The following is a 144,179-nucleotide window of genomic DNA, read 5'->3' on the forward strand; positions in this document are numbered from 1 at the left end:
ACAATGTAGTTTTAATGCTACCTAGAACTTTTTTGTATACAGTATCAAGGAAATCACAGAATGATTTCAGTTCATCCATGTCAAAATATTGACAAATTTAATTCACTGTTGTTTCTGTGTAAGTGGGAAGAACTTGTTTCTGCACTTTATCTCCAGTGTGTACCACATGGACTGCACAACGGGTGCCTTCCGTGTTCACCTTGAGAACACTGTTCAGTTAGGAACAGACAATGTTTATTCCACCCACCTTGCGGCCACCAAAGGTAGTATTACAATTACCTGCACAAAACGTGAGACTCTTGTCAACTGTATTTTTCCTTTTTAATCCAGGCTATATCCCAGCTAACAATCCTGTCGTTTCTCCGCCGGTGTTCCGAAGACAGATTACCTTGCACTGAACACCTTTCGCAGGAACGAAATATCTAGCTAGAATCAGTAATAACTTTAACATTTCGTGCGACAACCATGACAGACACACACTTAGCGTTTTTAAAAGTTCACTAAAATCGACTCCTACTTTCTCTTAGAACATTCAAATTTCTTCTCAAACTGCCCTCTGACGAGAACAGTGGTGCTGTCCATTGAACGGAAAGAACAATTGTGTTTTGTGGTATGGAAGCCAAACAGGACTTCTTCCGCAGTGATGCGTTTCTGTTCCTCTATTTGCAGTATGTGACATAAATTTCAGTTTCATACGCCAAACTGTCCCACAGAAAAAGACTCTACAAAGAACAAAATGGAAAACGACTAACGGATAAAAGAAAAGCACAGTACTTTTTCGGGCTATGTAATTACAAATTAAAAACTCTCCATTACTTTCCTTTAATCGCAGTGCGAAGTTTTGTTTCTTTTCACGTCTCATGTTTTCATTGTTTTAGGTCAACGCAAAGACCGCTACTTCTCTTGACCGTGCATCGTTTCGACTGTCAAAATGTGTCACATGAGTGGCCGTAACTTTTCTCTGGCTTCACCTACAAGCACACAAAACTTTTCCACCGCCAACATGCCATAGACGCTATATGTGACATAATTTTCAACTTGATACGCCAAAGTCTTCCTCTGTTTGTAGTTCATCCGCACTTAAAAAGAAAGTTATGCTGCCAGAAATTCTCGCAGAAAATGCGAACAGTCGTTTCTTTTTCTTTGTGCGTTGCGTTTTGCCGACACGTCCCCCATGTTCAATAGAAAATACTGAACGACACAGAGTACATTTGTATAGTCGTGCTTTACTTTAAGAAAGGGAACTCTTCTTTCATGGTTTTAGAGGAAGAACACTTTCTTCTCCTCGTATTAACGGGCACGAGTTTGTCTCACATGCAGCAAACAACAGACAATGGAGCGTACTAAAGTGAGCCTGCCGAACCCTGTGTTGCAACTGACGGCTGCTTCTAACTGTTGTCCCTAACAGTCTGAAGACATTGCGTCGGTTGCATCTGCGCGCCTACCCCGTCGGAGGTTCGAGTCCTGCCACAGGCATGGGTGTATGTGTCGTCCTTGGCGTAACTTAGTTTAAGTTGGATTAAGTAGTGTGTAAGCTTAGGGGCCGATGAGCTCAGCAGTTTGGTCCGATAGGAACTTAACGCCACCTCCTCGGTTGCATCTACTACAAATTTGTCACACGACAGTGAATAGCTTATCAGTAACTATGAATACAATTGAACATTGGTAGCACTTTAACGTTCTTTAACGACAACTTGTTACATCCGTCCTTTACTTCCGGGGTAGAAAATGATCGAGACGAATCGCGACGGAAAATCATCTGTACACACCCGTCCTCAACCCGTGACCAAAATAAAGCGTCTTCTTTCCCTCTTTCCGTTCACCGGAAGTGGTATTTGGTAATCGGTTTACGAAATCCGGTTTTGAGAGGCCCATGTAGGAGGGGGTGTGTGTTACCAGCTGTATAGCGCGGGACGAGATGAACGGCCTGTGGCGTGGATGGGACGCAGGCGGCCCGGCCGTGCCGACATCGACGTCGACGCCTCTCCCGCCCTGCCGCAGCCGTTCCCTCGCCTGCCGCGGGCCGAGCTGGCAACACCGCCCCGTGTCGTCAGAGCTGGGTGGGGTCAGCCGCGCGCCCCGGCTGTCTGTGCGGCCCAGTTGTGAGGGAGCGGCTGAGAGGAGAAGAGCGTGCGACCTGCCTTCAGAGCTTCTGCAAATCTCTCTTCTCGGCGAGAACACCAGAGAAAGGTAAGGCGGCCTGCTCCTGGTTACTGGAATTTCTAGAAGCTGCCAATGTTCTGCACGCTTTAGGGTGGTTTGCCCCTAATATATTGTCTTACTTTTAAAAATCACGATGGCTACGAACAAAGGGATGGCGAACAGGGTGTTAGGTTGCTTTGGGTGTTCAGTAATTTATTCCTGGTTATTTATCGGCTTGCCTTTTAACCGGTCAAAACTTGAGGGAGAATAATGTAGAACGGATGAAAAATACCGCCACATTCACTCGGGTAGTATTTCGATGTGGCAGTGTAGATTTCTCCAGAATTCTCGTGCCAAAGGTATTTAATATGAAAACCTCGCGTTCTTGATTATGTTCGTAGGACGCAAGTTTGCGAAAACCATCAAATTCGGCACTTGTGACTAGGTGAGTTTTATGGCGAAACGGCGTCTTCTGCCACTGGTTCCAACAGCCGTGGTTGTCTGTCACACTGGACCGCCAGCCTGGAACCGAAGGGCGATTACAGGTTGCCTATCTAGCAGTTTGCATTGATGACAAAAATTTGTTTTTCAATATTTCGCTTACTTTTGCCGACATTAAACATCTAAAATGTTATCCTACCATACTCATTCAGAGGTATAATCTGACATTACGGGGTCCACACAGTAACATAACTACCACAGTTAGTAACTTGGCGTGTCACGAGGTGACGTGAGTCATGGCGGTGAAATACGCGGACTTTATTCAGCCAGTCTTTCAGGATGACGGCAGTTAAAATTTTCTGCAATAAACTCCAGACGACATGTAAAACACTTAAGATATTTTTCGGTAACCTCCCCCCGCCCCCCCCCCCCCCCGCCCCCACACACACACACGTGAAGTAGCACATATTCGCCGCTCATGCGGTCACCTCCCGCATCAGACTTAACGTTTTAGTTTATTACTTCATTACAACTGACTTTATATTGCCAACAGTTTGCAGACAGTGTCCACACACACCATACAAAGTGTCGGCAAAATTAACATCGTCCTACAGTTATGACGTCACACGTTTAGCTGTGCGAAAAACTGGCTTTTGTTTTGGCGACTTGGAAAACACGTTAAGAATAATTTCAAACTGTCCCTAAACTTTTTCTCGCCTACAGGCTTAACATCAAGTATTACACAAGTTAAATCGTCTGGAAAGTAATCAGACGTCGGAAGTTGTTTTGTGCATGGCCATTCCGAATACTGTGTAGTCCACTCGCGGATCACAACACGTGGCGCCATGCCGACGTGCTTCTGGCCATGAAACGCAGCACTCGCGTTCATTTCACTACTTTTACAATTCTCTGGAGTAGAGATTGCGATGCGAGAGCGATTTGTTGCTTTGCTTAATATCCTGGTTAGACTGAGGCGAAGATTTGATTAGTAGTTGATAAATTCTTGAGAACTTATCGTAATGTTTGTGCCTCTTGAAGTAAACCTTTCGTATTGTTGTTTATCGTTCTGTGACGTCACGTCTGCTAGTTTGAGATTCCTGATGAAAGGGAAGCGGTAACACACCACAATTTTTCTGCACGACACGACGCTGCAGCGCTTTGTCTGTCCGTTCTCGTGTTAATATTTGTCTGATAAGAGAGCACGGTGTGCCGACAAAGCAACGCATCGACGATCTCTTTGAGACGCGTCGTGTTCTGCGTGGCTTGTCGTGCTTGCGCATCAATCGCATCGTAAGTGACGAAAGAATGAGTATTACCGATTGTGAAACTGTCGCCAACTTCTGTACTTGAGGTTCAAATGACACGATTAAAGTGCAGTGTAAATTTTTGTGTGCAGGCTATTGTCGACGGTAGAGTAGAGATTTAATTTCTCATTTCGAGTGCTGTAGTACCGAACGTGGAGGTAGATTTCTGTTGTCGCTTTCCGTCAGAGGAGTGAATCACGTCAGAATGGTAACATTTGTAGAGAGATTTGCTAATTATATTTGACTGAAACCTATAGTAAATACTTCGTTTAGCCACTTACTGTTACTGAAGCCTTACCCATTATCGTTGTTAAGTCTCTGTTTCGGAATTACGGGCTGGCACTAACGTCTTATTGACGCAGTGCTGAAAATGTGTATCAGTTAGAGTGCACATCGCCATAAAACGCAAATTTGAGTACCACAACTATATAATTTTCAATTTGGACAATCGGTGTGTTGATGTACCGGTTTTCGAAGTTTTCTTCCCTGTCGCAGGGACAGGATGATTTGATAAGTCGCACGAATTCTGTGAATAATAATTACTCCGATATCGGTGCTCCAAATTGCTTTCACTCTTTTGACGTTGAAGTTTGTGTGGCGGTTTTCGTATTTATACTGGTCTATCAGAAAATATGCAACGCAATTGATGCACACTGTATTAGAGATCTCTCCAAAATGTCTCGTGTGTAGCGAGATTAGTCGTGTCGAAATGTGACGTTGACGGATGAACAGTAGCCGCAGCAGAAAAAGTTTCATAAAAAGGCCGCCAGTTACTGGCGAATGTGTGGAATCCAAGCTTTGTTACACATCGATTGTCCATGATAAGGGACTAAGATGACTTTACGTCTTACGAGTGTGTACAGTGTTTCTTGGTGCTTTTAATTCTTTAGGTGTTTTGTCCACGAGCAAGGTGTGTGACAGTTGTGTAACTTTTCTCAGTGCGCTGCTTGACACGGTACTTGGGCCGGCAGTAACCGCGACTCAGGTGGAGACGGTGGCGAGGCTGTGGCAGTGGCGTGGGGGGGGGGGGGGGGGGGCTGGCTCCCACACTGGGTGGCCACACTCAGACGTTCAGACACTCGAGGAGGTCCGGCGTGGGCCGTTAGCTGTCGTATGGCCGCGAAGCTCGGTAGCTGTACTGATGCGTCAATGGGGAACGGATTTACACTAGAAAGAAATTATTTCCAGTTTTGGAAATGTTTCTATAAGTAATGGATTGGGAACGGAACGTGGGCAGCAAGGGCGAAACAAGTTGAGAAAGGCAGAATGTTGATTTTATTATTAACCGCCACTTTCACAATTCGTTCAGTATGAGCACCGGAGACTTCGGCGAGATGTTGCACAGCGAGAGCATACCTACCAAGCTTCGTTGTTAGACGCCAATTACAGCCCACATTGGACCTCCATGACTAGATGGCTTTATTTATAAGCACCCAGTACATTCATGCCTCTGTTGGCGAAAAGCGGTTCGTAAAAATTTTGCTGTCGCCTATGTGGTCCATTTGGTCATTAATTATTTAGTATCTGGTCAGTTAAGAAAAGAAACTCTTCTGAATTTCCTGGTGCGTTTCAGTTTTCTTAAATCCTCGAAAAATAAGCGAAAAATATACCTATTCAAAAAAGCAAATAAAAATTCAATTGACGCCTTCCTCAGAGGCAATCTCTACTCATTCCAAATTAATAATACAAGTGTAGACCAGATAGGCTTAAATTCCAAGAAATAGTATCGGCAGCAGTTGAGAGATTTATACCGAATAAATTAACGAACGACGGAGTTGATCCTCCTTGGTACACGAAACGGGCCACAACACTGTTGCAGAGACAACGAAACAAACGTGCTAAACTCATACAGACGCAAAATCCCCAAGACTGGCGATCTTTTACACAAGCTCGAAGTTTAGCGCGGACTACAATGCGAGATGCTTGTAACAGTTTCCACAGCGAAACTGTCTCGAAATCTGGCAGAAAATCCAGAGAGAGTCTGGTCGTACGTCAAGTGTGTTAGCGGCAAGAAACAATCAATGCCTTCTCTACACGATGAAAATTCCCCTTTGAACAATTTATACACGACTGTCCTTAAACTGACACACAATATTTTGTTAGCGCAACGCAATCTGACTTTCAAAATTCCCTACAAAAGAATGGCCCTGACTAACATTAAACTATACCTTTCACAAATCACTAAATCACTTACCTCACAATAATCTTCGTTTCTCCCACTACTGCAATACAGCAAGCGCCACTACTCCCAGTTAAATAAAAGATTCAAACTATGGAAGGCACTAACTACTGATAGGGATAGTTAGAAAATGAAAGATATTAATAGAGAACAAACAATGTATTTACCTTGATATCATCATATATAAATATAGCAGTTCATGACAAATTACAAATCTCCGCCATCTCTCTCCCCACATCCACCACTGCTGGCGGCTCACCTCCAACTGCGTAACGCTACGCGCTGTTCACAGCCAGCTGCCTAACACTACAATGGCGAGTATTACAACAATGCAAAGCAGCCACAGACTGCACACAGCACAGCCAGTGATTTTCATACAGAGGTGGCGTTACCAATAAGAAATCCTAAACAGCCTACTTACATAAGAACCTAAACAGCCTACTTACATAAAGAAAACATAAACAGCCTACTTACATAGCCCCCATGCTCCCCACAAAAAATTTTTACAAATGGTGTTGGGCACTGGCCAATACAGATTTGACAAAAATTTTTCACAATTACAGTAACAAAGATATAAAAAGCACACACTTATTGATACAACGTTGGTCAAAAGCTAAAATTTTCTCACAGTCCATAAAGACAGTCCTGATTCATCACAGTAAAAATGCAGAGTTTTTCTCAAAGTCTGAGCAGTAAAAGAAAATGCACACAGAAGTAGTGGATTTCCATGCAGTCTTGAAGAAGTAGTGTTGTCCTTCCAACGGAAAAACAGTGCTGACTCTTGACATGCAGACAGGTAATGCTCCACAACAGAGCAAACCCACAGCAGAGTCATTCGACGTTTTGAAGAATATTGGTAGGTAGGTCATCACAGAACAGACCCACTGTAGTCCTGGTAGAGATTACGGTATTGGTGGGCCACCAGAGGTGCAGACCCACTACAGGCCTTGTAGAAATAATGGTACTGGTGAGTCAGCAAAGGTGTAGACCCACTGTAGTCCTTGTAGAAATGGCCAGCAGCCATCTGTTGCGACTGTGCAGGTGCACAATCACCATCGAAGAGTCTTGCAGAGAATATAGCAAGTCCATAAACCACCACTTGTGCACTCACAAAGTGTTTGGAATTGTCCTCAGAACCAGCAATGCTGTTATCCAGTTCCTTGCTGAATTAGTAACACACGTGCAAACACTAACAGTCCCTACTTCTCACATATTGTCCATATACTATGACCAACAGAAACGTGTGCAGTGAAATGTAACTTAATTTGAAGAACTGGTAACAATTACAATTTGGTAACATAAAAATACAATAACAAAGGTACAAAATACATCATTAAAGAACATAACAATACAGAGAACATTTGTAGTACAAGCTTTACAAAAGAATAGAAATAACATATACGTCAGTGTTCCAGGAATTATGACATGAGTACATACATAAAAGATCAGAATAACTTTTGAAACATCAATTTCACACATGAGCATTAAACAGAACAGAATTAATAATGTCTAACATCTTTACAAAGTAAATAACATATTATTAATGCCAATTATATTCGAGGATAACAGTATTCCTCATCATAGTGAATGTAGCTTAATATTAAAAGAAGAAAAAATTCTATGAAACTACACAGAGACAGGAAGAAAACAAATACACAAGGGTACACAAACATATAGTGGGATAACACAAAAAGAAAGGACAGGGTTTGTTGTACTGCAGTATTTTGCATTATTTCTCGGAGATCTCCCTTCATTCGTCATTATTCCCAAAAAGTCCTATCTATACCTCCTTTCTGTATTCTATTCATATTTCTTTCAAAATAAATATGGCTCATTGTACAATACTCATTTAGGCCCAAACCGTTTTCATGTAACTTTCAAAGCATTCTTCCCCTATTCTCCATAGTTCGTTTCTTATATAGTCTACCCCCTCTTAAGCTAACTTAAATCTACTGAGCTCAGATATTAAACTAAGGGACGAGGCAATGCAGCAGCACAAAACAATTAACACAAACTGCAATGACAAAAAAATTCAAATTTGCAAAGCAAGCAGCATTAAATCTGGCTTAGCAGAGTAACACAAATTAAAATTCAGTAGCACTATGCCTGGCAAACAGCAGCTTATATCTAAACATGACATAGCTCAAGCAGAAAAAATATTACAGTAAAAACAACAATGCAGATAAGGGAAATGTATATTCACATCTTAATATCTATGTAATTAAAGTGGTGCACCACAACAACTTATTGTAAAAGAAATATTACCATGTACTTGAAAAGAAAATTATGTGTTACTGTTACTAGTTCCTTCTTATTGTTCTTTCCTTTCCAAGTGCTCCTTTTTTAAAGAATGTGGATCATAAAATAATTATTTAATAGATCTGTTGACAGAAAGTGTTCACATTAGCAAATGCATTTCATTTAATAAAAGCAATGCTGCAACACAGCTGGAAACCAGATATCAAATGAAATAAGCAACTACGAAAAGCAAAGTATAAAAATATCATTCAGTAGTCATGTGACATTTCATAAGTTAGTAGAAACTCTCTCAACTCTCGTAGAAAGACGCTTGTCATAATCAGGTGTGCAGATGTAAAAATATTTCTTGTCATTTCATTAGGCATTTCAGTAAATATCGTAAATTAAGAGCTAGTGTAATCATATGTTTTCAAGTTCGACCGTGTCGTTTTTGCGATGCTTTCTACAAAGGAATGTCAGAAGCGAGGTTAATGGCGTCCCCTTTTTTTTTTTTCTACCTGTGCCGCTGAAAAGGGCTCGCAATAATGGCTTTTCCTCCAGGCAACTGGCACAGCTGGGTGCCCGCGACGCATTACGTGCAGGTGGTCACTTAACTTTCGTACGGAAATATTTACCGCTACAGTGACAGTCTCATATAAAAATATTTCACAGGTCAAGAATTTGCGTTACAAATCTGTAGAAACAAAATGCTATTGATATAACAGTGTCCAAAAAAATTTTCGTCTGCATTGTAATACATTCACGAATATACACACACATTTCATAACTCTTAAAGTACGTTTCTTGGTTTCCAACATCCTTTTCATAAATCAGAGTCCCTAAACACTACTCATTATTCCTTATCTCATTATACATATACATATTCGTCGACACTTCTTCAGTATTTCATCATGAGAAATACGTAGCATAATAAACATTCCTCAACAACATAATACACATCGTCGTCGTAATAATAACATCATAACACTTCAGTCAAATCTCAAAATCGTCGTAGCTTCCTCCAATAATTTCTAAGCCTAAAAAAATTCTCTGCTCATTTCAAAAGTGTCAGCTGCCTCAAACGTACTTTAAAATCATGATCTCATACCAAATACATCATTCAAAGCTCTCATAGTATCACAATGATTCCGAAAAAATATGAACAGTTTACAATGCACAGACAAAATACAGTTTCATAAGTGTGAAGTTATCCAGCTGTGTAATTACGTAAACATCTGTCACTGACGTAGTAAAAAAAATGTTTGTCTCTCTCAGTTAAATGATCAGATAGCTGTGTAATTTGTGTGTTAGAGAAATATGGTACCGATGTGTAAAGTTGTATAAGCAAATACCATATTAGCTAGGGTTCCTTGTGGTTGCCACACACATGGTACACAAAGTAAGTGTGTACCCCCCTGAGGATTAATGTAATTATACCCTCAGGTGTTACAGATTACAGCAATAGAATGAAATATATCACGGAAAACTTTCTTTGTAATTCAAAAATCTTGAAAAATAAATGGCTTAAGTACAAAATCTCTCAAATGCGTGTCCTGTAGCGCTAAATGTGCATCTTGTTGTAAGATAATATCTGTGAAAGTGTCGTAGTTATTGTCCTCTGAAAGCTAAGTTCTGCAGAAGTCAATGTACTTACCCCATCAGAAACGAAAGTGAAATGCTTTGTGTATAGATATCATAATTATTATGTTTATTGTTGTGATGAAGAAATTACTGTGCTGTAACGTATTGTTGTGCTACGGAAAAGGCTGTCTCATTGTAGCTATATCACAAAAGTTACTATTAAAACATGTTTTACTTTCCAGAATAATACAGAAAAACTGTGCAGATATAAAACAGATACTCCACAAAAGCAACAATGTAAATTGTCACACATTAGTAACGTCGTGATATAAATCGTGTAGCTGTCCCATAAACTAACCACTGTGTCATCTGGTATCTCACAGAAAGTACTTTAAATACAGAATGTATTTTCAGGTAACCAAAATGTTGCATTAAAATCTCATTAGCAGTACTGGTAAATGTTCTAAGTATGTGAGCCTTATAGTCGTTACGTAATCGTGCAACAAACAAGCAAGAATGTACACACACAATAACACTGTGACGTCTGTTTACTATAACAATGCATTCGTCATTTCTGTTTAAATAAGTTCTCTTGGTTCTTGATTGGATATTTAACTTCAAACATTGTTGTATGTTAACAGATTCTAAGTCTGACAAAGCATATTAGTAATGTGAAGCGAAAATTTTTATGACAAAGACTAAGTTAAAAAGCAGATTATCTTTCAATAAACGGTTTTACATGTGAAATGTGGTGTAAACCTTTACTCTTCCTAGTACGCAGAGTTTCAACTTCAACGCAATTATCATGTGGTATGCGTCGGATTCTGTAAGGTCCATTGTAAACTAGAAAGAATTTGTGACTCAAGTGTTTCTTCTTATGTGACAATGAATGAGCTTTAATGAGAACTTTCTGACCAATATACAACTTCTTTGCATTTGCTTTACCGTGTAGTTTTCTCCTTTTGTCTGCTGCAGATTTTATATTTTTAAGAGCCAAATCAATTATGTCTTTGTGTCGAAGTTTACGTGTATTCGGGAAAGATACAAGCTCTCTGATTCTGTTCGGTGGTTCTTCATTCTTCAGTACAAGAGTAGGTGGTAAAGCAGTGGAATCATGAGGCATTTCATTCAGCACATTTTGAAATAATTGTAGATATCTGTCCCAATGCTGATGCTTTCTGTGACAATAAAGTCTGCAAAGCTTATTGATTTCTTTCATAATCCGTTCAGACGGGTTGCAATGTGGTGAGTACAATGAAATAAAAACAGGTTTGATTTTATGATTCCGAAGCGTGCGTGACCAAACAGCAGATCTAAATTGCGGTCCGTTATCTGAAATGACTTTAGCAACGTGGCCAACTTCACGTAAGAAATTTTTAACAAAGGCGTTGGATACAGATTGTCCAGTGGCTTTACGTAACGGAGTGAAAGAAACAAATTTTGAAGCAAGTTCAACAGCGACTAGAAAGTACGAAAATCCATTAGATGTTCTGACAAGCGGTCCCAAGAGATCAACAGCAGCAAATTCTTTTAATTTAGAAGGAATGATAGGAAACAACGGAGCACGATGTGAGACAGTAGATGGTTTCGCCTTTTGACAAAGTTTACAAATAGACAAGACTCTTCTAATTCGCTTTTCCATATTGTTAAAATAACAAGTCGTTCGAAGAATATGATAACATTTTCGTGGGCCAAAATGTGCGTAGCTGAAATGAATGTACCAAATGAGCTTATTAACAAAATCGTCTGGAATGCAAAGTACCCATAGCTTGTCATCAACAGTGCAGCGTTTGAAGAGTATGTTGTTTCTAACCAGATAATAATGCCGAATCTGTGTGTGTGTCTTTTCATGCCATTTGCTCTTGATGTCTTTCCAAATCGGATCTTTATCTTGTTCATGAGCAATGACCTTTAAAGATGTGGTGATGAAGTTTTCAAAGGCGACTTTCTGAATGTAAAGAATACTGAAATTTTTCTCGAGGTTGCCTTCTGTGGTACTTTTCTCAAGCCCAGCCGGTGCGCGTGACAGTGCGTCCGCAACAATGTTCTCCTTGCCGGGAATGTAGACTATTGTGAAGCGGAATTCTTGCAGAAACAATGCCCAACGTTTTAACCTGTCATGATTTAATTTTGAAGACATAAGAAATTGTAATGCACGATGATCACTGTATACTTTTACGTGCTTACCAGAAAGAAAGAAACGGAATTTGTTAAATGCCCAAACGATAGCTAAAGCTTCTAATTCAGTAACGGAATAATTTTTTTCAGATTTGGTTAGCACTCGGCTAGCAAAAGCAATGGTTTTCTGAATGGTAGTGTCATTTTCTATGGCTTCTTGAAATAAATGGGCACCAAGACCGACTTTAGAAGAATCCGTGCTAAGGCAGAAATCTTGTGACAGATCTGGATGAGCTAAGATTGGCGCGTGAAGTAACGCTTCTTTCAAAGAATTGAATTCCAATTGTTTGTTCGTCCCAGTTCCAAATAGTATTTTTTCCAGTGAGAGAACAAAGTTTTGGTGTAACAAGAATTTGCATATTCAGAAAACGACGGTAAAAATTTACGAGACCTAGAAAACTGCGGACTTGTCCTTTTGTGGATGGAACTGGAATGGCTCTGATTGCTTCTAACTTTTCAGGATCCGGCTGAATGCCTTCAGAAGAAATAATATGTCCCAAAAACTTCACCTTTGTCCTACCGAATTCAGACTTTTCCAAGTTAACTGTAATTCCAGATTCTGCAAAAATACGTAACAAACTGTTGAGGATGCGATTATGTAGTTCCCATGAAGCTTCTGCTATTAGAATATCGTCCACATATAAGGTGATGTGACGTTTTAAGAACTCAGGTAATATGGAATTTAGCCCGCGAATGAATGCTGCTGAAGAAATGTTCAAACCAAAGGGAAGTTTCCGAAACTGATAACAAACGCCGAAACAAAGGAAAGCTGTGTATTTTCTACATTCTGGATGAAGTTCGATCTGATAAAAGCTGGATCGGAGATCAATGGAAGACAACACTTTTACACCATTAAAATTTTGAAGAAGTTCTTCCAACGTTTGCGGCCTGTCTGTTTCAGGAATAATGATCGTATTGATTTGTCTCGAATCTAAGACAAGCCTGATCGATCCATTTTTCTTCTCAACAACATGTAATGGATTGTTGTATGAGCTTACTGCAGGCTCAATAATGCCCTCGTCGAGCATAGATTGTATTTCTGTTCTAACACGGTCCCTATAATGTGCTGGAATTACATATGGTCTAACACAAAATTTAGTATGCTCACGAACACGAAATTGGTATTGAAATCCCTTGATTGTTCCTGTTTTGTGAGTAAAAACTGTGGAATGTGCTTGTAAAATCTCAAAGGTCCTGCCTATCAGTGTCATTACAATTCTCAATTGTTTGAATTTTATTCTGAATTAACTTATTAGTGTCAAATGCGCCGTCGATATCATCCCTGTCAGTACTTGCAGAATGATTGTTAGCGTCAAGTTCCGTCAAAAATTCCGAACTGTTGTCTAACAGGAGGTAAAGCCGATTAATTTCCTCGTCATGGTTTGAGAGCCAATCTTCAAATTTCAAAGCTATTGACTTACCTTCTTTCTCCAAACCTATTTCAGCATCGTGAAAGTTTAAGATTGCTTTGTATTCATTCAAAAAGTCTACTCCCAATATAATTTCCGTCGACAATAATGGAACAATGAGAAAGCTCATAGAGAAGCTGTGGCTTTGGCAATAGAATTCTAAGTTGGTTTGTTGGTGTACATCTACACTTTTTCCAAAGATTGCACCTTGTAATTTAATCTTACGTAACGGAAGTGTGGGGCAATCGTTCGATTTGTTGCATTTGCTAAAGGCTGTTTCACTAATTACTGAGATGGGACTGCCAGAGTCAAGTACTGCCGTAAATTTTACGTCATTTACAGTAATGTGAATCACAGGATATGCAATGTTGTTAAGTTTTACGTCGTGTTCCTGGAGTAAGATGTCCCTAATGTCTTCCATTTTTACGTAATTACTAGCTACGGCAGCTGCGTCATCAGTTTCATAAGTACGTTTTGTTGCTGCCAGCGGTGTGAGTCATTGCCTATTGTCTCTTTGTTGGCGCGCGTCGTTATTGGGATTTGGAGACTTAACTTCTACAAATTCACCGTGACGAGAGGGCCCTGCTCTGTTTGAATCCCGCCAGTTCTGATGCAATTCAGGTCTGTCGTTACGATCATATCGTCTGTCGTCATGTCGGTAGATTTCATAGTTTCTTTCTTGTCGGTCACATGGTGGAGAATTTCTCCCTGAATCGTAACTGCGCGCTGGTCCGTTGCGTCTAAAGTTATTCTGTCTCCCTTGATAGTATTTATTTTGGTTCCCATATTGTCTGTTTCTCTTATTGTCTCTGTGATAGTCATTACCACGGAGAGGTGATCTTTCCCTGTAGTTATTACTACTCTGCCAACGGTTGTCATACGGGTGGTGTCTGTTTTGGTCACGATTTGTGTTGTGAGAATAGCCTTGTCGTGTCAAGTTATTACTTCTTTCATCGCGGAATTGCGACGGATGTGACCTGTAATTGTTGTGCTCCTGGTTTCGCGTTCCGCGATTGTCAGTGTCAATTTCTAATTCTTGTAAGAGTCCCTGAAATGCTTCAATGTCGTCTTTGCAACGTCCTGCCAAAATAATATGTCGTAAATGTTCAGGCAGTTTGATTAAGCAAATGCGGATGAGTTCTGAGGGGCTGTATGGGTTTGACAGGTACTGATTCTTGTGCAACATGTCTTCAAAATATTTCATAAGACTGGAAAATTCAGATTGTTCGAAACGTTTCATCATTATGATGCTATGTTTTATTCGGTCTTGTGTGGCTTGAGACCAATATGCTGAGAGGAAGGCATGGTAAAACTCTCCTTCACTGTGGCAATCGTGAATTACCGATCGCATTCTTACAGCTGGTTCATTCTCCAAGTAGCCACACATAAATTCTAATCTGTGTTCTAACGACCAGTTGGGAGGAAAACAATGAGAGAATTGATGGAGCCACGCTTGTGGATGAATGTCATTGGCAGAATTCTTAAACGTTTTGAATTTACGTGTAGTAATGAACAGCTTATAGTCAAAATCATCATGTCGGCGAGTCGCATGTCGGTCATTGTTACGTCGCTTCGGCGGTTCCAACTCAAAATTCGGTGCACATTGCCGATTTCTTTCATAACTTCCGAAATGCCCTATGTTATTATTTTGTGGCTGTTCCGTATTTCTATGTCCCTCTTCCCTTATTGGGGCGCGAGTGTCCTCTGAAATACGTAATTCTTGTATTACCTGTGTTAGCTGATCTTGTACTTCCCGGATTTCTCTTTGGTGTTGCGTATCAATTTGATTCAGATTTTGTTTCAGTTTCCTAATTTGTTCGCTCTCTTCTGTGTTATTAAAGACTACCGGTTTTGTGTCATTCAGATTATCATCTACCTTCGTAGATAAATTATTTAGCTGATCCGAAAGTTCAACTACTTTCTCTGATAATGAACTAATTTCCTCCATGTGTCTTTCTACTGTGTCCTTTAAGTTTTCCTGAGTTTTTGCAAGTTGCGTAACCGAATCGGTAGATGCAACTGAGTCAATTTTAGCTTGCAAGGTCTCATGATTTTCATGAACAATAATTTGCAGTTCTTTTATGGCTGCTTCGTGATTCTGTAATGCATTTTCATGCCGCGAAAAAATAGGTTGAAAATGTTCACAAATTTGTGTTTTTACGTCGTTACAGACTTTTTGACATTTCGATTCGATTTTATGTAACTCAGTAGTTAAATCTTCACGTGTTTGTTCAAGTGTGGTGTCTAACTTTTGAAGATTTTGTTCCATTTAAGATTTTGTCCCATTTGTTTCTGATTTTGTTCAAGTGTTGTGTCTAACTTTTGTAGCTTTTGTCCCATTTGTTGCATTAACTGTAATAACAATGCACTGGTGTCTGAAACATGTTCCTCAGTGCTTTTCGGCAGTGAATTTGCACCGGCAACATTGACATTTTGACATGCAGAAAATGTGTCTTGACTTATTTGAGAAAACGGCGAGAACCCAAAACCTGAGTCTACAGTATTCGCAAAATTGTGTCCTGTCATTCCCGATTCCTGAGACAAGCTGTTGCCGACCGATCGATCGATAATGCGTCCCTCTTCACTAATTGTTTCACTGTCCACGCCATTGTTTGCCGCCTGCTCCATTTCCCTATGAACAGTTACCAAATTACTACTTTGAATGTCTGATAATTCATTACTCTGCGGCGCTATCACACTGCTTTCGTCTTCACTGTCATTTCTCAGTTTACTTTGGAGCCTAGTATTACGTTTTTCACACGCCATTATTGTCACACTATTTCACACGACAACGCAGAAAAGCACAATTTGAAGAGCAAAAATAAGAGAACACATTAACATAGCACTGAAAATAATATTTAGTTAATTGCAAGCGCAGCTGCGAAAAACTTGCTGCAAATCTACATGCATGCCACAACTGTTTTACTGTACAACAATGAAAAACTACAACTACAAAGGAAATTCTCACTATAATTACGCGCTAGCAATAAACAAAATCTACACTAATTACACAAACTACAAGAAAAAAATCAGAAGATTCCAGTGAGGTATCCTAGGCTAAGGGTCGACATATGAAACGTCCCCTTTGAACAATTTATACACGACTGTCCTTAAACTGACACACAATATTTTGTTAGCGCAACGCAATCTGACTTTCAAAATTCCCTACAAAAGAATGGCCCTGACTAACATTAAACTATACCTTTCACAAATCACTAAATCACTTACCTCACAATAATCTTCGTTTCTCCCACTACTGCAATACAGCAAGCGCCACTACTGCCAGCTAAATAAAAAATTCAAACTATGGAAGGCACTAACTACTGATAGGGATAGTTAGCAAATGAAAGATATTAATAGAGAACAAACAATGTATTTGCCTTGATATCATCATATATAAATATAGCAGTTCATGACAAATTACAAATCTCTGCCATCTCTCTCCCCACATCCACCACTGCTGGCGGCTCACCTCCAACAGCGCAACGCTACGCGCTGTTCACAGCCAGCTGCCTAACACTACAATGGCGATTATTACAACAATGCAAAGCAGCCACAGACTGCACACAGCACAGCCAGTGATTTTCATACAGAGGTGGCGTTACCAATAAGAAATCCTAAACAGCCTACTTACATAAGAACCTAAACAGCCTACTTACATAAAGAAAACATAAACAGCCTACTTACAACGATAACAGTGCAGATACTACCGAAGACAGTGCTGCCAAAGCAGAGTTACTAAACACAACCTTCCGAAATGCCTTCACAAAAGAATTCGAATCGAGAACAGTTGCCAACATGAGTAACGTAGAAGTAAATATCCTCGGAGTAGTGAAGCAACTTAAATCACTTAATAAAAGCAAGTCTTCTGGTCGAGACTGTATACCAATTACGTTCCTTCCGGAGTATGCTGATGCATTAGCTCCAAATTTAACAATCATATACAACCGTTCACTCGACGAAAGATCACACCCAAAGACTGGAAAGTTGCACAGTTCACACCAATATTCAAGAAAGGTAGTAGGAGTAATCCACTACGTTACAGGCCCATATCGTTGACGTCGGTATGCAGCAGGGCTCTGGAACATATATTGTGTTCGAACATGATGAATTACCTCGAAGAAAACGGTCTGTTGACACACAGTCAACATGGGTGTAGAAAACATCGTTCCTGTGAAACACAACTAGCTCTTTAGTCACATCAAGTGTTTAGTGCTATTGACAAGGGATTTCAAAACTATTCCGTATTTCTGGATTTCCAGAAGACTTTTGACACTGTACTACACAAGCGGCTCGTAGTAGAATTGCGTGCTTATGTAATATTGTCTCAGTTATTGACTGTCAGAGAGGTCACACAGTTCGTAGGAATTGACGGAAAGTTATTTACTAAAACAGAGGTGATTTCTGACGTTCCCTAAGGTAGTGTTATAGGCCCTTTGGCGATCCGTACCTATATAAACGATATGGGACACAATCTGAGCAGCCGTCTTGGCTTGTTTCCAGATGACGCTGTCGTTTATCGGCTAATAGTCATCAGGAGATGAAAATAAACGGCAAAACGATTTAGAAAAGATATCTGAATGGTGCGAAAAGTGCCAGTTGACCCTAAATAACAAGAAGTATGAGGTAATCCACATAAGTGCTAAAAGGAACTCGCTATCTTCTGTTACACTATAAATGAGTCTAATCTTAAAGTAGTAAATTCAACGAAGTACCTAGGTATTGGCCGCGTGGGATTAGCCGAGCGGTCTGAGACGCAATCATGGACTGTGCGGCTGATCCCGGCGGAGGTTAGAGTCCTCCCTCGGGCATGGGTGTGCGTGTTCGTCCTTAGGATAATTTAGGTTAAGTAGTGTGTAAGCTTAGGGACTGATGACCTTAGCAGTTAAGTCCCATAAGATTTCACACACATTTGAACATTTTTTGGACCTAGGTATTACAATTATAAACAGCTTCAATTGAAAGGAACACTTAGAAAATGTTGTGGGGAAGGCTAACCAAAGATTGCGTTTTATTGGCAGGACACTTAGAAACTGTAACAGACCTACTAAGGAGATTGCCTGCACTACGCTTGTCCGAACTCTTTTAGAATACCACTGTGGGATCCTTACCAGATAGGACTAACGGAGTACATCGAAAAAGTTCAAAGAAAGTCAGCATGTTTTTTGTTATCACGAAATATGGGAGAGGGTGTCACAGAAATGATACAGGATTTGGGCTGTAAATCATTAAAAGAAAGGCGTTTTTCGTTGCGACGGAATCTTCTCACGAAATTCCAATCACCAACTTTCTGCTCCGAATGTGGAAATATTTTGTTGACACCGACCTACATAGGGAGGAACGATCATGACGATAACATAAGGGAAATCAGAGCTCGTACGGAAAGATATAGGTGTTCATTCTTTCCGCGCACTATACGAGATTGGAATAATAGAGAATTGTGAATTGTGAAGGTGGTTCGATGAACCCTCTGCCAGGCACTTAAGTGTGATTTGCAGATTATCCGTGTAGATGTAGACACGTTGTGCACATACCCGTATTTCCGGTACGGGCGGCTGTCCAAACTGGAGTGAGTCGCAGCCACCGATTCCAGGAGTAGACATTTCCCCGTGGCGTAATGATGTGCTGTGTGACGTCATAGACACTTACAGATACAGCAAAACGCAGTGATGTTTACATGGCTGATACATTATTTTTTGTAATGTAGGCTGTGGTGGAAGAGTGATGTGTTGCATAGCCCGAGGTCTACATCTACATCTATATCCATACTCCGCAAGCCACATGACGGTGTGTGGCGGAGGGTACCTTCAGTACCTCTATCGGTTCTCCCTTCTATTCCAGTCTCGTATTGATCGTCGAAAGGATTGTCGGTATGCCTCTGTGTGGGCTCTAATCTCTCTGATTTTATCCTCATGGTCTCTTCGCGAGATATACGTAGGAGGGAGCAATATACTGCTTGACTCCTCGGTGGAGGTATGTTCTCGAAACTTCAACAAAAGCCCGTACCGAGCTACTGAGCGTCTCTCCTGCAGAGTCTTCCACTGGAGTTTATCTATCATCTCCGTAACGCTTTCGCGATTACTAAATGATCCTGTAACGAAGCGCGCTGCTCTCCGTTGGATCTTCTCTGTATCTTCTATCAACCCTATCTGGTACGGATCCCACACTGCTGAGCAGTATTCAAGCAGTGGGCGAACAAGCGTACTGTAACCTACTTCCTTTGTTTTCGGATTGCGTTTCCTTAGGATTCTTCCAATGAATCTGTCTGGCATCTGCTTTACCGACGATCAACATTATATGATCATTCCATTTTAAATCACTTGGTCTAGGTTAGGTTAACAGGTGACAGTGTGGTGGTCAGCTAGCGGAGCCAAAGAAATGGTACATCGTAATAACAGTAATTCTTGCTATTGCGCTTATATGTTCGATTTGGAAGAGTGTATTGTTGATGTCCTGGATCTAAACTGTTGGAATCGGCAGGTTCAGTATTTTTGAGTATTGGGCACCGTTCGTCCCTAGTGTAGAGGCACGTTTCCACCTGTGTGCGCAGGACGCACGCAGCCTGTGCAAGAAGAGGCGTCGGTGCAGCCAGCCAGCCCGGCACGCCCCTGGCACGTGAGCACGGCACACCGGGGGAGTCCCCACGTCCCAGCCGAGTACAGACCGGGCTGTTCCGTCCACGGTTTTGTTTCGTTTGCTCTGTCTTATTGCGTCTCACTGTTAAGAGACCCTTTTTCGTGTGCTTTCAAATTTTCGGTAGTCCATTGGCCGAGTGGTCCAAAAAGAAACAAAATGGATCTGAAGAATAATATATTATTGTGCCTAATTTAAGACGCGAGTTACCGGTAACGTCCAGTATGGCTTCTGAATTGTGTAATGAATGCTAGAGTCTGACTTTCTGGTGCAAAGATCATGAAGAAACGTGCCTTTTTTCAATGCAGTGGCAACGCATGTCGATTAGTGATGGCGTTCTGAATAACAGTAAAGTTAATGTGGTGACGATAGCGCAGTGAACCCCTCCTTCTATCGCTAGGTTTTCGAAAATAAACATTAAAAGAAACTAGGCTGTAGCAGAATTATAAGCATTATAACTTAAGTACAGCAGCCAACCACAATTATGATACGTAAAATTTAATTACACAAAACCATTACCGGTTTTAGTTTATCAAAAATCCATTAAGTGCTTTTACAAGCTGTGGAGACGTGAACTACTTCGGAACTGATCTCCAATCATCTCACACAGTAAAAACATAATCGACCCTTCAGAATTGTATTGAAATTCTGTTTTTACGGGTCACTTATCAAATTGCTCTTTTGAAGATCTAATTGTTTCACAAAACAGAGAATACTTGGCAAAGGGTAAGTTCAGCAGAATTCGTGATTCATGTTGACATTCTATGCTGTGAGGTGCGCTGATGAATCCACATCGCAGATAAAATTTGAGTGTCTGTAATGATAGTCTTGTAATCCATTTCTAAAGCATTATGACATTTGAAAACGGTGAGACAAGTTACTGAAAGTTATGGCTACACTCCATACAAATACTTGCAGAAACGACTTCCTGACATTTAAATCTATACTCGATGCTAACAAATTTCTCTTCTTCAGAAACGCTTTTCTGGATGATGAAATGATGAGGACAACACAAACACCCAGTCATCTCGAGGCAGGTGAAAATCCCTGACCCCGCCGGGAATCGAACCCGGGAACCCGTGCTCGGGAAGCGAGAACGCTACCGCGAGACCACGAGTGGCGGACAGATCTTAGATTGTGTGCAGATGATGGGGGGACGATGACCCGTTGGTGCGGATAGTGGGAATTGATAATGAAAAGAGTGACGTCATCCACACAACCGACTAAATTACTTATACAGTACATCACCCGAATCTAAAGACAGTAAATTCTCATAAATAGTTGGGAATTGCAGTTAGGAATAACTTTAATAGTACCGAACACATGCAGAATGTTGTGGAGAAGGCGAACCAAGGACTGCATTTTATTGGCGGAACGCTTAGTGGAGCTAATAGGTCTAAAGAGCTAGACCGAAAGAGACTGACTGCCTGCACTACGCTTGTCCGCCCTCTCCTGGAGTTGTGGTGCGCTATAAGCGATGCTTACCGGATCTGATTAACTGAGGATATCGAAAAAACTGTATTAACCCAAACTGTGCGAGAGAGTCGCGCGTATGATACGCGAGTTGGGGTGGCAATCATTAAAAAGAATGCGTTTTCGTTGCGGCGAGATCTTTTCACGATATTTGAGTAACCGACTTCGCCCTGCGAATGCGAAAACGTTTTGCTAACTAGCACCTACATAGTGAGATTATTCATCGTGTTAAAAATCTTTCGACGGTAACTCTTCATTTCTCCTATTTTGTGTGTTCATTTTTGCAGCGTGTCACTGGGAAGTGGAACAGAAAAGAAACAGTCTGAATGTAATTAGGTGAACCCTCTGCCAGGCTTTTAAGAGTCAATTGCACCACTCATGTAGATGCAGGAAATGTGACCTGGCATAAATTATATGAATGTTACATCTGACGACTTTGCTGTATGTTACATGATGAAATACACGTAAGTTTTTGATACGAAATATCCTTACTGGTGACACAGTACACACACACTGATCACGCCAAAATAAGATAAGTGCATGCATGTATGTATGTTAGGTGTATCTTTGGTGGACATCATCGTTGGAACTAGTCGATAAGCTTATACTAGAAATTTCACCCATGTTCAGTGTACGGCAGCAGAGAAACGTCTCCAGTAGGACGTCCACAACGACTGAAAATAATCGAGCAGCGGTTTTAGTTACAGTGGGCAGTGTTGCGAATGTTCTGATTGCATAATAAATACTTACAGCTGTGGAATTAGGACACACAGCAGTTTTTCAGCGGAGCTTGATAACTGTTGTGTACCATTGTAAACAGCCATTGCAGAGGAGTCGAACGACATAACGCGACCAGTCAGTGACCAGTCAGTGACAGGGTAACCGCTCGCAAACCTCTTTCCCTGCGGCAGCGGGACAACTCCCACGCCCTGTACGTCGGCACACAAGAGAGCCGGGTGCGGCCCGCGTGTCTGCCGCTGTGGCTGCCGCGTAGTCTTCAGGATGGAGCGCCGACACGGGCCATGAAAGGACTCCGGACGGACGGCACTGCAGACTCGTTGTTCTGATCTGCCCGTTGACCTTCATTGGGAACGGGAGTGGCCAGAGTTTCCTCAGTCGCCTGGTGCCAGCGACCTGCGGTGAACGGCTGCTGCGACGGGAGCGAGTTCTGCCGCACAGCCCCTGTGGAACACTGCGGGTACCTCACGCGGTCCACATGCCTTTCCACCGGTGTGCGTTTCCAGATGAATCTGTATTCCGCAACCACTTCACGCCTGCCATTTCGGCGTTAGTGCGAAGACTGAAAGGAGGAGCCATGTTACGATCCTCCACTGTCAAATAACTTGGAAAATACTCTAAACTGTTAATTCGTTTTCAGAGATCCATACTTAGCGAATTATCACGTGTAGAAATACACTCCTGGAAATGGAAAAGTTTCCCCTTCCTGGGACAATGAATTCACGGTGTTCTTATTTCAATTTCCAGGAGTGTACGATGGATGCGTGAACGTAACCGTAAACTGACCAAGCTCGCATTTTTCACTAAACCAGTGCTCTACGAGTGCCCTTGTGGTGACTCGAAACTAACGCAAGCGGTGGCCAAGATCGTTGCGTACCTCACGCAGCAGCACCCTGCCAGTGGCCAGCACACAAACACTGCCGCCTTGTCTGGGCTGTTCCCGTGTTCTCGGCAGTGGCGGCACGTAGACACGGCCCTCAATGAACCCCCTAAGGAAAAAGTCACAAGGCGTTACGCCAGGCCACCCGGAGGTCCAAACGAACACAGCCACATCACCTTCCACCCCCACGGCCAGTCCAGCGATGCGGAAGTTCGTCGTTTAGGTAGCGACAGACATCGATGCTCCCATAAGGGGTGGCTTGTCTCGCTGGAACATGAAATTCCTGAATCCGGACTCTGTTGTGGAAACAACTACAACTGCAACATACGGAAGTAAGAGGCACTCGCCATAGTTCTTTTACAGAATAAAAACGGCGCATTCAGATTCGTCTGTGACGTTTCACAGGAAACATTAACCCTCGGCGGACGTCGTTCAAGAGAGGCAATTCCATGAGGACTTCCAGTACGCCACTCTCTCACATTGCGGAGATAAATCTTTCCAGATAAGTGTTAATTGCTTCGTTGCCGAGTATCAGCGTGGGGGCGAAATGCCCATCCCCAACTGTGGCGCAAATCTGAAGGCGCCGGCCGTAACATTCAGCTTTTACTTGTTGTGCGAGATGCAGACGGTGTGGTTCCAAGTGTTGCCGCCGACGCACGGTCTTCCACACACTTTGCTGCGGTATTTAGAGTTGGCGGCTTGCGCCTGCTGTTGACGTTTTTGGATTGCGTACAAAAATCTCGTTCCCCCCTCCCCCCCCCCCCCCCCCCCCCCCGTCAACGGTTGCAGCTGCCACAGTTGGTCAGATACCTCGCATCTCCCAACACGCGAAAAGTCTCCCGTTTCCTTGTCGGCATTTTGGCAAGGCGCTGAATTCTTAATGCTATCCAATCGTATTTGTACACGTAATACTTCGGAAAATTTAGAATTCGGGAAACGAGTCATTCATTTACGGTATCTCTGTATTCCGCCTTCTATCTGTCGTCCTTTGTTCCTACGCCGGTAACGTCACTGAGCGAACCAACTGGTGATTTCGATCCGCTTGCTGGTATTATGTGAGGCCAAGAATTATTTTGATTTTTACTCAGATCTCTTGACAAAATTGTATTTACGGATTCTTTCAATGATCTAGATAATTTCAGAACACACAATCTGCTTTCAAGGATACCCGTGACAATGTTTACAATCAAAGTACTTCTGTGTCTCTATAATTAATCACTGCAGTGCCTGATACTTAATTCACAGAATGTACTACCACTTCGGTAGTTCCTGACCACACTGCGCTTAACACTCAATGCACTACTTTAATATCAGTACATAGACTGTGTACGTTACTGTCGGGAATCTTCCCGTAGGCAATCAACGATTACGTACGTACACTGTGAGTATTTGCTTACGTTTATCGGACCCATATTACTCCTTTGTGGTACACAATTTAATTATGTACGTTCATGCAACCTGCGCAGTTTCGCTTCTCACTGACGTGTCCATATACAAAGATCCAGGTAGCGTTAAGAGGTTGCGTGTAAGTCTTTGAATTCCAAAATTAGATTTAGAACTACATTCTGTGCAGACTCGAGTATGAAAAACCACTGCACCAATGGCTTCATTCTTCTTGCAAAATAATGCTGAGGGATTTATATACCAGTGTTTTGTAACACGAAAATACCTAGCGTATGGTGAGCTATCAGTGTTGGTATTCAATAACTTGTAATTGACGTCTTCCGACCAATAGTCCACTTACAGTATCATTCAAGTGTGGTTCCTTTCCTTGCGTAAAATTCCGATTAAAAGTTTCGAAATGCCACAGTTGGTGATGTGACGCTCTTTTAAGGGCAGTTGGACCGTCATTATAGCGGTGGCTTGTACAGATAATGTAACTCACGAATGATTCAGTCACTCGTTTGTTTACGGTTAGAAATGCTGAATAGTTAGTCAAATATCGTGATATCAAATATTGTTCTACTGACAGTTCAATAAAATATGCCCTCGACCTTGATGCCTTCTTTCTTTTGTCTTGTACATTTTTCCAACTCCAAGCCAACAAGTTGATTGCCAAGTCAGAGGTGCAATTTTAGTTTCCGTATTTATCAGTTTCAAACAGCTGTTTCTTTTTCTTTTCCTATTAAGAAAATTAGTATTGCATATTTCTTTATACCTGTTGGCTGTACAGATTATTTGCTCTTTCTTTTTATTTACATAAAAAATATGCAAGCGATCATTTCCACCTAGATAGACGTAAAACATGCAAGTTGTATTTGTGGACGGTTACTCTCTAACGCGGCTAAAAGAGAATTACTATCGTCTTTGTAATCTCTGTTTCCTAGGTGTCTTTAAAAATGTTAATTTAAGTTTTTTCTATTGGACTCGAGATTAATGAGGGAAAAATTGTGTTTACTTGAAATGAAGATGAGGCAGGTGATTTTTAATTTTTATTACTGAAATCTTCATTTGAGGTTTATTATCTTTGTAGCAGTTTATCGTCGGCCGAGAACGAGTGGCAGCAAAGCTAAATACTCGAACCAACAAAGATAGTGAATAATAATGAAGAATGCAAAAATATTCCTAGGTCCGTCCTGTGTGGCCGCGGTCCAGCAGATACCGGCACGTTCTTACACACCACGGCGGGGCGCGGATTTCTGAGCAGGAAAGCAACTGCTGGGAGAGAACCCACGACCCCTTACGTCGGTCTAGTAGTCAGGACTCAGTAGAGGACACGGCAGTCAAATACTGTCTCAACACGAGCAGAGGTCACTGAGGAGGTCTTGAAAAAAGTGTAGTAATTGGTGTGGTAGGCTCTGTTCTCACAGTATCAGAGGCAATACCTAGTCTTTACATGACGAATAGTACAGTGTTTCCAGTTGATGCAAAAGTTTATAAACGTGGCTTTTCTGGAACGAAATTTTTCAGACAGGAGTGTACAAAACTTATACGACTTTAACACTTTCGTGTGCTGACCTACATTGTTGACCGTACTGCAGTTACACTGAAGTGGCAGAAATTAAACTTGGTGTTTGACGCTAGACTAAGACTCAGCTTGTGGAGATGGCGTTTTGGTATAACGATATTCTTGCGTTGTTGTTTTGTAAGAAATTGCGCAGGTATATTAAGTGTTTCGTGGATTTTTTTCTTTGGACCTAAGTTTCGATATAAAGGCAGTAAATGCGGCACCAAAGCGCCGATAGTGTAAAACCGGATACGGCAATTGCCAGGGCCAATGACGGCACAGGTAACGCCCTCTTATTACAAACTTTGATAAATAAGCTGTGCGAAAATGACGGTTACTGCAGATACTGCTGCCACAAAATATCCGTTGCGGCCGCCGTACTTGGCTCACCACAAGGGAGCAGACAGAAAAGTTTAAGCACTTGCATGGATACCAGAGCAGTACACAGTCAACTGAATGGCTAAAATGAATGCCCAGATCATACCAATTACGCTATGTGCTGCATTCTGTGCAACACTGTAATCAAAAGAACTGTGGGAAATGCAAGCGGCGACCATTTAGAGTTAAACGGACTTGTAATGCCGGAATTGCAACTAAAGTGTTTAAGGATACGCTCTGAATCTATGAATTGCTGCTGCCTTGACGATCGTATCCGATTTGCACATACGGCGTTGTGTAGCTAATTTCTGTATCGACCAAAAAGGAGGGTGGACTGTGTAGAGCACGGTTTGCATTAAATTGCAAAGTAGGGCCTCGAGGTATTAAAGTAGGCGCTTACGATCTCAGTCTCGTGAGTGAGCGAGGCTGAGCGGTTGTGGGGTCAAGCGGCGGACGGAATTTTTTATTCGGAATGCGGCGTTCTGCGGCAGGAAGCGTTGCGTGTGCTCGCTTCTAGGAAAAAAAGAAATAAAAAGCTGCACGAGGCGCGAAGGCCACGGGTGGCGGCGGCAGTGGTGGGGGGGAAGGGGGTCACGTGACGTCAGAGCCGCCGCCCCGCCAGTTCTGGAACAGTCGCTGGAGAAGCGGCGCTCGGCTGCTGGACGGCGGCCCAGTTCTGAAGGCGCAGCCGGTCTTCCAGCAGCTTGCCGTCCGTCTAGTCGTGCCGCCCTGCGACAACACCAGAGGAAGGTGAGGCGGGCAGCTGGGCTCTGCTGGATTACTCGGAAGCGGCGGGTGTCGTTCTGCACGCTTTTCTCTCGTCTGTCGCGTGACTCGCGACAGAGCAACGTCAAGAAACTCCTCCCGTGTCTTACCTTAAAAAATTAGGGTCGGTACGACTGGCGAATAGTGTGCTACATTAGCGTGTCGAGTGTTTACTATTTTATTACTCGTTACAGTCGTCTAATCGCTGATAACTTGAGCGAGAATAACGCGAAACGAACGGAAAACGGCCCCACAATCAGTTGGGCGGTGTTTCGATGTGCCCGTGTAGATTCCAACAGAATTCTCGTGCCACAGTTGTCGGACACGGAAACCACGCGTTCCTGATTACGTCACTGCAAAGAAACAACCAGTGTTCGTGGAACGCAAGTATGCGAAAACCATGCAAGTCAGCACTTGTGACAGAGTGAGTTTCAGTGCGACACGGCGCCCTACGCCTTTGCCTCTTGTCCAGCAGCCGTGGCTGTCTGGAACTCTGGAACTCCAGCCCCCCCGCAAGCCGAGGGCGATTGCAGGTTGCAATTTATTTTTCCGTATTTCGGTTACTTCGGCCGACTTTAAACATCTAAAATGTTGTAATGTACTGATTTCTAAGAGGTATAATCTGACACGCAGTAAGAAAAGTATCACATAATCATCTTGTGGTGCAGCTCTTCTTGTTGTCTCCGTGCTTGCTAAGAAAATGGGATGAGAAGTTCCGCCTTATGCAAGACACCTTTTTTCTTTGTTTCACACATACATGTTTCGGCACTTTTGTGCTATCGTCAGTGGGTTCTATTTCTATTTTTAACTGTAAATTTGTTCTTAACATATTAACATTTGTGTCGTTTACAGCATTATGTAAAAGTTGCATTTATAACTTAATTGGCGAAAAGTGGGTGTAATCATGAGTAACATACGTTACATGATATTATTGTCCACTTATTTTGGTAGCTGTTCTGCTTCACAATATACAACATGTCATCTCCAAACAGCAAAACGTAATTTATTTTCTGTTTGTTATGCATTTACGAACGGAAATAAGACTGTATCGCGTTTTCTTTCCGTAACTTAAAGTTTTCAAGTTGTGGTACGTTTTCCTGTATTGTTGGCGAAGTAAATAGGCTTACTTATGTGCCTGTGTTCGCGTGGAAATGCAGTTTTTCCGATTACTCAAAACATGGGCGGAGTTTTCGCTGCCATTACGTGTTTTTGTGGCTGTGTGGCGTTCATTTGTTTCGTAGCGTGTTCTGCTGGTTGAGGCGCGCGAGCTTGAATTGCATTTGGCGTTAGTGGTGTGTGGGTTTGCGTGTGTGTGTGATGAGTACTGGGGCAGAGAGAGAGAGAGAGAGAGAGAGAGAGAGAGAGGATTTTGTGTGTGTGTGTGTGTGTGTGTGTGTGTGTGTGTTACTTGTATAGTTCTTCTATTGTAGCGAAAAGGGTTTTGTTGTACAGTGATGTGTATTCATTGAGTACTTTCTTTCCTTGGGCTATTGATTTTTGGATGTGGTAGTTTTCTTCTATAGTTAATTTTTGGTATAGGCTGCTGCTAGTTTTTAGGATGTGAAGGTCAGTTGTTGGGTGGTGGTTGTGTGCTACCAGGTGGTCTGCAAATGTTGAGTGTGTGCTATTGCTTTTCAGTGCTCTGAGGTGTTCATTATATCTGGTTCTGAAGGTCCTACATGTTTGGCCCACTTATACAGATTGACAGCAGTTGGAAGTAAGTTGGTAGATGCCGGACTGGCTGTATTTGTCAGTGTTGGTGGTATTTCTTCCGAGTCTGCTCTGTATTGTGTTGTTGCTTCTGTATGCTATGTTGAGTCCTTGTTTCTTTAGTATATTACCCACCCTGTGTGTGACTTTGTTGTTGTAAGTCATTATGTGCCATTTGTTGCTTACTGTCTGCTGATTTGTTGTGTGATGAGTTGTCTTTTTATGCGTGTGTGTTTGATGGTTATGTGCTGTTTGTTTTTGTATTTTCTGGTTTATTTTGTCTACTCTCTTTGCGTCATATCCATTCACCTGTGCAATTTGCTGTATCGTGTTCAGTTCTTGTGTGTAGTCATGCTTGTTCGTGGGTATTTCGTTCAGCCTGTGAAGTAAATATTTGAAGCTGGATTCTTTGTGAGACATAGGGTGATAGGATTGGTTATGAATAAAGGATTGGTTATGAATAATGGTGCTGGTGAGTGTGGGTCTTCTGTAGATTGTGAATTCATGTTTGTTGTTTCTCTTGTGTATAGTGAGATCTAAGAAATTAAGTTTTTCATCTGTTTGTGTTTCTATGGTGAATTGTATTTGAGCGTGGATGCCGTTTATGTTATGTTCTTTTATGCGAGACAGTGGTTCATCTATCAAGTAAATTATGTCATCTATGTATCTGTACCAATATATTATTTTGTACTGTTTTGATATTACTATTTTGTCAAAGCTTTGTTTTTCTATGTGACTGAGGTAAATGTCAGCTAGGAGGCCACTGATTGGGGATCCCAAGGGTAGTCCATCTTGTTGAGAGTAAAATCTGTCATTGAATGTGAAGTAGTTTTGTTCTGTGATGAGCCTGAGTATGGCTAATATTTCTTGTATGTTTGTTGTGGGTATGTTTCCTTGCAGTTGGAGGTTTCTTTCTATTATGTTGATGGTTTCTTCTGTTGGGGTGTGTGTGTACATTGAAATTATATAAAATGAAACCAATGTTGCCATGTTTGGTATGTTTTTATTTCTAACTTTTTCTAAGACTTCTGTTGTCAGTGTATTTGTATATTGTCTGTAGCTGAGTGTGTGTGTGTGTTTGGCTAAGTGGTATTTTGGGGCTTTGGTGAAGTTTATTAATAGACATATGGGTATTCCGGGTTTTTGAACTTTAGGCAATGATTTTAGGGTGGGGGCCTTGGGATTTTTCTGTATCATTTTATTAATCTGTGTTTCTGTGAAAATTGTTTCTAGGTTTCTCACGGTTTTCTGTAACTTACTTTGGTATCGGTTTGTTGGGTCACTGGTTAATTCTGTGATGTTGTTGCTTTGGATGAATTCTAATCTTTTGTGAATGTATTCCTGTTTGTATGACTACTATTGAATTACCTTTGTCAGATTTTGTGATGATGGCATTTTCTTGTGTTAATTTATTCTGTGGTTTTCTGTAGGTTTTTTTCTTCAGGAGTCCTAGTTTTTTCTTTTATGGTGGTTTTGTTTTCTTTGATAATGTTTCTTATTTCCTCAGCAATTAGTTCTCTTGTTAGGTTTGCATTGAATACAGGTGTGTTTAGTCTTTCTTGTTGCTTTATGATGTTTTCAGTTTCTGTTATGATATTTTCTACTCTCCTGTGTGACACCACTGTGTTAATGTTATGTTTGGGACCCTTTTCAAGTAGGCCGCTTTCTTGTTCAGATAATTTTATGTCTGTTAGATTAATCACTCTTTTGTGAAAGGTGTGTTTGTTGTATTGGTGGTGGGAATGGTGGGTGTTTGTGTGATTTAACATTTTTGTGAGTTTCTTTTGTTGGATTGTCTGTTTCCTGCCTATTATGGTATCTGTGTATGCTGTAACCCTGTACATTAGTTCATTATGTGATTAGCTAGTTCTATATGCAATCTGTATAATTCAATATTCAGAGTCAGTTTTTTGGAATACAAAGACCGGATTTCCTACTTTATTCACATGATTTCTGCCTCACGTTTTGTCTGCTGTGCTGCTGGTGGCATGTTGTTTACAGTTATTGTTATATAGTTAGGTACAATTTTATAAGCCAAACATAGTTTATTGAACTTAATGTTGAGTATGGTTTTATGAAGTCTGGTGGTTGTTCTGATATTTGTTGAAGAGCTGCGTTGGAAATACCTGGCTTGCTGTAGAAATAATCACCTTGTGGTGCAGTTCTTCTTGTTGTCTCCGTGATTGCTAAGAAAATGGGATGTGTCACAGCTGGAAACTTGGCGTGTCTCGAGGTGACGTAACTCACAGTGCTGAAATACGTGGTCGTCATTCACCCAGTACTTCAGAATGATGGCAGTCAGCGACCCGGAACCAACTTCAGACAACATTTCAGACACTTGAGATTATTTCCCCTAATGTCACACCGCCCCACACACATACACACACCCACATAAACATGCGCGCGCACTGGGAGATTGGCATGTCGAACATTTAGTCGCGCGAGAGACTTCCTTTTGTTTAAAAAGGAGTGTCAACTAGCCACATTGTATTCACGCGTGTTTCAGAACGAGAGCACTTGCCCACGTCGAACACACGTTAAGAATAGTTTCAAACAGTTCCTAAACTCCTCTCATACGTGCGTAACGTAAGATACCACACGCGTTAACTCATTTATAAAGCAGCCAGTTGTCGGGCACTGTTTCGTGTGTCAGCATTGCGTGTCCTGTAATCGACTCGCGAACAGAACCCGTGACGTCATGCCGACATGGTTGTGGTGCTGCGTTCATTTCAGTTTGTTGTTGTTGTGGTCTTCAGTCCTGAGACTGGTTTCATGCAGCTCTCCATGCTACTCTGTGCAAGCTTCTTCATCTCCCAGTACCTACTGCAACCTACAACCTTCTGAATCTGCTTAGTGTATTCATCTCTTGGTCTCCCTCTACGATTTTTACCCTCCACGCTGCCCTCCAATACTGAATTGGTGATACCTCGATGCCTCAGAACATGTCCTACCAACCGATCCCTTCTTCTGGTCAAGTTGTGCCACAAACTCCTCTTCTCCCCAAATCTATTCAATACTTCCTCATTAGTTATGTGATCTACCCATCCAATCTTCAGCATTCTTCTGTAGCACCACATTTCGAAAGCTTCTATTCTCTTCTTGTCTAAACTATTTATCATCCATGTTTCACTTCCATACATGGCTACACTCCACACAAATACTTTGAGAAACGACTTCCTGACACTTCAAACTATACTCGATGTTAACAAATTTCTCTTCTTCAGAAACGCTCTCCTTGCCATTGCCAGTCTACATTTTATATCCTCTCTACTTCGACCATCATCAGTTATTTTGCTCCCCAGATAGAAAATCTCCTTTTCTACTTTAAGTGTGTCATTTCCTAATCTAATTCCCTCAGCATCACCCAACTTAATTCGACTATATTCCATTATCCTCGTTTTGCTTTTGTTGATGTTCATCTTTTATCCTCCTTTCAAGACACTGTCCATTCCATTCAACTGCTCTTCCAAGTCCTTTGCTGTCTCTGACAGATTTACTATGTCATTGGCGAACCTCAAAGATTTTGTTTATTCTCCATGGATTTTAATACCTACTCCGAATTTTCCTTTTGTTTTCTTTACTGCTTGCCCAATATACAGACTGAATAACATCGGGGAGAGGCTACAACCCTGTCTCACTCCCTTCCCAACCACTGATTCCCTTCCATGCCCCTCGACTGCCATCTGATTTCTGTATAAATTGTAAATAGCCTTCCGCTCCCTGTATTTTACCTCTGCCACATTTAGAATTTGAAAGAGAGTATACCAGCCAACATTGTCAAAGTCTTTCTGTAAGTCTACAAATGCTAGAAACGTAGGTTTGCCTTTTCTTAATCTAGCTTCTAAAATAAGTCGTAAGGTCAGTATTGCCTCACATGTTCCAACATTTCTACGGAATCCAAACTGATCTTCCCCGAGGTCGGCTTCTACCAGTTTTTCCATTCGTCTGTAAAGAATTCGCGTTAGTATTTTGCAGCTGTCACTTATTAAACTGATAGTTCGGTAATTTTCACATCTGTCAACAGCTGCTTTCTTTGGAATTGGAATTATTATATTCTTCTTGAAGTCTGAGGGTATTTCGCCTGGCTCGTACATCTTGCTCACCAGATGGTAGAGTTTTGTCAGGACTGGCTCTCCCAAGGCCGTCAATAGTTCTAATGGAATGTTGTCTACTCCCGGGGCCTTGTTCCGACTCAGGTCTTTCAGTGCTCTGTCAAACTCTTCACGCAGTATCGTATCTCCCATTTCATCTTCATCTACATCCTCTTCCATTTCCATAATATTGTCCTCAAGTACGTATAGACCCTCTAATACTCCTACCTTTCGGCATCCCCTTCTTTGCTTAGAACTGGGTTTCCATCTGAACTCTTGATGTTCATACAAGCGGTTTTCTTTTCTCCAGAGGTCTCTTTAACTGTCCTGTAGGCAGTATCTATCTTACCCCTCGTGAGATAAGCCTCTAAATCCTTACATTTGTCCTCTAGCCATGCCTGCTTAGCCATTTTGCACTTCCTGTCGGTCTCAAAACGATCTCATTTTTGAGACATTTGTATTCCTTTTTGCCTGCTTCATTTACTGCATTTTATATTTTCTCCTTTCATCAATTAAATTCAATATTTCTTCTGTTACCCAAGGATTTCCACTAACCCTCGTCTTTTTACCTGCTTGGTCCTCTGCTGCCTTCACTATTTCATCCCTCAGAGCTACCCATTCTTCTTCTACTGTATATCTTTCCCCCATTCCTGTCAATTGTTCCCTTATGCTCTCCCTGGATCTCTGTACAACGTCTGGTTTAGTCAGTTTATCCAGGTCGCATCTCCTTGAATTCCCACCTTTTTGCAGTTTCTTCAGTTTTTAATCTACAGTTCATAACCAATAGCTTACGATCAGAGTCCACATCTGCTCCTGGAAGTGTCTTACAATTTAAAACCTGGTTTCTAAGTCTCTGTCTTACCATTATATAATCTATCTGATACCTTCTAGTATCTCCAGGATTCTTCTATGTATACAACCTTCTTCATTTCAGTATTTTCACAGTTTTATGGAACTAAGGCTGTGCTGAGTGAGAGACCTGCTGCGCTCCCCTGCACCTCGGTTAGACTGAGGCGAAGGCTGGATTAGCAGCAGGCGGATTCTCGAACTGTTGTCGTGATGTTTTGCTTCTTGAAATCAAATATTGCATACTTCTCTTTTCATCTGTGACGTCACGTCTCCTGCTTTGAGATTGGGTGATGAAAGGGAAGCTCTCAGACACAACACTTTTTTTTGTACTATGAAACTCTGCGGTGCTTTGTTTTGGCTGTTCTTGTGTTAAAATTTGCGTGAGAAGTCCATGGCGTGCTGACAAAGCAAAGCACAAGGGATATCTCCGAAACGCCTCGAGTTCTGTGTGGCTTTTTGTGCAAAAAATTTGCTGCAATCTTGCTTCGGCGTTAATAGCATCCTTTGTTACGAAAGAATGGGCGACTGTGACGCTGTCACTTACAAACTTCTTTACTTGAGGTTCAAATGACACGATTAAAGAGCAGTGTAAATTTTCACGTCCAGCCTACAACGACGGTAGAATTGTCATTTCCAGTGCAATAACGGCAAGATTAGGCGTAGACTACTCTGTTATAAGTTTTCCTGAAGGGACTGAATGGCGTCAGAATTGAAATATTTGCGCACATATTTGCTACATATGTTAGAGAGAAATCTATAGCTAATTTCATTTTTTTTTTTTTTTTTTTTTTTTTTTTTTTTTTTTTTTTTTTTTTTTTTTTTGCCCTCTAAGGCTTATCCGTTGATGGTCAGTCACTGTTTTGGAAACATGGGCAGCCGCTGACATTACATATCTTGGGACTTACGCAAGACAAAAAGTAATGAAAATGACCCGTTTTGAAGAGTTCAGAAATGTCGTGTATAAGTTAAACTGCATATCGTCGTAATACGCAAGTGAGAGTAACAGAAGTATTAAATACGTAATTATAGCTTCGCAAACAGGTAGATAAACCCAGCGGCTGCCCAGTCTGCTCCCCACATCCAGTCGTGGCAATATTCAGAACATGGTACCTCTACTTCAGCAGAAGCACCTTCCTCCGGGTTTTGTGCGTAAAACGTGCTTGGTGCTGCGTAGAGCTGGCCGCATCTTCGTCGTAAGTAGTTACAGAGTACACAGCAGGCAGGCGCCGCATTCTGCATATTTTCTGTATCGATTTTTAAAGGACTGGAATGTGGAAGAGAGAGTCGGAAACACGTTCTCCACAGTTCTTAGACAACGGGATTGGGGATGATAGCAAACCACCTTCTCAGAATTTAGTACCTTGAGACTATAGGGATCAATAAAATCGTGCCTTACGCAGAAGGCATCTCTCCTGCAAAAACATACGGCAGTTTGTGACCTATGACACAAGATTCACACGGTATTCTTAACTTACTTTTCTTCGGTTTGTTGCAAAATACTGTGTTTCGCACAACGCCACCATCAGGTATCGCGTCATTGGTTCCAAAGCCTCCATAGTGAACTCGTAATTTGCGCTCACTGTTGCAGGCAGCACCATGTTACAGTAGCCACTGTAGTTACCACTCTCCAGGAGCAGGGAGGATTAATGCGCACGTGTTCGCCGTCGATATGATCAAGACATTGGAACTCTTTAGCATTGTAAATCCACCCCTCTTGAGACCTTGGGAACTGTAACATAGGAAGGAAAAACACAGCTACATATAACGTCAACCTTTTTTTTTAAATTTACAACCTACCTCCATGTGTTCATTTATCAAAGCATAGAAAATTGCGGCACAAGTATCTGGCATAATTTTCGAGAGACCCAGTTGTGAAATAGCAACACTATGCTGCAGATGACGGTATGTAGGGCCAGTAGCTAAGTATCTTAATGTTGGTGCTGATTTCTCATGCGGTGCCGCAGCTCTCCCCATATGTGTCTCCTGTCTTTGTAGTAAAGGGCTCACGAAGGGGAAGCAAGTGCTGGTAAGTTTCTCCATCCATTCTTAGGTAATTGTCGAGATCACCACACTCTAAAACTGGCAACATTTCTAGGTGAGAGGCTCTCCTCTCTTCTTTGCAGCCATTTCTTCGTCGAAAATTTTGGTGTCCTTCTCCTCTTCTTGCTCAAGCAGCCGTATAGTTTCAGAACCGGAAGTGCGCACAGCGACAGCCAAACGACGTCATCGTCCACCCTGCCCCGCTCCACACAGCAGGCTGACAGTCGGTGCGCGAGCAGCCGCGGTCGAGCAGTTCTGCCACCGAAAATCCGCGCGTTTTCTCCCGGGAGAAAGTGTCCTGTGGGACAGCGCTTCGTATGAACGATTTACCCGCGGCGGGAAATGCGCGCGCTCCCGCCTACGCCCTGACAGCTTCCCCCCCCCCCCCCCCCCCCTGACAAACCGCGCATTTTCCCCCGCGGTAAAACGCCGTGTCGCATAGCGCCGACGGGGAAACTGCCCGGGACGCTGAGCGCAGAGACGTGCTGTGGGTGGGAGGGAGGGACGGAGTGGGAGCCGCTCCATACCCTCAGGAGTGGAGGGACGGCAGGCGGGCTGGCAGAGGCCGCTCCACGCAGTGGGGTGGCGAGTGCCAGTTTCTTCAGCTCTTCCAGGCGAATTGCGCTGCTGAACCCACGGATAGTAACATTCCCGTGTCACGACAGGGTGGCGAGCGAGAATATTACCGGATCGCTGCTGAATGGCTGTTTCTGACACACTCGCCATTGGCCAATCTCTATTCTCAGAGCGCGCGTGTCCGTGACGTCCACAAATGCGCCAATACATTGTCAGTTGATTTTGATTCATATATTCTGTTAGGGAAACATTATATCATCTCTTCTTCATTAGCGTTCATATATAAGCAACTTACTTTCTGGAGTTCAGGTTTGAGAGTGCCGTTGGCGGCTGCTCCACACGTGGTACACCTTCGGTCGTACAGGGCGGCGCGAGACACACACAGACTGTTCCTGCAGCGTCGTGGCGTATCCCCAGTCCAGACCAAATGCTGCCGAAGCTGCCGACACAGGCTGCTTGTAACACTGCAACCGGTTGTACGTAGCGTGTGCAATCAGATACCAAATTTGGTATATTACGTACTATGCCCCAAAGAGCAAACAGTCCTGTCCCGGAAAAGCCACGTATAACACTTCTGTCAAATACAGCTACTGTTATACCATAACCTCAAAACTGCAGGCAGTTCGTATAACGAAATTATTTTTATTCAAGCAATTATAGTATAAAGAAGCAGAGCAGTGTTACCTTCTGACAGTAAATTTGTTATGTTGACCGTGTTGTACCTAACGGATGTGATTTATCGGAAGTAAACACAAAATTACGTAAATATTTAAACAGCAACAAACAATATCTTACCGATCTACACTGTTCAAAGAATAAAGAAAACGGTCGCTAGCCTAATTAGGCAAGAGAATGATTGACATTCTTGTTCAACAAAATAGGTGCGAGTAACTTCACCGGACAAACACAACCTATACTTTGCCACACGCGAGTGCAGTGAACACTGACACCTGAATACAGCATGTTCACGGTAAGGTTGGATCTGCCACAGCAGAACAAACTATTTGCATAAATATAACAGATAACAAAACACACTATTACCTTGAAGACTTGGTCAAATTGAATGCTCTCAATATCGTTACTACTAATATTCATTGTAGATTCGTAAATTGGACACAGATTTAATATTACTTTTCAAACAAATTCCTATCTGACATCAAATATGGATATGGTCCACAGCATAGATTAAGTCTTTCGCTACTAAGCACCTTTCTACTTAAATTAAAAATTAAATGGAATTAACTAACAGATTACTCCTCACTGTCTTTTGCATAAAGAAATGATTGTTTTCATAGATGGTGGTCTTTCTATGAATCGTTATCTAGCATGAGCACAATAAACTGTTGCTCCTGTTACACCATTAATGGTCACTTTTAATACACAAGAGGAACCCAATATTGTACACAAATTCACTTGAATAGCAAGAGTAGTAGAAACTTGCTATAATTAACTTTGTGCATTTGAACTACTTTGAGTGGAGAGGGGCCCTTAATCATGACCACTGTAGCAGAGCATACTAAACACAATTTCAATACACTAAAGAAACAAGGCCTTAACATGTATGAACATGTAACCTTCAATAGTATTAGTTCTCAACTCTTACTGCAGTAGAACACAACTTGATGTGGTTATAAGACAATAGCTCGCCTTTGGTTGATTTTCAACAGACTGCACTGTCATCATTTACTAAGCAAACTTCATAAGCCTCAGTTTTGAGGACTTTCACTTTAGAAGTTGGCAATAAAATTTTAATAAGCAGTTTTAATAGAGAAATTATTTTCAGCAAGCATTATTTACTATAATACTCAGTTCTGCTCAAACACTGAGCTTTAATGTTCTTTCAATAAAGACACTCGGTAATCACTTTAGCATGGGAAGGACCCTAAGAGGTTGTGTGACTAAGGATAAAAAAATCAAGGTAGGTATAAGAGTTCGAGTATGTTACCTTGTATTTGTCCACACTAAAACATCCAATGAGCTGATCCTTCACCATACACTTCTACTATTCCTTGGTTCCTTTTCAGTGGCTGCGCAATGTGGTGGCGATTGCATGTAGGTAAGTGGATTTGCAGGTAGAATTGCTGGACTCTGTCATTTCTTGGTGGCGATGATAGATATCAATTCAAGAATAGTTCCAGCTCTTTATCCATCCATCCATCCGAGGCATTGGAAAGCGCCACGGAAAGCCTCTCTCGGTACCAGCACAATACACAACTTTTACATGAGCAGTTGACAGTTTGGTAGCTCGACCCCGACTGACTCTTGGTTCCACCTTTCTGTCCATGCCCACCACGTTTAGCGCGTGCCACGAAGTTCCGTTCCCGAGGGGAACCACAACACCTTTTACATATGAAATAACTTAAGAACCCTAAGTGAAAGTCAGCAGTTTACATAAAAGCAAACAAACGTTTAAAAAAAAAAAAACAGAACATTAGCATATATTGACATTTCTACAAAAAATTATTTAAACAAAATTACAATTATGTACATTAAGTTTTGTCTCCCTCCGAATGAGACAAAGAATTTAAATGATAGATACACTACATTGCATAGAATAAAACCATGACATCAGAGTTTTTACAAAGAAAGGACTATACAATTTTGTCATCGATTCAATCAAACATCATTTACAGAAACTCAACGATGTGACATTAAATAAAACAAAAGGCAAAATGAATCAGTAGAGCATTAGAGCTATGGTGTTACATGCTGCATATCGGCGGGCACATTTGTCTGTACGACATGCAGCCCGTCTTGTTCTCTCTAGTGTGTTAACTTTATTCACAAAAACGTGATACCTCTTTTCGGTAGTTATATGCAGACATCAGTTTAAATACGTACAAGCAGAGACGAATTTCAAAATTATCGACATGTGCTGTGTTTTACCTATAAGGAAGACGCAGTTTTCACATCGTTTAAGTGACATCAGAAGACATCAATGTGTACGACACTGTCCTGCTAGCGTCATTGACGAGTGCAGTTTGCTACTGAGCTCGGAATGGAAATGAAAGAAAATTACAGGTTGCCTTAGAAACGTCATTCTGTGCAAGAAATGAGAGTTGAAACTACCGCTCGCGAAGCAGACAGCGTAATTTCGAAGTAGAGGCAAATCGTTATCTAAGTATAAGTGGGCCACGTCACAGATGTATGCGCTTGTTCGCGCCCTGACAAGACTGCTGTGGGAAATCTTAACCCAATAGTCTCCGTCAATGCACGATAGTTACTACTGCATATTCCAGTGTATTCAACTAGATCCTTAATCGAGCTAAAGTAACGCCTAGATATTCTGAAACAAATAGAACTCGATGGTTACAATGGCTGTGTCAGTACCATCTCTGTATCACATTACACTGCCTCGGGGGATGCATACAATCTCGTCTCACGATTACAGCTGCGTAAATAAAGCGAAATTGATTCGCATTTCACGAATCTGGATTTACGTGAGCCGTTTGTGGCACATGGAAGTTTGTGCGGGATTCGGGTTCGAGTCCCGCTCCGGCAAAACGTTTCATGTTTCGCAAATAGCGGACGTCAATTCGGATTCGCGAAATGGGAATAAGCTAGATGAACCACAGATCGGTGGTAACGTTTCTACTGAGGTTATGTTTCTCACACGCAAACAGATTGTCTATCGGAAAAACATCACAAATTGCAATTTTGTAAGTTTTTTTAGTGTGTCAGATGTGACGCTTGCATATCTTCCGTATAAAGGAGGTAACAGAATGAACCGTGAACGCTGCGGAGTTGCGGATACTGTTGTAAAACTTGCTGACATTTTAATTTTGTGACGCACGACAGATGACGCTTGCGTATCTGGACATGTTTAAAGTTGTGTCGTAAGGCGTGGGCGGCTAGCTCAGCTGGCAAGAGTGAAGGTTCCGTGCTGGAAGCCTCTTTCGGGGCACAAACGACACAACAGCCAGAATACTCGGGTGCGGCTGGCGTCCCGTTGGCAAACAGGCGCGGAAGTAAACACTGTGTCTGCAAGCCTGGACACTGGGGAGACACACAACACAGCCGCCGGGAGAGCGGTCTGCCGCCAGGGAGCGGCCGTCAGCCGGTGGAGACATCTGCGTCCGCTGCGGCCAGCCCGGGCGGCACAGAGGCCGGGACTTCCCCGAGCAGCTGACGCAATGCGGCCACACCCGCGGAAAACTACTGGCTGCAATTGTGGGAGGGGGAGGGGAGCGGGGGAAGGGGAATGTCCGGCAGAGAAGGCGGCGCGCCAGCGGAACGCAGAAAGGCCCTGGTACTTTCAGCACCACACACCGTAAAACGGCTGGAAGTAGGTTACTTTCTCCTTTTGGATCACACCCCAGCTGTGCCGTGGGATTAGAATTTTCTCAGGTACTTGGCAAAGTGAGTTATGACGTGGAAGTTGTATGCTTTGGGTTTTCCGCACTTTTGTAATTAAACCGCCCTTAATTCACTCACTCGGCTCGTACTGCTTCAGAGCGCAATTTCCAATTATTTTACACCTTGTCCATAATTCCTTCACGTCCATCATATCGAAATTAAATGATGCCTATTCATTGTCTTAAGATACTAATACCTGCTTATCTACTATATCCATCATAGATATTCTCCTAGGCTTCGTGAAGCATGTGTTAGCTTCAGTAACCATCGTGCCTACGTTGAAATAGAGATCATTAATTCCTGTCCTTATAGTTACAATATCTATAAAGTCAGGTCACTTTGTAGTTTCATCGTCTAAAACGTTCCCAATGTGTGTGGGTTCCCGAAATAGCGGCTCAAGACAGTTCTCAGAAAAAGCGCAGTAGCACCTTCTCTTGCGATTCCACTCGGTTTTCTATCACATGGTCGCATCTTTCGATATCTGCTATTTTGACGTTTGTGCGATTATTAAAGGCGGAACTACGGACCAATATTCGTCAGTGAAACAGTTTTGGGAAAAGACGTTTCGTATTTGGGGCTTTTCTCTGTAATCCAAGTTTTTGAGGTTTTCTGAGGAATTGGAAGAAGAGTTAAACGTAATGGACAGTGTCGTGGAAGGAAGATACAAGATCAACAACAAAAGCGATACAATGTAGCCAGATTATATTAGGCGATTCTGACGAAATTAGATGAGGAAAAGAGACGCTAAAAGTAGTAGGTGACCTTTGCTAGTTATGCTTAACTGACGGTAGACAAAGTAGAGAAGATATAAAATGCACACTGGTAAGGGCGAGAAAAGCGCTTCCGAAGAAGAGAAATGTTTAAAATTCGAATATAAATTTAAATATTAAGAAGTCTTTCCTGACAGTATTAGTGTGTAGCCTTTTCTGGAAGTGAAATGTCGACGATAAAAAGTTCAGACAGGAAAGGAGCAAAGGATTTAGATTGCAGTGCTACAGAAGAATGCACAAGAATTGATGTGTAGATCACGTAAGTAATGAGATACTGAATAGAATTGCCGCGCAAAGAAATTTGTGACACAACCTGACTAGAAGGCATCAGTTGACAGGACACATTCTCAGACAGCAAGGGATCCCCAATTTAGTAGTGGAGGGAAGTGTAAAACAGGGGGGGTTGGGGTGGACAGATGGTTTCGACCTATTTATTCACTTAAAGTGGGACTAAAACTTCCTGGTACCAGTACATCCTGTCAAGTTGTTAGACAGGATTTGACTTCTAAATTCGTTGGATGCTGCACATAAGGCTCTCCTTACTCTAATTTAGTTCTGCTGTGGGGTTTTGGCCGCGCGTAGTTTTGCAGTGGAGCTGTGTTTGCCTCCTAACGCTGGTGCGGAACCTCGGCGGGTGTCGGCCCTCCGCCACCACTCTGGCCGGCGCACCCGTGCCGGAAGCGTGTCGCACAGTGCTGCCGAGCTCTGCCCACTGGAGCTCAAGACAGCCGCTGGTGATATTTTCATGCTGAGCCCCCACATAACCTGCCGGCCTCTGTATGTGTATTTACAGCCGTACTGAGTCATGCTGAAAGATACAGTTACCAGTTTGATCTCTTGCTTCAGACGTTGTTGTGGAACACAACAGTGCAGTGATACTTCAGAGGTGATTAATCTTCTACTTGTTGAATATTCTACTTTGGTAAAGTAAATAGTCAGCATCAAGGCTCGTCTGATGGACCCCGTACAACCACTCACACGAAGAAACATACGTAGCTAAAGACAGGAAAGTCGCACGGGTCACACCAATACTCAAGAAAGGAAATGGGAGTAATGCGATGAAAGACAGCCTCGTATCACTGGAATCAATCTGCAGAATAATTTCGGAATATATACCCTGTTTGAAAAAGAGTTACCTCAAAGAAAGCGATTTGTTCAGAAAAAATTTCTTGTAAAGCACAACTAGCTCTTTTTTCACACCAAATAATGAGCGTTGTGGACAGAGGATCCCAAATCTCTTCCATATTTATGAATTTCGAGAAGGCTCATGACAGCGGTCCTCACATGCAACTTGTAATCGAACTGCGTGTCGCCGGCCTCTGTGACCGATCGGTTCCAGGCACTTCAGTCCGGAACCGCGTTGCTGCTACGGTCGCAGGTTCGAATCCTGCATCGGGCACGGATGTGTGTGATGGCCTTAGGTTAGTTAGGTTTAAGTAGTTCTAAGTCTAGGGCACTGATGACCTCCGATGTTAAGTCCCACAGTGCTTAGACGCATTTGAACCATTTGAAACGGCGTGTCCAGGGAGTGCCTTCCCAGTTGTGCGACTGGATTCGTCATTTCCTCGCAGAGAGGTCAGAGTTCGTAGCCATTCGAGGAAAGTCATCGAGTAAAACAGGAGGTGCATCTATGGTGCTCCGAAGAAGTGTTGAAGGTCCTCTGCCGTTCCTGACGTACGTAATTGCTTTACTAGATAATCTGAGCAGCCATTTTAGACTGTATAAAATTATGACATTTACCGTGTGGTAAGGTCAAAACAACATCGAAACCAAATGCAAAATGATTTGGAGACGGTAACTTGTTTGTACGAATACTGGCAACTGATCCTACATAATGATGTGTTAAGCTATGTGCAAAACCGACTGAAATTACCATTACAGACAACTTAAATTTGAAAGAACACATAGAAAATGTTGTTGTGAAGGGGAACCAAAGAGCGCATTTTATTGGCAAGACACTTATTAGATACAACAGAGCTACTGGAGAGACGGCCGACACCACGCTACTATATTGGTGATCCCTTGACGTCTCCTCGTTCGGAATGTTTGCTGTGGAGAAGGGATGCTTACCAGATGCGATTGACTGAGAACATCGAAAAAGTCCAAAGGACAGTTTGTTTTGTTTTATTACTAAGTAGGGGAGAAAGTGCCACGGATATGACACGCGAGTTGCGATGACAATAAGTGAAAAGGCCATTTCGTCGGGGCGAGATCTTTTCACGAAATTTAGTCACCAGTTTTGTCCTGCCAATACCAGAATACTTCGCTGCATAGAGTGAAATGACCATCGCAATAAAACAAGAGAATTAAAGTTGTCGTGGAACGTCTTGAAGTGTGCATTTTTTTCGCGCGCTCTTGGGAAAGTATAACGGGAAATAATTAGTCGCAGGGTAATTCGATGAACCTTCTGCCAGGCTCTTAAGAGTGAATCGCGCCGTAATCATGTACACGGTGAAAATGTTGTGTGGTATAAATTATATGAATTATTCATCTGGAAAACTTTGTTGCATATTGCATGGTGAAATGTAAGTAAGTTCTTGATGGGAAATTGAACGAGAAGCGTATCTACATTTTAGGGGTATCTTCGATGTACATCACCTACGGAAGTACGCAGTCTTACCTGTCGTCTCAGAATTAATTGGGGTGAAAGTCTGTCTACTTGATATGAGAATAAGGAGCTGATTTTTTATGTTTTTATTAATCAAATTTTTATTTGATGTTTATTATCTTTATAACAGTTTATCGTCGGCCGAGAACGAGTGGCAGCAAAGCTAAATACTCGAACCAACAACGATAGTGAATAATAGTGAAAAATGCAAAAATAATTCCCAGGCCCGTCCTGTGTGGCCGCGGTCCAGCAGATACCGGCACGTTCTTACACACCACGGCGGGGCGCGGATTCCTGAGCAGGAAAGCAACTGCTGGGAGAGAACCCACGACCCCTTACGTCGGTCCAGTAGTCAGGACTCAGTAGAGGACACGGCAGTCAAATACTGTCTCAACACGAGCAGAGGTCCCTGGGAAGGTCTTGAAAAAAGTGTAGTAATTGGTGTGGTAGGGTCTTTTCTCGCATTATGAGATGCAATACCCACTCTTTACATGACGGATAGTACAGTATAACGAAATTTTTCAGACAGGACTGTACAAAACTACTATGACGTAAACAGTTTTGTGCGGTGATCCACAGTGTTGGCCTTACACTGAAGCGGCGGAAATTAAACTTGGTATTTGACCCTAAAGTAACTGCAACTTACGGGGATGACGTTTTGGTATTCCGTTATTTTGCGCCGTTGTATTGTAAGAAATTGCGCAGGTACATAGTGTTCGGTGGACTTTTTTGCTTTGGACGTAAGTTTCAATTCAAAGTGAGCAAATGTGGCACCAAAGCGCCGATAGTATAAAACCGAATACGGCGACTGCTCAGTCTGTTCTGCCTCAGCCAGTCACACCACAGATGACACCCTCTTATTACGAACAGTTAAAAATTACTACCGCTTACTGCAAAATAAACATTTCGACCGTCGTACTTGGCGCAGTACATAGGAGCAGACAGAAAATTTTAAGCTCTTGCATGCATGGACAACAGGGCAGCAGGCTGTCAACTGAATCGCTAAGATGAATGGTCTGATCAAGCGAATTAATTACGTTATGTACTTGTGACCCATGAGCTTCTCGGTTACGACTGAAATCAAAATAACTACGGAAAATACAGGCGATGACGTAGGGAGAAGCGAGCGACGGAGTTGTTTATTCGTAAGGCAGCGTTCTGTCGCAGTAAGCGTTGCGTGTGCTCGCTTCTCGGAGAAGGGAATGAAACGCTGCACGAAGCGCCAAGGTCGTGGCTTGCGGCTTTCGTTGCTGCCGGCGGAGGGGGGTCACGTGACCTGAGAGCCGCTGCCCCGGCCCGCCGGTTGTGGGACAGCGAGGCGGCGCTCAGTCGCTTTCCCACGGCAGGACGGGCGAGAGTGCGTGTGGGCGCAGCAGCAGGTGGGGACGACGCGCAGTCGCCCCGTGCTGTCTGAAGAGTGCAAGATTTGTTTGCAAAAAATGTTGCAACTATTGCCGGTACTAGTAGTTGAATTCAGTATAAAGAGCGGCAAAGTACAGACAGCTGTTACAATTGACAGTATGTACTCAGTTTAATCTCAAAACAAACAAATTTTCTCGTTATAGTGATCTGAAAAGGCAGGAACATGCATTCCACGTCTCATTTAGGTAGAACAAACTCAGCTTGCTACTAACTGACGGAATAGAAATGAAAGAAAATTACTTGTTCCCTCAGACACGGCCTCTCGCGAAACAAATTTTATAGCACGCAACTTCCTGGCAGATTAAAACTGTGTGCCGGGCCGAGAGTCCAGAACTCGGGTCATTTGCCTTTCGCGGGCAAGTGCTCTGCTGCGGAAGTAGAGCTATGAGGAGGTGTTTTGAGTTGTGCTTCGGTAGCTCAGATAAGCTGTCACGGTAGCTCAGCGTGTTCGGTCAGAGAGGTGTTTGGCCTCTGTAATAAGAGAGTCCAAGGATCAACAAACGAACCTGACCGAATGTCATGTGACGTAGTGACGTACACAACGATCAACAACGAACAAAATGCAAAAAAAAAAGTGGTAGAGCACTTGCTCGCGAAAGGCAAAGGTCGGGAGTTCGAGCCTCGGTCGGGCACCCAGTTTTAATCTTCCAAGAAGTTCAATATCAGTACACAATCCGCTGCAGAGCGAAAATTTCACTCTGGAAATTTTATTCGATGTTTAGAAGTGAAACTGTGACTGAAAGTACTCTGGTGAAGTAAGTAGGATACTTCGGACCCCGTCTTGGCTAAATAAAATTCGTTTATATCGACAAGCCTACATCAAACTAGAAATGGCCCACGTCGTCTGTACAAGCCTCTTACAAATATCACGTAGGTGAACCTATGGCGTTAACAAAGGCGCCTCAAACGACTTCTGGAGGCAACAAAAATTTTATTCTCAGTATTTCACGCTGTTATCAGGCGAATTTAAAAGTTATGTCGTAAACTGCTCGCTAAGAGGTACAAATTTGTGTTTCAAGCCCTCTTACAGCGAGACAAGTATTACGCTGAACGAGACAGATACGGAGATTGCCATCGCATGTCGTGGAGCCCAAATAACCCACGATACGTTCATCCATTGTCTGGGAATGACAGCACTTGGCAACTTGCAACAAAGTTTGAACATTATCTCAAACCTTCTCAAAAGTTTCTCTCGCTTCCATGCATAACGTCAAATATTCGAGACAGTGGCGCATTTGTAAAGTAATCGATTACACGTGTAGTATAAGTCCGAGTTGTAGTCTTGACAGAATCGGGCGTGGCGTGGGGTGGAGTTTATACTGGTTGTGACTTGTGAGACCTCTGCACTGTACCTCATGCCGCTGTAGGACTTTCACCAAACTTGCAAGTCTAACACCTAAGTCTGTATGTACGTGCCGGCAAGCCGCGTGGCAGTGTGTGGCAGAGGGTACTCTGGTACCACTGACTGCTCCCATCCGCCTTGGCTGTGCCGCTCGCCAGTGGCATCGTCGGTAAGCCCGTGTGTAGGCTGCAGTTTCTCGAATTTTCTCGTCTCGCTCATTTCGCTGCAGGCCTGAAAGCGTCGAGGAGACACGCTTCCACTGCGGTTTGTCGGCAGGAAGCGGGCGTCCGCGCGGTGGGTGCAGATAAGTGCGTGTCGCCAGTTCAGGGTCGGCAGCGGCGGGAGGTGACGTCACGCGGCCACGCTGGTGATGGTCGATTTGGCTGGCGGGGGTGGGCGGGAAGCCAGCGAGACGCAGAGTAGAATGGCCTCGGTGCACGAAATACCCTCCACCACACACCGTTAAGTGCAGGTGGTAACTCATTCCTGCTACATTATGCATCACAATATTAGTTTTCAGTACTTCATGTTTAGATTTGATTGCTACGGGTAAGGAGCGATGTAACGAATTAACAATTATGCAGACGAGAGTATACCGGTACATTCGTAACAGGAAACACTGGGACCACTTAAAATTTACGGTTTACGGGTGGAACAACAGTTTCCTTCAGATGGTATAAATAATATAATTGTTCACATGTTGGCGTACTTTGACAACACAGATTGTACGGTTTTGTGGTGAATGTGGTTCGTCGATTGGCGGTCAGCGTCCTCTTTCTGTTCCACGTTTCCGCAGTGTATTCCTGCCGCCACTGAGTTCACGACACTCCCACCAGAGTTTCGCTGGTGCCAGCCCACCCGTTGCTGGGGAAGGGCCGTCTTAGGCCTAGGCGCGCGTGTCCAACGCATGTCGAGACGCGTGCACGTGTTTTGCACGCGCCGGCTGACGGCGCTCTCCGCTGACAGAAACGAAGCGCGCGCACACAGTAATCTTTCTCAAACGATTTTACAGAAACTACTCCGTAAAAATATTTCATTTTTTACTTGCTTGTAGCGTTGTATGGCAGCTTCGTGGCCAAGTGCCCATCATCTCGCTGATGGTCATACTTATTGCGGTATACACATTATAGTAAGACGCTACGCAAAATTCGAAAATCCCGCAATGAAAAATAAGGGTCGCTATGATTTTGCGTTTCGTTACACCGTATGTTGTTGCGTTTGAAATTTAGCCAACATGTTGAATTTTTGTTTAGACTTGGGAGGAGGTCTCTATCTGCCTCCGATCTCGAGAAAACTGATCCTACGTAGAGCACTCACTTCCGATCTCACGCCCGCGAGAATGAAATACTCGCAACATCTCTCGTATTTCCTAAACCGCTCGAGACATCGAAACGAAAGATTGGCGAATGATAGCACACAAGGAGAGTATTTTGCTAATTCGTAAATACAGGGAACTTTATCTTTGGCGATATGTCAGTACTTCTACTTCCCTTCTTATTTTTTTGACTCCATTGGTAGTAATTTCTTGAGTTATCGACAGCTAGCGAAACAAGATTTTCCTAGTTGTTGTTGTTGTTGTTGTTGTTGTTGTTGTGGTCTTCAGTCCTGAGACTGGTTTGATGCAGCTTTCCATGCTACTCTACCCTGTGCAAGCTTCATCTCCCAGTACCTACTGCAGCCTACATCCTTCTGAATCTGCTTAGTGTATTCATCTCTTGGTCTCCCTCTACGATTTTTACCCTCCACGCTGCCCTCCAATACTAAATTGGTGATCCCTCGATGTCTCAGAACATGTCCTACCAACCGAGCCCTTCTTCTAGTCAAATTGTGCCACAAACTCCTCCCCAATTCTATTCAATACCTCCTCATTAGTTACGTGATCTACCCATCTAATCTTCAGCATTCTTCTGTAGCACCACATTTCGAAAGCTTCTATTCTCTTCTTGTCCAAACTATTTATCGTCCACGTTTCACTTCCATACATGGCTACACTCCATACAAATACTTGCAGAAACGACTTCCTGACATTTAAATATATACTCGATGTTAACAAATTTCTCTTCAGAAACGCTTTCCTTGCCATTGCCAGTCTACATTTTATATCCTCTCTACTTCGACCATCATCAGTTATTTTGCTCCCCAAATAGCAAAACTCCTTTACTACTTTGTGTCTCATTTCCTAATCTAATTCCCTCAGCATCACCCGACTTAATTCGACTACATTCCATTATCCTCGTTTTGATTTTGTTGATATTCGTCGTATATCTTCCTTTGAAGACACTGTCCATTCCGTTCAACTGCTCTTCCAAGTCCTTTGCTGTCTCTGACAGAATTACAATGTCATCGGCGAACCTCAAAGTTTTTATTTCTTCTCCATGGATTTTAATACCTACTCCGAACTTTTCTTTTGTTTCATTTATTGCTTGCTCAATATACAGATTGAATAACTTCGGGGATAGGCTACAACCCTCTCTCATTTTATTTTCCTAGTATGAAAATAAAAATGAAGTTTATTCTCTTATGTTACTACAAACCGACACTGAGGTTTTCGTAAGCTATTGACCTGTGTGATTGCCAGTTACTTGTTTTCTGAGTCACTCTGTTTCAGGATTCTGCCGCAGTAGCTGCTGTGAGATGAGTTTGCGCAAATTACACTGTGTTTTGACAAAGTACAATTAAAATTGTCAACAGAAGTGTGTCCGTTAGTCATAAATGGTGACGCTTCTTCGAATGAGAAAAGGTTAACAACTCACGCAAAAATCAATTACCAATTACGTTGGAGTTTTGGTCGAATGCCCGTAATCCATTGGTGTCTAACACTGAGGGACTGGACTGGAAACTTACCAAAGGATTTTGTTCCTTCTCTTGTCTGAGCAGTATTAAAATAATGACGACCGTTCCTTCAGGCGGAATAATACGCACCTGCCGGATGCTGGTTACTCACCTATGGCTGGCCAAACTGTGTGATAGCGAATGAAATACTTGTTACTGAGAAAAGGAAAGAATTGATCTGTCGCACAACACACTGGTCAGTGGATTGTCAGCAGCGGAGGATAATACGCGCGACAGGAATGCAGACGCTGGCCATGTGTGCTTTGTGAGCTGGAGTTACAAAAACATTGTCATTAAAGCACATTTCAACAAATTAAATATATCTAAGCACCACACTCTTTTAGGATATTCCTACTTTCGTAATAATACCGACGATTTTTTTTCATTTGTATAATTAGTTTATTAGTGCTGAATAATGTGCATGCAACAATTGAAATGCTGTTTCTCATCTTGGCGAGCCAATTGAAACATTGTTATTTCTGACTGCTTTTCGAGTGTTTATAGCTTGCAGTGGACATGTAATGTCCACAGGTACATACTATAATGTCTCTTATTACACCTATATCCAAGTAACGACAGTGAAAGCTGCCTACTTCATATCTTCGACGTTTTATCAGAAGCAGAAAGAGGTCATACCTGTGGAAATAACGCCTTTTCGACTTCTTGCAGCAGATCGTAGAGATACGTCAGCATTACAGGCAGCAAGTAGATACCCTTATTTTAATTTCCTGCCTCGTTTCTAAATCACCTGCTTTTATAATTATTCCTTAGTTCCTTATTCACTACCCTCAGGATGAATCGTCTATCCCTTCTTACGATCTGAAAACATGGCGGAGGCAGAAGATAATAATGCCAGTGGCTAAGGGCTCACCAGTTACTGAACTGTCCATTGTTCTTGACAAAAGAAGAAACAATCCAAAAGAACTCCAGAGATATTTGCAACTGAAAACTATTATGTAATAACGTAAATAGATGGAGCTCTTGAACGGCGAAAGACGAAACACTACTCAGTGTTAATAAAATTCAGTATACTATAAGGCTGTATTTTTCGGACGGGCAATACTTCCACTGCCCATACGCGCCATGCCGGGGTGAGCACATGGCAGGTCTGCCTTCCTCCTCCTCCCCCCCCCCCCCCCCTCACCACCTCACGCCGTGCTCGCGTGACGCGCGTCGCCAGAAACTGTGCCGCAACCACAACGCCGCGCGACCCGGCGCAGGCGCGCGTCGCGTCCCAGTCGCGTCGCGTCGCAGTTTGCGCGGCCCCATTTGAACCTGAAGTTAGGAAAACGCGCGCTGCGCTGCGTCGCGTCACACGCGCTATATGCGTCTCAATTTGCGCCTAGCCTGGAACCCTAAAAATGAAGTGAACTGACCGGGAGATGATCCCGTCTGGGGTTGCTCGGCCGGTAGGAGAAAGTGTGGTGTCACCGCCAGACACCACACTTGCTAGGTGGTAGCTTAAATCGGCCGCGGTCCATTTAGTACATGTCGGACCCGCGTGTCGCCACTGTGTAATCGCAGACCTAGCGCCACCACCAAGGCAGGTCTCGTGATACGAGAGAGCACTCGCCCCAGTTGTACGAGAACCTAGCTACCGACCAGATGTACGAAGCCTTTCTCTCTCATTAGCCGAGAGACAGAATAGCCATCAGCTAAGTTAATGGCTACGAACTAGCAAGGCGCCATTAGCCATACAGTGATTGTACTTAAAGTCTCCTGTGTATCATCAAGATCGATGTACCCCAAGGAATGAGTAAAGTTAAGTATTAAACCTGCTCCGTACTTTTCTTCCTAACATTAATTACGTATCCTGTTCCAGTACTTCACGCCCGTCTGCGTTAGTCTAGCTTGCCTTTTCAGCCATCTCAACTTCACGGTGTCGGCCCAGATACCGACACAACAGAAAGACCTCCTGTTTCACTCGAATTTGTCGGTTTGCGCGGCAGTGAAACCGACTGGCAATGATGGTGGCTGAACAAACACCGAGACCCGTAGAGAGGGAAAACACCGACTCAGCCGGGAATCGAACTTGGGACACTAACCACGAGACCATGGACTGCGGAAACTGCTGCACAAATCGCGAATGCGAGTCTCTGTAGGACACGCTGTGTCACATGCTGTGTGTTAAAGCGGTAACGGACGGCAGAATTGATAAATATTGACAACGTGTAGCAGATATGAGATGAACCACAATGTCGCATTTTGTGTGTGTGTGTGTGTGTGTGTGTGTGTGTGTGTGTGTGTGTGTGTGTGTGGAGGGGAGGGGAGTGAAGATGATGCAAAAAAAGCAAAAAAAAACAGTGCATCAAGTAACGCAGACAAGTAGGAACAGAACGCCCATTCTGCTGCCTTTACTTGTCTAATGTCGCACCCAACATGCGTATCTGGTTCGGGAGCTTTCCTGCATAATAACAAATAATAAAATGAGAAATAAAATCTATGTAGCCAACGTCGAATTTTCTACCCAAATTGGAAGTTACTAAAAGTCCATGTCGAGGAAAATTCTTTTCGTGTCGTCTGTGGCTGAAATAAATCCGACCCGACCCGTGAGCGGTACGTGATGCCTGACTCCTTTTGGCGAGCCAGCTGACCGGCGCTGCGCATGCGCACACACTCCGCCCCCAGCACAGCCGGCTGCCATGCCGCTCCCTCTGGGCTGACGCGATGCACGCCGTCTGACACTACCGGAAAACCGTAACAGCAGTGCAGCGACATTTTAGAGATCGTTAATCCCTGAAAGTTCTCTTGAGAAATGCTTGAAAAACTTGTTCTCTGCTCCAGATGCCACACACAGTTCGGTTACGGTTCTTCACAGCGGTTGTATAGCTGTGTTAGGTCACCCGAAATATACGCAGATTGACTGAACATGTGTCGAGGTGCGGCTTGCGCTAAACTGTAACTACGCAAGTTACAACGGAGCTGGACTACCGTTTAATTAGGATGTATACATGAGGCGTGCGCCTAATTTTCCCTGTTACTTCGGGAACGCATATGTTCCAAGGAATAATGAAAATACGAAAAAATCCAGATAGACTCGTAAACGAATTTTTACTGTGCGACTGCTTTTACACAGTAACGAAAGATAAAAGTATGGAATAAATGAACGGCATCAGCCATAAGCTTAGACGGAAAATAACTCGAGAACGGTCACCAGGTCAATTCGTGAGCAAAAATTACTGTATGATTATTAATTAATAATCTCTCTGCATAAAAGGGAATGTCTTGCTTGTCTGACCCATCATCGCCCAACCCAAACCGAAACTGGAAATCTCCAGGAGGTGCGTGTAAGGAGATTGCGCGAAATTTCAACCCTAAGGGGGTGAAATTGGGATGAAGGATTTTTGAGAAATGTCTCTATTAAGGTAATTTTGGAGCTAGAACTACGAAAACTAGCGTTTGCTTTCTCAGTCAGAAAATAAAAAAAAAAAAACGTGTTTGAGTGTTTCTGGAAATTCAACCCCTAAGGGAGTGGAATAGGGGATTAAAATTTTTAAGAAAATATTTCGTTGCATTAAAAAGTTTCAAAGCTGCATTTATGAAAGTTGCTGTTTCACCTTTGGGTTAGGTATAAAGAAATATTTGTCACGGTATGGAACTTGCTATGGAAGTATCTGCAGAGCAACGCAGAAGGCACGATAAAGAAAAACTCTGGACTCCAGCTACCGGCTACCGAATCGCATTTTGGTCAAAACTACATTCGGAAGAGACCAAGCTTACACGGCCTTAATTAGCGTGAAAACCTTTAACGGTGTTGCAGTTTGTGAAAAACGTAAAAATCTGATTAAGTTAGAACAAAAAGGTTTCTGCCGGCCGTACAGTCCACGCGATCGAAGCGGCAGTCGTTTCTGGACTGCAGTTACGAACCAATCAGGCGAGAACCAAACCAGGAGCTCAGTCGTCGAAACACGATTAATACCACGAGAGAGAAAGTCGGTCGCCAGAAAACGAGGAGAACAGTTTGTGCCGAACATGCGTGTAAAAGTCGACGGTTTGCGAAACTGTTAGCGCATTGAACAACTTTGCGTTACCCACTGTTATAATAGGCGCTACCGATGTCATAAATGAAAATGTTCAGGAGTACTCGTTTTCTGTTACAGTAAGTTATTTGTGGAAAGCTCGTAATGTTTCCTGTAGGAAGAATCAGTAATTTTACACGATCGCACTCCCTTGACTCTAGTGCAGTCTACTGCTGCGCCTATTTTAAATAAGCTACCACAAGAATTCAAACATCTTAGCAGTAATCCAAGCGCTTTCCAATCGAAACTGAAGAGTTTTCTCATGGGTGACTCATTCCATTCTGCCGCGGGGTTCGTTGAAAAAATTCAGCTGATTCGTGTGTTATGTTGTTGTTTGCGTTTGCATAATCTTGTGGCCTGCCTTTTTTTGGGGTTCATAAACATTTTATTTTATCTGTTGGTCGGAAACCTTACACACATTCTCACAATAGGTCTGGACTGTAGGATGACTCACACTACAGAACAATAGAAACGTAAGACCAAAATGATGAAAGTACTCACAGTCCGCCAGTTGACTCCCTTGCAAACCTTCCAGCGTTTCAGATACATATGCAGCTTGTCTTGGTGTAACCACAATCCTAGATTGAAGCTTCAATTGTACAAGTGTAGAATAAAAGGCAGCGTCGAACATAAACAAACACCTCAAATATCATGACTTTGGATCTGAGAAGAAGTCACACGAGCTGGAGTACAAAGTTATAAATAGATGTTGAAGAACGAGTGATCTGACACTGATGTAGAAAGAATTTGCTACGCGTATCATTTTTTTCTGTTAAGCAAATTAGCCATGTGGAAAACAAGGAGTAAAATTGTACAAAACGAAAGCAACATTCATTTAACGCTAAGTGTGTGTGTGTGTGTGTGGGGGGGGGGGGGGGGGGGGCGTCAGCGTAAACACCAAAAGTCCTGCACATTTGTCTGTTTTTCCTTTTTTTAGTTCAAAGTGAGTTTGTGAAAACGTGCCTTCACATTTTTGAGGAAATAAAATTACTATTTCCGCTGGATGGGCAACTAGTTTAAATGTTAAGTCATTTTCTATTACTTTCAAAAATTACATTTTCATTAAAACTTAATCTCCCTTTGTACTGGTTACAGAAATCTACGCCAATTGGCATTTTTATACATAGATCAGGGATTATAATGAAGTCATGGAGTACACCATTTATTTTTAATCGCAACAGAACTTCCTGTTTAACGGGTTTTTAACTTTTCCTGTAGCTACAATTATCTGCAGCCCCGTTACTGGCATTATTACAACTTCATTTCTATTTGGCAACGATCCTAACAAACTTTTACCCACAGCACGTAAACCACTGCCAAACACTGCACTTCTTCGTTGCACACTTGCAGACTGATTACTGGCTGACTCAACACCTTCCCTTCATTGCTGGTGTCAGAACCCTGCTCCAAAAAATCGTTCACAACCTCTCTTCTATGGAAATCTTCCCTGCTTCCAGAAATTACACAGATTTTTGCAGAATTACCCACATCACTTTTCTCCCCCATACTATTTATTCTGTTCACTAATGACAGCTCAAAATTTTTTTCCGGCGTTTCGCCATTCTCCGTGTTCTCCTTCCCCACCCACCCCCCCAATCTCTCTCTCTCTCTCTCTCTCTCTCTCTCTCTCTCTCTCTCTCTCTCTCTCTCTCTCTCTCTCTCTCTTTCACGATTAGTTGGCTGACCGCCATTTTGGTCACCATTTTCCTGCCTCTCCCTTATAGCCTCACAAATGTCGTCATTTATAGACAATAGTATTTCTTCTATACTGACATCACCAATCTCTTGTAATTCTGCAGCTTCTGTACTTATTCCTACCCCAGAACATGACTAGACTTCAACTTGGTTGCTAAGGACATTCTCCGCTAATTCATCACCCGTTTCGTCTGCAATACAGTGCTTATTTTATGTCTGTCCAAAAAATCTCCTAGACCTCCGTTAAATGTACAGATGTGTGTATATAGCTCGTTTCGTCTGTTGTTACTACCTTCTTCTGCTCCTCACTCAGTCCCAGCCTGTTTAGTTCTAACACGTACAAAGGGTTTTGCTAGCGGGTTCAAATTACTACTTCCCATCTTGTAAACGCTAGCCCTTTCACAGACGGCATTTAGTTTAACGGATTCTGTACCATTTCTTAAGTTTACCACCATTTGCTGTCACCTTGGCGCATCATCATCCTCTCGCACCGGAGAATACGGCCGATAATTGTGCACCTGCTCCCCATTATTTCGCCTATCATTTGTTGGGTAGCGCCACCTCCCGCTGTTTCCGGGGTACACACCAATTCTGTTAACGTTTGCGTTCTGCCGCGGTTCTGCATTATTTGGTGGTCTGATGTTACGACTTGCATGCTGCTCCTCATGGAACAACTTGTCAACTCTCTCCAAGTAGCAATGAATTTATAAACGTCATCCCTAGGAGCTGCAATAATTTTGTTTCGCCAGTTCATGGGCAATTTACCTTCCAGGCCCATAACAATTTCTTCTGTCTCGGCTTAAATATGAAAAGTTTATCGTCCACTTTAACGCAAACTTTCTTAAGCTTTCCTTCCTGGGATTAAACGTTTCCCTAGCCCAGAAGCTATTTAGCAACTCCATTTGTTTTTGCTTGCCCCAATATTCTTTAAAAAACGCCTCTTTAAATTTATCTAGAGTATCGTACTGTTTAGTAGCGATAACCCCCCAAATTCTAGCCTCTTCCTAGAATTGAGAGGTAATGAACCCTATTTTTTGTCTGACCACAAACTAGGTAGAACTCCTTTGAAGTCATTCCAAAATTCTTTTGGATGTACATTTTCTGTTGAATCAAAACGTGAAAACTGCCTGTTAGCGACATATGATATTTCAGATGATGCTGCAACAAAGCTACACCCACTACTGTTAGTTCCATATCTGAGGTTAGTTTCAACTTGGCATAATCTACTGCTATGCTCACCCGACTTATTTTCAACCTCTTCTACCTGGTTAGTTAGCTGAAGAACATTTTCTTCTGTCACGCCCATTCAGTGGGACACACTTTACTTCAGCCATACATTTGGCATATTCAGAACTGATTTTACTGCCTAACAGTTGGTGATCTTAACACACACACACTCTACCGCCGTTATTTTGACCTAGTTTCTGCACTCTTTCTTTTATCACATCTGCCCTTTCTTTGTTTCCAATAGCAACTTTTTTCAAGGCATCTGTTAATTCACTTTCTACAGTTCTAGTGGATTGTTGGCAGTTATTCTCAACTTCAGAAATTTTGCCATCCACTTTACTTTCTAATGACTTCAGATCATTTTCCCACGTATCTTTTAATACCGCAGTCCGCTTTTCAAGTTTTCCATTGATGTTCTGATCAGTTGTTTCAGCCAAATTAGTATGTCCTTCTTTCATAGAATCCATTAATGCTGCAAACATATCTTCTTTGTTCCATTTTCTGCTTTACTGTTCCCTGTTTATCATTTTCCTTCGGTACTATTCCGAATTTGGTATCCACATTTGATTCAGTAACACTACCAATATTGTCATCACGCAATTGATTGTTACCGATTTCATGCGTAATGTGACTTTTTTTCAAATTGCTCTGAGCACTATGGGACTTAACTGCTGTGGTCATCAGTCCCCTAGAACTTAGAACTACTTAAACCTAACTAACCTAAGGACACCACACACATCAATGCCCGAGGCAGGGAACCTGCGACCGTAGCGGTCGCGCGGATCCAGACTGTAGGGCCTAGGACCGCTCGGCCACTCTGGCCGGCTTAATGTGACTTTCAGGATCTTCATTGTCTCCACTAGTTACATCAACTGACGTACTTCAAGCAGTCTACTTCACCGTCCGTAAATAACAAAGAAACATCCTCAAAAACCTCCTCTTTTACTTTAACATCTACTCCTCCTCTCTGTTCAAGTGTGCTAGTTTGTGAGCACTTCCACTGAATGAGAATCCTTCCTCTTTTTTCGTATTTACAAAATCTTTATCACTTACCATGTTACTCAGTCTGCAGCTCGCCCCCCCCCCCCCCCACACACAAAACAGTTCTAACAAACTTATCTTTCGTCGAATGCTGCAGCCTCGGCGTGCTGAAACTGAGTGTCAGACCTCCTCCGTCTGCCGCCGTCCCAGTTTCAGGGTCCCCGCTTGTCGTGTAAGTTGGCAGCGCTGCCCTGCCGTATTGCTGCTCGTTGATACCGCTATGAATGAATTTATTTACCTTCGCTGTAAAGCACTGTTGAGACATGTAGCACATGTAGACATGAAACTGGCAAACAATAACTTCATTCGGAGCTCATACTACACACGACCGTACCATTGAAAGGCTGGGCTCTGACTACTTAGATTGGTGTAAGCATTCTCCATTTGCAAGAGAAGAGATGCGTGAAGAATACTCTGTTCTGATTGCTCAGTCTACATTAAGGCCAATACAAAAATATTATTCTCCTGTGTTAGCGCGCTTTTTTCATGACTAACAAATCAATAAACAACACACTCGAACTGTACTTTTTTCCAAAATATTTAACATTCTGATACTTTATTTACACTTTACATTATTAACTGTTTTCATTTACACTGAAATTAGCTTCCCTTTACCATAAACTTACTTGAAACACTATAATTCAAAATTCCCCGTCTTCATTCAGTGTATTAAAAATTTCTCACGTTACTTCGTACGGCGTTTGTCACTGTAACAGTGATCTACATATTTACTTTAGACCACATTCACGCATCATCCACACTACTAAAAACATACAAAAAAACTGTACAACCATAAAAGAAAAATCCTTCAAGAAATAAACATTACAATTCACAAAAACATTCTCTTGACTGTTTCTTGAATGTGTCTGTCCGCTACTCCACTCTGGTGGATGACAATTTGAACGACGTACTCGGCTGAACCCACTTCACGATCTTTCACAGTGAACGCGCGAGTCAGTCTCCCGACACACAGGCTTCATCCCCTGTGTGAAGCAACTCCTGCTAGGGTTCATGCATGACTGCTTGTTAAATGACGAATAATACAGATTCAGGTCATAAAACAGTGTTGTTTTCTTGAATAACAGGAGAAGTAAAGAGAACATCTCGTTGAATAGAGTAATACTATAGTTCTGTACAGCCTATTTAGTATTTTGGTAGACGTCTATTTCAAACCATTTCCATACCAAATAACATTGCACTGTAGAAAAAATGATGGAAATAATGTCCTTGCCGCTTCTGGAGCTTGTTCTCCAAATGAAATATGCTGAAAGAAAAGGTAAAGCTTGAAAATGGTATTATTAAAGATCTGCTGTTATTTACCAATGGCATCAGTCGGACAGAAAGGGTGTGATACTGCTGGAACCGACTAAGGATGGACTGTACAGGGCGAGTCACCTAACGTTACCGCTGGATATATTTCGTAAACCACATCAAATACTGACGAACAGATTCCACAGACCGAACGTGAGGAGAGGGGCTAGTAATACAAACCATACAAAAATGCACGGAAGTATGTTTTTCAACACAAACCAACGTTTTTTAATGGAACCACGTTAGTTTTGTTAGCACATCTGAACATACAAACAAATACGTAATCAGTGCCGTTTGTTGCATTGTAAAATGTTAATTACATCCGGAGATATTGTAACCTAAAGTTGACGCTTGAAACATTGTCCCCACTTCATTGCAGGGGCCCAAACAGCTGCAACATACATCGCTTTTCTACAGAATGATCTGCCAACGTTCCTCGAAAATGTCCCACTGGAAACGCGTCGACGTATGTGGTATCAGCATGATGGTGCACCTGCACCTTCTGCAATTGACACTAGGCTGACCCTTGACAGGATGTTCGACGGGCGTTTCATAGGACGTGGAGGACACATAAGTTGGCCAGCCCGTTCTCCTGATCTTACACCTCTGGACTTCTTTCTGTGGGGTACGTTAAAGGAGAATGTGTACCGTGATGTGCCTGCAACCCCAGAGGATACGAAACAACGTATTGTGGCAGCCTGCGGCGACATTACACCAGATGTACTGCGGCGTGTACGACATTCATTACGCCAGAAATTGGAATTGTGTGCAGCAAATGATGGCCACCACATTGAACATCTATTGGCCTGACATGTTGGGACACACTCTATTCCACTCCGTAATTCAAAACGGAAACCACGTGTGTGCGTGTACCTCACCCCTCATGGTAATGTACATGTGAGTCAGTGAAAAAGACCAATAAAAAGGTGTTAGCATGTGGACGTAATGTGCTGTTCCAGTCTCTTCTGTACCTAAGGTCCATCACCGTTCCCATTGGATCCCTACGTAATTCGGTGCTCTCCGATACACACGATTGAACAGCGGAGGAGTGGTACTCAAGTGTCAAGTTTAGATTACAATATCTCCGGATGTAATTAACATTTTAGAATGCAAGAAACGGCACTGATTACGTATTTCTTTATATGTTCAGATGTGCTAACAAAACTAACGGGGTTCCATTAAAAAAAAATGTAGGTTTATGTTAAAAAACATACTTCCGTGCATTTTTTTATGGTTTGTAGTAACCAATTACACTAGTCCCTCTCCTCACGTTCGGTCTGTGGAATCGATTCGTCAGTACTTGATGTGGTTTACGAAATATATCCAGCTGTAATGTTAGGTGACTCACCCTGTATTTATCAACTGTCGCTGGAGACAGGTGTGGCTGTCACTCATAGAAGTATCGTCAGTCACCTGTATGCTGAAAGGGCTGCTCCGTGTTGACGTGTTTCAGAATCGTCCACAATGGAAGCAGTTAAGGACATCACAGAGACGGTGGCTGTCAACCTGGGTGCATTCCTGGACGCCGGGGACGACGCCATGGTGATACTCGAGGCAGGTGACACGCGGCTGGTGGTGCACAGGGCCGTCCTGGCGGACAGGAGCCCCGTGTTCGCGGCCATGTTCGCCCACGACACCCTCGAGGCCTGCACTGGCGTGGTGAGGATTGCCGACATCGGGGGCCCGGTGCTGAGGGAGCTGGTCTCCTACCTGTACACCCTGCGGGCCCCCCAGCTGCCCGGCACGGCCCCCGAGCTGCTGGCCGCAGCGGATAAGTACGGGGCGTCGGGGCTGAAGGCGGAGTGCGAGCGGCAGGTGGCCGCTCAGCTGACCGTGGAGACCGCAGCGGCCGCAGCCACCCTCGCAGTCCGCCACTCCTGCAGTGACCTCAGGCGAGCCGCCATCGAATTTATTAAGACCTGTCCCTTCGAGGTGATGGCCACTCAGGGGTGGGCAGATGCCATGCGGAAGCAGCCGGAAGACTTGATCGAAGTGAGCCGGTTGCTGTACGATCCACCACCACAAACCAGGTAAGTGTGAGACAACCCACTGATTCGTGTCTCTCGGTTCTAGGTGTGTGTATTTCCAAGTGTATAATTTTTCCCACTGAATTTTCGTAGATGTGTGTCTTCTGTAAAATACACCATCATAGACAGTCATTTCACGATAGCTCACAATGCTATCATTACCCTCGTGTAGCAGTTTCAGTGAACCCCTAAACTGAATGGTGTTCATTACCAGGTATGTTAGCTAACAAAAATCATCAAAGAGCCAGTTTGTAGCCATTATATTAAACTACATGTATACAGAAAGTGGTTGTTTAGGTTTTAGCATAAACTGTCATGTCAGAGGGTACACTCACTGTGTGAATAGAGCATGAGCCAGACTGCTGTGGACACAAAGCTGTATTGCCCAGCACAGGCTCAGACGCAGTGATGGGTGTAGTTTGCAACCGGCAGCCTGTACCGGTTGCTGTAGGCCTGTTCCCATAAAGTAGTCGCTAAAGTTGTCCATTGCCTCTGTGGCTGATGACAGTGAGACACCTTTGAATAGTGCCACACTGCATAAAGATGATGACCGAGTAAGTCACTTACAGCCGACACCTCGAGAAAGGTAGTGTACTGCAGAATGATTAGAGGAGGGCGGCAACTTATCTACAATTTTATATTGCTGATGTTGACCTGTGGAATTTTCTTCGTGTAGTAATGGAGACTATCGGAGTAATCACTATTCACACCTTAGTATTACAGCTTTGGCTCTTACGTAGTTGTCTCTCACTTTCTTTCCACATGCAAGCCATGTGCCAGTAACTATCCCAAGATAATTCTTAGTTCTCTCCAAATCCAGACAGTACACGGAAGATGTTAATTGCTCTAAATATAAAAGAATGCTCTGCTGTGAGGGCTTGTATGGAAGATGTTCAGAAAACCAGGTGAAATAAGCATCGGTGCCCCAGTGGCTGACTGCTCACACCTCTTGCAGCCGGAGACCACTTCGCAGGATCACAGGGCAGACCTACCAGCAGTTCCAGCTGGTCCCATAAAATTGAATCTTCCCACCTCATTTTGTTCGTCTCTGTACTCAGCATTACATAAAGCTCACACAGTGCTTGGATACGTTCCCTTGTGTGACACTGGATCTATGGCTTTACTATAGCCACTCAGTGAACACTACAGGCTTCCATTCTCCTGTGGCACACCTTATGACATTATCTATCCCATCCATTGTTGTTGCTGTTCCAACTCTGATAGTCTGTGACCCTTAAAGTGTCTCTGTGACCAGAGTTACCATTTTTCTGCACCATCTTACAGTTACATATGTTCATACAAGTCTAATAGCCACTAACACTGATAAATGATCATTTATTTTTCATTTAGATTTTAATACTTATGTAGTATTTTATGTGCTATTTGACATATTGGAAATCTTGTGTTCGAGATGACACTGTGCATTCCCTGAACCAATTGTAATGAACATAGAGCCAGTGTTGTAAATCATTCAGTGTCTTTCTCTTTTATTCTATAAAGATTAACATCAAAATTCATTGTTTAAGCAATAAACATATTACAATTGTTATTTACATTCTTGAAAAAAATTTAAAACATTACATTATTCCAAACTCGTTATGCACGCTGTGGGAAATGACTCAAGCTCTTATGTTTGAAAAAATTTTTGTTAACGGGAATCTTTTTACTAACAGTAATCTTTGTGTACATTTTAAAAATTCTCTTGATGATGTATAATAAATTCTTGTCGTGATCTTCACCTAGTTCACAGCCTCATACTTCCCACATTATTGGGTGTCAGTTACAGACACATATACAATGTTTGGTTCTGGAACTGCCTCTTTCACTGATTCCACTTGACCCCTCCCCTCCCCCCAGCCTCTCAAAATTATACATAGTATCACACTCAAATTTTATACACCACAGGTGCCTATGATTTTAATAATTAAAATAAGATGTATAAAACCACATGTAAGCAGAATTATTTTTTACTTCATACAGTGTCCACACAGTGAAGTGATAGTGTTTTCCCATTTTTTGGGGAGGATGTCTCACTATCCCATGTTCATCCTACTCCCCCTTGTATCCATGCCAGCCCTTCTAGACATCAAATTCTCACAGAATTTACCATTAATACCTACTGTATGTGGAGGACAAACTTAATTTTATTTCAGTAGCAAGTTCACAGCACAACTTACATCATCAATCACAAACATTACTCATCACCACACACACTCACACTCACACTCACTCACACTCACACTCACACTCACACTCACACTCTCTCTCTCTCTCTCTCTCTCTCTCTCTCTCTCTCTCTCTCTCTCTCTCTCTCTCTCTCTCTCTCACACACACACACACACACACACACACACACACACACACACACAGTTAGTGTGTGTTTTTCCATCACTGGGGAATGACACGGCTTACTTTAACTACCCCATGGTTTCATGTGTGCTTACAAAGTGAGGATGCTCACTTGAAAAATGCGTAAATTCCTGTCAACCGTATTTAATGAATGAAATTTAGATGAATGTGGTAATACTGTTATGACACGTAACTGTTGCACAACCACAGCCTCTTTCTATTGTCAAATCAAGAGTTTCACTGTGCCTTACTGCCCACTGTACTGAATTCCTTCTCCAGCTCAATTTGAAACACGCTGTCAACCATTTTGTTAGCTGTACCTTTCAAAGACCAGTTTTAAGACAGGCTTTGAACGATGTCTGATGATCAAAGTATCACATTAATTACAATACGAAATGTTTGACAATTAGACGAGTGTGAGGCTTGTCAAATTTATATGCGTGTGTTACCATGCTCAGAAGCAGCCAAATTTCCTGAACTGCATTCCACCTGGTTTGTATGCAGGCACATAACTTTCTTGCACTTTGTCTATTATCGTCCATATGAAAACCAATACCACAGTAATGTAAATATCAGAAAACCCTTTACCAGAGATGGCGGTCCTCAGTGCTTGTAAACTCAAGTTAATTACAATAAATGAAATTTCAAAAAGCAAGAGTCAGCTTCAAACTACATGCTTCTGTATTTCGACTGGGATCCAGCACTCCAATCCGGTCACTACAGATCTTAACTATCATTTTAACCACATGTAACATCATATGCACTTTTTCACTTGATATGATGGGGCATAAAGTTTTGTTTTGGGCAGGGATTGTGAATGAAGCACAATAAAATGTTACAATTTTATGTATCGAAATTTTTCACCGCTAGAGGGATGATGAAACTGAAATGATTATACAACAAAGTATTCCCCTGCTGCGTTTCGAACCCAGCATATATCATGTTGTTTTCTAGCCACATATAGATACACAATGTCAGTTTATTTCACCACCAGTGAGATATGCTCATGTCTGAACTAGAAATTATGCGAGGGAAAGTTCTGTGCTGACGGGGACTCTCAGCCCTGTATATGCCATCACCACTGACTACACACCTGTCAAATACTTTTCCACCAGCCACTAGGAGTGGAATTTATAAATATGAAATGATAGGATAAAAAGTTCTCTGCCTGTTTCAGAGTCAAAATTGGCACCAATTGTTATTGTTGACGTTGCATGCACAAATGCTAAAAATCATAATTGCTTTTCACATATTACTTGCAGTGCGAATGCTACAACTTGAAATCACACAATTAAAATTTTTGTACCCAACCAGTATTTAAAATCAGACCTTCCCCTTTCATTGAAACCTGGATAACTATGGAAACTTGGGGACCCAACAAAACGATGGAACTGTATTGTCTGGAAAGTGTTCAAAATGGCAGAAAGAGATATCTGAGTTAGATTCCCAGTTCAGCACCAACATTTTCAACATTGCAAGTTCAAATAAGTTTGCCGTGACTTTACATGACAATTGTTTCAGGGATGAAGTAAAATTTCTGGTGCAAGAAAGGTTAATGGTGAGCTTCCACTAGCCGGACGTCTGCCTCTGTCATGGCCCAACATACACACTCTCTCCTCCAGCCGGTAGTGAAGGAGTGTCGGCTTTATTGTAGATTAGGAAGGAAAGTGGAACCTTATGTTGGTCAACAGAAGTCACCGTAGGCAAAGAGGGTCTGTTAATACTTGTTAAGTGTTTGGCTGATCAGTGTCTCGAACACAGAGCTTAAGCAAATGAAGCTAGAGCAATTTTAACAGACCACCAAACTACTTTCAATGCAGTGCCACTGTTTTGCCGTTAACGAAGGATGCTCCTCACTGGATGAGCGTTCAGTTTCCCTGGAGGTTCATTACAGCATTTACAAAACATTCTTTTCCTTGTTAATCCATATCAATGGCCACTAATTGCCTCAGCTACCTAATGTGTACTTTAGAGTTGTTTTTGTAATCACTGAGATAAAATCACATAATTGTCAGCTGCACTACTGGCATTATTGTAGGCTAGAGAAAGTTCTGCAGGAAGTGTTTTCTCCCACCTGAGCTGCTGTGATCTTGTAAGAGTTTAGGTTACACCAACACTAGATCGTACAAAATAAACTCAGCGACAGGTATCAATCAAACTTCCAGAATGTTCTCCAGGGATCATTGTCACATTTATAACTGCAGTAGTGTGCCATTGTGTCAAGGAACATTAATTATTTTCTAGTTCTTTATTATTGTGATAGAGGCTTATAATTTTACGAAGAGATGCATTTGATATATAAGGAAGTCAATCATAGGCAGTGACTGTTGTTTGAGAATGCGTCCATTGTTATTGTTGAAGTGGCTTCCCTTTATTATAATTTCAGAAGGAATTTATTTTTTACTTTGAAGTGGTATTAAGCTACTAAGCAGCCTTGTTTATCCAATATAATAGTTTTTTGAAGAGATCATCCATTATTATAATTTCTTCTGTTATTATTAACACCATCAATCTTGGCAAAGACGAGGCTTGTCTTCAGTAAATGTAGCACAGATAATCCCTCCATATATATTCCATGTGGAAAAAGGAGGCCTAAAAATGTACCGTGCAAGTGCGTAAGAAAGTCCATCATTTTTCCTCATGTAGCATACTACATTGATGCATGTAGCCTAAAAGGACCACCCATAATTTAACTGAAACAAGTAGATTCATGCATAATATCATAGACTTTTGTCTGACGTGTTGTCATACAGGTTGGAATAAGTATATTTATCAATCATAATTTTTTATTTGTAGCTATAAAGTATTCTTGGAGTGACTTATTGAATATTGTACACTTGAAGGATTGTTTAAACCTTCAAAAATGGTGCATGAAGTATTTTGTGCGTCACGGTATATATTGATAATTTTTACTTATGGACCATCTGACAGCAACTGAATAAAACACAATTTTAGTGCCATATGCGTTTAGAGTTTATTTTCTGCAAGGCGTTATCAGTGGCCTGGAATATGTACATATGTTAGCTTTTTAATTTACATTTTTGTCACTGTGCCTATAGGTTATAAACAGTTCTGGTGGTTGGTATTTCCTATTAAGTAGTAATGTTTTGAACTGTACTTACAGGTTGTGTGGACAATTTCTTACGTATTACACTCCCATTGCTTTTTTGGTGTTGTTCTTCTTATGAATGCCAATTTGCAGTTTTTTCCAACATTCCACAGCACTATGAACTGAAAGATTGTTTCGATGCAATGTTTTAGTTTCTGTTGCCAACTGTCAAATGTTTTTACCAAAGATCGAATGTTATTGCCAAACTTTTGAGTGTAATTTTTGAAGTATCTGTGATCTGTTTGTGTACGCATTGGTGTGTGTGTGTGTGTGTGTGTGTGTGTGTGTGTGTGTGTGTGTGTGTGTGTGTGTGTGTTATGGTGTGGTTTTTTTTTATTTTGGCTCTGCTTATGTGTGTTAGTTTGTGTGTGTGTGTGTGTGTGTGTGTGTGTGTGTGTGTGTGTGTGTGTGTGTGTGTGTGTGTGTGTGTGTAGGTTATGGTGTACCATCTGGTTCTTTTCTGTGTGGTGTTGCCATTGTGTGTGTTTGTTGAGTGTGTTTGTAAGTTTTCAGCTTGTGAGTCCTTTTGTATTCTGGAAATGTGTTTGTTTTGTTGTATTATTGTGCGTGTATGTGGAAAGTGTGTCAAAGAAATTATGTCAGGAAATAATTTTCTCATTTTCATTTGGTTTGTTGTGATGTGGTGGTTCACCAGTATGGCCCAATTGACTACTACCAAATGTCGTGAAATGTGACCAATTAGTCACCATGCAGCACTTTAATTCAATAGGAAATGTTGAGGAAGAAAGAAAGAAGTAATTAAGTGTCAAACATCCCATCGACTGCAAGACCATTAGAGACAAAGTAGAATCTACAGCTCTCAAATGTTAGAATGGAAATAGTGCCATTTCAAAGGAAAGGTCACAGTATTTGCATTGCTTAGTTTAAGAAAATAAAGGAAAACTTAAAACAGGATGGTTGGGTGGACATTTGAACTATTTGGCTTTACTTTCATAAAACAAAAATGTTTGGTCCTGACAAAAAACGTAAAATCCAAGGCTAATGTGAGTCCTCAGAATGTAACAGTACACATCTGGTGTGATGAAGCTCTTTTGTGTTAAGAAATTCTTCCTACGGATATGTCCATAGTTATTAGCATCCATTGTATTCATGGTTGTCCGCAAAGATTTTCATTGTGTCGTGCACATAAAACCAGAGGAGAAAAGATATTTTGATTTCTATTGCCTCTTGTCAACTATGACAGCTGGTGTCTATTTCAAGTCTGTCTCACAAAACTTTAAATGATTGCTTGAAACGTTAAAACGCGTACCTCGTAGCAAGTGGCGAAAAAGAATTCGATAATAATCATCTTGTGTGCAGCCAACAACGATGGTGCATGCAGCATGCAGGGATAGATTCCCAACCCACACAGAATGTTCCGTTAGGTTATTTCCAGTTCATGTATGGGCACATACTGCTACAGCTAAACTAAGCAGATGTTTAACATGTATTTGTGGTTAGAAAACAATGAGAGGTGGTGGATTCAGATCCCAGTAAAGGAACAAAATACTTTTTCTTGACAGTTCAGATTCTCATTTTGCTATATTTGGATATGTAATGTATTATTGCACTTAGTTAACAATCCTATTAGTTGCTAGGTTTGAATCATCAAACACAATGCCAAGTCATTTCAACATTTCAACATGCACCCACACACACATGCTTACCTGTGGCTGAAATGATATTTAAGATCTTTCGTACTTAGTTAACAGAGACAATAGGTGCTCAATTGGAATCCTGGATGGTAGTCTTAATAGAAATGTTTTCGTCACTTAATTTCAAGTTGAAACTTAGTTTCCAAAAAGTCATTTATTGCAATAAACTTGTGTTTACAAGCTGCCTTCTAATTATAACAGGTTTCGATATTCAATTTATCGTGATATTAGTCTGATTGTGGACTCAGTGTTACAAATCAGTTGCTTCAAGTGGGGTCTTGTAGTAATCATTTTGTAGAGTGAAATGTCCATATCGAAAAGAGATCAGAGGAACTGCAAGACAGTAACATTATGTGGGTGCATGCGTCGTTCCCCTACACTCTGTCAAGGAATATGGGACTTCATCATCATCATACAATTTAGGTGGAGTGGAATTCAGGCCATTTGGATGGTTTTGATGGCGATAGCACCTGAGCTAATATGTCCAGTAATTCTGTAATGGGCAAGTATTGGGCGTTGTATGTACCTTCTGGCTGCACTTAGACTTGAACTACCTGTTGTACAGGGTTGAGCGACTGCCGTGGAAAGCTCGGATGGTAAGACTGATTGTTATTAGCTTACTGGTAATTCATTTGTATTGATTGGAGCCCCATCCCCTGTGTGGATGGTCCCTCAGCAGTGCTGGCCATAGTGAGCCACCTCCACATCCCCACGAGGACACGCCCAGCCAGCTCACACCCTGCCTCTCTGTATGTGCAGTGCACCAGTCGTTACAGAGCTGAGGACCACCAGCACCGCCAGCACCACAACCACAACCACAACCAGAACCACCACCACCACCGCCACCACCACCTCTGCCAGCGCACCTCGCCAGACACCTGCTGCTGCACGGTCCACGACTCCTCAACCTGATGAGGCCACTGTCTCTCAAATGCGGTGAGTTCCCTCAGAGCGCACATGTGCGTGCGCGCACACACACACACACACACACACACACACACACACACACACACACACACACACACACACACACACACACACACACGCGAGCACACACATTATATGGTAGATAAGATATAAATACTGAAAAGTAAAGTGTAAATGCTCAGTCTAGATTTAATGAGGGTCAGCAAAGTGAACTGGGAATAAAATCAAAATATACAATCAGTGGTGGTATCCCCACAACTAGATAATAGTATCATGGGAGAGAGGTTAGTTAAGAATAGGTTGGTAGGAAAAATAGTTATTGTCAACAGTTCAGTGTCTTATTCATCAAGACCAGCAAACCAATGCCAACAATAATTCAGACTGAGATTTTCACTCTGCAGCGGAGTGTGCGCTGATATGAAACCTCCTGGCAGATTAAAACTGTCTGCTGGACAGAGACTCGAACTCGGGACCTTTGCCTTTCGTGGGCAAGTGCTCTACCAACTGAGCTACCCGAGCAAGAGTCAAGCCCCTTCCTCACAGCTTTACTTTTGCCAGTACCTCGGCTCCTACCCTCCAAACTTTACAGAAGCTCTCCTGCAAACCTTGCAGAACTAGCACTCCTGAAAGAAAGGATATTGCGGAGACACGACTTAGCCACAGCCTGGAGGATGTTTCCAGAATGAGAGTCATGCTTGGGTAGCTCACTTGGTAGAGCACTTGCCCGCGAAAGGCGAAGGTCCCGAGTTCGAGTCTCGGTCCGGCACACAGTTTCAATCTGCCAGGAAGTTTCAATAATTCAGACAATGTCATGCCCAGAAAATTTTGTGATGGGGAGACTATGAGTGCACTGAATGTGTAACACTGTCAGATGAGATAAATATCAATTACTTTAGATGTATTGTAATGGTCTAGTAGAGGTCAGACTCATACACAGACATTTATGAGACCATTTTTGGTGCTTGTTAGGAATGAGAGAGGAGAAAGAACCCAATAATTTGCTATAAAGTTTCTGTTAGTAACAAGAAGTATACTCGGCAATCACCAAACTGAAGCAAATGCCAGCAGAGCCTCAGCCTGCCATGGTGTGGACCACCTTGGTTGCCTCACTGAAGTCTGCTGTAACAGCCAGTCTCGGTAACCACAGACATGCAAAGGGGAAACTGTGCCTTCTGTTGACAATGTGTCTGTCTGTCTGAGCAGCAGATTTGCAGTGCCATGAGCTCCCAGAGTCCACAATTAGATGCATTCCTATCTCTGTCTTTCCCTACAGTTTTTAACCTCAGCAACAACCTCTAGTTCCACAGCGGTTATTCCCTGATGCCTTCAAATATAACTTACTCTGCTGACCCTTGTACTTGTCACAGTTTTCCACATATCACATTATCCTCACCTATTCTGTAGAGATGTTCCATAGTTCTTCTGTTATGAGTTGACCTAGTTTAAACACCCTTCAATAGCACCGCATTTAGAATGCTCCGATTCCCCTCTTGTTTTTTCCATAATCCATGATTAATTTTTATGCAGTACTGTGCTCCAAGCATACATTCAAGTATGTCTAACACAAATTAAGGCCTATCTTTGATATTAGTAACGTTGTTTTGCAAGGAATCTCCTGTTTTTCCATGCTACATTACTCCTTATAACTACTATGCTTTGAACCTCAGTGTAAATTAGCATCACGTGTACCAGAGTCCTAAAAGTGGTCTACTGTGTGGTCCTTAATTCTGTAAACTTTGCCACCAATGTTATTTCTGCCACACCCCAATACTTTCCTCTTTCTTCCATTCATTAATCCTGATTTGGCACTCATTTAACTGTTCATTACATTCACCAACTGTGGTGATTGCCTGACTTTCAGTGAACACAGAAATATCACCAGTGAATTTTATCAATGAAATCCTTTTCACCTTCAGTTTTAACTAAATTGCTATAAGTTTCTTCAGTTCCACCAATGATTCTTCAGTGTTCATTTGAAGATTTGTGGAGATTTCCTGCATCCTTATCTTTAACCATCTTTAATTCAGAATACCAATTCTTGTTGATTATTGTACATGTTCTATGTTACCTGCTGTTCCATATATCTTATATGTACCTTTTAAAAAAATTTCATGCACTTTCACTGTTTCATGCTGTCAAATGTCATGTAAAGATCTGCAAATCCAATAAAGATCTCTTGATTTTTCTTGAACATCCCTTCCACTGTCCCTCGATCCTTTACTCCAAATTCAGTTTTCTCAAACAGATTGTCACCTTTTTCTTCCATTCTTCTGCATGTTGTTGTTATTTTTTCAATAAGTTCTATTCATGAGCTGTTTAGCTATTGCACTTAAAGGGGCGCTTGGTTGCTTCTGTAGTGCTTGGATGGTGTTTCTCTGGCAGTCTGTTGTTATGACTCCTGTCTCGTGGATTGCGCTGACAAATGTGAATACTCACGTGATTGCCATTTATTATTGCATTGTCTAGAGCCTCAAAGAAGTTAAAATTCCCATTCCATTCCTGTGTACTTCAGTATCCTATAATTTACACACTGAATTCTCATAACAATTCTCTTAAAATTTAGTTCACGAACTGGTCCGAGCACGGGGGTCACAACCCGGACCACACACCACTGTTAAGCACTTATGAAGGACTGGATCCCTTACTTCGATTGCACATAATTCATTAAGGTCAATCCAACACATTTATTTCAAATACATAAATGAAGTTACATTTGAATCTGTCTGACATTAAACGGGAATAAACAAAAAAACAATTTCAAAATCAGCTGATTCAATGCGTGAAGTGCGAGTTAAGCAAATAACCAGGTAAAATAATTTGAATCTGTCTGGCATTAAACAGGAATAAAATACAATTTTTTATATGTTTAAACTACAGCATTAAGGAATTCCAAATCTTTCCCCTTTCTAGGCGGAGGCTGAGCCAGAAACACAGAATGCCCCAAAATCACAGTTTTGCTGTGAAATCTTACAGGGCACCCGAAAGCAGTAACAGACAAGGGGTCGGTGCCCACAAATAACATAGGCCAAGAGTCAGGCTGGGAGCACATCCCACGAGAACTTGTTCACACTATGCTCACCACAAACTGTACACATTCCGACCGATCATCTGCTTGCGGTGTTTCCCAGAAGGACAAAGCAACCAACAGCCCCACACCGTGCTTCTCACACAGGCACCTCAATTTGTACAAACATATAGGCCAACACCGACTCCGCACTCCCCTCTCACTGTGAGGCTTGGCACAATTTATACAAAATGCCTTCCAGGCAACCAGTAATCGCTGCAGGAGTTTCACTATTCACAAACAGCCCCAGTGTAACAGACATCACACATGTGCTTACGCCCGAGCCACAACTCCGCCAGTCTCACCGGCCGCCCCAAACTGACAGCCTTTCGCCGTCCCGCGCGCCCCAGCCGAAAACGCAAAGATGCTCATGCCCGGGGCACACCAAAGATAAGCCGATTGCTGATGATCGACCAGCAATCTGGCTCAGTCATTATCATAACTGAATTGTGATCTGAGTGCACATCTGTTCCTGGATACACCTTACAATTCAATACCTGATTCCAGAGTGTGTGTCTGGTTGTGATGTACTCCAGCTGGAAATGTCTTTACCAGCTAAAGCTCTGCCTCCCTCCTTAAGAGCTGAAAATGCTGAGATACCAAAGCAACCGCACAAATGTCACAGAACACAGGGCATAGCCTTGCAGCAAGTCAGCTGTCCACATGTGGTGGAATGGTGCAGGAGGGCTCCTCCAAAGGGAGTGCTTGTAACGGTAACACCGACCACCATAAATGGCAGTCAGTGATTACATTAAACCTCTCAGAGGAATTTTTGAGAAAGTTGTGACTGTGAGATAACCTAATGGGAACAGAACAAACAGACTGGGCTTCGTTTCCGAAACACCCCAGCCAGAGAAACACCATCCAGGCACTACAGAAGCAACCAAGCACCTATAAGTGCAATAGCTAAAGAGCTCATGAATAGAACTTATTGAAAAAATAACAACACTAAAAATTTGAGTGAGGAACAGATGTTCTCCAGCTCAAAAGCAAGTCTTATTAATTAAATATTAGTTATGTATTAAAATTAGTCACCAGCCTAATCAGGAATTCTTGTCAAACAATGTAATAAAGCAGAAGGCAGTGCTAAGGCTAACCTAACTTTCCTTGACACACACACACACACACACACACACACACACACACACACACACAACTCTTTCTTTATATCTGTTCACATTACAACAGAGTAACATAGCCTTGCAGATAAATGTAGTACTAATTTGGAAGTCAAACAAATGGCCAATGAAATAGCAAACAGTAGCATATGCCTCACAACAACACGTACCTTGAATCAGGGCTTAATTTCGGTCAGAACACGTTCTGGCACCTCCCAGAAACTCCATTTCTTCTAATTCTCTCTTTTTTCCCTTTTTTACAGTACAGCACTGGAGATTTGAAATAGTATTAAATCAAAACGTAACTATAATTTTCCGCTGCACCAGAACAAGTGAACGTGACAATGGGTTGCCAATGTGATGTGATGGGCAGGAGGTACTGTGTGTGTGTGTGTGTGTGTGTGTGTGTGTGTGTGTGTGTGTGTAAGATAAGTGGAGTATCATTCCAAAGTTGTGATTGGTACATATCGCCTTTTGTTTACAACTGCCAACAACCTCAGCGATGTAGTAGCAAGGCAACGTCACGTGTGTGTCAATGAGAAATAAATAATGCAAGCCGTGTTTGAATGTGAATGTCTTTATAATTTGCTTTCATGAAATCATTTCATTCCATGTTGCAATTTATGTCACAGCTAAAAATCAAATGTGTGTATGGAACAAAAATGACTAAAAGTTGGCAGTCTTTCGAGCTGATATGTCCCTTTGTCCACGGCACTCTTGACCTTTGTCTTTATCTGCTCCCACCCTTGTTATGACGTGGTTGACACTATACAGTAGAGAGGAGCTCCCACAGGAGGCAAATTTGAACTCCCAATGCAGAACGGACATGTATATGTTTGACCCATAAGTCTGTCTGTCTGTCTGTCTGCCCCAACATAGTTCTCAAACGAAAGTTCCAATTTTAAAGCCATTTTTTTACTTGACAGCTGGTTTAATCAGGACGGTTCTTAGATATATTTGTGAAAGTCTGTTCAGCCATTTAAATGTCATGAGCTATATGAAGTAAAAATGTTTTCCGCCATCATGCTCTCTTGAAATACATTACGTAGTCCATAAGAATTACATCACGTTACGTAGTGCCAAACTGTAGAGCTCAAAAAGATGTACCTAAATAAAAGATGAAGGTTGAAAAATAATGACGATTTTTGTCTTCTGAAATTACCTGTTTCAGCACCCACAAAGCAGAAAAAGTGTGAGTGTGACTCAACTGTGGAAGACAAACATATGCTCTTGCTGACTTTTCGTGGTTCTTTTTGAGGTCTAAAATTCATTAAAAAATCAAATGATTTTGCTCTAATAGTTTATGTAGCGTACTGTAAGAGAGCACGAAGGCAGCCCACTTTTTTGCGACTTGATTTACAACTATAGCCACAGCTTATTTCTTGTGGTACCTAAAGTAGCGAAATATATACTAATAGATAGTAAATGAATATGTCTGAGTTAAAGAAAGAAACATGTAAATCCCATAAGTGGTTCTCACGTTACAATCGCCTGTCTGTATGTCTGTTTGTGAATTCAGTCTTTGTAGTCCACGATTCAGACAGGTCGTGTCTACGACTTTTTCAATTTGAATCAGTTTACCTTGTTAGCCATCGCTGCCTCACAGAGAAGCCAACAGACAATCCAACAGGCACTTTAGGAATTCAAGTTCAACGATATTATTCAGTCGCTCTATGTAGGTCAATCGCTTGCAGTTCAGTTGTTGTTCTGCTCAGAACCGACAGCATTGTTTCGGTTTGTTCATAGTGTTTATTTACACAGCGAGACTGTGATTGGACACGAGAGTATAATAGTTACGTATTTCTCTACAAAAATTAGTGACTTCTTTAAATCTAAAAGACAAAAAGTTAGTGAGAGCAATGAAAACTACAGTTTAGATGTAGAATCCATGACGTCAGCTGTGGCTGGAGAAGAAGATGCAAACAAAAAATCAGATGATCCTTCTCCTACGTCATTGTAGCAAAATGAAAATTTCTATAAGTTGGTGGAAATGGATACAGACAAAACATCTATAGACAGTATTGATAATTGTAATGATGATGAAAAGCCAGATTGTCGGTCTGTCGAACAATGTACAGATTATAAAACTAAAAACCCATGGTTAATTATTAAAAAAAAAGGCCAAGTTTGTAGAAGTGTATCCACACTAGGTAAAGGAACAAGAAGTTGTTACTGAGCGTGTTTTTGGACACCTTATAAGCAAGCAAAGTTAAATAGACCGTTTTATGAGTTTGAGACAGAAATTGATCTCCAAATTAAAAATGGTTTGGATATGGGCCGAATACTATGTTCAAATGTTGCTTGATCTAATATAGTGATTCATATTTCTGACCAGATGACAACAGATCTAATAAATAATTTAATAAAAAGCGACTCCAAATTTTCACTTCTTTTGGATAAAGCCACTTCTCTTTCACACAAAAAAGCTTTGATTGTATAGTTCAGAACATTGTTAAAAGGAATGGAAAACGCCATGACAATTTCTTTGACACTTTTTGGGCTAAATGACACAACAGCATCTGATATCTTGAGAGAACTTTTAAAGCAGTTAGAATCACTAGGACTAGGCTGTGAGTTTTTGAAAGACCATTTAATCGCTTTGACTTGCGATGGAGCATCTGTCAAGTTAGGAAAAAAGTCTGACCTTGCAAAGCTGATGTTTCCAAACTTATTCATCTGGCATTGTTTGAATCATCGTTCAGAACTCACCGTGCACAACACGACAGAAGAAGTGGTGGGAATTAATCACTTAAAAATATTCATGGGTAAAGTTAGAAATATCTTCAGCTGCTCTCTGAAAAACAGCAGTGAGTTGGCAGTTGCTGCTAAAGGTTTGGAGCAAGAAATTTAAAAATTGGTCATGTGTTTGACACTTGTTGGGTGGCCTCCAGTTTATTGGCAGTAAAAGCTGTGTGGAAAGATTGCAGGGCTCTGTACAGTCATTTTTTGGAAGCATCAGAGGACATGAAAAGAGACTCAAAACAACGGTCTACTTACAAAGGGCATTTTAATACATTCTCATCTACATCTTTCATCTCCAACCTAGCTGTAATGTCTGATGCCTTAGAAGAGTTGGCCGATCTATCCCTACAGCTTCAAAGATAAAGTGTTAACCTTGTTCAAGCTCACAACGACATTACACTTTTATTAAAAGTGTTTGAAAGTCTGGTTGATGCAATGGGACAACATGCAAATGTAGCTAACATTGCACTGGAAAATACCGTATTTACTCGAATCTAAGCCGCACTTTTTTTCTGGTTTCTGTAACGCAAAAAACCACCTGCGGCTTAGAATCGAGTGCAAAGCAAGCGGAAATTCTGAAAAATGTTGGCAGGTGCTGCCACAACTAACTTCTGCCGTCGAATATATGTAGCGCTACACAGGCATGCTTTGTAGGCACAAAGATAAATACTGGCGCCAAACCCTCTGCATCAATAAATAAATTTAACAAAAAAGAGGTGGAAGACGAGCTTTTTTTCTCCACCCCGAGTTTCGACCACTGCATTTTCATACATTATCCAATAAAGTAAATACAAATTCCGTATTGTTCATCTTCGAATGTAGCAGAATTTCAGTGTACTACGAAAATTTGACTGGCATGACTGTTTGAGATGTTTGTCAATATGGCCAACTCTACGTTCTGAATTTTTTCCTACCTGTGAGAAGAGATGGTAGCTAATAGGAACCTGATGAAATGTGAATCACATGCAGTATTCTCTTCACCATAAGAATAATACGAATATAAACATTTTGCCATGTATTCTTTTGTGTTTGCTGCTATCTCATTTAAATCCTGTCTGTCTAATAAACTACGAAACTAGAGTGAGACAACAGCAAACGCGGAAGAATATACATATTGTGTCATGTTTATATTCGTATTATTCTTATGCTTAATAGTGATAGTCAGAAATGAAGCACGGCAACTGACTAGATTTTTAAATCTAAGATGACTAATTTCTGTGCAGAATTTGATGAACTAAAGAAGCGGCCGCAAAGATTCTCAAACGGAGAAAATTTTTTGCCCAACTCTCGTTCAGAATGTGTTCTATCATACGCAGTCTATAATTCGGTTCTTGTTGATCATTATCAAAGAAAGCAGCATTGTATGTAACAACAATTGGCAGTCTCTTGCCATTGTTTCACTAATGAGATGTTCCTCTCTCTCTCTCTCTCTCTCTCTCTCTCTCTCTCTCTCTCTCTCTCTCCTTTTTGAAAGCTGTGGTAGCGCGCACAAAAGCAAGCCGTGCCGCAAGCGGCGACAGGGTGTAAACACGCACTTTCAGAATGCGACAAACAATGCATGACACAATACAGTAATTCATTTTCAGCTTAGAGTGACGTAAACACCTATAACAAAGAAAACGGCACTTATCAGATCAAAGCAAAATAAGCAATCGATTCAAACCAGACGAAGCACGTGGAAAAGGAAGGGTACCCGTATAAATACGCACGGATCGCCTGACGCATGGCAATGAATACCTGATAAAGCTTAACTGCTAAGCTTACAACTCGAACCAAACTACTGTAGCTGTATCGTCATTCATACGATCTAAATTGTGTCTCATATTACAATGGACCAACTTTATTTCGGTTTGGAGGTGCGGCCTTAAACTTTTCTCTCCCCTTGAATTTCAAGTCTCAAATCTCAGGTGCGGCTTAGATTCAGGGATTTTTTTCCCCTTTATTTCAAGTCTCATTTTTCAGGTGCAGCTTAGATTCTAGTGCAGCTTAGATTCGAGTAAATACGGTATGAACTTTCAATGTGTTGAACTTTCTCAAAGAAGAAATATTTCTAAGATTGCTGATAAACAGTTTTATCACAGCTTGGCAAATAATTTGTCATCAAGGTTGCATCTGAAAGCTACGATGATATTATGAATTACATGAAGGCCATTCACCTGAAATTCTGGCCTAAAAACATATCGATCACTTACGGAGAAAATGAGATTTTTCGAATGTGTGAAAGATTTAAGATTAATAGCCCTCTGAAATAATGAAGGACTTCAGGGAGTACAAACGGGGTCTGAAACCAGTACTAAGCAGAGAAATGCCAACTGTTCTTCTACAGTCACCAATGTTCAAAAATTTTGTATCAATAATAAACAACATTGCAGTGTCGATTGCAGAGTGTGAACGTGGCATTTCTGCAATGAACTTAATTATGACACCACTGAGATCTTCACTCTACATCAGCACCGTTTGTAGTTCATTACGCATCAGACTTCTGGGACCACCTGTAGCTAGATATGAAAACGGGTGTCTTGGATGGCGAAGGGATATCATTCTGCACTTGCTACACAGTCAAAAGCATGAAGTGATAGTGTATAATGAGGATAATTCTGTATTACGGAAATGTTTTTCTTAATCCATCTCCATTGATTGTGTTTGAAATAATTTCACAGTGCTTACTTTTTCTTCCTTTATTTGAGCCACTGAGTATGAACTTAGTTAAAACTATGAGTTCAGTTAATAATATGTTCTAAAAAGGTACTTTTTAACAATAAATACACAATGTATACTCTGTATAAACTGACTGGTCATATGCCACTGACTTTTGTCAGGATAACAGATGTTTGTCATTTTAAGTTAATACGCTATGTTGAAAGTGTAATAAAATTTAAAGGGAAATATTTAAACAAAGTTGTATACCCTTAGGTCAAAGATATATACTGCATGTTGACAGGACTTGTTATTTTATGAGTGAAGGGAAATTAAATTCATATTTAAAACTACAAAACTGTAATCTCAAAATTAATGCTCAGTACAATTTATTATTAATGTGATATTGTTGATTTGGAATCATTTGTAATTTTATCATAAATGAGTTAACAGATCAATACTCAATCCGACCGATTCAGTTTATTGGTCATTAGCGGTTTAATTTTTGAATGGCAAATCGAGCTAAAAATCTACTGAGATGTGGGATTCTTGAAGTTATGAACTGCTGCTTGAAACAGTATAACATCTTCGTGCAGCCCACTGCAGTAAAATTGTTTAAATAATGGTTTAATGTACAAACCAATTTTTTTATATACACAGTATGTTATTGGAAATGAAAAAGTAATTTTAACAGAGCTATAATGGAACTCTTGACATTTTTGTAAAATATTCGCCAAAGATGGATGATTGTTATAAGTGCGACTTTGACTGAAATGGTAGACTTCACTGTGAAGCTGATTTTAATATAAGTGCATGTTTATTTTTGTAATAATTCTCTCTCAATGCCAAATGCGTTGATTGCTTTTCCTACAAGATGTATTCTACATGTAAAACGTTTTTTGGTCAGACTGCAGCAAATGTGTTAACATTTATAATAACAGGTCCCTTTTGATTGTTTGTGGTTAAATAAATAAATATTCAGTTTGCAGCGGCTACTCATGAAATATGTTTCTCAGTTAAGACACTAGGGGCTTATGGAAAAGAACAAATCTGTCATCTCTATGACAAGTTTATCATTTCCTGATTATTATAACATAAAGAACACTTGCCCACAAAAGGCAAAGGTCCCGAGTTCAAGTCTCAGTCCGGCACACAGTTTTAATCTGCCAGGAAGTTTCATATTAGCGCACACTCTGCTGCAGAGTGGCAATCTCATTCTGGGAACAATAGTGGTTTTTCAGTTCAATTTTTACATGTTGAGTGTCATGTTAATTAAATGGTAAAGACCTTTCTCTTTGGCTAGTAACATAGGAACTACTTAATTATTTTACAAGTGCAAAAGTTAAGTCATAGATATTTTTTAATCTATTAGCTACATTTTACATTCAGAAGGGAATTTATTTATTACCTGTATAAATAAAACTTGTGATTTCTTTTTCACTCACTATCATGAAAGTTTCAAATGACAAAATCAGACTGAAGAACATTACATATAGCCTTTCCCCATGGCAGTGTAACATGATGTGGGGAGGAGAGGAGGAAGATTACGGCAGCCTCAGGGTGATGAAGGGGGAGGGGGGAATGTTTTAACTTTATCTTGCATTGTTACCAACTTGGGCACGACGCAACGATCAGCTGCTATGGTACAAAATGCTCACAGAATTAACGTTGCGTGAAGACGTGGGAAATCAAAATTGTACTAGACCCGATGGAGCAGGAATTTCTTAGTCATTAACTGCTAAATGCCTTGTTGATAAATACTTAACACACGTTCATAGAGCAGCTACAAAAAAACTGTTTGAACATTGTGGCTGGCAGCATTTGAAAACATGTCGTGAGTATGACTTGGTGCCAATACGTGTGAAGCAGAACTATGGAGCAAAGTGACACTGGCACGGCAGATGGTGGAACCTTGTGGTGTTATGTTTTTGATTATAAGATATTATGGTTTAAAAACCTGAATTTCAGAACTGTATTTTCTAAGAAAGAATTTCTCATTGTAAGTCTTATCACAAGTCTCTCTCCGTGGCCAGTGGGGGGAGTGGTAGAAGGGGACGCCTTACGGCACCTACAAGTTCAAAAATTAAGCCCTGCCTTGAATGAACTAGATGCAGCAGTTAATAGAACCAGTCACCAACACACATGATACTAATAGCAACACTAAACAGGGCAGAGCATGAAGTGATTGATTTAAATCAGGAGGTCTATTATTATCATACCATATAACATCATTGCTAGTACACGGTCTCTATACCTTTACGTTACCCAGCTTGCATTAAAGTAGCTAATGCAGTAAATATTTCTTTATTGAGCCCAGTTTGAAGCAATTAAACAGAATGCAAATCTAACTACATTGGCTGTGGAGGGACCTTTACTTTGCTTCATTAACTAACTAGTTTAGTACCTGAGGGCCTCAAGGTTTCATGGTTTGAACAGCCATGCTCATTAACAAATCTTCACAAGTGTGTATGGAAAATGGTGAGTATTCTCATCAATAATTATTCATTAAGTGAAGCACAACAAACTATAACTCTTCAAATAACAAATGTGCTTTGAAAAGTAGTCTTTTAACCTTCTCAAAATATAGTTGGCTGGGCAAATGCCAACACCATTAAATTCAGGTTCAAACACCTTCTCATGGAATGAACAGTAATAAAACTTTGTAATCCTGATCAAAGTGCATAAATGCAACAATTAATAATCTTTTACACTTCTAATCAGTATTATTATTCTTTTAACTAACAACTTTACTATTTTTGGACAGCTTTTAAGTAAGACAAAGAATTTAAGAAAAGTAATGCAGATCGATTTAAAAATGCACTGGAAGTGGTGTATTTCTCAAATTATTAAACTGAACTTGAAACACAATAACTCCACACATTGGAAAGCAATCACAACTATTTTTACGGCTGCAATAGTCTTTTCAAAATAAATTAGCACACTCGGAATTAAATTCACTAGGATAGGATTCTCAAGGTTTGTGATTTGGGATAATCACAGGTGTAATATAGAGCTTTTAGCAACGGCACGATTGTTATTAAAATCAACCAAATTTCACAAATACCTAGTTCATTTACAGTGCCAAATATAAACAATTTGGTGGAAGACTGGTGGCACTGGTGGTGTGATTCGCAGTGGCTGTTAACATGGCAGCGATGTAGTCATGGCAGTACTGTTGGCCTCGCCCTGCTATAGATTTTCTGAATTACATTTTTGCAGGGCCGAAAACCATGCCATGATAATGGTATCACCAAATGCAGCATCTGAGGTCCGTAAATAACGCTTTTGGCTCCTCTGCCTCAAAACTGCAAGAACATGAGCCACAATGTTCCGCTACTGCTAGCGAGATATTAACCACAGCAGTGTTCAGGCCAGACTCCTTAGCCGTCGCAAGGGACGAGTTGCCGCTTGCGTGAACGACACCTTTTCGATTCCGCCAGGCTACTTCTGTAGCTGCAGGGATTCCCCACATTTTTTACATTCAACCCTGCATTCCCTGACTATGGATCAAGTAATTTACAGTACATTATGTAATAATCATTCCAGTAGTTATTTACATTAACAAGCTTAATTTAAACTTTGTTCCAAAAGTTCACATAACTGAAATATGTATACATTATCAAAGAATTTCCATGACACATAAAACACTCTACATATGTCAGATACAGCACTCTACATAAGCAACTCTACAAATAGAAATATCAATACAAAGTAGGTCAAAAATGGATGTTACATATGCCCCATGGTTCACTGAAGATTCCTGCTAGGCAAACATCAATAACACCTTAAAGGTACCAAGCGGTCGAAAATAATAATCACTTCATCCAGAGTTCAGCATGAAAAGAATACATTACAAAACACATTAAAACACTATACGCTCATACACTTCATTACCAAAACAAGACATAAGCAACATTATTCAATTATGTACACCTGTCATAACTGACTCATTTTGTGAAACAGTAAGTTGAGTTGTAAGCAAAATTTATATGTATTGCCAAGAATATTGAGTAGCATTTTGTAAGCATTCAAGAAATGTAGGTATACACATAAAAGTATACCCCCTACAAATATCGCAAGCAATTTGACATTGTACATGCAACACATCCTATAGCATGATTTTGAATTTACAAAGGAGGAAACTATCAATGCTGATTCTAATAATAGTAGTTCTTTCTTTGATATTTACATAAACAAACATATTTAAACTGAACCTACTATTCTTTTCTTACTGCCTTTATTTGAAACACAGTCCCTCTTTGAAAACTAGCAAACCACATACAACACTAACAGATACGAAAATAAAATTATTTTGCTACCTGCAATAGCATCTTGCACTGCATTTGACAACATTAACAAATTACATATCACATTAATCAATTGGCTGCCCATTTTGGGTTTTGGCAGTCTATTACAGACAGTTTTTTTCCCCACTTTGGAAAGTCTTCTATGCTGCCCATTCTGTATTTAAGGCATTCCACATTTCTTTTCAATTTAACATTTTCTTGTAGCCCTTTCAGTACAGGGTTTCACATATTTTACAACAGGTTTTAGAATCTGAAACTTCTAAGTTAGTAACAGCAATTTTGCATAGGTAACAACATTTTTATAAGAACATAAATTACAGTTAAATACAGTATGGTAGCTTCATAAGATAGATACATTATTTCATCTACAGCATAATATACATTTTTAGTCTGGTATGATTTCTTCATTTATTCATTCATTCATTCCTAGGTACATACAGTTTGAGATCCACTACGTTATGGACATCAAGGAGCTTCTTCGACTCTGGGTAGATTAAATAGTAGGCATTGTTGTGAGGTGTGTCTTGTACTGTGAATGGCCCATTATATATACATAAATTTAGAAATTTCGTGGTTAAGGGGCTCCGGAAAGGCTCAAAATCATGAAAAGTTCAATTTTTACTTTTTTCGTTTTCTGAATCTGCAGACTATTACCTTTTAATAGATATATAATTTATTCAATTCCGAAGACTACAACTATTTTTAATTTTTTTTTGAAATGTTCTACATGGGCATGACCCACGGTGGCGCTGTTAAACTGCTGTCAAATGGTGTTACTATTAACGTCCGTGTTCATCAGGTACATTTTAGTGATGTGAGATAAAGTATGTGTTGTGGCTAACCTGTGATGGTTCAATATATATCGCTGGTGTGATTGTCGATTGTTTCATGTTTATTTACTCTGTCGTTATCTCGAAAATATTCGTAATTAATTCTGTTTCTTGAGTCTCTGTTTTGTTGAAGTATAATAATGAGTAAAAGTAAAGTTAATAGAAATCCTCTGAAGGCTTTTAAGAGAAGGAGAAATGTTGGAAAGCCAAAGGTATGTGTTATTACTGTAAACAATAAAGACGATAACCAAGTGAGTGAACCTAACCTCTCAAGTACACCTGCCCATAGCAGTCAAAGTGGGAAAGAAAATACTTCACAGAGGAAGCTTGGTTCAATGAGTGAAAACTATGAATGTTTTATGGGCGAATCGGATGTGAATGAAATATTTGATATGTCAGTTCTCAAAGGAATTTTTTCAAACTGTGTAAGATGTATTCATTGTAGTGAAGTTGGTCTGGAACTCTCCATAATAAAGCACGTAGGACGTGCTAGTGAAATACAACTGAAATGTGATAGGTGTTCATACATCACCAACTTTTGGAACAGTGTTGCAGTAACTGCAACTGAAGAAAATGGTAGCAAAATCTACGAACACAACATTAGATTTGTTTATTCCTTGCGTTCAGTTGGTAAGGGTGCTACTGCAGGTGCAATTTTCTGTGGCATCATGAATCTTCCAAATCCCCCAACCAAGTTTGCGACTATAATAAATTAATAGGGTCTAAAGTAGAAGATGTCTGTATAGAATCTATGAAGAACGCCGTGGAAGAGGCAGTAATGGAAAATAATGGTAACAGAGATTTGACTGCAGCGTTCGATGGTACCTGGCATAAACGGGGACACACACCTCTTCATGGTGTAGTATCTGCCACCAGTATGTATACAGGGAAAGTTTTAGATGTAGCAGTAATATCAAAGTATTGTAGATGTCCACAAAAATATAAAGGTACACATGAAAATAATTGCAAAGCTAACTATAGTGGCAGTAGTGGAGGAATGGAAGTGGCTGGTGTTGCCAGTATATTCCAGCGTTCTGAGGCGTGTGATAAAGTGTGATATGTTAATTACCTTGGTGACGGTGATACTAAAAGTTTCAAACATGTTCAAGGACTGAAGCCCTATGGTGATGATGTTGTAGTGCAGAAATTTGAGTGTATTGGACACATACAGAAGCGAATGGGAGCAAGACTCCGGCGACTGAAAGCTTCGTACAAAAAACAAAAACTCAGTGATGGTAAAGGGTTGGATGGGAAGGGAAGGTTAACTGACAGTGTAATTGACAAAATACAGAACTATTATGGAATGGCTATTAGGCAAAATACACAAAGTGTCGACGAAATGAAGAAGGCTGTTTGGGCTCTTTTTTTTTTTCATACTTCTTCAACCGATGAAAATCCCCAACATAGCTTGTGTCCCAAAGAAGAAGACAGTTGGTGTAAATATAACAAAGGATTGCTAACTGGCGAAGTGTACACTTGTAAGCATAGTCTGCCTCATGCAATAATGGAGGTGATAAAACCTATTTTCAGAGACTTAGCAGCACCTGAACTGTTGAAAAAGTGTTTTCACGGAAAAACTCAAAACCTCAATGAAAGTGTAAATAGTGTTATATGGTCGAGAATCCCCAAGACTGTATTTGTTGGAATAGAAACACTTCACTTTGGTGTGTATGATGCTGTTGCGACTTTCAATGATGGCAACATTGTAAGGTACAAGGTATTTAGAAATATGGGAATGAAGATAGGTTCTAACATGGTACGAGCGATGCTTGCTTTAGACAAGGAACGCCTTCGGGCTGCAGACAGGGCTGTAAAGAGTCTAGAAATACAAGCAAGAGTAAACAGGAGGAGGAACAAGAGGAAGCTGAAGGAGGAGTTTGCAGAGGATGAAGATAATCCATCCTATGGACCTGGAATGCACTAAAAAGTTAATCCAATCTTTGTCTCTCGATTCCCAAAACTTTTATTTTCTCATACTAATTACATGTTTTCCAAGGATCTTCCAAACATATTTGTTTCAAACTTTCAGTAAATGTTACACAGTACCTTCTGCATAATTTAACACAGCCTTTTTCCAAAAAACTGTATTTTTGAATATATAAATAAAAAATTGGAAAAAATGTTGTGAATTTTCATTACAAATGAAAAAAAATCTTTAATAACTGAACTAAAATTTCGTAAAATCCCTGTGTTAAGTTGTAGCCCATATTCCAATAAATAATCTGTAAAAAGTTCAACTTCATACCTCAAATACTTTGTGAGGAAATATGTAATTTATAAGCGTTATTTTAACATTGCAAGTATAGGGCGTTTCGGAGCCCCTTAAGTTCACTTGATTATTCATGGGTCTTCAGAAGAACATAGTCTCCAATTTTGAACATGGCAAACTTCAGGTTGCTATTGTGCGTTTTAGATCTTGTTTTGCTTTGTTTTTTCTTTTACCAATTCTTTCTTCTGGGCTAATCCCAAATCTGTAAACGGTGGGAACTCTAGTTTTTCCTCATTTAAACATTTGCTCTTGGTACTGAGCAGAATTTTCCCAGGTGTGAACTCAGTAAACCTATGAGGCAAAGTCTTCATTAATATATTTAGTTTCTACACCATTCTGCTCCATTCCATCTTTCCAGGTTTTGAAATTAAATTGGGGCCATTATTGGGCAGTACTGCACTGGGTTTTCCAATGGTTCTCAAATACTGAATCATCCTATCAAATGCTGACATTGCTGTCACCTTTTTCAGGAGATACAATTTTATAAATTTAGAAAATACTTCGGAAATCACTAAAATACATTTACAATTACCAGAAGTTGTGGGGAGGGGTCCATACAGGTCCACAGACAGTAAATCCATGGTATCTTTAGGTAACGTGTTCTGCATTGGGCCTTGATTAGTTCTATTGGTTACCTTAGCTATCTGGCAGATGTCACAAGACCTAATACATTCAGTTACCTTTCGACTCGTACTATTGGCAATCACTATAACACTAGCCAATTTATCTAGACAGTCCTTTGGCCCAATGCTAGTGAAAATAACCTGACATCTGTATCAAATTGGGTAGGCCAACACACCATCCATTCATCAGTAATGAAGCCTTTCCTCTTATACAAGATACTTTTAAAAATCAAAATTTACTTATACAGATTTCCAATTTGGTTGCTCATTTTGATGATATCGCATGGTTTTGCAAATCTGTTCAAATTCATTTTTTCCTGATCTTCTTCATGTAATTAATTTGGAAAGTTCCATCTCCATTGCATTCCTAGGGTACTTCATCAGTACCATTGGGACAATTCATTGCCACGTAATTTTTTGTACCCTTTACATAGCATATTTCATAATTAAATTGTCGTGGGTATAAAGCCCATTGGGTGAGCCTGCCATTTAGAAGGCAACAACCTTTAAGGAATGTTTGAGCTTTGTGGTCAATGTGTGATGATCTTAAAACCCCACCAATCTATAAATTTCTTTAGGTCCCATAATATGGCCAAGGCTACCTCCTCTGATATGATATGGTTCCTTTTGTTTCCTGTCAATGCCCTGCTGGCAAAAACTACAGTTCTATGAGCTAAATTTCCTGTACCATTTATCTCCAGGAAAATTTCAATACCAATCCCATAGGTGCTACTGTCAGTATTCATATTGAAAGCCTCTGACAGTACTGGGTGATGTAAAACATTATCATGTGAAAGTTTAATCTTTAAAGATTCACAATCCTGCCGACTCTCATCTGTCCAAACAAAAGCAGTAAATCTTTTTATAGATTGTTCAAGTGTGGATTGTTGAAGGGTTTCCCCTTAACAAATATTGTGTAAAATCCACACCAACCTAAAAAGGCTTACAACTGTTTCCTATTTTTTGATGGGGGAAATTTTTCTAAGGCACGTAGCTTTCTCCAGGTCCTTATTAATGCCGGTAGTAGTAATTATATGGCTCAAGAATTTAATTTCTAATTTTACAAGTTCACATTTCTATAATTTTAAAGTGATGCCTCCTGCTTGAAGAGCAACAGTTTGGAGCTTTTTTTGCCAGTTTTAATTGGAGATAAATAAATCATCTACATAAATAGTTAACCTGGAACTCAACTCCTCTCCTAACACAAAGTCCAGAGCTCTAATAAACACTGCCAGAGAGGTATTCAGTCCAAATGGAACTACTTTGTATCGATAACATTTCCCGGTGAACAGGATTGCTTTATATTCATGCGATTCTAGACTTAATGGGATTTGCCAGTACCCAGTAGTCATGTTGAAGCTGGTTAAACACCTCATTATGAAATTTTTGCAACACTTTGTCCAGATTTTCAGGCCTGTCCACCTCTCTTTTTACTTTTTTCGGAGTTTGTGCATCAATGGCAACATGTACTCCTCCATCCTTGTTTACAATGGTAAGTGGACTGATATATTCGCTGTTACTGTGTTATATCACTCCTCATTCCATAATCTTATCTGTTTCATTCTGTACGGCCTGTCTTTTAGAAAAAGGTACCGAATACGGTTCCACAAAGAAAGGACCATGATCCAGAGTAGCAATACAGTATCCAAAATTTTGAGCCAATCCGGGTTAGCCGAAAATGATCTACTGTTGCTTTCTAAGATAGTAATAAATTCCGCTTTCTCAGGGCCGGCCAGAAATTCTACACGTGTGCAGTGCTCCTGCACATGTGCAACTTCCGGGTCACAGCGTGCATGCCGCAGCCACCAGCGTTCATGTACTGCATGTTTCTATGCACAGATGTCGCTTTGTGCACTTGCTGGGGTACTCTGTACCAGCACATTCTAGTGCTCTTTCCACTGCTTGCAAGCCAACCATGGGAAGGTATTTTGCGTATTAAAACATTTAAAATACTGTCACAGTCTACTCATTGAGACGTCTACTTTTACGTTGCCAGTTTAACCTAGTAAGATAAGTAATACAGTTAACAACCGTGCGTTTTTATTAAGGCAACTTGACTGACGGCACGCAAATACGTGTAATGTTTTTGATCTAGTAGTTAAGAAAGAGAGCAATTAGCGACTTACAGCGAACCTTATTCATGATTTCAAATAACATTAAACTAATGCAAGGTTTCCTATAACTCATTCTTGGTGCCCTCTGTTACACCCACATAATTGCTGTCTCACTGACCTCTGAACAGAATGATAACCGCAGACCTCTTGATCACCTGCTATTTCAATACTATTATCAGTTCCGTCTAAAATCTGCATAATAACAGACAATTAGATGAGGGTTATTGTTTATCGACTTCAGCTGAGCGTAGCCCTTCACACATTAAAAAAAACCCTAAATGTAAGTATACATTGGAACAATCGGTTTAATGAGCAATTTTCCTGATAATAATGTACCATGGAGCAGAATGATGCAATAATGCACTGTTAGTAAACAATAATTTTTAATTATGAAAGGAATAAATCTAAACACGTTTATCACTGGTCATGAGGAATGATATAGTTAATATCGGGCATAAAAGATCAGCTCATTGACGAACGCAAGCAGTTGTGTAGATTTTCATCACTTACGCTTGACAGAAGCCTTGATTTATTCATTTTCATCACCCAGAAAAACCTTTCACAAACATATGTCAACCCAAACATGGACATAAGTCTCGCGGCATCTTTGTGCAGGCGTGGAAATTCTTGTTGCAAAAAATTTTCGTAGAATTCTTTTGAACTTCGCACTTCAAAGAACTTGTCCTTCAGTCTTGTATTGCACTGTAGGTCGATCAGTTTGATCTGTAGAACATTCGAAGCATCTTCAACTGACGACGAGAACGGTTGAGCAAAGAGGCGAATGGCAGGAGACAAACTCGTATCATCTGCAAATTGTGCTCGAAATTGTTCCTTAATTTTTACAATTATTGATACGTATTCTTGAAATCTAGCACTTTCATGGACCAGTCCAAGAGTCGGGAAATGTGCAGTGTTTTCTGTCATTAGCTGGCGCTCCCAAAGCGCAAGCTTCCTTTCAAAGGCATTTACTTTTTCCAACATGTCAGAAATTAAATTATTTTCACCTTGCAAACTGACGTTCAGGCTGTTCATGTGAGACGTAATGTCCACAAGAAATGCAAGGTCTGATATCCAACAAGGGTCTTCCAATATAGGTTCACTTTTTCCCTTCTCATGTAAGAATGTTACTATGACCAAACGTAAATCAAAAAATATTTTCAGCATTTTACCTCAACTGATCCAGCGTACTTCAGTATAGTAAGCTATGTCGCTGTACTCCGCTCTTAATTCCTCCAAGAACTGCCGAAACTGGCGATGCTTATGCCCATGTGTCTTCAGGTAGTTTATAGTATGCACAATAATTTGCATGACGTTTGCTAACGTTACTGATTTTGCACAAAGCGCCTCTCGATGCAGAATGCAGTGAATTCCATACGTCCCATTTGTGCGCCCTAGCTTTTGGCGCATCCGTGCTATGAGTCCTCTCCGATGGCCTTGCATTGATGGTGCTCCATCTGTAGTCACCGAGACTAACAGATTCCAATCCATACCGACACCATCAATCGCTTGCTCGACAGCTTGAAGTAAGTCCGCACCTGTAGTAGTCCCTTTCAAAGGTACTGAGTCCAAAACGTCCTCTGTTACACAAAGTGCGTTATCGACACCTCGTATGTATATCACAACTTGGGCTGTATCTGTAAGATCTGTTGCCTCATCGAGTATAACAGAGAAAGCAACAGATTCTTTTGCCCTATTTATTAGCTGCCTGTGCACGTTTCCGGCCATAGCTCTAATAGGTCTTTGTCACTGTTCGTTTGGATGGACTGATTTCTTGAAACCTGCCAACGTTCGTGGGACACACAAGTTCTGCAGCATCAGTGAGACGCCCTTTCACAAACTCCCCTTCGTAAAAGGGTTTCCCAAATTGCGCAATTCTTAATGCGATTTTAAAACTTGCTTGCAGTGAAGATTTAGTGTGGTTGTCATTCTGGAAAATTGAAAACAGTACATTGTACAGCATACAGTAAAATAGACATAAATGTAACACAAGAAACTAAGAAGTATCAGTTACTCTGACGTACTGTAAAATCGAGTTGATGTGTCTCATCCATTTTCTTAAGGACATTTAATTTTGCTTGCCGTTCTTCACTGTTGAGTACACTCCACTCGTCTTTGTGATATGTATTGTAGTGTCTTTCAATTGAAAACTTACGTTGGCTGCCTATTATTCGGTGGCACAGCAAACACTGAGTTTTCACAAATGGCTACAAAAAAGGATTGCAGTACCCAGTCATTTTTAAACGACTGAGAACATTGATCTACATCTACATACATACTCCAAAATCCACCATACGTTGCGTGGTGGAGGGTACCTCGTACCACAACTAGCATCTTCTCTCCCTGTTCCACTCTCAAACAGAACGAGGGAAAAATGACTGCCTATATGCCTCTGTACGAGCCCTAATCTATCTTATCTTTGTGGTCTTTCCACGAAATATAAGTTGGCGGCAGTAAAATTGTGCTGTAGTCAGCCTCAAATGCTGGTTCTCTAAATTTCCTCAGTAGCGATTCACGAAAAGAACGCCCCCTTTCCTCTAGAGATTCCCACCCGAGTTCCTGAAGTATTTCCGTAACACTCGCACGATGATCAAACCTATCAGTAACAAATCTAGCAGCCTGCCTCTGAATTGCTTCTATGTCCTCCCTCAATCCGACCTGTTAGGGATCCCAAATGCTTGAGCAGTACTCAAGAATAGGTCGCACCAGCGTTCTATAAGTGGTATCCTTTACAGATGAACCACATCTTCCCAAATTTCTACCAATCAACCAAAGATGACCATCCGCACAACTGCTATTACGTGCTTGTCCCACTTCATATCGCTCTGCAATGTTACGCCCAAATATTTAATCGACGTGACTGTGTCAAGCGCCACACTACTAATGGAGTTTTCAAACATTGCAGGATTCTTTTTCCTATTCATCTGTATTAATTTACATTTATCTATATTTCGAGTTAGCTGCCATTCTTTGCACCAGTCACGAATCCTGTCCAAGTCCTCTTGTATCCTCCTACAGTCACTCAACGACGACACTTTCCCGTACACCACAGCATCATCAGCAAACAGCCGCAAATTGCTATCCACCTTATCCAAAAGATCATTTATGTAAACAGAAAACAACAGCGGACCTACCACACTTCCCTGCGGCACTCCAGATGATACCCTCACCTCCGATGAACACTCACCATCGAGGACAACGTACTGGGTTCTATTATTTAAGACGTCTTCGAGGTACTCACATGCTTGGGAACCAATCCCATATCCTCATACCTTAGTTAGGAGTGTGCAGTGGGGCACCGAGACAAACGCTTTCCCAAAGTCAAGGAATATGGCATCTGTCTGATACCTTTCATCCATGGTTCGCAAGATTTCATGTGAAAAAAGCGCAAGTTGCGTTTTGCATGAGCAGTGCTTTCTAAAGCCGTGCTAATTCATGGACAGCAACTTCTCTGTCTCAAGGAAATTCATTATATTCGAACTGAGAATATGTTCAAGAATCCTGCAATAAACCGACGTTAAGGATATTGGTCTGCAATTTTGAAGATCTGTCCTTCTACCCTTCTTATATACAGGCGACACCTGCGCTTTTTTTGCAATTGCTCGGCACTTTACGTTGGGCAAGAGATTTGTGATAAATGCAAACTGAGTAAGGAGCCAATGCAGTAGAGTACTCTCTGTAAAACCTAATTGGAATCCCATCAGGACCTGGCAATTTATTTATTTTCAACCCATTCAGCTGCTTCACAACCCCAGGGATGTCTATCACTATGCCCTCCATAAGGGAATCTGTATGACACTCAAACGGTGGTATGTTTGTACGATCCTCGTGCGTGAAAGATTTCTCAAATGCTAAATTTAAAATTTCAGCTTTCGTTTTGCTGTCTTCGGTTGTCAGGCCAGACTGATCAGTGAGTGACTGGATGGAAGCCTTTGACCCGCTTACCGATTTTACGTAAGACCAGAATTTCCTTGGGTTTTTAGCAAGATCTTTTGCTAAGGAATGACGGTGGTAGTGGTTGAATGCTTCGCGCACCAACCTTTTTACAGCAGCACGAATCTCTGCTATCTTTTGCCTGTCCTCATTCTCCCGATCTTTCTTGTACCGCGAGTGTAGCTGCCTTTGCTTCCTGAGCATTCTCCAAATTGCGCTGTTAAACCAGGGTGGGTCTTTTCCGTCCGTAACCCACATTTTCGTCACATACTTGTCCAATGCGTGATTTACAATGTGTTTAAAATTTGCCCGTAGTACTTCCACATCCATCGTACCGGAAGTCAATGAATTCGGTTCATTTACTAAGTAGGATGATAACAACTGCTTATCTGCTCTTTCTAGTAAGATTACTCTCCTAGCCTTCTTGACTGACTTTGTAACTTTCGTAACCATAGTCGTAATGAAAACATCATGATCACTAATCCCTGTCTCAACACTGACACCGTCGATGAGGTCTGGTCTGTTTGTGGCTACCAGATCTAAGATATTTCCATTACGCATTGGCTGTCGATTTAGCTGCTCAAGACAGTTTTCGGATAATGTGTTCAAAAGTAATTCACACGATGGCTTGTCTGTACCACCTGTAATGAATCCATAGAGATCCCAGTCTATACTAGGCAGGTTGAAGTCGTCTTCGACTAATAATGCATGATCCGGGTACTGCTACGATACAGAATGTAGACTCCCTTTGAATGATTCTAGAACTGTCACGGTGGAATCTGATGGCCGGTAATAACACCCCACAATTAACTTTATTTCCCCTAGCCCTGTTTAAAGTGTCCAGATAACTTCACAATCACACTCTACTTCGACCTCAGTAGACACAACTGTCAACTGCAATGAAGACACCACCTCCTGCGGTGTCTAATCTGTCTTTCCGATACACGTTCCAACCCTCACTAAATATTTCAAAACTTCCTATCTCAGAGTTCAGCCAGGTCTCAGTTCCGAGAATAATTTGTGCACCACACGCTTCCTGGTGGGCAGTAAATTCAGGAACTTTATTCCGAACACATTGGAAATTTACTGCTAATATCTTGATAGCTGAAGTGTCTTTACACAGAGCGCCTCCTGATTTCTCTGCCTGCACGTCGACTGGTGAGTGTTCATCAGGACACCTCGCACTACTGCCTAGCCTAAAAAAAACCCATGTGCATGCCACAAGTACTCTGCTACCCGAGTAGCCACTGCCTTAGTGTAGTGCACCCCTGACCTATCTAGGGGCGTCCTAAAATTCCCCACCCAATAGCGGAAGTCTAGAAATCTGCAGCCAAGACCGTCACAGAGTCGACGAAGCCTCTGGTTGAGACCCTCCACTCGGTTCCAAACAAATGGACCTCGATTTACTCTGAGAACGACGCTGCAAATAGAGAGCTCTGCTTGCACCCCGCGTGCGAGGCCAGCGGTCTTCACCAAATCCGCCAGCCGCCCGTACGAACTGAGGATCGTCTCAGAACCCTAGCGACAGGCATCATTGGTGCCGACGTGAGCAACTACTTGCAGACGACTGCACCCCGTACACTCGATAGCCGCAGGCAAGGCCGCCTCCACATCTCGGATGAGGCCCCCCGGCAGACAGAGTGCACGTTGGGATTCTTTGCAGCCCTGTACGCTGCTTCCCGAAGGGGCTCCATCACCCGCCTAACGTTGGAGCTCCCAATAACCAGCAAGCCTTTGCCCCCGTGTGCCTGCTGGGGCCCTGCTGAAGGAGCGGCCACCTGCCCACTGACAGGACGAACGGGCGAGGCCAGCCTCCACATTGGCCCTCCGCCTCGAGCGAAGCGAATGCGTTGCAGTCCGCCACTCATCCTGATGTGAGTCCTTTGCTTTTTCACAGTACCTGCCATTTCTCAGTACTTCTCTGTTAAGGTTTCGGACACCAGGAGTAAACGGGACTGGGTATGTTGGGATCTTGCTTGTACCACATCTGATGGTTGTCCGTATTCGCGACTGCGGAAACGTTTATCGTATTTCATAGAACCTGTAGTCACCGCTTTGCCCGTTCTTTCGGAGGTGCACAGGAACTTTGCATCGTAATTCGGAATATCAATGTTAGTCTGTATCCGTAAAGATAAGATTGTGGCGGTAACTCTGTCATTGACGCAAACTTCCGATTACCCTTCCAGGAAAAAAAGTCAAATGTAAATAAATACAGCGCATCGAAAGAAGGAGAGCAATGGGCAATTCAGTTGAGTTTTTACTACTCAAAGCGAAATCAGTGAACCGCTGTATCGTAGATCGTATCTCTGCTTAGCAACGTAAGCAGAGATCGCAGTTTGGTTCGCACTGCTAAATAATTAAAAAATATATTTGTATTACGGACAGTTGTGCTTTGGGCGGTGTCCATTATCGTTCATAGCCTTTCGACAAGCAATTACACAAAAGTTTCGTTTGTCTGGGACCAGAATTGCGGCTTTTGCGGCCGCCCTGACCGGGCGCGCTGTGGCGCTCATGTTTGGGTTTTAAGACTTTACATCCAGTCTCTGCGTTACAGTGTTGTGTAAAACTGATTCTGGTGATGCAGCATTTTAGTTTCCTCGTTTTCGCGGGCTGTTAACTGCTGACATGGCAACCATGTTTCCCAGAAAGCTTACCCCAAGATTTGGATTTGACAAAGCAGCCCGTAATGTTCAGCCAAGTTAACTGGAAACTCATGACTGGATCGTTGACGTTATTGGCGTTACTTCGGATCAGACGCACACGGCTTATTATAACTTTGAGCAATACTGCCTTTTTGTGAAGCTGCTTTCCTCGCTGGTGCTGGAACGGGTTTTGCAGAAATTCGAAGGAAAAGCTGAATTCCGCCATCGCGATAATTCGGTGAGTAGAGTTACCATTTCAAATGCTGATGTTGATTATAAACAAGTCAGAGAATTTAATTTGCCCCCTGAGGTAGAAAACTGCTACTTAAAAGACGTATTATCTAAATATGGTGACATCAGGCAAATTTGTAATGAACGATGGTCAAGCCAGCATAGATTGCAATGCTTTAGTGGTGTTTGTTCTGTCGATATGCATGTCAAACAAAACATTCCATCTCATATTTTGGTTTGTGGCTACAAAGCGCACGTTATATACAATGGACAGACTTTGACTTGTCACATATGAAAGTGGGCATCTCCGGCAAAACTGTCCAAAAAAAGTGTTTGTATTGCAAAATAATTTACAACAGCGTAAAAGGTTAACACTGGCTGATCGTGTGACCGAAAATCAATGATGGGTGGCGACCTTTCCAGCATTACAGGAAATGTGGACGACGGACCACAAAATACTCTTGAAGCATTTCCACCTTTACTCAGTAAAGACACTGCAGACAATCCGGCTGGAAAAAGTAGTATAGCCACTAACAAGAGACGTCGAACTTGTAACGGCAGTAGCACAGATGAAGAAGATATCAACCTGTCGCTGAAAGCTGTAGGTGACATTCAGAAAACAGTACTGGGAACTACTGTTTCAGACAATATTGTCAGCATAGATTCAAACTCTTGAGTCAAGTGCATCAGTAGACAAATCGAATCCGCCACCATCACCCGAACAGGTCAAAGTGACACTACAGCCCCATTCTGTCCGCCGCTCGTGGTCTCGCGGTAGCGTTCTCGCTTCCCGAGCACGGGGTCCCGTGTTCGATTCCCGGCGGGGTCAGGGATTTTCCCCTGCCTCGAGATGACTGGGTGTTTGTGTTGTCCTCATCATTTCACCATCATCCAGGACAGTGGCGAAATTGGACTGAGCAAAGATTGGGTAATTGTACGGGCGCTGATAACCACGCAGTTGAGCGCCCCACAAACCAAACATCATCATCCTCAGTCCCATTCTGTAGCGCTGGGCGCGCCAGTAGATGGCAATGCGCTCGTCTTGGTGACGCCACAGCCCCGCGCTGAAGTACCCGTACGTCAACCAGCGCAGACAGATTCACTCGCAGATGCAACTGAAAGCAAACGTGACGAGGTAGCGAGTGATTGTCAACAACAGGCGACGTCACAGCCCAAATCCCAAGGCGAAGAAACGGAGTTTTACAGCAATAGCACACAAACAGCAAACGAAAGTGATCATAGAAGTGACGGGGCGTTGGAGGAACGTTTGCAAACTGCGTCTGCGCCGCCTTTGGCAGACGAGACGAGATGGTGGCACACGACTGCCCCTCAGATCCACCGACACCGCCCTCAGTGGAGAACTGCTCAGGGGGTGGGCGGAGCAGACATTCGGTGAAGGCCAGACTCAATGCAAATCGCAAGAAAAGTAAAAAGAAAGGTTCTAAAGCAAACCGGGACGGTGGTCTCCAGTCAGATTCTCAGGAAGTGTCCGGCATGGAGTGGCATCAAATGAAATGATAGACCAGCGGGAAAAAAGGTCACTCCCCTATGTTAGTCATATACGATTACCACGTTAAATATTAATAGGATACAGTCGGACGTTAAAATAGCTGCTCTGAAACAGTTTCTGTATGAGTCAGCGACGGATATTGCTCTCCTACAGGAAGTGGTATTCCCACAATTAAATTTGTCCAATTACGTCGATTTTTACAATATTTCCACTGAAACGAGTGTTGCACGGCCATTTTAGTTAGAGAAGGCATCCCCGTACATAACGTTGATAAGTTGGAATCGGGGTGAGGTTTTGGAATAAACGTAGCAGGAGTCACTATAGTCAGTTTATATGCTCCTTCTGGCAGCAGTAATAAAGCTGCAAGAGCCACATTCTTTAATGAAAGCGTAATTTCTTTACTGAGGAAAAACCCCATCCAACTTAATAGGGGGAAATTTTAATTGTGTATTGAGTCAAAAGGATCAAATCCCCAACTTCAATTACTCACAAGACTTGAGACGTCTCGTTGTTGATTTAAAAGATGCGTGGGAAATAAAATAACCAACAATGGTGAACTTCACTCATATTGTTGCGAATTCATGTAGGAGAATTGACAGAATTTACGTATCGGAAAATTTAGCAGATAAAGTACTGAAAACAGAAACTGTTCCCGTTAGTTTTTCCGATCACAGTGCGTTGTTGACCTGCGTAAATTTAACACCACAACCTACCAGAAGAGTAAGAACCCAGTGGAATCTAAATATTTCGTTATTATCAGAAGAAGACTTAGAAGATGCCCTAACCAGAGCTTGGCAAATGTCTCTCCATTCACTGAACAACTTTCCAAGTGAGATAGAATGGTGGACCCAACGAGCGAAACCGAATCTAAGGAAAGTTTTAATATCTTTCAGTGTAGATATGGCCAGAGAATGGAAACAGACTGTAGAAGTCTACTACAGCGTGCTAAGGGAACTCTACGATCAGACAGATGCAATTCCTACAAGATTAAAAGACATCAAGCAAATAAAAGCAAAGTTAATAAGCCTGAAACGTAAGAAACTCGAGGGACTTGAAATGAAATCCAAAGCAAAGTCAGTCACTGAAGATGAGACTGCTGCATTGTACCACCTTGTCAGACACGCCAAGAATAGTAGTAGTTTCGTGGATGAACTTCAGATCGATGATGGTACCATAATCACCACCCAGAAGGAAATAATTACAGAGACCTCAGCGTATTACGAACGTATGTATGCGTCAGGGGAAACAAACGAAGATGAATATGATGAGCTCTTTGGTGCATATCTTCCACGAATATCGCGAGATGATAACATTTCTTCAGACATCACCAAGGAAGATGTATTAGAAATCGTGTGCAGCTCCCCCACTAGGAAATCTCCAGGATCTGACAGACTGCCCATTGAATTCTATAAACGATTTTGGACCCTAATAGGAGAAAAGTTCACCGAAATTGTCAATGAAGTCTTACAGGGGAAGCCAGTGCCTGCAGAGTTAAACAATGCAAAATCGTGTTGATCCCAAAGAACAGAGGCTGCAAAAAAATAAACAACCTACGGCCGATTTCGCTTTTAATTTCGGATTATAAAATTATAGCTCGAGTAATTAACAAGCACTTTACACCACGCACCGCTGACAACATAGGCCAACAGCAGACTTGTGCTTTCAGAAGGACGATTTTACAAACTGCGGCTTTGTATCGCGATGTCATTCCGCTAGCACAGGCAAGTAACATAAAATGTGGACTGCTTTTCATAGACGTCCTTAAGGCATTTGATCAAATTAATCACAAATACCTGATAGAGACAATGCGTCGAATGGACTTCCTGCCAAGAACCATCTACATCCCCGAGAACGTGGCTATGGGTGTTACTGCACAAATCTCCGTTAGCTGTCAACTCACAAAACAAATAGACATAAAAAGGGGTGTTACCCAAGGAAGCCCCTTATCCATGCTCCTGTTCGTTATATCGCTGGAACCTTTCTTGAGACAGCTACAGCACAGGCTCACAGGCATTACCATTCGAGGAACAAAGACTGTGGTAGGCGCTTACGCTGGCGATGTGGGCGTAATCATCAGAGACCAAACAGATGTGACACAACTAGAGATGGTACTCGCAAAATACTGTTCCGCAGCAGGTGCGAGGGTAAATGAAAACAAAAGTAAATTTCTAGATATAAAGCGGCTTGCTAACTTGCGCATTGAGTGGGCGAACCATGTTAATGAACGCAAAGCTCTTGGAATAGCATCGACAACTCCCCTTTTAAAAATGATAGCAATAAGTTGGCGGGAGGTGGCAAGAAAGATCAAGGGAGCTTTGATTGAAAACTGTCAACGTAGCATAGACCAGTTCCAGAGAATACTTTTCATCAACACGTATATTTTATCCAAGGCCTACTACATAGCACAGGTTCTCCCCATTCCATCAATGGTGGAGAAGGCGATCATGTCCACCTTAGCAAAGTTCTTGTGGAAAGGGGAATTGTTTCGAGTGCCGGTGAAGACAGCAGTTTTGGATCCAAGCAATGGAGGAATGGGTCTGACATAAAGCGTAAAGCGATGGCATTGTATGTTAAACGAACATGGGGCATAATGTGTAACGATCCAGGGTGCACTACAGCAAAACTATACGAGATTGTCAGGCCAGAAAGTGTAGAGCCGCCGATAAGTATACAAAAAATAAGTTTTAAACTAAAACACATTAGGGAGTATAATCCGTAACTAAGTTATCTCAGCAAAAAGCTTTTAAACTCCAAAAAAGTTACAGCAAAGGTGATTTTAGCTGAAAGACGGAAACATGAAAATATGGAAAATGAATTCGAGAAAATACTGAAATATCAGAATCACACTAAGAAATGTGGTAACATGCTCCGAATTGTCTTCAAAAGAATGGGTATTGGTTAGGAACTGGATTCCTAGTAGAGAGGGAATGGGTTGGGTTCACGTTCCCAACCTCACCTGCAAGTCGCACATGAAAAATAAATCAGTAGTACAGCAGATACAAGAATATGACGGCAAACATCTGGTGTCTGATACAAAGAAAGATCTTGAACTCCCCAAGGATGCGTTTAGAAGGCTGGAACTGACAAACATAAAAGGCAGTGAAGGATTTTGCGATGTCGCTGTTCGGGACTGCTCCTCTGTCCACGTAATTTACCCTGGAAGGAACGCACGTCAAGGATTTACTGAATGATTAATTTGGGTCTGGGAAATGATGATGATGATGAACCTCAGGCTGCAGAAGAAGAAAATGTGCGTGCTGAACTGCCACCGGCTGAAGGTAACAGTGAAGGTGCTAATTTGTGCTACTGCTAAAGACTCATTCTTTGAACACTGTAATTTATGACTGCAATTATCTGTCACCTCATTTATGTCATTTCTTTCTTTTTGTCCAACAACACAAATCATGGCAGTGGGTTTTCCATTTTCCATTGTAAAGTATATGAGGAGAAACATTGGTTTTTTAATCAGAATAACAAAGTCGATTGGGAAAAATTCAATTTTTATACATATAATGCACTCCTGGAAATTGAAATAAGAACACCGTGAATTCATTGTCCCAGGAAGGGGAAACTTTATTGACACATTCCTGGGGTCAGATACATCACATGATCACACTGACAGAACCACAGGCACATAGACACAGGCAACAGAGCATGCACAATGTCGGCACTAGTACAGTGTATATCCACCTTTCGCAGCAATGCAGGCTGCTATTCTCCCATGGAGACGATCGTAGAGATGCTGGATGTAGTCCTGTGGAACGGCTTGCCATGCCATTTCCACCTGGCGCCTCAGTTGGACCAGCGTTCGTGCTGGACGTGCAGACCGCGTGAGACGACGCTTCATCCAGTCCCAAACATGCTCAATGGGGGACAGATCCGGAGATCTTGCTGGCCAGGGTAGTTGACTTACACCTTCTAGAGCACGTTGGGTGGCACGGGATACATGCGGACGTGCATTGTCCTGTTGGAACAGCAAGTTCCCTTGCCGGTCTAGGAATGGTAGAACGATGGGTTCGATGACGGTTTGGATGTACCGTGCACTATTCAGTGTCCCCTCGAAGATCACCAGTGGTGTACGGCCAGTGTAGGAGATCGCTCCCCACACCATGATGCCGGGTGTTGGCCCTGTGTGCCTCGGTCGTATGCAGTCCTGATTGTGGCGCTCACCTGCACGGCGCCAAACACGCATACGACCATCATTGGCACCAAGGCAGAAGTGACTCTCATCGCTGAAGACGACACGTCTCCATTCGTCCCTCCATTCACGCCTGTCGCGACACCACTGGAGGCGGGCTGCACGATGTTGGGGCGTGAGCGGAAGACGGCCTAACGGTGTGCGGGACCGTAGCCCAGCTTCATGGAGACGGTTGCGAATGGTCCTCGCCGATACCCCAGGAGCAACAGTGTCCCTAATTTGCTGGGAAGTGGCGGTGCGGTCCCCTACGGCACTGCGTAGGATCCTACGGTCTTGGCGTGCATCCGTGCGTCGCTGCGGTCCGGTCCCAGGTCGACGGGCACGTGCACCTTCCGCCGACCACTGGCAACAACATCGATGTACTGTGGAGACCTCACGCCCCACGTGTTGAGCAATTCGGCGGTACGTCCACCCGGCCTCCCGCATGCCCACTATACGCCCTCACTCAAAGTCCGTCAACTGCACATACGGTTCACGTCCACGCTGTCGCGGCATGCTACCAGTGTTAAAGACTGCGATGGAGCTCCGTATGCCACGGCAAACTGACTGACACTGACGGCGGCGGTGCACAAATGCTGCGCAGCTAGCGCCATTCGACGGCCAACACCGCGGTTCCTGGTGTGTCCGCTGTGCCGTGCGTGTGATCATTGCTTGTACAGCCCTCTCGCAGTGTCCGGAGCAAGTATGGTGGGTCTGACACAGCGGTGTCAATGTGTTCTTTTTTCCATTTCCAGGAGTGTAATTATAAACTAGAACCGCAGTGATAATTATCGTAAAAACAAAGCAATTTTTGCGACATCTTGCGCAACAAATGAAAACGGGCGTTTGCAATAAATCTGTAGAAAAACATGCCCCATTAACATTTACGAAGATGTTCCTAGTTTCTGATAATTTTGAGGCAAACCAGTCATACTGAATCATGTCTCGGAATATTGGTGACGATGATTGATGGAGAATTATAGAATGAATTTTGATGCAATCTTCCCGGGAATTAATTTCACGATTCTCCTGTTACAGTACGCTGCAATTTAACCAGCGCTTTACGAAATTTTTAACTTGCCTGTAAAAGTAAACATCACAAGGTTGTACCAAAGAAGTGCATTTTTGAGGTATGACTTTCAGAGCCCAAGTTGGCATATTTTCGTCATCTTGAAAAATTGCATCATATGTCTCTGGAATCGTTTCACCTTCCCAAGAGTCAATGAGAAGTAAATATTTAATCTCCCCGACGAAAGATTTTAAATATTTGCGGACAAAATCCATGTATAAAACTGTTGTTCCTTTTCCAGACTGCGATGATGTTACGACGACGTTCGTATAAGTATTGCCGTAGCCATCTATTAATTGGGAAAACGAGGTCCGAAATGACCGGTCGCTTCTTGTAAGCATATGAAGACATGTGGGAGCAGTTTTCCGGATAATGTTATTGAATATTGTGCGGTGTACGAATGCGTCACTTTATTCAAATCCCACTTTTTCACGGAAAGTGTTTTACTTACTTTTTCAGTGAGATTGATATTGGTATCTTAAAACAATAGTATTTTTAATATTAAACAATATTCGAATGTGTATGTAAATATCTTTTTTTATAATTAAATTTGAATTGATGCATTTTACATCGGTTAAAACATTTTATACGCAGAAAACATGTATTTACCTGTTTGGTCAGTATGTATCGCATAGTGGTATTGAGGGATTAACCGGCACGTCTGCCGACGAAAGGCCTCCGCAGACGCTGGATGGCCTCCATTGACGCCGCTTCTTTTTTCGAAACCAGTTTCGTGATCTTGCGTTGTGAAATTCTGTGCTTCTGTTTAAATGCCGTGGCCTATCGATCAGACGCCTTGAATTTGAAATCGACGAATTGTGCAGCCGCAGCCAATCTCCATTGCTGTAAATTTCTTGTCATAACTTGCTGATGTTGCTGTCTTGCTTCCACAAAACGGTCGCAGGTCCACGAATCTATCGCCTCAAATTTATCCATTCGCGTACCACCACTTTTAATATCTTTCTCCCATTGGGAAAGGTACTCTTTTGTCTTCAATTGGCGGCATCCTTTTTTTTTTTTTTTTTTTTTTTTTTTTTTTTTTTTTTTTTTTTTTTTTGCAACGTCGCCAAGGACAACTGAGGTGCGGTTTAGCAATATTCACGACTTTGTAGGCAAAGGGAATCATGTCACTTTTAAATCTTTTCGGTGACGGTTTATATTCGTCTGGAGACGAATCATTTTGTGACATTTCGAACTGTCCGTCGTTCTCCTCACATACTTCGCAATCCTCATGAGCGTGAATTAATTCCTCTTCAGTTACGAATGTTTTTTCACCCAAAAGTTCCAGTGTATTATCATAAAGTTCTCCGGCCAATAACATAGCATCATGAGAGATTTCTTCCGAAGATGTCGATGCAATTAAAATATTTTCCGTCAACAGCTTTTCATAATATACCACTGCGCCCTTCAATCGTAATTTTGATAGGTCACTATGAACGGACTCTTCAGGAATTTCTTCTCCTATTCCAGATGAGCCAGCAACTTCTTCAGTCGACGTGTTCAACCTCGGATCGGAATAACACGTCGAAATTTGAAACAGGCATGTCTGTTCACGACGTAGTCGAAAAACAAACTGCCGTTTACTTCTCACGGCTCGCGCACAGTCCTATGCGCAGATGGCCGTTACAATCCCAAGGGGACCCTTACACAGCCCCCTCTAGACCTTGAAACCCCATGAAACGAAATAGAGCAACGAGCACGAATATTTTTCAGTGAATGAAAAACTTTACGCTCTTGAGCTAAAATAACGTCAGTTTGAGAAACTTTTTGAATAATTGGTGGAATAACAAAAGAAAATGAAACAAGAGTCCGAGCCCTAACCATTTTTTTAAATTGGTCATAACATTCCACATTAGTACATAATTTTCAACTAACATTTGAAAGTAATAAAACAAACGAAAATTAATTACAGGTTACTTGACATTTTAGAAGAAATCAAGGCCTAAACCAGATAGTGATGTTCGTCACTTGATCGTATTTGTTTTTCAAACATTAAATTGTCTTTCGTTTCTTCATGTTGTGAATCGCATAATCGAAAATGGAGTTCACATGACGCTTCTTCTGAGGAAGTTGGCGTATATATCATAGTAATTATTTATGCGTAGTAGCTTGTGATGCTGGTCGGAGATGTACGTCCAAAACTCTCCTCTGCTCCTTTCTTTACTGGACACCTCAACCCTTCAACCAGTTGTCGGCATTTTTCTTTGAGGTGGGGTATAATTCTTCTTCCGGGTATAAAAGACACGTTGGCGATATCAAATACGGCGGTTTTCTCTGCATAGTTGCTAATTTTTTCTGATTGACAACCATATATTATTTGAATTTCCACAGACAAATTGATGTTCATCTCTGTCAATCAGGTTGCAAGTGGTACACGAAGGGGAATAAGCCAGATGAATGGAATGTAGTCTGGAGTTTGTTGAAAATTTCCTATTCACAAAATAATACCACATGGCGGCTCGGCACTGGACCAACATTTTATACTCACAAGGCACCTGAGAAACTTTGGACCGATTTTTCTCGGGATTTTCCGAGTAGTGCGTCCTAATATTTTAACCACGTGAGGTGTTAGGGGTCCACGCAAAATTTCGGACAAATCCCCGACCCCGTGGTCGTGCCGTCTCCTTGTGAGTTATGGTGGGGAGGTGGCTGATCTCCACGTGGCCTGCGTTTACGTTTAGTGATTTTGCTGTCTCCTCTTCGTTTATTGCTGTCACGTCAAACGAAAACAAAATTGATCTCTGTGGCCGGGAGCTATCAAGCGAAGTAAAATACATTGATAAGAGTACAGTAGATTAAAATATGTTACTAGTTTCAGATTTTATTTTATTACCACCTTCCTGACAGTCGGGCCTTAATCGCCTTGCAGAACAATAGTGTTATTTTTGTCCGTTTCCTAAAGAAATTTGGCTTTTATTAATCTTCCTCGCTGAGGCAGTGAATTTATTTGAAACGAAGTTTTTAAATCCACATTATTGGCTAGTTTCAGCTGTTTGCTGCATTTCAAAAGTGCACGTTTTCATCCAACCAATTATTATGTTACTAGCAGCTGCAATCACGATTTAAGTTTTGACAGAAACTTGTCCAGTTTTTAGGTATAATCTACCATGGTTGCTTACATGCTGCAGTACTCTCCCCATAAAATTGTGCAGGAATGCAATTATGTGAGACGAAATGCAATTTCGAAACCAAAGACGAGAGTATGTTCGATATCTGGCCTTTGGGTTTACACAAATTTGTGAATAGACCCGAAATACTATGAGCGTAGAATCGCAAGTGGAGAGACACATCCTGCAGAAATCTGCGCACTGTACCGTGTTGCCCGTTCGTGCAGCTGCCTCTTGACGTGATCTCATTTCGGCGATAACAGAACCAAGTCAGGAGCACGCCTTAGGTAGCCAAGGTGGCCAGTGACCTCCACGGAATCGGAATTTTCCATTAGTGTGCAAAGGCCTTCATGACGACACAGTCATGAACCAGTGCTGTGTGCAGACGGGTGTTCATTTGGAATGATTCTTGTGATGGTCGGGGCTAGGTTCTCACATAAGGCAATCAATGTAAGAAGTACAAACAGCACATCTTCACCTCTGGTGACGTAATTCGAAAAATGTAGTGTTGCACTGTGGTTCCAAACGGACATAAGAGACGTCACTTTGCTACTTGTTGCGCGAGAGTCCTTATAGGTTGGGCCATGGCGGAGGCCTAATCATGCCAGCTTGAAAGTCAGTCACCAGTAAGCTTCCTTACGCGAGAGTGTTTTTTGATGAATGTGCCACTCATCGTGCAAGATCACTGGGCAGCTGATTCTTATTTTATTTCGGCATGAGATGTGCAAAATATCGTTGCTGGACTGAGATCCGAACTCAGATCTCGCTTTTCGTCACGTCTGATGGCTTTGTGTTGATACTTTCCACCGTTCGCCTTGCGGTCTGCGCGGCTGCCCCCGTCGGAGGTTCGAGTCCTCCCTCTGGGATGGGCGTGTGTGTCGACCTTAGCGTAAGTTAGTTCAAGTTAGATGATGTAGTGTGTAAGCTTAGGGACCGATGACCTCAGCAGTTGGGTCCAGTAAGACGTTACCACAAAAAAAAGTTCCACTGTTCCGTTGTTTCCCCACGATTCCAAAGTCGTTACCGTCTTGACGAAAGATGCATGACTGGGTTCGAATCTTGGTCTGTCTTTTCAATTTTTAGCAAGGGCACACCAAACTTCATGTGACAAATTACGATTTTTGACGCCTCTGAGTACTTTGTCAACAATAACAATGGGTATGGGTTTCGATTTAGTCAGAGGCTGTTGGCTAGTGGTGAAAAAGAGTGTCAGCGTTTCTTTTCATGTAGTTGAACGGTATGTGCAGTGTTCGATTCCCAGTCGCCACAGGAATTTTCGTCGTGTCATTTCCAAACCAGACACGCCCACATTCCGCTGCTGGTGAAACGAACGCCAGTGTGCCTTCAGCGGCCGCCGCGTGCGGACCTCTGCTGCGAGCTGCGGTGAGTCTGAGAGCTTATCGCAGCACTCCGCTGCAGTCTTTGTGTCTTCGTGAATGTCGGGAGATGCTGGTATGAGTCAGCTCCGCACAGCAGACACAAACTGGTCGACTGAAGCGCGAAAAGGTCCAACAAGCAGTCCAGAAAGTAAATGAAACTTCGGAGGGAGGTTCCAGTCGCACTGCTCAGCCTGACCTGTCATCCACACACCAGCCGCCGCCAGTGCGCCCGCCCCCGCGGAAGTACAGCGAGACGCAAGCGCAGCTCCCCACAGAAACGCGCCCAACAGCCGCGGATGACCTGTTCAGGTTTCTGCTCGCGAAGAACTGCTCGGACGAGGTGGCGGCAGATGGGGAAACGGCAGAAACTCGTTCAGCTTCCAGACGCGCACCTGTCAGTCTCCGGTAACGAACGGTTACCTCACCCAGACCCAAGTGGCAGGAGGCGGATGCGTCTGTCACACTTGTCAATAGATTTCGTACGAGTGTATTCGATGAGAGAGTCGAATTTATGAGACGTGGTACATTACGAACCCGTGTCAAACTTACAGGATTGCAGCTTCAAACATCCAAAATTATGTAGCTTGAAACACTTTATGTATGTGGCAAACACTGATGTTATTCTACTTCAGGAACTAACGGCCGCTGCGCTACACGATCTCTTGGGGTATGTCACTGTAATTAATGCTGGAACTGGAATTGAATTGGAGACAGCGATACTCTCAACAGAGTCTGCCACGTTGAACAACTCACAAATAATAGAAACAATCTACATCTACATCCATACTCCGCAAGCCACCTGACGGTGTGTGGCGGAGGGTACCTTGAGTACCTCTATCGGTTCTCCCTTCTATTCCAGTCTCGTATTGTTCGTGGAAAGAAGGATTATCGGTATGCCTCTGTGTGGGCTCTAATCTCTCTGATTTTATCATCATGGTCTCTTCGCGAGATATACGTAGGAGGGAGCAATATACTGTTTGACTCCTCGGTGAAGGTATGTTCTCGAAACTCCGACAAAAGTCTGTACTGAACTACTGAGCGTCTCTCCTGCAGAGTCTTCCACTGGAGTTTATATATCATCTCCGTAACGCTTTCGCGATTACTAAATGATCCTGTAACGAAGCGCACTGCTCTCCATTGGATCTTCTCTATCTCTTCTATCAACCCTATCTGGTACGGATCCCACACTGCTGACCAGCATTCAAGCAGTGGGCGAACAATCGTACTGTAACCTACTTCCTTTGTTTTCGGATTGCGTTTCCTTAGGATTCTTCCAATGAATCTCAGTCTGGCATCTGCTTTACCAACGATCAACTTGTATGATCATTCCAGTTTAAATCACTCCTAATGCGTACTCCCTGATAATTTGTGGAATTAACTGCTTCCAGTTGCTGACCTGCTATTTTGTAGCTAAATGATAAGGGATCTATCTTTCTATGTATTAGCAGCACATTACACTTGTCTACATTGAGATTCAATTGCCATTCCCTGCACCATGCGTCAATTCGCTGCAGATCCTCCTGCATTTCAGTACAATTTTCCATCGTTTCAACCCCTCGATATACCACAGCATCATCCGCAAAAAGCCTCAGTGAACTTCCAATGTCATCCACAAAGTCATTTATGTATATTGTGAACAGCAACGGTCCTACGACACTCCCCTGCGGCACACCTGAAATCACTCTTACTTCGGAAGACTTCTCTCCATTGAGAACGACATGCTGCGTTCTGTTATCTAGGAACTCTTTAATCCAGTCACACAATTGGTCTGATAGTCCATATGCTCTTACTTTGTTCATTAAACGACTGTGGGGAACTGTATCGAACGCCTTGCGGAAGTCAAGAAACACGGCATCTACCTGTGAACCCGTGTCTATGGCCTTCTGAGTCTCGTGGACTTCTAGTCTCCAGAAAAGTCATTATACTCGAACGTAATACGTGTTCCAAAATTCTACAACTGATCGACGTTAGAGATATAGGTCTATAGTTCTGCACATTTGTTCGATGTCCCTTCTTGAAAACGGGGATGACCTGTGCCCTTTTCCAATCCTTTGGAATGCTACGCTCTTCTAGAGACCTACGGTACACCGCTGCAAGAAGGGGGGCAAGTTCCTTCGCGTACTCTGTGTAAAATCGAACTGGTATCCCATCAGGTCCAGCGGCCTTTCCTCTTGTGAGCGATTTTAATTGTTTCTCTCTCCCTCTGTCGTCTATTTCGATATCTACCATTTTGTTACCTGTGCGACACTCTAGAGAAGGAACTACAGTGAAGTCTTCCTTTGTGAAACAGCTTTGGAAAAAGACATTTAGTATTTCAGCCTTTAGTATGTCATCCTCTGTTTCAGTACCATTTCTGTCACAGTGTCTGGACAATTTGTTTTGATCCACCTACCGCTTTGACACAAGACCAAAATTTCTTAGGATTTTCTGCCAGGTCAGTACATAGAACTTTACTTTAGAATTCATTGAACGCCTCTCGCATGGCCCTCCTCACATTAAATTTCGCTTCTCGTAATTTTTGTTTGTCTGCAAGGCTTTGGTTATGTTTATGTTTGCTGTGAAGTTCCCTTTGCTTCCGCAGCAGTTTTCTAACTCGGTTGTTGTACCACGGTGGCTCTTTTCCATCTGTTCCGATCTTGCTTGGCACATACTCATCTAACGCATATTGTACGATGGTTTTGAACTTTGTCCACTGATGCTCAACACTGTATGTACTTACGTCTAAACTTTTGTGTTGAGCTATTAGGTACTCTGAAATCTGCTTTTTGTTACTTTTGCTAAACAGAAAAATCTTCCTACCGCCGGCCGCGGTGGTCTAGCGGTTCTGGCGCTGCAGTCCGGAACCTCGGGACTCCTACGGTCGCAGGTTCGAATCCTGCCTCGGGCATGGGTGTGTGTGATGTCCTTAGGTTAGTTAGGTTTAAGTAGTTCTAAGTTCTAGGGGACTTATGACCTAAGATGTTGAGTCCCATAGTACTCAGAGCCATTTGAACCATTTGAATCTTCCTACCTTTTCTAATATTTCTATTTACGGCTGAAATCATCGATGTAGTAACCGCTTTATGATCGCTGATTCCCTGTTCTGCGTTAACTGTTTCAAATAGTTCGGGTCTGTTTGTCACCAGAAGGTCTAATGTCATCACGAGTTGGTTCTCTGTTTAACTGCTCAAGGTAGTTTTCAGATAAAGCACTTTTAAAAATTTCACTGGATTCTTTGTCCCTGCAACCCGTTATGAACGTTTGAGTCTCCCAGTCTATATCCGGCTAAATCTCCACCCAGAATTATAACATGGTGGGGAAATCTACTCGAAATATTTTCCAAATTATCCTTCAGGTGCTCAGCCACAACAGCTGCTGAGCCAGGGGGCCTATAGAGACATCCAATTCCCATGTCTCAGCCTGCTTTAACCGTGATCTTCACCAAAATTATTTCGCATTTCGGATCTCCGTCAATTTCCTTCGATACTATTGCACTTCTTATAGCTATAAACACGCCACCCCCTTCACTGTCCAGCCTGTCTCTGCGGTATACATTCCAATCTGAGTTTAGAATTTCATTACTGTTTACATCTGGTTTCAGCCAACTTTCTGTCCCTAGTATTATGTGGGCATTGTGACCGTTTATTAATGAGAGCATTTCTGGGACCTTTCTATAGACACTCCTGCAGTTTACTAATAGCTTATTAATATTGTTATTCCCCGTTGCGTTTTGCCTACTACTACCTTGTCGCGTCTCAAGAGGGGTGTTGTTGGGCCTTGGGAAGGAATTCTCTAACCTAAAAAACCCACATGTGCACTCCACACGTACTCTGCTACCCTTGTAGCCGCTTCCTCACGCCTGACCTATTCAGGGGGACCCTACATTTCTCCAGCCGATAGCGAAGGTCGAGAAATTTGCACCCCCAGATCACCGCAGAATCGTCTGAGCCTCTGGTTTAAGCCTTCCACTTGGCTCCAAACCAGAGGACCGCGATCGGTTCTGGGAACGATACCAAAAATAGTTAGCTCAGATTCCACCCCGCGAGCGAGGCTTTCCGTCTGCACCAACTCCGCCAACCGCCTGTATGAACTGAGGATGACCTCTGGACCCAGAGGGCAGGAGTCATTGGTGCCGACATGAGCAACAATTTGCAGTCGGGTGCACCCAGTGCTCTCTATGGCCGCCGGCAGGGCCTCCTCCACATCTCGGGTGAGACTCTCCGGCAAGCAGACAGAGTGAACACTGGCCTATTTCCCAGACCTTTCCGCTTTTTCCCTAAGCCTAACGTTGGAGCTCCCAATAACCAATAAACCCCTCCCCCCGTGTGCCTGCTCGGACCTTGCTAAAGGAGCGGCCACATGTCCATTCACAGGCAGAGCGGGCGATGCCACACGGCCAGCTCCACATTGACCCTCCGCCTCGTGCGCCGCGAACGCCGCTGAACCCGCCACTCCCCTTGGGGAGAGGGTGGCCCAACCCCGCCCAGTAGCCGCGAAGATGTCTCGACAGCAGGGACAGTGGGTGACGCATGTGTAACACCTGGGGTGTACCATGCGACGCACCAGGCTCCCCACTGCCGCTACACTCAGAGGCAGCAGCCTGAAGACGGCTGACCGCGGCCATCAACACGTTCAGCTGTTCGCGGACAGTGGCCAGCTTCCCCCTGCGTCCGTACACAGCAGTCACACATCCTATCCGTCCTAAGAAATCAATTTACTGTAGAGAGTTAATCAACTTTTAACTAGACTGCTAATTCACTAAAGGCGGCTGATAGTAGACTTAAGTGTGGTTACTAGACACTTCTTGTAGAAAACAGTGAAAAAAGCCCTACTTGTCTAAGGACTGTATTCAAAACACTAGCACTGCTGGTACTATGGCTGACTAAAGGGTCTCTCTCTCTGACTGTATTCAAACCAAACACAAAATCTATGGAACACTCGACAATTAAAGCTTCCTAAAAGCAAAAATACACCGAAGAAGCAGTGACAAGTAAAAAAAAATACAGTTAATACTTAAATTAAGGTAGCTCGCTGCACAGCAGACGTGAAGCAGACGGCAGTTACGACGACACTGACACTAGTGGCACTATGGCTGACTAAAGGGACTCTGGAGATCAGTTACTGCCCTGAATGGTGATTACAAAATTAATGGTGCGCGTTCTTGCCTGGAGAGTGAAAATGACAATGCATGAGGTGAGTGGCCCGTATCGAACTACGGTGGGTAGAGGCAGATCAAGTATTCAAACTGTCCGTGAATATAGAGACATCGTAGCTGCGGCACATGTTGTCACGCTCGAGTGCGCCGTAATGTCGCTCGATTTCGGGAATGCTTTCGATAGGGTGAGTCACCAGTGCCTTCTTGAAACAATGGCAGTACTGGATTTTCTGCAATATTTTGTCAAGGTAATTCTTATAATGTTGAAGAACAGCAGTTTGCAAGTCATGATCAGTGGTCAGCTAACAAGGCAGCTGCAGAGCTGTGTGCGCCGAGGTGGTGCTGTGTGGAGGGCCTCGTTCGCCGCTGCCGCTGAGGCCCTGCTAGCCGCTCTGCAGAGACAGCTACGAGGGCTGCACGCATGCAGACACACACACATATCGCCAGAATATCGTGTGTAGGCCACACACAGGTGACGTGGGTCTCGTGATCTCCGGCGAGAGCGAGTCGCAGAAGGCATTGCAGGTCACCAGCAAATACCAACTTGCATCAGCCGCGAAGCCGAGCAACATTAAATCACACGTGGAATATGTCTGCAAAACACGGGAGACCTCAGTCCAAGTTCTGGCTCTGGACTACAGGTCTAATATAAATCGTACTGCAGCTGCAAACTCTTAAGAAAGTGCTTGCCGGCGTGCCAGTTGGAGTCAAAGAACATAGAGAAGGCTTGACGACATCCAAAGGCCACACTTTGCACATATGTAGATGGTCTCTAAAGTCAACTGTGTGGCACATGTTTTACCCATACCAGGTGAAACAGCAGCAAGATTTCTGACATCTTTGGGTCATTTTGTAACTCGTGGTAATATTTTTAAGATAAAGTTTGACACGTTGACCATCTCAGGCGGAAACGGGGGGGGGATTAAATATTGCCGACTTTGGGAGAAAGTGAGAAACTATATTCGTATGTTCCATACACGAGATGCCGAAGAAGACACAGACGACCCTCACGCCGCACTTACCAGACGAAATTACTCCCACTGTCTCGAATCCACCCACAGATGTACGGCACGTCGCCAATGGCTTGTATCATTTTGAACAATTCTGATTCGAACTCAGTTATACTCAAACCAGAGTTGGCCGTCGAATATGGTAAAAGTCAACAGCATGTACGTGGAATTAATGAGAAGCAAAAGCGGAAACGTGACTGTACAAAAGTAGCCGCAGTACAGCCGGAGGGCCATCTGGACAAACATCGGCGCCCCTCACCTAGCAACAAGTGTGAAAAGTACTCCGTAGAGGGCAGTAAACAGGAAAGTAGCAACCAAAGCGAAAGTTGAGGCAGTCCACCCGGGTGGTCGGCATCACGTGAGAGAACTACGACCTGATAGCAGGCGAGGTTTGTACGTGCTCAAGTGAACATCTGATGAGTTATCAGACAATTGTTAGCCACAATAGCACGAACTCTACTCCCAGTACCTTGCCTTCCAATTTTTTTAATCGTAGCGACGTGCCGTGTGAATAAAGGAATGCTGTAAACTGGCTAAGAGGACAAACAACGTATCACCTGCCAGCAGAGGGAAGCGAGACGGGCGGGCGCTGGGTGGGTGGGTCGCCGCACGCACGCCGGGCGCAAGCGGACCACGGGGCGGCGCGTGCGTCGCTGAGGCGGGAAACTGCGAGAGGAACTTAAAAACATGTTTCAGTACATACAGTTACGTGGTACAGTGTGCAAAGTGAATAGAAAAAGTCGTGAACGCAATAACATCATAATAAATCGTCCTTAAGCTCTTTTGTGTTAAACGGTGTTTCTTACTGCCTTATTTATTTTTAAGGAAACAGAAATCTAATTTGAAATACATAGCTCAGAAGCACTCTATTTTGTGTTGAAGGAATCTCGGAGGAAAAGCTGGTCCTCACGACAGAACACATGCTACTTTTTAGTACACTTTATTTTACTTCATTCCGTGTGTCGGAACTCCTTTTAACCAGAAGCGACTGCACTGATTTCTGCTGTTCTGCGTTACATTCATCGTCACCCGCTGTATCAGGAATCGCAGCACGGAGCTTCCAGCGAGTGCAGTACTCAGGGATGGCAGAAGACCAACTTTCCAAAGGAGCCTCGGGAACTGAGGCATTGGGCGAGTTAAAAGATGTTGCGAAATAAATCGGAAAGCAAACCATCGTGAACACAGAGCTTGGAAGGCGTCGCTCTCAGCTGAGATAGTTTGTGTGCAAACATGGTCTTTCAGATAAAGTGCTGAAAATAAAAAAAAATTAGAAATAAAAAAAATTAAAAAATTATGCGCGAAAATAGCGCAGCGACTCTGACAGGTATGGGGGAGGCGTCGTGGCCAGACCTCGGAATGGTTAAAAAATTAAATGAAAGAAAAGGGGTTAAGGGCGCGAGTTTCTAGTCTGCATGTAGTGGATTCGAATACCGCAACTCGCATGAATTTTAATTCGTGGTAATAGTTGCTAGTTAGGAAAAAGTTGAAACGATTCTTGCTACATATGCTGAAGGTCTGGGTTCATTTCTCACATCCGGCAATCATTTTTCCCAAGCATAAGCAGCATCTCTCCCACCTCTGGTAGCCTGGAGGAGAGGCGCTAGAGGTTGGGCCCTGACAGAGGCGGAAGTCGCGCCAGGTCGAAACTCTGTCACCAGTCACGTTTCTTAAGCGATATTTTTTTAAATCATTGAGCCAATTGCTGTACAAGGCCGCAGCGCACTTGACTCTTACTGTATTCGAGCCTGAGACGTGGAAATATTGACGATGGACTGGAATTCGAACTCAGATCTCCCTTTTCGTCACGTTTGATCACTTTCAGATGATGCATTTCCACTGCTTCATTGTCTCTGGTTGTCTGCAAAGTCGTAAAAACGTTCACAAAAGACACATCTCTGGGTTCGAATCCTGGCATGTCACTTTAAGTTGCAACATGAGCACAGCAAAACACATGCGAGAAATTATTCTGATTTTACCGATTCTCTGGGCTTTGATAACAATAATGGTGGTACTGGTTTCGAGTCCCAAGTCAGACGGGCAGCTTTTCGTCCTGTCGTGTCACTTTCAAACATGCCACTCCTAGCTACTAGTGAAAGAGAATAGTACAGTCGAGGTATCTTTGTATGTAGTCAACAACTGTGTGTCCAGGGTTCGATTGCTAGTCAGCAGAAACTTTTCATAATTGTATTTACAATACAGAAATGCGCACATTTCGCTGCTAATGAAGTAAATCAGTGTATAACGTCTACGCGTGACTACAGGTCAGTGTCGATAGGTACTGGGTTTGAGTGCGCATAACGCGCATAACACAAAACACTTTCGTCTCCTGGTTTTACTTTGTCATCTCATTGCTGGTTAAAAATGACGATTTCTGGCGTTTCATTGTGCTTAGTTAACCATCCTATCAAGTGCTGCGTTCGAATCTCCGGGAAACACACAACTTTATGGCAGATCATTTCAAGTTTCAACTTGGACACTCTTTGTTACTTGTGACTGAAACCATACGTGAGATATTTCGTCTTGACTTGCTGGATTGCATTCCCAGATAGTAGCGCAGTGAGAAAACTTTCGTCGTGTCATTTAAAGGAGGATGCTGCTTTCTGAGGTTTCATTTATTACAATAAATTTGTATATGCAAACGTAATGGTTGTGTAATCTCGAATAACACGTTTTCTGGTATTTGCATTATGGAATTATTAATTTGCATCTAAACTGATGGTCGCACGGAGCAGTTGTCTCTTGTGGCCTCATGCAGTGAACATTTTGTATAGCCAAAGACTGTACCGGAAACAGAGCAGAGGAACAATGTTATGAGGATTGATTACAAATCAGGCGAAACACAATTCAGATCTTTCCATAAAGTTTCTGGCGTGCAGCCGCATAAATTCAGCGTCTTCTCCTAATATATCGGCCGAACACAGTCCCGCCATCTCCAGAGTGAGCTGTGGTGACTGACGCTGCCGCACTTGGTCCGTTCTTTTAAACCCGAGGACTGAACCACTGAATTTATGCGGGTGCACGCCAGAAACTTTATGGAACAGCCCTTACGCCGCAAAAACATTAAGATGGACGACAACTGAGATCGTTCAGATGATTTTCAGCATGATAGCACATGTTAAATACACGTGCGTATGCTATGAGGCCATAAAATGTGACACGCGCAGGCGCGCAGAGACAGTTTTTTTAAGGGGGTGGTGTTGCCGATTGGGTGTTTGTTATCTCTCACATGTTTCGAATAAATTATCTGTGTGTCAGAAAGTTTGTGTTTGGTGAGGCTGAATGAAGAAAACTGCCGGTAACTGCAGTGAAATTTTTTTGCCTGCATACCAGGAAAGTGTCTGTTTGAAAAGCAGGAGATGGGATTCTTCTTGTGTGTGACCTCTGGCAGTGAAGCTGCAGACAGAGACCAGTATTAGCTGCAAGAAGCCTGTTCTGTAGTTGAAGTGAGCGACTGGTTAGGTGTAGCGTCCCAAGAGCGAAGGAGCTGACTTGCAGGAATGAGTGTGACAAAATGTGACAATGTAATTCTTTCAGAGGTTGTATAATACTATTTGTAATGGACGATGAATGAAGATTTTCTTATGAGGGGGATAGAACAGATGTACTGCAATTTAATACATACACACAATTTCGCACTGTTTTGTACTGTGGGAGGGGGGAATACGGTAGGTTTGTTTCAGGACAGATTTGTATTCGCAACAGTTGTTTCCTCGTGTGGGTGTTTTCCTCATTCTGTGTGCTGTGTGTTTGCAGCAGAGAGTGGCAGTTTGTGTGTTTTGTGCAGGAGCCCCTCTGCAGAGGAGAGGGGCACGAGGCTGGTCCAGGCAGCTCAGCAGGGGGCAGTGGGGGAGCTGAGGGCGCTGATCGCCGCAGGGGCCCACGTGGCGGCGAGGGGCGGCGGTGGGCAGACCGCCCTGCACTGGGCAGCGCGCAGGGGAGGCGTCGAGGCGGCGAGGCTGCTGGTGGGGGCGGGGGCGGCGGTGGACGCCAGGGATGATGACGGGTGGACGCCGCTGCATTACGCGGCACTCAGTGGCCACGCAGAAGTGGCGGCTGCGCTGCTCGACGCGGGGGCCGGCAGGTGGGCCACAACTCGTGGTGGGGAGACAGCGCTGGACATCGCCAGGCGGTGCAACCGGAGGCGGCTAATGGAGATGCTGTCATGAGGCAGACAGTCCAGCGAACTCTGTGCAAAAAAACAGGAACTGAAACAATTTGTAGAAAAGCAGTTGTCATATTTTTTAAATAAAGATCGAAAAAACTCAATCCTATTGTGACTCACTAATTTCAGCCCTCCTCGAGTAACATACAGCACACAAATACTCTAAGCAATGCTGTAGCAAAACTGAGACAACGCCAGATAAAAGTAAAATAATTCATATAACAATGGACAATCCTTCTCTCAAGAAAAATCTCAAGAGTACCCTTCCAGACTAAACTTGGCAAAAGTTAACAGTTCATTGTGAACAAACACAACTGCTCTATAATATCTGATCGCTGAAAAGTATTTCACAGCTGCCTGCAAGGTGCTGCATCAGACTACTCTAATCTGCAACATACCGAGATTAACGCTATATCAGTTCTATCACCAGAATTTTCGCTCCTGATATCAGACTCAATTTACTTCTCCATATTCAGCAAACATTCTACTCTACCGTACCTGTTGTGTTAAATAACAATGAGATATTAGTAGCAGCATTCACACTACATAATGCGACTATCATCTGGAACCATACAGTCAGTCCACATTTAACTAAACACAATCAGACCACAACATGACACGCATACAGAATGTGAAGGAAGTCCTCTCTGTCTGGTATTGTTGTCTCTACTTGACGTAAAAGATTGCAACGAGCAAAGTAATTATAGTTGTATTCGAGACAGCACACTGAGGCCGAGTTTCAGCACACGAAAGCAATTTCGCAACGACGCACAGGAGTCTCGACACTCATCGGTCACAACGGCAAAGCTGAGACAGTAACGCAAGTCATGCAACTACAGGTAATAAAATTACACTTACTTTGACTCATACATCGAGTAAATAAGTGTAGTGGAGAGTGCACGCCTGTCAACTCCCTGTGGCCGTGCTGCGGCCGCAGCTGACGCAGCTCGCCGCTCCCTGCCAGTCCGTGGCTCCTGCCACAACTGTCAGCCGCCCCTCTCCTTGTGAGGCGCCAGCAGGCAAACGGCACAACAGTCCGTGAGGCAGTCACTCACACTTCACTCACAAGGTGCAGAAGAAATGCTCAGACACAACATTGACTTCACGAATCTTTTCAACAGTAAAACTTCTTCTCCGAGACCGTCGTTGTTAACGTCTACACTGTAGGAAGATTCGTCGTTTCCCACAAGCTCTTGGACCGGAGAATCGTTTTCGCTTACGTAGTTCCACGGGAAACGGAATGTGTCCGTGTTGCATGTGGCTGCACGCGGTACAGTCAAGTCCCCTACAGCTGTGTAGAGCCTCTGGTAGCTCAGTTGGTAGAGCGGTGGACTGTAGTGGAGGATTCACAGTTATCCTACAGCTGTGTAATAAAGTGGCAAGCATTTAGCTGAAAACTGTTCCTCGAGCTATGGTTTAAATCGTCCCCTGATGCTTCATCAACAAAGCGTTTTCTTCTGCCTTGCCGTTTCTCTCCGTCATCAATCATTACGTTCACTTCAGGTGATATTCCAATATTCTCTGCTACTTCGCAACTTCCTGCGTAAATAGTATCCCAACATTTCACAGCTGATTTAACTCTTCCGCGAGACTCTTATTAATACTACTTGAAACATACGTTTCTCCGATTTGAAGTACAACTTTACGTATGTTTATTGCAGCTAATAATTTCAAAATACTTCTGAATGCTCCTTAGTTCAATGTGTTGCTCCCGCAGTCCAGGTTACTAGCAAGTTCAACCGCCCATTGTAATCCTGGCCAATTCTCGGCAAATGGATGCATGGCACCTACCCACACAGACCCTCTCGTTGCCGATATTTTCTTTTAAAACTTTCCATAGCTGCCACTTTCATTTTAAATGAGTTTCTTAGAAACAGCAGTTGTACTGGAGACAGAGGGGAAACGTCATTGGGAAGTATCGCAGTTAACTCGAGTGCTTCTTTCTGCCGCATCTTCCCCACATGTGGCACATGTAAGCTGACGTTTCGTTGCTGTGTGTGCAACTATGACTTCCATATGAGACACAATCTTACACGCCTCCGGCGTGATATTAAACGCTCTTTGTGGAGGTAACAGAGAGCCATGTTATGCATCTCGCCGAAAGTTCGGCACGCGCCTGGCGCCCTTCACCTGGTGTTGTCTGCTATTGCGGCTCACTGGAACGGTACAGCACGCCACAGCAGAGGGGAAACAGCCCAGAACTCCATCCCCTTCCCTCGCATCGTCAAACACGCCGGAATTCTCTGCTCATATCGCTCTACAACCGGACGCCAAATAGTCTGAAACGTGGTCCTGTTTAAGCTCGTGTTTGTAAATGTCTGGTTGGTATCTCAGAAATTGGTAAAATTTATTTTGATTTGTAAATAGGTTAATCTCAGAGCAGGGCAGCAGAACTGTTTTAAAATTAAATTTTGAGCGTTACGTATGTGAAGCACACGCTACACGATGCGAAATCCAGACTAGCCAGCACGTCAAACAACTCGCCTGCGAGAGAGCATGGAGTATTCAATGAAACTTACAAATGCTATTTGTTGACACAGCTTAAAATGTTGGCCCTGAATGTTGTTAATGCATATCTTTAGCCTTGCAAACAATCACTGAACCAGCAGTTTTACGGTAATTACAGAGCAAATGAACATAAAATTTTACACATCCGACTTTGTGTTAAAACTCTTTTGAAATTCACAAGGTAACACATTTCTCAAATTATTTAGCCATTTGAAACCTCTGAAGTGATGTATTTTCTCAGATATATCCTGACAATTACTCTATGTGACAGTGGGCATGAACTTTGATGATAATTAAATTCACTGGCTTACCTGTGCAACCTATTTACTATTAAGATAATGATAGAACTGTCAAAAACCAAATTCCATTTATCGTACCTGCTAGCTATATGCAATGCATGGCGGTATCTTATCGCGTTTCATAATTGTGTTTCTGCAGCGCACAACACGCAAGTAAGCAAACACATTCATAAAGCTAAAGAATGAAAAAAGAGGAATTGAAGTTAACGACTGATAAATGAGGAAAAAGAGCAAGTGTAATTATGTTTCATTAAGCCACAACAGCAACACACCCTTTCATTAAGTTCTCACAGCTACACATGTCAGCACACTCCCTGCTGCGACACGTTTACACACTACGAGTAAAATACTTAAAACAACTCACCATCCGCCAACCGGAGAATGTTTTCTGATTTTGCATGTAGCGTTGATAGCTACAGTGCTGTGCTGTTATCCAAAATACGTGGTCCAGCATGCCACCATGATTGCTTACATCGTTTCATATTTGAAATGTTTGCTGGTATGTTATTGGTTTTGGGGTAATTTCTACCTTTTGTATTTTTACTGATACGTCTGTGATTGACAACCTCCAGCTGTTCCAGCACAACATGTCTCCAGAACTGAGTCTGAATGCAGTGCTGGACGACCCACACCCTACATGAGAAAATCATTACGAAATATTATCAGCCCTGTATATGTTTACTTACAGCTGCACAGTAAAGGCTGATATTAGGAAAAATACTTTGTTTTTCTCGCATCTCCAGTTATAGAACAGTTCTTACAGGTAGCGACAATCTCTAGGAGAGTAGAGAACAATCAGGTGAAGAAAGGTTCAACCGTAATTTCGAAACTGTAATGTAATTCAAATGACGCAATGGATATATAATTGTACAAAAAATGTCTTAGAGGTAAAGTGGAAAAGTAATTAATATAATCGGTGTTGAGCGCACTGCCATCGAAAAAAATAGAAATATCTACAAAGTAATGGCGCTAAATGACTCTGCAAGTATTCTAGAATTTAGTTTTAGGCCTCTTTCGTTTGCCAGATTCTTAAAATACAACGTTGTGTGTATGTCTAGTTTTCTCCTCTGGAGCTGAATGTAGCCCAGTCAACTGGAGGTTGTCCCATAACGAAACAGCGGAACATAATTTCTCAGCGGTTCTATATTTACGTGTTTTGTGATGCTAAATCCAAATTTCGTGTTTTGGTGCATTGTAGGAGATCGGCATCACAACGAAAGATCCCACAAATTTTCACTCTTTTCTCAGATTTTCGTTCGTTTCACGAAGACTATGCGTTTCTCGAAGTTGAAACCCGGCACAAAATTCCAGTAGCCAAAGTCTTCTACAAAACGCACCGATCAGGTGTGATTTTGTGACAATGAGCGGTGACGGCGCTAGAGCGCGCTGAAAAACGGCGACTGCCGAAAATTCGGAACGCTCCTTTAACGGCCTTCGTCTGTTGTTCTCTGCTATTCCGGCACACTGCAGCGGTACGGCACGCTTCAGCAGAGGGGAAACAGCCGAGAACTCCATCTGCGTTCTCCCCATCACCAAACACAACGGCATTCACCGCATACATCTGGTGAAGAAAGTAACGTTATATCTTTTGAAATGTGTTCGTATTTATTTAAACTCTTGGATTTAAGTGTATGGCTGGTACCTGAGAAATTGTTGAAATTTATTTTCATATGGAAATACGTAAATCTCAATACAGTGCAGCAGAACTGTGTAAAAATTATATTTTGAGCGGAAGTATGTGAAAGACACGCTACATGATGCGAAATCCTGTCTAGCCAGTACGTGAAACAATTCGCCTGCGAGAGAGCAATTCTTTTATAATATAATTCGCATACGCAACTTGACTAAAAACCAAATGAAATGTTGGCTCTGAATACTGTCAATCTCTATCTTCACACTTGCAAGCAATGACTGTACCAGAACTGCTTTTGTATTTATAGTGCAAATCAACATAAAATTTAACGCGTCTGAGTTTGTGTCAAAACTGTTTGAAAATTCACAAGATAACATCTTTCTGAAACAATTTACCGATCTGAAACTTCTGAAATGATATATCTTCACAGATTCATTCTGGTGTGTGACGGAGGATACTCTGACTAGGGAACCACCCCATCGCACCCACCTCAGATTTAGTTAGAAGTTGGTACAGTGGATAGGTCTTGAAAAACTGAACACAGATCAATGGAGAAAACAGGAAGTAGTTGTGTGGAACTACGAAAAAAATAAGCAAAATAGGCAACATCAAGGATAATGTGAGCTCAGGAGTGCTGTGGTCCCGTGGTTAGTGTGAGCAGCTGTGGAACGAGAGGTCTTTGGTTCAAGTCTTCCCTCGAGTGAAGAGTTAAATTTTTTTATTTTCAGACAATTATTATCTGTCCGTCCGTCCGATGCGAGGTAACTGCGCCGTAGTTTGGGGATGCTACACCTAAACAAACATCGAAACACACGACGTCAGTCGAGTACAGCGCACGGAAGAGAGAGTATTCCTGCTAACGAGGCTCCCTGGCTGGCAGTTGACTGTCCGCTACTTTGGACGAGAGTGCATTAAATACGTGAGATGTATTACGTGGGCAATATGAATCCAGCAAATATAGCTCGCGACTTCAATAGCAAGGTCAATGAATATTTTCCGAACTGTAAGGAATCGGAAAGTTCCTTAAGGGATCGAACGATTGTCGAACATTTGTATGATCAGTTCCTACATGTGTTGATAAACACTACGTGTGGTGATGACGATAGCTTACTGACTGCTGCGGGGCTGTATGTACCAGATGATGGGATTGTTGACGATGCATATGAAGAACACGAAGAGGAAATACTGCGACTTGAATCTGATTGTATTTCTTTGGGTTACATGGAGGAAATGCTCCAATACAGCTTACTGTCCAAACCAATTAAAAGACGCAAATATTGAATATAGAGTGAAGTAAGAAATAAATTTAAGAAATTGAAAGGGATGGAGGAAAAAAGCACAATTAAATATTGCAAGGAAGTCGTGGAACGAGGTGGAACCCGAAGACAGAAGTTCAGTGAACTAGAAAACCATGTATACCGACAATTTATTAAAGCCAGAAATGCAGTGCATGAAACAGACCTACAGATTTGGGGATTGCATTACGCTAAACAAATCGGCCTGGACTTCAACGCTTCATCTCATTGGCTTGTCACGTTCAAAAGAAAATACAAAATTACGAGCAGGATGATTATGAAATATGTAAGCAAGAACTACGCGAATCAGCTGGAAGAACTTTTGGAGTGTTCCAAGACGTTTGTTACAGAAACTAACGTCAGATTCCAAGACGCATATATTACCAACACAGACCAGTCCGGTTTTAACTATGAAATGAAATCGACCCGCACGTTATCGTTAGTTGGAGAAGGCGACACGGAATGTACTGTAGACCAGCTGCATGCCACTTCGCATAGTTATACCATACAATACGCTCTGAACAAAGCAGGATTTCTTTTACCAACATTTTATTTACGTTTGCAGGAAAAATATGGTGTATTTGGACCGCAAGTTCAGCAACAGGTGGATAGGGTACTTGCGCAAACGCCGAATGTCTTTGTGAATCGCAGTGCGTCAGGAAAAATGGAGAAAAGACTAGTGAAAGGCTTTAATGAACGTGTGATTGCTCCTTACGCGGACAAAGATTTTGCCTTACTCCTTGACAGCTATACAGGACAGAAGATTCAGGCATTGTACAATGTTAGTGTGGGAGTAGGCGTGATTACCATTCCTCCAGGTTGTACACCTCTTGTGCAACCGTTAGACGTGTTTGGTTTTCGGCAAGTGAAATACTTTGTGAAAAGGTTGTATGATTTTGCGAAGCTGCACAGGTACACAGAACAGTATTGTTTACGTGATCGTGTGTCAATTATCAAAGTTCAGGTACTCACACATAATCAACTTCGCTCTCCAAAATTCCAGGACATGTTCAGATTTGCTTCGACATATGCAGGATTTGACGGTCTACACACGGAAAAATTTGAAAACGTAAAAAACATATGTTTTGACAGCACAAGGAAAACTGTGCGACTGTGAAACTGATGCATTCATTTGTTGCAGTTTATGTGACAAACTCTTACGTTTTCATCACTTTTTTGGGAGTGATTATCACATCCACAAGAAAACCTAAATCGGGCAAGGTAGAAGAATCTTTTTACCCATTCGCCAAGTGTACAAGTTAGGTGGGTCAACAACATATTCCTGTCATGTGACGCACATACAGTCACCAGTGTCGTATAGAATACACTCCTGGAAACTGAAATAAGAACACCGTGAATTCATTGTCCCAGGAAGGGGAAACGTTATTGACACATTCCTGGGGACAGATACATCACATGATCACACTGACAGAACCACAGGCACATAGACACAGGCAACAGAGCATGCACAATGTCGGCACTAGTACAGTGTATATCCACCTTTCGCAGCAATGCAGGCTGCTATTCTCCCATGGAGACGATCGTAGAGATGCTGGATGTAGTCCTGTGGAACGGCTTGCCATGCCATTTCCACCTGGCGCCTCAGTTGGACCAGCGTTCGTGCTGGACGTGCAGACCGCGTGAGACGACGCTTCATCCAGTCCCAAACATGCTCAATGGGGGACAGATCCGGAGATCTTGCTGGCCAGGGTAGTTGACTTACACCTTCTAGAGCACGTTGGGTGGCGCGGGATACATGCGGACGTGCATTGTCCTGTTGGAACAGCAAGTTCCCTTGCCGGTCTAGGAATGGTAGAACGATGGGTTCGATGACGGTTTGGATGTACCGTGCACTATTCAGTGTCCCCTCGACGATCACCAGTGGTGTACGGCCAGTGTAGGAGATCGCTCCCCACACCATGATGCCGGGTGTTGGCCCTGTGTGCCTCGGTCGTATGCAGTCCTGATTGTGGCGCTCACCTGCACGGCGCCAAACACGCATACGACCATCATTGGCACCAAGGCAGAAGCGACTCTCATCGCTGAAGACGACACGTCTCCATTCGTCCCTCCATTCACGCCTGTCGCGACACTACTGGAGGCGGGCTGCACGATGTTGGGGCGTGAGCGGAAGACGGCCTAACGGTGTGCGGGACCGTAGCCCAGCTTCATGGAGACGGTTGCGAATGGTCCTTGCCGATATCCCAGGAGCAACAGTGTCCCTAATTTGCTGGGGAGTGGCGGTGCGGTCCCCTACAGCACTGCGTAGGATCCTACGGTCTTGGCGTGCATCCGTGCGTCGCTGCGGTCCGGTCCCAGGTCGACGGGCACGTGCACCTTCCGCCGACCACTCGACAACATCGATGTACTGTGGAGACCTCACGCCCCACGTGTTGAGCAATTCGGCGGTACGTCCACCCGGCCTCCCGCATGCCCACTATACGCCCTCGCTCAAAGTCCGTCAACTGCACATACGGTTCACGTCCACGCTGTCGCGGCATGCTACCAGTGTTAAAGACTGCGATGGAGCTCCGTATGCCACGGCAAACTGGCTGACACTGATGGCGGCGGTGCACAAATGCTGCGCAGCTAGCGCCATTCGACGGCCAACACCGCGGTTCCTGGTGTGTCCGCTGTGCCGTGCGTGTGATCATTGCTTGTACAGCCCTCTCGCAGTGTCCGGAGCAAGTATGGTGGGTCTGACACACCGGTGTCAATGTGTTCCTTTTTCCATTTCCAGGAGTGTATATCAGACGTGTTTTCCTGTGGAGGAATCGGTTGACCTATGACCTTGCGATCGAATGTTTTCGGTTCCCATTGGAGAGGCACGCCCTTTCGTCTACTAATCGCACGATTTTGCGGCGCTGTCACAAAACACAGACACTAAACTTATTGCAGTGAACAGAGACGTCAATGAACGAACGGACAGATCATAACTTTGCGAAAATAAAGAAGGTAAACTTTTCACCCGAGGGAAGACTTGAACCAAGGACCTTTCGTTCCACAGCGGTTCACGCTAACCACGGGACCACGGCACTCCCAATCTCAGACTCTCCTTGTTGTTGCCTATCTTGCGCAGTTTGTATATTTTGCTTATTTTTTTCGTAGTTCCACACAACTTTCCTCCTGTTTTCTCGATTGATCTGTGTTCAGTCCTTTAAGACCTATCCACTGTGCCAACTGTAACTAAATCTGAGGGGGGTGCGATGGCGAGGTTCCCTTGTGAGTACCACAGGTGTTTCAGCCTTGTCCTGTTCCAGTTGCGAATGTGTTGTAGTCTCATCAAAAAGTTTGAACTCGACTGAGGAACTTTACGCCCACAAGAGTTAGCGGCTTTCTTATGTTTCAGCTCAAAGTATCAGTTCACATTACGATTAGCAGAAGTGCCAAGCGTATCCTTCACATACTTCCGATCAAAATTTAATTTTTGTACAGTTCTGCTGCACTGTGTTGAGATATGAAATTGCATTGTCCTCCTTTTCCAAAAAGATGCTTCACAACTGTAGTTCAGAAGGTTCATTCTCACGCTAGGCTTACTGTAACTCAGGAACCAATCGAGAACGGAGCTGAAATTCTACCGTTTCTGTTGACATGCTTCCCATGTATCAATGATTGGGAACGGAGGACTCTAGAATATTCGGTAAGTAAAAGGCCGTGCCAGGTTAGTCCTCAGGGACGGTGCGAGAAGTATCTTTGGACTACTCGTCTGTTAAGAGCTCTGTCTGGTTTTTCGTCCTTTGGCGACAGACCGACGTTGGGCGGCCACTGCTCCCAGAATCCGCGCAACTCGTGACGTGTTTGTTACCACCGATCCAGCGCCGTCACGCATGCAGCACGCTATAATCTGGAGAACTTGGCCTTGAATTGTTCTCACTGTCTCAACATGGTATTAGTTAACTGCAGGAGCGTCTACGGAAAGTTCTCAGAACTAATCTCGCTTATAAGCAGTAACAATGGTCACACAGTAGTAGGGACAGAAAGCTGCGTGAAACGCGAAGTCAGTAGCAACGAGATTCTAAATTCCGGTCGCAACGTAGGTCGTAAAGAGAGGTCGATCGCTGGTGTTTAAAGCAGTGAAACGTAGGATTACATTAGAGAGATCAGTGGAGATCCCGAATATAAAATGATTTGTGTCAAGACAAGCATTAAAGCTGGATCAAACGTGGTAATGGGACGCTATAGACTCAGCAGCAACAGGGGCGGAACAGTTTGAGCGGAAGCTGGAGAATATTTCGCGTGAATTTGCTGGCCATGTTACAGTTTTAGGTGGAAACTTTATTCTGCCATCCATACAGGGAGACTGACGTGGCTAAGAATGGTGGTAGGGCCAGAGAATCGTAATAAATTGATCCAAGTGCTTTACCCAAAAACTACGTCGAGCCATTAATTTGAGAAGCGACTGGTGAAGATAACATCTTAGGCCTGCCGGTAACAGAGAGACCCGAACTTTTCGAATGTGTTAGGGTAGAACAGGGCATCAGGAATCACAAGGCCGTTACAGCATCACTGAAGACGACTGTAAACAGGAATACAAAGAAAGGTGGGAAGGTCGTTCTGCCTAGCAAGAGCGACAAGAAACAGACTTCAGACTACCTGAGCAGTCAGCACCAAAATATCCTCTGCAGCACAAACAGCGAGGGTGTCAGTGGGAGAAGTTGAAGAGCATCGTACAGTACGCTGTAGGATCACAGCGATGAGTTTAAGGCACCGATTTCCATACAAGTGCGCCTCGGCGCACGCCAGAACACGAGAGAACAGTCTACAGAAATGTCAGACATCCGAATGTCAACAGTGGAACTCGAGCCAAAGAAAGAGTTCTTTGTGGGAAGCGATCCACACCTGTAACATGGTGCGTTACTCTCTACGTGACGAAAACCTGCGTCAACATTCGGTCTGGTGGGTTAGGCAAAAACGCTTACAGCACTGTTATCCACGTACAAGTAGCTTCAGGGGGCGACATCTACGCCGCGGGGAAACTCGTAGGTGGGGGCGCGACGCGCAATGCGGGCAGCGAATGCGGCCGAGGGCCGCGCATGCGCAGAAGCAGCGGGCAGGGCGGGAACAGGCGGTAGGGGCGCTGCGAAGAGAGAGAGAGAGAGAAGACCGGCCACGCGACGGGGAGGCCGAAACTAAATCGGGATTGTCACTTCTCATGGCAACTTTGCAACACTGTTTGACGATTCGAGCTCCAGTTCTACTCAACAGTTTAAAATTGAGCCGTGATTGCAGACACCAGCGTCCGGCTGGCAGTTACAAAGATATTTTCTCCCGATCTACCAGTAATTTCGCCGTTGTATCTCAGCAGCTTACGTCTACCTAATGGCAGTATACGGTGTACTAACACTAAACACTATTTCGATAACAGTTGTTTCACTTATGAGACAAAACGTTACGTTGCAATATAAATTTTCTGCTGAAAACTTCAGCCATACGCAATGTCATAACAATAACAAACTACACAGTTACAAGTATGTCAAATACGGAAATGTTTTCATTACTCGAAGTATGTCGGTACAAAATCCCCCTGACCTAACGCTGTCTCCAGCACACGGCAGGCCAGTTTCCAGCCGAGTACACAGCCAGACCTGCCAGACCGCCCGACACACACTGCCTGCTACTGCCGTGAAAGGAAGCAACACCTGTGCTGTCGGCAACAGACCTATAATGAATATGGTTGTACCAATACTACACAAGTTGATTGCATTTGTCAAATTCACGACTACGCCCACATTTATGGCGCAGACTTCTAGAAAATTGACACAGCAAATAGGACACCCTGTTTCCATTTCTCATTTAAGTGCCAACACGAGATATTTCTGCATTATGGGCATTTTCCAAAAAGCGTGAGAATCCAGTTTAATGGCAATATCATCTCCGGAATCCAATCGAGGGTGGAACGGAGTGGAGTGCAGTAGAAACAGACCAACATTTCACCACCACTTACACACGTAACTTCATTACCGCATCCTACACAATGCAGGAAGGCCATCCTTGCATAAAATATTGCCCGGTTTCGGCCGACAGTTGTGAATTCTGTATGTCTGCAGAGACGCCCACACGGCCGTACCTCTTTAATACACCGACTCTCGTCCGCCGACCCTAGTTTTGTTGTTTCGCGTCCTCTGCTATTTATACCCAACATTGCGGTAGTAACTGCATTAACCATTTCGTACCACGTCGCACGCAATCTTCCACACCGTCGCCGTGGTACTGAACTCTCTGTGTAGAGGTGACACAGCGCACTCCTGTACCCAGTTGCTGCCTGTAGCGAGGTGTGAGAGGTTACGGCAAAACACACACCGTGTTCTCCAGAACTCAACGTAGTGCCGTTAAGTCGGTCTCACGTCGTACACAATTCGCGCCACGCTCACTGCTTACACGTTTCGTTATTTATCCATAGCCACAGCTACACTACGCCCAGCGGAGAATAAATCTGTACCATCATCTGATGAGCGTAATTCGTGTTTAAAAAATTCTTCGCATTCAGTCTCACCACCCAGGTCACAGGCAGTGCCGTGAATGTTTCGCAGCTTGCTACGGAGATTTAGGATTGGCGCCAACTGAATGCATCAAAATGAAACACGCATCAATGGCAAACACCTGTAAGGACTGTGTGAAGAACAAAATTGTTGTTAACCTCCCAGATGAGCGTTTAAATAGTGCAGTATGTGGTTCGTTGGGACTGAAATGCTCGATAAAACCGACTGCTGGTTCTCCGAAGTGAAGAAATCTAGGCAGTTACTCTCGTAAAGAAACGGCCAACGATAGTGACGTAGATGACCAGCAAATGTTTCCGAAATAAATTTAAGAGTTAAAATTTGCATGCCGCAAGTACGGAAAGCGTTGGTGTACGGTATGAAAGAACGTACTGAGAACTGGGTGGTGAGGAATGCTTACATACTGGTAGCCCTGATGGAAAGCAATCCGATGAATAGGGAGATGCAGAATAACGAGAAATCCGGTCGTTAATAATCGCGACGTTTAATATACACACTTTGGACCTATTCCTATGAAGCAATAGAAAAGTCAATCAGTGACAGAAACACCATCTTGTATGACATGGTTTCTGATATTGCTAACGATATAAGGAGCGAAAGAATTTGTACCTTCACCAAGTTGGACTATCCGCTCCCAAAACATCGCAGAAATTCACGTCTAGAAAGATAATAAAGAAGGTACCGAGAAGAAGGTCTTAAAAGTATATAATTCATGTTTAGGTGTTGGTACATCTTGCCTGATATGTAAAGAATAGGACCGCTGTTTACAGTGACTCTACCGTGAACAATGAAACCAGTCTCTGAATTTGCGATTAAAGGACGCTTTCATTGAGGGGCGTAAAGAGGCGGATTTGCAGTCAGTATCTGCACCCACATTTCTATACAAGGTGTTATACATTATCATTCTGGATGGCTCAATGTTCATTGTTACCTGTGTCAATCGGCTGGAAAGTGCAGGACTTGTGCAAAGTAGTGACAGACTCATTGATATCTGGAAAAATGGCAACATGAGTGTTGTTACAGTCGTAATGCATCACGCTTTCCTTCCGCTTTCACAAAGCATATCGCTCTTCTTTATACATTTGTGTTTAGCAGATCGAAATGAAACTGAAAAGCCACCGTCTTTCCCAACCAGAATTAACCATCGAAGTGTTGCCAGAAAACAGTTCCACTCTTCCGCTAAACAGCTACTTTCTACATTCCGCGTTATACTCTGATAACAAATTAAGTTCAGCCTGTGTCACATCTGCAACGAAAAAAGTATTTTCTATTTCTGGCGACAATTCTTTGGGGCCTTTCATCTTGCTACAGCTGCTTACGTCCGTCTGAGCAGCTGCCAGCGAGCGCCAGGAAACAGGCGTCACTGCGCACGCGCGGCGGCGACTACGTAGCAAGCCCGAGGTTCCTGTGAGCAGTTGCCAGCGCGTTCGTGCGCATGCGCAGAGCTGAATTCGCGTATGAGCAGTGCCCTCTCCCGCTCCTGGCCTCTTGAAACGCGGCTGTTTGCCGTATGAGCAGCAGCAGCGAGTAGTCAGATGCTACCCAGAAATTATTTTTAATAATGCCAGATTCGCGCATGCGCAGAGCAAGCTGAGTTACAGTGCGGGTTCATTCTCCACGTGACTCGTGTGTATGTTACGTGATATTGCCGGTCTCTCTTCCTTTACAGCTCCTACGTCAAATGAAAAGGAAACACATTTCTGTGTCTGGCAGCCATCAAGTGAATTAATATACATTCTCCTAATAATGAAAGATTAAAATAAGTTAGTAGGTTCATTTTTCTGATTTTGTATTATTTCCACCTTATTAGCAATCAACCATTAATGTCTTAATGAAGCTATTTCTGTCAGGTCTGTGGAGAAATTTGGATCTATTAATTTTTTCCGTTTATGAAGTTAAGTTTATTTGAAACGAAGTCTTTCGTTCCGCACTATTGGCGATAACAGGTATGAAGCTGACTAAGCAGGCATATTTGGTCAGTAGTTTTGAACTAAATGTTTTGTTTCAAATACACACATCAAATAAAGTTTTGCATCACCCCGGTTCCCAGATTTCCTGAAGACAGACGTTGGTTGTGGACATTGTATCACAGACACGGTCCCTTTGATTGTTCAGAGATGTTACTAAACTGTCCCAAAAGACGTAAACAACCGTGCCTGAGCAGCGCCAATTAGACGGAGGGGGTCCGACAGCTGATCAGTTCCAGTCGTTCCACCAGGAAGGAGGTACACGGCTTGTGTTGTCTGTAGTTCAACCATGCCTAGACGGTCAATATTGCGGTTCGATCCCGTCCGCATTGTTACTTTGTGCCAGGCAGGGCTCTCAAGAAGGGAAGTGTCCAGGCGTCTCGGAGTGAACCAAAGCGAAGTTGTTCGGACATGGAGGAGATACAGAGAGACACAGGAACTGTCGATGACATGCCTCGCTCGGGCCGCGCAAGGGCTACTACTGCAGTGGATGACCGCCATCTATGAATTTTGGCTCTGAGGAAACCTGGCAGCAACGCCACCATGTTGAATAGTGCTTTTCGTACAGCCACAAGACGTTGTGTTACGACTCAAACTGTGCGCAATAGGCTGCATGATACGGAACTTCAGTCCGGACATCCCTGGCGATGTCCATCTTTGCAACCACGACACCATGCAGTGTCATTCAGATGGGCCCAACAACATGCCGAATGGACCGCTCAGGATTGGCATCACGTTCTCTTCACTTTGAGTGTCGCATATGCCTTTAACCAGACAATTGCCCGAGACGTGTTTGGAGGCAACCCAGTCAGGCTGAAAGCCTTAGACACACTGTGTAGCGAGTGCAGCAAGGTGGAGGTTCCGCGCTGTTTTGGGGTGGCATTATGTGGGGCCGACGCACGCCACTGGTTGTTACGGAAGACGGCGTAACGGATGTACGAAACGTGAATGCCGTCCTCCGACCGACAGTGCTACAATATCGGCGGCATATTGGCGAGGCATTCGTCTTCATGAATGACAATTCGCGCCCCCATCGTGCAGATATTGTGAATGACTTCCATCAGGATAACGACTTCACTCGACTAGAGTGGCCAGCGTGTTCTCCAGACATGAACCCTGTCGGACATACCTGGCATAGATTGAAAACGTTGTTTATGGACGACGTGATCCACCAACCACTCTGAGGGATCTACGCCGAATCGCCGTTTAGGAGTGCTGCAATCTGGATCACCACCTCTGAAGGTCTCGCTGTATGGTGGTACAACATGCAATGTGTGGTTTTCGTGAGCAATAGAAAGGGCGGAAATGTACAGTTTCCAGAACTCTCGGAACCGAGGTGATGCTTTTAATATATAGAACGTAATAGTAAAAATGTTAACCAGATGTAATTACTTACCGAATGAAAGAAGGAGGTACTGATTCCTGTGTGGTTAAAAGCGTTCTTTCGGGCAGAGCATCTTCATTTTGAAATAAAACACAGTTGTTGACAGAGAAAATAGTGGCGGCCAGAATAAATTCATAAATGTGCTGAAAAACAACAGGAGAACAATGCTATTAGTGCAGTTCATAAGGGAATCTGCAGACAGCATTGGAGATAGCAGAATGTAATGTTAAAAATGTAGCCAGATGTAATTACTTACCAGAGTAAAGAAGGTTCTCTACATCTGAAAGCCAGCTTTGCAGCAAGGTGTCTTCCCTTTGCAAATAAAACGCAGTCGATGGCAGAGTAAGTAAGATGCTCATTAACCTGCTGATAAAAAGAAGGCGAACAAACCCATTGCTACATTTCATACAGGAATCGGTAGACAGCATTCGACGTTGCAGGACGTAATATTAAAATCGTTAATAAGATGTAATCGCTGTTATTTGCACTTCTGGATTTTGTGCGTACTACGTGTGACTCAGGCGCTAAGAGACACTTCTGAATCGCTTATCATTATTCGCTCGCAGTCTTTGCTCAGAGCAACTATGTCGCTGGAAGGTGTGCTCGATTTTGTCATCGCTGCTAGAATGAAGGAAACATTTTTTTATTTTGTGACACTGCAGTCGCGCGTAGTTAGATTCATTGTTGAATCAGACAGCCATGTGAAGGAAATTGAGATTTTTCATTAAAGATTGTTTAATTTTCACTGTAAGGGTTTTTTCATCTGTGCCAATTATTTTTCTAACAATTGTGAGAGTAAGCATTTGACATAAATGTTGTCCTTTTTCAATGTTAGTGCATGTTGTAACATAAATTTCTTACAATTAATAATATATCAGATAATGTAAAAACAGTTTGTTACAGGCATATTTCACCTAAGAGCATTGTGCACATGTTCGGTCCAAGTCATTTTTGTTTAAAGGAGTCTCTCACTCAGTGGTGTGTACAACACAGTTTACTTGCTGTCTGGAGCATCGGCAGTAAGCTCTCAGCAACTGTAGTCAGAAATTCGCAACTGGCATGCAGAGCAGCAAGCACTGCGTTTCCAAGCAACTACATTATGAGGTGAGACATTTCCATTTCACGATCTGTTTGTTACGAAAATGATCAGCGCACAAGGACCATTTCATGTACAACATTATTTGGCAGACCATTGAAGCACAGGGACAACTTTGTTTAATTCAAGAGATTAACAGTAAAGTTCAGGATTTAATCAGTTTGCACATTTTTACAATATGAACAAAGTAACAGAACGTATCATCTCGTTGGAAGACATAAGATACACGCTATTGCAGGACAAAGAAACAGCAACAAATGAATGTATACCATCCGGCTATAAACGTACAAACTGACTCACATAATTTCACCGCAGCAACTGACTACGGCTCTTCAGTTACACTGTTCTGTGATGCAGCATGTAATAAACGCAATGCCAATAATTCTTGCTCTACGATCCCAGTACAAAAGACTAAAGTTAGAGGACACTTAAAATTTACTCTTCATGGCCACACATTTTATCATCTCTCGTCACCCGGGTGGTCCGGTGACAGGCAGGTTCTGCTGATCTTGACAGGGTTATGCCGACGGGTGTGAGGGAGCAGAGTGGATGCTGTCCAGACGCCGACATTGTCATAAGAGCGGCGGCGACACGCCCACAGGGGCCTGAAGGAGCGGCTGGGGTCAGAGATTCCGTTACTTCGCAGAAACTTTGTGAAAACGCTGTCTGAAGGGCTACGAGCAAGGTGTGGGAATGACTCGTGTTCCCAGGCAGTCTTGGTGGGCGAATTCCCGCCTTTTCTGCAAAATCATAACTGCGATTGGCTTGATCAGGGGATAGCTCCGTAACGTAGGAAAATCGGCGCAGAAATTGGCGCCAAGATTCTCCATTGGTGGAATAGCAGTGCTTCGGCAATAGAGTGGAATTTTCCACTGGTTTTCGAGTTGCTGATTGGCACGTTTAACCACAGCCACTGTGATGGGGGCCTGTGTTCGACTTGTACGGGTGCTCTTAGCAGTGCAGAGCCTCGCCTTTCGGTCTGAGTAGGTTACAAGACTGAGCTCTCACTGCTCTGGACAACCTGCCTCCCGTCGCCTGTCTAACGTACTTTCATTTAATTGTACCTGTTTGACGAAATTACTGAAGTTTAGACTTCAGCGCAACTTTCCGAGTACAGTTGGCAATTGAGCATTCTGCGCACAAGCGGCCTATGTGGTCGGTCTTGAGCAGTTTTGACTAAAGTTGATTGTATCGGAGTTACGGTGTGACTTTGCTTGTTAAAATCACTCTGCCATCAGTGATTGTGTGGCGAGCCTTCTTTGTCTCCCTCAGAGGTGCATTGAAACTGCTAGGAAATCTTAAGTCTGGAACAACCAGACCACGAGAATTAGTATTGGGCTATACTCGCGACATTATCACCACCATGACGGGACGTCGAAGCAACCAGCCATCGCCTCCGGTACGCCAGATCGTGTTCTTGCAGTAAAGAAGACAGCCTGGTGATGTATGCCTGCAGCAGCGGCAGATTAGGGAGTTTTGCTACGTGATAATCAGAGCTCAGTGGAGCACACCTGTTTCCGTTCTTCCTATCTTGGCTCTGTCTTGGGTTTTCATTGTATGAGTTCTCACTACTGTTGTACCGCAATTAATGTTCTGCTTACTGGGTGTTTTTCTTAAGATTTGAGTTGCACGTTATTGGCTCCACATACCACTTGGTCATAAATGTCACGAGCTAGTTTACGGACAACTTCACCTTCACGGCGATTATCTGTCTATCAAATTGGTGTATTGTAAATGTTTCATGTGTTTTTCATTTTGAATTTTGTCAGAATAAATCCAATTGTTATCTTGAACAGAACTTTCATTCTATAGTTAGGTAGAGCAATCCTTTCATCTGTCATGACATTAATTAAACTTTCCACTGACAAATTAATTTTTATCAAATTAAATTCTTCTCTACTCCGCTTGCAGGGTCGATAACAATCAGTTTGCGTTTCTTTTATTAATCCATGTGCGACAGATAAAGTCGGAGTTAGGAAACGGGATCTTAGAGCATCATTTCCATGTGCGAATTTAGCTGAATTTAGTGCTAAACACGGTGCTAGCCCCGGCACAGCTCATATGGCAGTAATTTGAGTATGGTGCAGTTTACACTAATCTAAGGCAGGACCATACATGCTGCCAGCAAATAGTTTCCAGTAATCAGGTAATGTAGGGGACTGGTTCAAACAACAAACACTAATGGAGTTGGGTGATGTGCTAGACAACCACCGATATTCCGGTGTTTGGCCTTCAAAGAGATTGGGCTTTTAGTTTTGAAATACACGAGATTGTGAAAGATGTTGGCTGCATTCTTGTAAGTTGTATGAATACTTTATATTCCATGAGAAACACAAGCTCGACAGAGAGAGGAGTTGAGTTTCTTAGCAATGGACTATTTGTCAGTAGATGCGAAGCTATTACAAAGATTCCTGTCACATTGTTCACAGTTCGTAGTAATTGACGGAAAATCGTCGAAGGAAATAGAAGTGATTTCCAGTGTTTCCCAAGTAATGCTGTTCCTTATCTATATAAACGATTTCGGAAAGAATGAAGGAACCGTCTGAGGTTGTTTGCAGATGATGCTGTCATTTACCGTCTAGTAAAGTAATCAGAATATCAAAACAAATTGCAAAACAATTTAGAAAAGATACCTGTTTGGTGCAAAAGTTGGCAGTTGAACCTAAACACTGAAAAGTATAAGTTCATCCACATGAGTGCTAAAAGGAATCTGTTAAACTTTGGTTAGATCAGTCAACGCAGTAAATTGAACCAAATACCAAGTAATCACAATTACGAACATGAAATGGAAAGAACACATAGGAAATGTTGCGGGGAAGGCGAACCAAAGACAGCGTCTTATTGGCTGGAGATGCAACAGATCTGCTAGAGAGACTGCCTACACTACTCTTGTCCGTCCTGATTTGGAGTATTTCTGCGCGGTGTGGGATCCCTACCACATAGAATTAACAGAGTACATCTAGAATGTTCAAAGAAGGGCAGCACATTTTGTATTATCGAGAAATAGGGGAGAGAGTGTCTCTGACGTGATACAGAATTTAGGGCGGACACCATTAAAACAAAGCCGTTTTTCTTGCGGCAGAAACTTCTCACAAAAATTCGATCACCAACTTTCTCATCCGAATGCGAAAATATTTTGTTGACGCCGGCCTCCATAGGGAGAAATGATCATCATAATAAAATAAGGAAATCACTACTCGCTCGGGAAGATATAGGTGTTCCTTTTTCTCGCGCGCTGTTTGAGATTGGAATAATAGAGGATTATTGTGAAGGTGGATCGATGAACCCTTTGCCAAGTACGTAAGTGTGTTTTGTAAAGCATCCATGTAGACGTAGATGTAGATTACTAGTTTACTACGAGTGATATTGTAGTGGACATGAAAGGCGGTTTACGGTTCTTTCACTTGCTCCCATAAACTGGTAATAATTCATTTAATGCATGTATGTCTTTTATGTTGTTACTTTCTTTTTTGCTACCCCAATTTTTTTGCGATATAACATTTGGCTATGTAATTAATCACGTGAGCTGCAATGGAATTTTATTATATGTATGTGTATTATCTTTCTTTTCTGTGATACATTCTTTGGTTTAGGAATATACCCCACTGCCTTTAGATATTGTGTCTAAGTAGCATCTGTGACTCAGATATGACGTCGGACAAAGCTGTAGAGTAGAAAAATCTCTGGAGTGAGGATTGCGTGCTGCGAACGTTGTCAACATTAAGCTGAAATTGTCACATGATCTCGGGATGACTCTTTTTAAGACCAGTTCACCTTGGGCGTCAGGTCCTGTCACGTCAGATCCAATGATTCCACAATGCACTTCAAATGGCGGCATTCAGGCAAGTCGTGAACAGACCGTGGCGTCACGTCACGGCAGCTCAAGTTTTCTCGGGAAGTAAGTATCGACGGCATCATCGCCTGCTGACATCGTAAGTTAACCTATTTTGCCGCGCTCACTCGTGTTGTAGTAGTGGATTGTGTGCTTTTGTAACTTCTTAATCTATATTTCGATATTGTGTTTTGTTTTCGTGGCAAATTGTAGATGTACCATGACGACTTGGATGTTTATTGCATTGGATATTGTTACACAAGCAACGTGAGATATCTGAAGGCGAAAAATTATTTACGTTTCACGATAACAGAACAACTGCCCACTTTCCCAAACCACAGAAATGTCGATGTTGTCAAACGTTGTCACATCTTAGTACGCCGCCCCGAAATCACGTGCCCACGGTGGCAATGTGTGTCGACAACAGGAAATCAGTTCTGTGCATCTGAATGCGCACTCTGTGATTAAGGCCGACGGTGAAATCGGACACTAGAATTTGTTCATTGTTGCTTTCTGTTTGTGTATCATTAAATGAGGTGTCTTTATTGTCCTCATGCCAGTGTAATTCGTATCCTTAACACCAGTGCAGTACTGTCGCATGATCTTGGCTTCTCACCTCCCTAGAATTGAATCAGTAGAGACTGCGCCAATTCCAGCTGCTGATATGTTGGTTCATTTCGCTGTCAGGTTTGCCATTCAGACCATAGACCTGACACCCATAGTGGTCTGCAACATATTGCTTACAACGCAAAATATTGTAATTGCAAACTTCCGCCATTGTCTGTACCATGGTTATATATGGCACATGGACATTTTTTTCATTTAAACCAATGTATGATGTGGGTATTTCTTTCGGCATGCTGTCATACTTTTGTGCTATGAACATCCTGTTTGCACCTTGTGGTCACAGATAACAGATGATTACATGTACCTATTATATTTCTGTGAACATGGATTGTCCAACATGGACTTACAACCTATGCTGTTCATATTTGGCTATGTCAACCATCATTTTCCATAGTATATTTTCAGATCAAACTCACCACACATGTAACTGCTGTACTGATGTTCATTCTGTGGCTCGATTGTTTAATGACTGCAAAACATATTTGCTACCAGTCTGCCATAGATGTATACGATTCTGCACTTTCTGCATGCTGGGACATCCATTTCAATAGATCTTGACAATGACATCACTTAACAATATCTAATTTTACCTAACATTGTTGACTTAAGGCCAAAATCATGATGTTGTTGTTGTTGTGGTCTTCAGTCCTGAGACTGGTTTGATGCAGCTCTCCATGCTACTCTATCCTGTGCAAGCTTCTTCATCTCCCAGTACCTACTGCAACCTACATCCTTCCGAATCTGCTTAGTGTATTCATCTCTTGGTCTCCCTCTACCATTTTTACCCTCCACGCTGCCCTCCAATACTAAATTGGTGATCCCTTGATGCCTCAGAACATGTCCTACCAACCGATCCCTTCTTCTGCTCAAGTTGTGCCACAAACGTCTCTTCTCCCCAATCCTATTCAATACTTCCTCATTAGTTATGTGATCTACCCATCTAACCTTCAGCATTCTTCTGTAGCACCACATTTCAAAAGCTTCTATTCTCTTCTTGTCCAAACTATTTACCGTCCATGTTTCACTTCCATACATGGCTTCACTCCATACAAATACTTTCAGAAATGACTTCCTGACACTAAATCTATACTCGATGTCAACAAATTTCTCTTCTTCAGAAACGCTTTCCTTGCCATTGCCAGTCTACATTTTATATCCTCTCTACTTCGACCATCATCAGTTATTTTGCTCCCCAAATAGCAAAACTCCTTTACTACTTTAAGTGTCTCATTTCCTAATCTAATACCCTCAACATCACCCGACTTAATTCGACTACATTCCATTATCCTCGTTTTGCTTTTGTTGATGTTCATCTTATATCCTCCCTTCAAGACACCATCCATTCCGTTCAACTGCTCTTCCAAGTCCTTTGCTGTCTCTGACAGAATTACAATGTCATCGGCGAACCTTAAAGTTTTTATTTCTTCTCCACGGATTTTAATACCTACTCCGGACTTTTCTTTTGTTTCTTTTACTGCTTGCTCAATATAAGATCATGATATTAATATAGAATAAGGAAGTTTTATAGAGTCATAAGGTGGAAATATCATTCTAAAGCTATGCTCGTCATTGTTTAATGCAGTGTTTCATTTCGGTGATGCGTAACTTATAACAGTGAGCATCATTTGCACCGTTGTGTATCCCACGATGTGACAGGTTCGCGGAAGACGAGTTCATCTAGCAGCACACACGCGAGCGATATATCGCTAGCAATGTCGCTAGAAATTGGTCACAAAACATACCAGCGATTTATACAGCAATTTTAATCAGTAATTCGAACGTCACTACGTCTGGAACACCTGCTATCGAAAATTATCTGCAGTGATTAGGAAAAATTCGTACGTCGGTTAATACTCGCAGAAAAACATGAGTTGAAATGCATTACAGATATTTTGGGATGTTACCGACTGGAAACTGTATCGTATCAACTAAAATGGTGTTGAGAATTAAACTGTCTGCTCTTTTTCTTCTTTCCCTACCTCGGCGTCAGTACGTTAATCTGTCAGTGGTATAGTGTCGCGGGATGCTCCTTCCTATTGTCAACCCTTTACCCTCCCTTATTTTTGGAGTGACTGGTGGGGGACAGAGGCAGTTTCGGCATTCCTAACAAGGGCTCAGGATTAGGCCATTGGAGCTTATATGTCTTTATAGGATATTTTATGGTGTATGACATAGTTGTCAGTTAATTTTTCTCACAATTTCCCTGGGAAAGAACTACTCACGACAAATCAAAACTGTCGTCAGCGTCAAAGTAGGTGCAGGTTATACTATTCTCAAAGAATAGGGAGTAGGCAAACGAAGCACCATTTCTTGATAAATAAAACAGGAAACTGGTGACAAACAGCTTTTGATAAACACTTTAAACATGCACTCGCATAACAAGACAATAATTTGAATTCTTGGATCGGACTCAGATTTTTCTGATACTTTCTTTTTTAACCTCTCGCCGTATTCTCTCACGTAGTTTCGGTGTTTGCTCAACAGGAACAACGTAACCAGTCTCCCTTCCCTGTAGCGATTCGGTTCTAAGCCAAGTCTTTACTGTTCGTAGGGTACTGAAGGATCGTTCCATAGTCACCGTTTCCATGGAAGACAACTCAAAATATTTTGTGCTTTTATAATGGTAGAGAAAAGATTCTTGAGGTAGTTGAACAGAGCAGCAACCTATAAATCACCTAATTTATAGTCAGAGATACATTTTATCCTCCATAAGTTGTACTGAAGGTGCAGTGCCACGGCAGTGACACTAAAACCGTGAAACTTTTAAAACAACTCCGCGTTTTTATGGAAGTGCGCTGTGCTACTTTTGCCCATATTCAGCGGATGTACGTTGTTCAGAGCAAACGCCGGAATACTTTCAGGGAAAATTGAATTCTTAATGGAGACGGAAGTGATTCGATATATGGTAATACGACCGAACGTCATCAGCACTTCCTCTCTCTTTATGTCAAACATTTTCTTTCGAATTTCTATTTACAAACCAAAAGTCAAAATTTAATTTCCACCTCCAGTACCCCTGCAGGAGCAGCCTGTGCTTCTACAATTGATTCCACACTCATCGTGTCTCCTTCACTTAGGTCTGCACTCAGAAGTTCAAGAAGCCATGCCGTGTGATCACCCACGGACTTGCATTGCAGGATATCCACAACGTATACCACAACTCTAGAGACCTCGCTACTGCAATTCTGCAAAGAAAAGATAAACTACACCAACGTTCCCTTTGAAAGATGGATGACGGAATACCACGTTCTGTTACTTGGTAAGTAATTATATCTGATTAACTTTTTACAAATTAATTTCCATCATCTCACTCACTCATTACAGGTTCATATACGTCATGTAGTAATACGCTTATTCTCCTGTTCTTCATCAGCAACATAACGAGTACCACCTGCGTACCACCATTAACTCTGCCGTCGACTGCATTTTATTTGCAAACGGATGACGTCCTACTCGATAGCTGGCTTTCAATTGTAGGGAAACTAACACTTCTTCCAATCGTTTGATAAGTAATTACATTTGGTGAACATTATTAATATTACATTCTGCTACCTCACGTGCTATCTATAGATTCGCATATGAAATGTAGTACATCTATATCTACATGTACACAGAGAATCCGCAAGCAACGGTTCGGTGCATGGCCGAAGGTACTCTGTACCACTACTTGTTTTCCTTTCTGTTCCACTCGCAAAGAGAGCGAGACAAAAACGACTCTCCATATGCCTATGTATGAGCCCTAACTTCTCGTATCTTCTCTTCGTGGATCTTACACACAACGTATGTTGGTGGCAGTAGAATCGTTCGGCTGTCAGCATCAATTGCCTGTTTTCTAAATTTTCCCAGTAGTGTTTCTCGAAAAGAACTATACCATCGAGTGCGTTTTATTAGGAAAGTGAACATGCCCTACTCAAAAGATAGCTTTGAGACGTAGGGAAATGAGTACTTCCCTGATTCGTTTGGTAAGTAATTACGTCTGGTTAACATTTACAAAATTGCATTAATGCAATCAACAGATTCCTATATGAAACGTAGTGATAGGGTTGTTCTCCTGTTCTTTATCAGCAGGTTAACGAGCTTCTTCTGATTGCCGGTATTTATTTACTATTCAATCGACAGCGTTTTTCTTATTACTTTATTTATAAGATGCCCTACTCGATATCTGGCTTTCAAATGTAGAAAAAGAGTAGTTCTTTCTTTCGCTTGTTAAGTAATTACATCCGGATAACATTTTTAATATTACATTCTGCTACGTCAAATACTATTTGCAGATTGCTATAAGATATGTAGTATTAAAATGATTCCTTTCATTTGATTTGAGATTTGGTACTAGTTTGCTGTTGTTTATCTTCGGGTGATCTGTTCTACTGCGAAAGAAACGTAATATAACTGTTTGCCAGAACGCGACATGATTCTGGCCCTGTTGTATAAACGTTCTAAAAAAATGTGAACGTTATTATTAATCTCTTTTTATGAAACAAAGTGGACCCCGTGCGTTAATGGTCTGGAAATAATGTTGTTCGTGAAATGGCCAGTGTCCGTTGATAAATTTGATAGCGAACGGCTCCTGATATGAAAATACCTCACCTCGTAATGTATTTGCTTGGAAACGCGGTGCTTGCTGCTCTCTGCTCGTCAGTCGCAAATTTCTGACTGCAGTCGCTGAGAGCCCAGTGCAATGCTCCAGACAGCAAGTAAGCTGTGTTACACACATCACTGAGTGAGGCACTTTTTAAATGAAAATCACTTGGATCGAGGTTGTGGACAATGCCCATAGGTGAAATATCCGTTTAACCACCTTTTTTCAAAATTATGTGATAAATTATTACTTGTGTGCAGTTCATGTTACAATATTTATTAACATTCACGAAGAACGACACCGGTACGAAACACTTACTCATACGAACGTTACACAAATAATTGATAAACATGAAAAACACCTCACAGAGAAAATTACACCATCTTTGATGAAAAATCTAAAGTTCTCTTATATGGGTGTCTGATTCAACAGTGAATCTAATTACGTGCGACTGTGGTGTCACTAAATACGAAATGCTGCTTTCATTCCTCTTCATACTCTTTTCTAATCTCATTACATCTCTTTTTATTCTAAACACTGATCAATTCTTTCTCCTCTGTTTCACAACATTCAAACACAGACTTTTTCCCTTGAACACAGACGTAGCTACCTCCACGGCTGCTCTGCCACGAGCCCCCTGCTCGGCGCCCGCCTCGCTACTCCTCTGACGTCACAACTCCCCCGCTCCTCGCTGCCAGGCAGCCACGGCAGGACAAACACATCTGCCAGTGACTCGGCTGCTCTGACCACAGGCTGCGCGCCAATAGTAAGAGATCCAAGATTGTCGTTTAGCGTCTGAGACTTACGTAGTACGTATAAATTCCTGAAATGCAAATAACAAACTCCCAGTAGATCTATTTGACTACCCCACAGCCTCTCCGTCCAGAATTTTACAGGAGGATTTTTACATATGGCAAAGATTCTACTGAAACATTCGCCTGTGTCATATTATACGAAAATAGTAGTAAGCCACGAAGTAGTATTGTATTTTGTAAAGAAACATAAAGATTATGGAATATACAATATATATATATATATATATATATATATATATATATATATATAGATAGATAGATAGATAGATAGATAGATAGATAGATATGACGTGCACAAAATCACTGTAAGAGAGTAATGAAAAGTAGTGGTGCTAAGTCGCTCATATATT

The 144,179-nt window shown here is 42.5% G+C and overlaps 1 protein-coding gene across 1 annotated transcript; it reads left to right on the top strand.

The window, feature by feature from the left end:
* The first annotated feature begins 2,101 nt into the window (after positions 1–2,101).
* LOC126426681 (ankyrin repeat domain-containing protein 1-like) lies at positions 2,102–117,401 on the top strand. The gene is made up of 4 exons (XM_050088572.1): positions 2,102–2,190; positions 60,629–61,205; positions 69,075–69,251; positions 116,920–117,401. The coding sequence occupies exons 2-4, from the start codon at positions 60,640–60,642 to the stop codon at positions 117,299–117,301; spliced, it is 1,125 nt and encodes a 374-aa protein (XP_049944529.1). The 5' UTR covers positions 2,102–2,190; positions 60,629–60,639; the 3' UTR covers positions 117,302–117,401.
* The last annotated feature ends 26,778 nt before the right edge of the window (positions 117,402–144,179 follow it).

The sequence above is a fragment of the Schistocerca serialis genome, chromosome 11 (assembly GCF_023864345.2).
Source record: "Schistocerca serialis cubense isolate TAMUIC-IGC-003099 chromosome 11, iqSchSeri2.2, whole genome shotgun sequence".
Taxonomy (NCBI): Eukaryota; Metazoa; Arthropoda; class Insecta; order Orthoptera; family Acrididae; genus Schistocerca; species Schistocerca serialis.

Bases quoted from the DNA above. Each gene is read 5' to 3' on its own strand.
- LOC126426681 (XM_050088572.1), top strand. From the start codon at position 60,640: ATGGAAGCAGTTAAGGACATCACAGAGACGGTGGCTGTCAACCTGGGT. The intron at 61,206-69,074 runs GTAAGTGTGAGA...CTGTATGTGCAG, and splicing joins GATCCACCACCACAAACCAG to TGCACCAGTCGTTACAGAGC. The intron at 69,252-116,919 runs GTGAGTTCCCTC...TGTTTTGTGCAG, and splicing joins GCCACTGTCTCTCAAATGCG to GAGCCCCTCTGCAGAGGAGA.